Raw genomic sequence first — 144,179 nt, 5'->3', positions numbered from 1 at the left:
GCATAAGAAACAGAGCCCTAGATGTCATCCTTTCTTTATCCTAGGAAACTAGGATAATTCCCACTGTTACTTGTGTATTCTAAAATAATTATTCTATATTGGAGGCATAGTAATTGTTTTTGGAATGAAATAACTCTTATAGTACTCTGTGCAGTAGCTACTGGTCATCTTTCCTGAGTAGACAGTACTAACTATGAGTTTAAAACTTAGTGAAACCCTAATTGTTGCGTACTTAATGCCAACAGTACTACTCATATTATTAGGTGTATTGTTTGCAGAGAGGTGCCTAGATAATGCTACAAAAGGGCAGAAAGTAGACCCAAAGCATCCAGATTTCTTCATATTCTATGCATGATTTCTACTGGTGCAAGTCCTTGATCATACAATCTCAGTCATTTAATGCATCCACTTGTATTCCTGTGGTTTGTTCTCCCCACAATTTACTTGCCTGAAAAAGAGGGCAGAGGGAGTGTTATATTGGCTCAAACTACTTCCCTGTAAGCAGACTCCAGTTTCACTCTGAATCTTCTGTTGTTTCGAGTTATTCATGCTTAGGTTTTTTTGTACATCTAGTTTTGATGTTAATAGTTCTCTTTTGATCTTTAAAGGATCAAAACAAATTGTCTAGAATAAATGAAATTTTGCCAGTTGAGTCTTATAAATCTTGATAAAGAAAAGGAGAAAATGGAGGAAATCATATGTAAAAATATGTTAGTTCCAGAAATACTTAGAGTGAAAGAGAAAATTGGTTCCAGTTGCCTTCATGGGATACACCATGTGCCAAGTGCAGTGTTGCTCAACATGATGTTGAATTTTTTCCCAAGTAATTCAACAGATCACCATATTTGTGTTCTGAGATAACTGATGTACTCTCTGATTTAGCCATGTAATTCAAGTGCTTGATCCAGAAACTTTCGTTTCTGTGCACTTGAAGGAAAGTGGTAAGGTTCTAATACAGGTGCTCTGAGTTGCTTTTTGGGTGCACTTCTGACTGTTCATATAGGTGGCTTAATACTGTGAAGTTCATATTGTAACTTGGGCACCACAATTAGATGATTGGAGTCAAACAGTATGAATTTCTTCCCTCCTCTGGTGTATGGATATAGCAGAAGGCATTCTTCTTTATGGTGGATGTTCCCCCTGTGCTTCTTCTAAGAATATGTGAAACTTCTTTCTAGATGTCAACTTCTGAAGTCAGTTGAAAGAGTGATTCTGTTGATAAAAGATCTCCCTTACAAGATTGCAACATTTCTTTTCCTAAAAAGCTGTGGCTGTGGATAAGCTATAAGATATAGGCTTCTTAGAAAAAAACAAGGTTATGGATCTGTCTGTGATAACAGACAAAAAGTTGTAGTAAACTAACTGTGCTAATGCAACACTTGCGCACTAGTTCTGCAGACTTCTTGAACTGATAAACAAGTGCATCAGTAAGTAGTCTAACAGAATGAAACTACTTGCAGATTTAAAGCTGAGCAGGGATGAGTCTACAGGATTAGAACATCAGTGATACGTGTTAAGAGCTTTAGAGGGAAAATTAAGTCTTGTCATTTGTCATGGGATATAACTTTAGATACATTAGCTGAATTATATAGAACTACTATTCATGCAGTTAGAGTAGGCACTATACTTGTAATAATCTTGCATACTCATGTACCTATACAGGCCCCAAGATAAGTTTTCACCCTCTTTCTTGCAGTGATAATATAATTCAGATCAATAGGCTGCTCTATTGCCTTGCAAAATACAAAATGAACTTTACTCACTGGCTCTGCACATCTGTAGGCAGATCACAGAAGAAACAGCTCTGCCATATCTAGTCTTCACCTTGCAGTGAGACTACATCTTGCTCTGGAAGTCCACTTACATGATTCAGTTGGATCACAACTTTGAGGGAATACAGGTAGGTTGCTAGCAAAGAGCTGTTGCAAATGGCACTGATTCCCTAACCCAAGCAGATTTTTTTCCCTTCAGAATACTTACATAAATGAAACTATCACTGTTAGAGATAGAACTCTTTGAAGTTCTCCCTATATTTATTACCTGGTACCATTCTATTATTCCTGTTAGAAATTTCTTGTAAAGCTATTGGTTTTAATGTTTTAATAAAACTTTTATAAAGTGAAGCAACTACAGTGCGTGATTCTGCCACATTTGTAGCTATAAGCTGGGGGACTTTTTTAAGATGCAGAGAACTTGGTGGGATTTGAGGATCTTCAGAAAACACTAACTGCCTTGAAAGGATAATTAACTGAGAGGATACTGCTAGCTGTCAGTGAAATCAGTGAAAGTGCTCTTTTGTATCTGTTTTCATGAACATGTTAACTTATGGCTTGTTGGATTCTGCTCTGCTTTTCACTCTGTTCTCTTCTGTTATTTCTGGATGTATCCCAGAAGAATGCATTGTTTGGTCTACAGCCTTCATATGTAACCGTAGTAGGTCATCTCTGGGTGTTAAACTTGGTCAGCATTCATGATCTGTAGATAAGCTTTGAAAGGATTTCAGCTCATCCCTTGGTTCTAAGAAGTTGTAATTAAGTCAATAGTTTGTTTTAGAAACCGTTAAAAAGATTTCTGCTTGCAGTCTCTGGTTGCTTCCTGTTTTCTTCTACAGGATCTGTTGGCTGAGCAATTAGTCTTAAGTGCTATACAATCCATGCTCAACCAAGGGCAGATACCTGAATGAGACGATTTTTTTGTGTGTTTTTTTTTTTGGTTTTATTTTGGTTCGCATTCCTATAACCTAGAAAAGCATTAAGATCTGAATTTTGCTTTACCACATCTGTCATATATACCAGAAAATAAAATATAATCTGAGTTATGTTAATATACAGCATTGTTTGTTATCAACTTGGCTATTGGAAACAAGACAATCATACTGACTTTTTCCTGTGAATGATCTCTAGATACTAACTGGATAATGTTGTTCAGCTCTTGGGAAACCAGACAAGTTGTGCTGCAACAAACTATAACATAATAAGGCTAAAAAAGAGAAGCAAGCAAGTACAAATGGAAGGTAAGCACAGGGAATGCTAGACTTTGTCCCTCAGATCATCAAGACAGCATTTGTGATCATTTTCCTGTTTGCAGAGAACATCAATGGTATACTCGTATGGTGTTGGAGGGTATAAAGAATCAGAGGATTTTACACAATCATATGAAATAGAAATGTCGTTCTCTAATAAGGGTGTAATTCATCACATTTCCTTCCAGCAGCATGGTTACTGAAATACTCAATTGGTGGTACAGTACTATAGAAGTATTTTAAGTTCTGTGTGTGTTCCGGATATTTTGGCTACCCCATGGAAATAACTTGTGGATAAGTAGTCTACAGACCAGATAAATTGCAATAGATGCAGAGGTGCCATAGCTGACTGTTAGCAGAGCCATCTTGTTCCAGCATGTTGTGTTAGCACATCTTGTTAGCTCTGGCAGAGCACTACCTGAATTCAGTTGTACTGTTTCTAACATCAGACTGAGTCTAGAAACAGTTCAACTGTATTTCGATGTCCAGGCCAATACCTGATCTGGCCAAATGCAGTCTTCCTTTCCGGTATCTGTATGCAGACAGGAAGGTTTGTGAAATATGATGCTAAAGTTTCTTGGTGACTTCACAGAAGGTCATCTAGGGATTTTCAGAATATCAGCAGGATTTATTGACGCTGCTGAGTCTGAATGGAATTGGATGTTTTGGCATTGTCATCTTGTCCTCTAGGAAGGCCAGCATCAGTTTGATACTGAAACTGAGGGAGCAATCTGTGTCAGAACGTGAGAAAGGATGTGAAGAATTACCAGAGCAATGTGCCAACTTCTCCAGAAAGCCTCAAGTCCACTACTTGATATGCAGCAATAAACATGGATCTACATACAGTTGACTGAAGTCTAGTACTGTTTTCCCTACCATGCTCTGTAGGACCCATTAACTTCTATCTTACTTATGCAAAGTATCCCCTTTTGTTAGGCAAGATTAAGGTATCCTGTCACAGAGATCAGCTGTGATTTTCAGAGAAGGTGGACTCTAGTTAGTGTCATGTGCATCCATTATAGTCAGGCTTGGCAAAGCACAGCTGCAATTATTTCTGTTCAGGACATTCATCTGTCATTCTTCGAAAGCGTAACAGAGTTCAAAAGCTAAAGTAGTCAAAGGTTGCATGCTTACTCTTTGGCCTCTTTCTGCAGCCTCCAAGCCTGCATTTCATGACTGTAGGGATTCTTTATGTCATATGGTTATGAAGTATTCCTTATAATTCCTTATTACTTGCCTGGACTGTTTCCAATCCCTGTTTTTTAGCATCTCTCATTTGTAGCTGGAATTCTATGACTTTGGCATTTCTTTGAAAAAACTCACTGCTCTCAGCTATCCCAGCTGTTTTTAATAATTTCCTTTGTCACAACTGAACCAATATCTTAATGCTGTCTGGTTTCTGGACTTGGACTAGACAGTAGTAATACATGAAATTAGGGATTATTAAAAATGTGGATGAATTCCTGCCTCATCACAAACTTTAAAATGACTGCAAAGACAGTTTTTCTTAGGTATACATGTAGCAACATCTGAAGAATGAAAGCTCTCATAATATTAAAAGATGTTTTCAGGTACGAATGAAAATCGGCAACATGACTAAAAGCTGAATAAATTTTAGGTAACATTTGGAAAGAAAATGTTCTGTACTCTTTTGTATAATCACAGTGTTCATGGTGCAATATGTTATACTGCTGTCCATTTATACCATTGTTGTGGAAAGTTTTCTGCAGCAGAACAGCAGTGTCAGCAAACTTGCTTCTTTCCAATATCATCATCTTTGTGGTACAAATGCTCAGAGTCATGTAGGTTGAAAGGGACCACTGAAGGCCACTTATCTAACCTCCTGCTCAAAGCAGGTCCAGTTAGAGCAAACTGCTCAGGACTGTATCCAGCTGAGTCTTGAGTAACTCAGGACAAAGATTCCACAGCCTTACTGGGCAGTTTGTTCCAGTGTTTGACCATCCTCATGGTAATTTTTTTTTCCTTATTTTAAGTTAGAATTCCATGTGTTCCAGCTTGTGTCCATGGCCTCGTGTCCTTCCAGGGTGCTCCTCTGAGAACAGTTTGACCCCATTTTCTCTACATCCCCTCATTAGATAGTTGTAGACAGCAATAAGACATGGATCTATTAGTCTGATTTTCTTACAAACACAGTTCACTCAGCCTCTCTTTATATGTTTTGTTCTCCAGACACTGACTGCTGAACCCACCCTAATATGCCAGTGTTTTGCTTGTACAGGAAGCCTACTGGACAGTACTCCAGATGTGGTCCTGCAAGTGCCTGTAAAGATACTATGGGAAACTCTTACAAAGGCCTTGCTAAAGTCAAGGCATGCAACATCAGCTACTCTCCCCTCATCCACCAGAGCCAGTCATCTCACTGTAGAAGTTAATCAGGTTAGTTAGGCATGACAGTTCATGGTAAATCCCTTGGTAAGTTTATGCTGCCTGGTCCCAGTCAACGTCTTGTCTTTCATGGGGATGGAAGTGGCTTCTAGGAGGATTTTCCCTGTGATACATCCAGGAACTGAGACAAACCTGATAGGCTTGTAGTTCCCCAATCCTCTTTGTTGCCCTTTTGAAAATGGATATCATACTTGCCTTTTTCCAGTTGTCAGGAACCCTCCCTAGTTGCCATGACATATCAAAGGTATGCCCAGATGGCTTAAGTCCTTCCTAACTTAATCTTTCTTTACGTAATATAATGCTACATGCCTGCAGACCAGGCCTGGCAGAAGACTCAGACAGCTGGAAGGCCAGAGGGTAGACCTTGCAGTGAAAAAAAAGGCAAAAGTGTACCTCTACCTTTTTCCATGTTCTCTGTCACACAGTGAGCCAGTTTCCTTAGCCTTCCTTTTGTTGCCTTTTGCATTCAGGCTGGTCAACTCCAGTGCAGGTTTAGCTTTCCTAACTCCATCCCTGCCTGCTTAAGACACTGCTTCTATATCCCTCCTGAGTAGCCTGTCCCTACTGCCGTCTTCTGTGTACATCCATTTTGCCTGAGAGTTTACTCACAGATTCATCCATCCTGTCCTTCTGCTGGTAGTGCTCAAACTTCTGCATGTTGAAATGGGCTATTCATGTGTTCTGAAGAGGTTGTTCTTAAGATCAGCCAGCTGTCCTGAGCACCTTCTGAAAACCTCATTAGGGATATGATGTATCTAGTGAAATAATGTGTTCTTTAGAAAGAAAATCCTAACATTAAACCTAAAAATTGACACATTCGCAACTGAACTCAAATATGAACGTTAGAATTCCTGTAACACACATCATCTACATCCATTGCAAGTAAATGTTTCTATAGTACATTTTCCTCTACCTGTTTCTCACTTTGATATCTACATTAATACATTGTTTCCATTTCAGTAGAGTTTAACCGTAATGCTTAAACATGAAATATAAATTAGTGTGTAGTACTGCAAATATTACATAAGTGCCTTGAAGCAGGTACTATGTGACTGGAATTGACTTAGGGTACCATTGATCTCAAGGAGACCCAAATCTGAACACAAATTTGTGGCCTAAGTTAAGACCAAAAAGAATGGAATGATTTTAGTGGAAATGTGGACTTTCCAGAGTGTTCTCAATCACTGAGAAATGTGAAAGTCAGTCAGGGACTTCTCTGTCATAATTGGTTTCTTTATGGAAGTTCCAGTTCCTTGAACAGCATCTGAAATGAATGGGATCCTGGGAATTATTTTGATGGAAGTTATAGATGAAATAACACAAGGTCTGTTAAGAGTCATCTGATTCTTTTCAAGCTGTTTACTCACTCCCAGTCCTTACCAACCTGTCTTTGTAGACCCTCAATTCTTACTAGGAACCAAAAGCTAGGTCTGTATTGCCAAATAAAACTGGGCTGGGGATTGAGCTTGAGAACTGGATTGCTTTTGTTCATGCACTTTAATTGCTGCAAGCTCACTGACGTGGGTTTTGTGTATAACACCGGGAGCTCTCTGGGATCTGTCTCTCTCCTGGCATGTTTTGGGTGATACCAAATGCCAGAAACAGCTTGCGGTAGACAATATAGGCAGGAGTCCGCCTTGGTTTCCTTCCACCCTGTTCAGCCATCCCAGCAGGCCTTGCAGCCTCAAACACTCCACAAGCCTTCACGTCCCACAGCAGGGCAAGGAATACGCATCCTTGTTTTCACACTATGAAAACACTGTTCTAATGGCTGTGATATAGTCCTCACAGGTACTTCGAACTGAAAAAAAAACCACAAAGAACATCTTATGGGTATAGGAGTACTATGTTGGACTAAGAGCTGAGTATAGCCAAGAAGATCCCGCAGCCAAATAAAAGGTTAGATGTTTGGGAAGAAAACAATGTGAGCTATACTTGCAAAATAAGAATGCTGCTTCACCATGACCCTGACATTTTTATTTATTTATTTAAGAGAGACTGGTTTGCAGGAGAGTCAGGTGAACATGTACAGTATGCAAGGGCAGTGCCTTAGGTACCTGTTCCCTGGTTTGGTGATTACACTTTGTTCATGTAAATATGCATGTTATTTTATCCAGATAGGCTGTTATTTGCTTCCTGTCAAACCTTAGTGCGCTGCTGAATAATTGAGTCATAGCTGAGTATACAGGCCAAATCCTGTGTTCTTATCTTTCACACACACCCACAGTTGAATTAAGGAGGACCAGTGAAGCTGAGCGTGGAAGCATTAGAAAATTTTAGAGTCAAGGTTGCCTCTGCCTTATGGCTCTAGAAACTACAGCAAAGCAATGACTGATGCTGTACGTGGTATAACACCCTTGCATCAGACGCAGAATGGATAGCAATTGTAAGCAGTTCTTCCTCTTTGTTCAGTATGTGGCTGTTGGCTTTATATTTAAACTCTGCTCTAGAAACAGTTACCAAATTCCTCGTGGTCTGTCATGCAATGCTTATCAGAGCACAAAAATTTCATGAATTAAAATTTTTGTGAAGTGCTCAGCTCATCTTCCAGCATTGAGTTGCATCTCATGCAACTTGGCCGGGAAATTTCACAGGTACTGATAGCAAAGAGCTTAGAATCAGAAATCTGGCATTTGGCTCCAGCCTCCAAGCATATGCACTTCATGGCTGGGGATTCTGTTTGGAAGTGCTCAGGTTTAATTCCCATGTCCCAGTTTCTCCAATATGTCCCAGTCGTTTTGTCTGATATTGGCCCTGCTCTCCTGAAGCACTTCCTTTGACATCTTTCCAAGGCTGTGTCTCCCCACTGCAGCCCCCTTTCATTCTGCCTCAGACTAATGCTAAAGTTTACTTCTGGCACCATTAGTTTCCTAGCTGCTTGTTCAATCCGTGGTTTCTCAATCAGCTTTCTATGTTAGCGTAGCCTGTTACATATGTTCCTTCTGTTCCTGGTCTTACCAAAGGCCATGTCGCAGGAGCGCTATCTGACCAGCCTCCTTTTCTCTCTTTCCTGTGGTCATATTGGAGTGCCTCTGTTTGCCTCCTAGCTGTATGCTAGAGAATGGGGTCATCTCTAAAGGCAGCGAAAGAGAAGCCATGTGTTCATATTTTATAAGGAGAGTCTGGCTTCGTTTATTAACTTGGCCCAGGAAGGAGTGTGCTCAGTTGCCTGTGGAAAAGTGGTGTGCTTGCCATCTGGTCAGCACTAAGTATAGTGAGAGGCTTGAGTACCCAAATTGGAGATACGAGCTTATAAAGCTTACAAGTTCAAAGGCCTGTAAATCATAATCCATCCTTATGGATTCTGATGTTCCTCTTAGAAAAATCACCTGGTGGTTAAATTTCCTGTTTGAGCCCAAACCATGAGGTAGCTAGTGTTTTTCAAAAATGAATCAGTGGGACATTTCATTTTCTTTGTGGTTGAGCTATGTTGTGACTAAAATTTTGGGAAAAGATCAACTGAGAGAGACACCTAGCACTGAAAATTTTGCCTTGCCTAGTCAAAAGCTACTGAATTTATACCAGTTAAAAATGTGTTTTTACTTTAAATGCTTTGAGCCAGTACAAAAATAGGCATCACTTAAATGTGTTTGTCATGGGTTTAAATGAAAATTCTGTCTTATGTGAGGAGCATATTTGGTCCTCAAGATGATAACTTTTGCTGTAATGTGGTATGGAACAACATAGTAATTTTTTATGTGATGAGAGGGGTATTTTAGTACCTAACTTCAGAATTGTATTTTAAAGGTGCTTGTTTTAACTGATACATTTTTATTTTATTTAAGTGCCTGAAGAAAATAAACAAACATGGATGGTCGTAAGTAGTAAGTACCTTGATCATTTTTATTATTCTAAAGAGCTAATAGTGCATGCACGTGTTTGTTTATCACTGCCCAGGTCTATCATGCATTATGTTCTGGCATCTAGTGATTTTATGAAGTCACTGGTAGACATGCTGTTTAAAAAGAATAAAAATAAAAAATGAAAAACTGCCAACTTATCATCAAAGAATGGAAAAACAAGTGAATTGCCTTAGTTGGAAAAATAGCATATGTTATCAATTTCATGCTTAATAGAAAGGATTATATGAACTCTCCCTTGCTTAAAAGGATTTATCCATGGTCTTCAACTTTAGAACAAAGCAGATTCTTCTTTTAGTTATGCTTTTTTATATTTTTGATTGTTTAACAACACACACACACACACTTGTATGACTGCTTAACAAAACACTTATTTTAAAGGGTATTGACTAGTGTCTACCAGTAAAAATTGTTCATGGAATATTTTAGCAATATAATGATAAATCATTCATCATCCTGAGCATAAGCAGGAGCCAGGGATTTTCCCAAATAAAGTTAGAAGTTGAATTTGTCTATTATGATAGAGGATTATATTCCTCTTATTTCTACAATTGGTTTATCAGTTTCTAATTTAAGAATTGCTATTAACCTTAGGATTGTTTTTGTGACTTCATAGTAATAACTCATTTTTATTCCTTTCACTATGCTCCCAGAAATTCTAGTCACGTCCAGTGAGGTAGATTTTAAGGCTGGTTGACAGCAAATGAATTAAGGTGTTTTCTTCATTTGATCACTGAACTGAGATAAGTTATTTGCACAGCTGTAGTACAAGTTAAAAAGCACACAACTAGCTAAAAAGCTAGAGTCTTGACACTACCTTGTGATCTGTTTCATTTTGAATTGTTTTTAGAGTAATGCTATTTTTATTGGAGTTAAGCACTGATAAATTCTGTTTTCTCATAAAGCAGAGGAATCTAGCAGGGATGTAAATCTTGTTATTGTTAGAAGTTATAGATTCTGTCTTTTTAAATATGCAACAGATACTGGTTCACTATCGTTTCCCCTGATTTGATATACTGTCCGTTGTCGGACAATGTGTAATGATTTGTGCAGAATTACACATTAAATGTGATGCACTGTGCACGCTAGGTATTTTGTGTTGTAGCACAAACAAAAGCACCTTTATTTTAGTATTAATGAAGTTTATAAAGTAAATTCTGTAATAATAGCTCTGAACATAAATTGAGTGCATATCTTTGCTTTTAAAGCTTGAGGAGAAGCCAAGAAGTGCTTTATATGATATATACGTTTTAAATTGTTTGTCCTTACTCGTTTCCAGTTTAATTTCTTATAATTTCTTTGGTGACTAAACTACTGTATCCTATCTTACAAATTAAAAATAACAAACACAAATAACAGATTGCTGTCAAACACGTTTTCTGTGAGGTTAAACTATCATTTGTAGCTATGTAGAGCAGAGGTGGGTGTGCCTATGGCTTGTTGTTTCAGAGTGGCCATAGCATTTCCTGACTTAATGTTATTTGCCATGTCTAAGGACTTCTCAGGGGAAGCATTTCTGAGCCCTGTTGTGTGAACTGATCCAGTCAGCAGTATCTCACTAAGGCACCCCAGTTTGTCACCTCATCGATAGCTTTTTTTGTTTTTAATAAACTCAACCTCTTTAATTTTTCCTAGAATATTTATTACAGTAAGTTTCAGCAAGCTTTTACTTTTAAAACATCTGCAAACTCACTGCAGAATTTTATGTATGCACGTAGAGAAAAGGGCATCTACTTTTACAGAAATTAGTAATGGAATAACTCTTCCTAAAAGAGATCAATATTACATTGTAAAGCTGTATTTCCTAAGCTTCATATGGTTTAGATGCTGTGAAATACGCAGATTCTGTTTAGATTACACTATTAGATTTATTAGCGGGACGCCTGTCATCCCTCAATAGAAAGTAGTTATTGAAATAAAAATCCCTTTTACGCACACACAGTCGTCATTTAGTCCTTGCACATCTACATAGTAAAAAAAAAGAAGTAGGTTATTGATCTGTCTTGCACAAAGCATCTTCAAAAGAGAACAATAGTCCCCCTCTCCCCCAATTTTAAAAAAGGAAGGATAAGAAGCTGTCTAATTCCATTCATAAAAAGAACCTTGTGAAATCCTAATATTGATGAAATTGCATAAAAAGTGCACTATCTGTTTAAGCAAGTCTACTAGTTCCTGTTAGTCTGCCCTCTTATTAGTTAGATCTATTTATTCTTACTATTTTTGATATATTTTAACTGCATAGGCTATAAATCATGCCATCATGTATTGAGAAGAATTATTTACAGTTTATTACTGTAACTAAAGACAAATGAAAAGCAGTTTATTTAATTTTCCAAAGTGAGATGGGAAATACTTGTGGGAATATACCACTAATTTTAATAGCTTTATTATTAATATGTTATGAGGAAATGTGTGTTAGAATACATGTCTGCATGCAAATACTGCATTCTTGATGGAAGTGTGTTTCTTACCTTGTTAGACTTACTTTTTTAAGCGTCCTGTTGAAGTGTTGTTTTTTTATATATATATTTTAGCAATTATTCAAGAGAATTTTATGATCAATATGCTCAAAGCCAAGAAAAATCTGTGGTCAATAAAATGCAACAGAAATATTGGAAAACCAAACAAACCCTTATAAAAGTCACAGGAAAAAAGGAAGATGAACATGTTGTGGCTTCAGATGCAGACCTGGATGCAAAACTTGAGGTTTGTAGCATCTACGTAATGCATATTCTTCAACTGCTAATCTTAAAAATGTTTTCATTTCTGCCAAGCATCTATGATGTGTGTATATATTTATATAATTTAGTAATATACATTATTACCATTCTTTTGTTGTTTTACTGTTAATCATAGAATCATATGCTTTCTCATTTGGGACAAAAATACTTATGGGGAATATACTGGCATTTTGTAACACAAAAAAATATGTACCTCAGACTTTATGTATTTTGAGCCTACAATCTCTTGTATCAATTTTCAGGTTTGGGGGTGATTTTTTTTGGGGGGGGGAGAAGACGGGAGCAGTGAGGGGGGTAGTTACCATCTATTGTGCATCTATCGGTTTAAAAAATACTATTTTCTTAAAAATAAAATTGTAATCTATGATACATACAAATAACATTGTTTTATAAAATACCACTATGCAAAGAAAGATCAGGGTACACAGTGTACTGTACTCTCTCAAGCTTGTGTGCTAGTTAGTAGTTTTCAGTGCATTGTCCAAAGGCAGATTCTGAAAATTTGTAAAAGAGTAACCGAAAAAAGAATTGTACTCTGTGAGAAATCCAGTCCTACTATATCCCCAACTGCACTGGAAAAAAATACAAGACTCTGCAAATTGAAAAGCTTGAAAATCTTTTACCCAAAGTAAAAGATGGAAGATGGGCTTCCAAAGTATAATAACCAAGATAGTTTTATCAACATCATTTTGTTACATAAAGGTAAATGTTTTACCTTACTGTTTTTCTTGCAGTTCTAGAAGGTTGTTGACTTACTCTTTTCAGTTTTATACACGTTTTAGCTGAAATCTAAGTAGCTGTTTAACAAAAAAAAAAAAAATCTTGTGGTTTAGCTATGATAGTGATAACTAGCAACATGATGATTTCAGCTGTGTTGTCTTTATGAGCAGAAGTCATGTAAGTCATGTGTGTTGATGTAAAACAAGTTGGAGGAATAGAAACAGTATTTTACAAGCATATCCTTGAGTTCCTACCATGCTGTTTGTAATGCAGATTCATCAGTAAGGATGCTTGTTAGCTCAGGTGGGATTGGAAAAAGGGAAATGTGTGTTTACCAGCTAGAAAAGGACAAACGTTTTCATTGGACAACTTCTTCACAGCAAGTCATGCTCTCAGTTTAAAAGACAAGGCCCATGTAAATGTACAGGCAATCAATGTACAGATGCAAAGGATGACAGGTTCTGTGCAAGCAGTCCATTTTGCTTATATTTGTGTAGTGCGTGATGTAGTGGAGCTCAGATTTAAGTTACAGATGGGAAATTTTAGAGGAATTGCTATGAGCTACACCACCTGTGTCTCTGTCTGTCTCTAGAAACAATCTCCAAAGTTGGTCAAGACTGTTCACTTTTTTCTCTACTTCCTTTGAAAACAACTGCTGTATAAATTTGGTCAGAGAACTTCAGGGTAGAGTTGTGCCAGTGAAGAGTCCTGTTAAAATCAGTAACTTTCCATGTTGACATGCCTGTTTGCAAATTTGTGACGCCCTACTTTGTGGCATTAAAAATCTAGTATACCTTCTGCCACTTAGCATATTTCAGTGACATTCTTGATAAATATTTTGATAGCTTTTTGTTCTGGTGGGGGTTGCTTTGAAAGAATTTTTTAAATGTCTTCATACATACCAAAAATATCAGTTAAAAAAAGAGAAAAAAGTAAATTGTTTAACTATCAGCTGTTCTGAATAAGTGTTTCTGTCTTTAGCTTTTGTAGATTTTGATTGTTCTGTCTGTAGTATCAGTGAACAATTTGATTGAGAGAAAAGCACAATTGATAAAGAAAAAACCTTTTTTTTTCAAGCTGTTCAAGAAGGAAGTAGTGGACTCTAATATTTTTTACAAAAAATTAAGACAAGCTCCTTCTTGTATTTTAATATTCAGTGTTTCTTGCATACGCTTACAGGGTTTCTTTGTGCCTATATTCTGTTTCAATTTTAGCTGTTCCATTCAATTCAGAGAACGTGTATGGAGTTGCTGAAAGCAATTGAACTATATCAAAAGAGGATTTGTTGTAAGTATAATCAATTACATTAGCTAAGAGGAGGTCTATAATATGGAATCATCCAACTAGTGAAAAAATAAAAGTGAAAATGGGGAACTGCCACTGTTCCATCCTAGTTAAAGATAATCATCATTGCAAATAGTTTTAAAGGCAAAGTTGCTTATATGCTTAAAGATTTCCTAGTTCTTCTTAAATTTTGTATTTGATATTATGCAGTGATAGGCAGAAAGAATTATGGAAAAAAGCTTGCTTTTTTAAGGGGCTTTTCTTTCATACTTACTTGGTCTGTCTAAATTCACAAATGCTTTGTCTTAGAAATTCTAAGGCCTGACTATGAAGAATACAGGACTCATTACTAGTTTGGCAATTAAGTAATCCACACTATTACAGTGAATTTCATAAATGGCTGTAACAAGTGGACAGTCATTAGTGAGAAATGGAAATCTAATATAGGAGGTTTCAACAGGTGGTTGTATTAAATGAACTCCAGAGATGATCTTCAATCAGTACTTCTGAATTCTGTGCTGCTGTGGTTTCTGGCCTGGGAAAGAGAATGAGCTTTGCTAGAGACATCTTTTAATTTTAGTTTCTTTTGTTGAATGTTATACATATTTTCTCTTCTTCTCCAGACAAGCAAGTCAGACATCATGCTTCAGAATATTGTAGTAAAATTAAAATACAATATAGTCCTGTATATTGAGCACAGGAAGTGTTTCACACTAGTAGGTGAAATCTCTGATACAAAAATGTACATTGAACATGTTCTGCCAGAAGATGGTATGGATCTGCATTGGATTTGACTGTCAAAACTTAGAAAAATGACAAGAGTACTTCAAAAGATCTTTTGTAATAGAGACTATTCTCCCATTTGAAAGAGGGAAGAAATGGATACTCTAAGAGACGGACAATTTAGAAGACTAATATATGAGGCCATAATGAAATACTTATGTGAAGATGCAAAATCTTGACAAGCCAGGGTTACAGTTTGGAAGTAGCCAACATCTCAGTGTATAAACACTTGTATTTTTCATCCTGTTCTTGTTTAAAAAATACTTGGTAATAAGTGGAAATATTTCAGATATTTTAAGTAGAAATTCAAAACCAGTGTTTGAAATGTGTAAATATTAGAATTGTATAATGAACCTGTAAAGTAATTTAAAAATAGTGTTTAACGTGAAGAATTAGATTCTTCATATAAAAAATCACTTATGTAGTAGAGCATGAAAAAAGGGAGAGGAAGAGAAATAAGCAAATGAATGAGCTTTAGGTAGCTTAACTCAGAATTAGCTTCAGTGAAAGTATGCTAACTTAGATCAGCTGAGGTTGTCCAGGTGGTACACAAATAATAATAATAAAAAAAGACTAAAAATACTCTATTCAGGCCACCATTTGGCCCTTTATGTAATCAAACCAAGCTTATTTTTTTATTCAACAAAGAAACAGCATGTTTCTCCTATTGCCTTTGAGCACTGACGTAATTTTGTGGTTCTTTTTATGGTACAGCAAACCTATTGACAGATGTCTCAAGTGAATCTGATCCTCTGTTTCATAAATGCAGGAATTCCATGAAATTATTTATTTTTGCTGTGCTGCTTGGATTTGGAATTACTTATCTTATTTGGTGTTAGGCCAGTGTTAAACTGTTTGAGACCTATTAAATCACGTATTTGACCACTCATTTATTTTTCACTAGTTCTATCTCAGGAAGAAAATGAATTGGGAAAATTTCTTCGATCACAGGGTTCTCAGGATAAAACAAGAGCAGGAAAAATGATGCAAGCCACAGGAAAGGCCCTCTGCTTTTCTTCTCAGCAAAGGTATCTACATCATCATTACTGTCTGATTTACAAAGTACAGGGGATAATGGTGGGTGATTCTCTGTTGCCATGTTTTGTGTTGCCATTCTCAGTGTATGAGGAATCAAATGATATAAAAAATTTTATTGGCCAAAACTACTGTGGTGTTAGCAATACTATCAGCTTGCTCTGTGCAGTTTTGCCTGATCCTGCTTTTAGTCACATGGCCCTGCTATGTTATGCCCTGTAGTTCCCCACCCACGCTTGTGCAGCTCAGGAATTGAGGAGCTGCACAAGTACTATCTGTGTGGCCACTCTAGCAGTGGGATTGTAAAGAAACTGGTGCCAGGTCCCTATTTTCCACTTGGTGACCTCACTATGCAGAGAAATGCTAAAGCAGGCCTGCTGTAGGAGGTGTCCAGGTCCTCGGAGGCCAGGGAAACGGGTAAGAGAAAGCCTTCTTCTGGGCTATGGAGTGTCATATCCCAAATGGACAGGGGAGAAGGAAGGAGTCTCAGTGCCATTTATTGCTTTACTGTACGCCATGAAGTCCCCCAGAAAAAGAGCCTAGATTCACACTGAGTTCAGGTGGATTTGATGGGAGCAACTCAGTAAAAGATAAGAAGTAAGGAATGGAGAGAGACACATGCACATAAACTCTGCTTTTGCCCAGAGCCATTGAGATCTCACCGAACATGTGTTCGAAGAGTTTAAGAGTAATGGTACTTGATGGTATTATGTGTATTGTGGTGCTTTTTTTTCCTAGTGTGGGTACTGTGCAAGTCTTACATTCTCTATCATTCACAACGGAAATTTCTCTCATGAGAAATTATGAATCAAAGTCTGTGCTCTTGCAGAATTTTTTGGTACTCTTGATTATTGTTTTGAAATGTTCCAGCTTTAGCTTAACAGTGAAGCTGTTTGGCTCAAAATAAAACATCACACACTGAGCAATGAGCATTTCATGTGTTTATCTTGGGCTAGAGTTTGGTCATTAGCACACCCAGTAACAGCCATGAGTGAGATCTTTGAAACACATGTAAGGCACCTTTGAGCAAAAGCCTTAACGATTTGCTTCTTAAAAACCTTAACTGTTTATGGAAATCCCACTGAAAGACATGTCAGCATAAACTGAATTTTCCTTTGAATGACTGGCTAGGTGCTTGTAGAATATAGGGGAAAAAATGTGTATTACAGCCCCAAAAAACACAATAAAAAGCTCAAATTTAAATATCTTTTACTTGATGTATTTTTTTTTCCAGGCATCTTTTGAAATACTCACATAAAAAGAAAACTAGTTATCTGGCTTTCCTCTCTCTTTTTTTTTCCTTCTATCTTTTTGAGCCATCCTCATTTTAAACTCAGGACTGCCCTTATTTTTGTTGTCTGCTGATAGGTAACTCAGTAGCTGGAGGTCAAGAAGACTTAATTTGCTGCCTATCTGGAGCAGAAATTAGAAATTCTGTTACGCCTTGGAAGTCTTGAAGTAACAAAAATTAGCTTTACACCAGTGTTGAGCTGACTGAAATCAGCCCAGTGAGGTGGCTGCTGGCTGTAAACAGGAAAGGAAAAGCAGCAGAAGGAAACAAGCAAAAACTGAAGTAATCCTTTCTCATTCTGAGAGCCCATTAGAAGCTGAAGTTATGCCATAGGGAAGACAACAGTGTCCCCTACTGCTTCTCCAAAGTGCAGTGTCTGGAACAAACACTTTAGAAAATGCCTAAAACCTTCCAAAAGTCCAAAAGATAAATGTCTTTCAAAAGAACTGTTCAGATTCTTAAAAAAAAAAAAGAGAGAGATAATTATCTATTTGAAGATGACTTCTAAATTTACATGTACATTCAAAGATTAAAAGGCTAATGGAAGTACTTTTTTTGAGGCTTAACATGACAATCCTGATGCATCTTTGGTGTGTATCCAGTAATAAATTCTTAGGTAAATTTTTAGAGTTGTTAAGTGAAATTTGCAAAAAAGGACTTTTAATAGCATACATATTAGCAACTTAGCTAACTACAACATACGCACATAAGGTTCCTTTTTCACTAACATGAGGTAAGTGAAAGGAATAGTAAAAAATCACTACAAAAATATGAAGGGTTTAATACACAGGGTGCATGCGAAATTAACATTCATATGGCCCCAAAGAAGTTGCAGGACTGTCTGAAAATATAGTAGCAATTCAGTGAATTCTTTTGGCTGTGTGTGCTACTGTTTTTGCTTGCTAGCACAGTGGCAGTAGTTATATTATTTGTCTGCCTTTGTGGATATATTTTTTTTTAATTTGTTCTTCTTTTTCATTTTATTCCTTCATGCCTTCCCCTAGATTAGCACTGCGTATTCCTTTGAGTAGATTATATCAGGAAGTGGAGACTTTCAGATACAGGGCCATCTCGGACACATGGCTGACAGTAAATCGAATGGAACAATATCGGACTGAATACAGAGGAGCACTACTTTGGATGAAAGATGTGTCTCAGGAGCTGGATCCAGATCTTTTTAAGCAGATGGAAAAGTTCAGGAAGGTATGGAGTTTGCTGTAGTTCGCTAGAAAGGATGCGTGATGAATGACAATGGAGTGTGATTTTGATTCTTCTGAGGAAGATGTAATTCAGCAGCACTAATAATACTATTTATCATAACTAATCTTTTCCATGTGACAGAAGTCCAGTTAGTCTGATATGGAATACAGGATCTCTCACAGAAGAGGGGGCTATAAGGAAAGATATGGTAGGAAAAAATAGCATTTTTCAGTAGTTGATTCAATTTAATTTACATTGTGATGATTTAAATAATACATATTTTTAAAGAAGATTATCTAATTTTAAATACTTTTCTGTGGTAGCTGAATGACTAATGGAAAAAGATATATCTGCTCTTAGCAGGGGAAGAGAAAATTGATTCATAACTAAAAAGTAAGTCCACACAGAGTAACAGAAGTCTTCTGCCAAATCTCTAGATGGAGTGAAAGGCCTACGCTTTTTAAATTGGCTGCTGTAGGGTTTTTGGGGGTAGCTGTGGAGTTGAAATTTGCTTTAACATCCTTGTGCTTTTCAGCATGACTCTTGGGCAACTAATAACACTGAAACTGTTAAGAATGCGCTCTCTATAAATCATATTCATTCAGTGTAACTCAAGTTTGCTATACTTCTCCCCTCCCAAAGGGCTTGCAAAAATCACAAGTCATAGTAGTCTGCAGGTCTGCTACCAGCTATGAGTATAGAAGTTGTTTGGACTGATCGTGTCCCAGTTGGTTCAGGAATCCAGAGGAGGCCTTTGCATTTGTTAGTACAGCACCATAGCTGTAATATATAAGACTGTAATGTTCATAGCTGCTGTTTATAAATATTGACTAATATGAGGAGTTAGGATAGTAGATATAATATGATGTGGCTTGTGCTTTGAGTAAGTGCAGTAAGAATTTTTACAGAAGCTGTGTGATAACCTAAAGCAGAAACCTAATAACCAGAGGTTGTGTTAAAGTGTGTGTATGCATATGCGTGTGTGTGTGTGGCCTTAATACAGATAATGTACAAAAGGGAACTCCATTTCATTGGTGGCCTAAGCAGTCTTCTTTCTGTGACTGAAAGTATTTGGAGATGAAAGATATTTAAACTGTGATTTTAAAAACTTGAATAAAACTTTTGAAAACGTGAATAAACCAGCCTAATCGGGAAGAACTGGCATTTATCTAGACTATACCATCATTTGTAAACTGAAACTGTGACAATAGCAATTAAGAAAGGAGTGGGACAGATAAAACTCCAGCTAGTCATGTAATCTTTATATAATGCTTCAGTATAGAATATTCATATACATCTCGTGGCACCAGACTTGTATTTTATTATGCCTTGTGGGAAATGTTTATAGTGGCAAGTTCTTGCAGGTAAAATAATTGGTATGGTCTTGGCCTCAGCCGATAGGTTACTTGTAATGTTTGATTTATTAGAAAAACACTTAAAAAATGGAATGTTTGAATGAATAAAGCAGTAGTGGTAATGATCTTAAACTGATTTATAGCTTTCTTGCAAAACAAATGCTATGGAAGATATAAATTATATAAATGGCAAAGTAATTAAAATAACATATTTTGTATGGTAAGCTGCTGTAGTTTTGAAAGTTAATTACAAAATTTCAGCTGTCTTAGGCTGCTATGCTTCAAGGTCAGCAAAAAGAAGACTTCAAAAACTCTCACAATATTTGTAGCAGTATTTAGGAGAATTTACACTTCTTTATCGTGTAAACATTTTGGAATATTTCTAATCTGAAGTGAGTTATGTTTTGAGGTAAAGAAGCAATGAATGAGTTAGATGCAAGCAGACTGTAAAATTGTGGAGCATTGCCTCAAATAGCTTTACAAAAAGCAGCAGAAGGAGAAGGTCTTTGAACCTTTTCTTTCCCTTGACTTATTGTCAACCAAACACCTTTTAGATTCATATCCCATCTGTATAACAAGTATGTCAAACTATCTGAAGATGTTAACAATTGCAGAAAATGAATTATTTCTTTATCATTTTGGAAAAACTTTTCAAAAATAAAATCCTAAAGCATAACATATTTGGATAGAAGTTGCCAAACAAGACACAGTACTAGTTATTAGTCTTTTATGAATGTGATAGACAAACATAACCAGTGGTGGATGCTGCATTTCTAAATAATTAAAAGAGATGAGTATTTTTTGTTGTCGTTTTTGTCTTTTTGTTCTATTCTTGCTTGCAGATCTTGATTGTGCCATAGTGTGGCAGTGTTATGCTAGATTTTCAAGGCTAATTTTGTATCTAACAATTTAAGGAGTCGTGCTAGTTTTGTTTTGAGCAAACTATCATAATTAGATGTTGAATTTTTGCTTCTAAAACATGCCATTACCAAAGAAGAAGTGTTTAATCTGGAGCTGCATATCTGGTTGTACACCAGCAAGTATTTAATGAAGCTAAAAGAAAATCCTGACAGAGTACTTGGGGGAAAATTGTTCTCTTCAGACTTCCAGTTGTAAAAATCTTAAGTATTTACCTTACTTTACTAGACATCTTTTTAATTTACAAGTAAATAGTTCTGTTTTACTGATCTCTAATGCAATTTGTGCATTAACGGTATTTATATCACTTGGTTATAGGAATGTTTTTCAAGTAGGTAGCCTTTTATAATCCTAAATATATCATTATGTATACAGATACAGAACTTACTTTTGGAGACCAAAGTTAAATCAATCCAGATGGGTTTTTCATACCTTCCCTCAAAGTAGCTCAGGCTAAAAGATCAATAGTTCAGTCAGTATTTTCAGAGCTGATAAAATCTGAGTTAAAACATAAGCATTTTTGTAGTTCTCTTTCAAAACAATGAGGTACTTGAGACAAGTTTCTACTGCTGCTTCAAGACATCAATGTAAAAGTGTTAGATCTAACAATATTGCCACTTTTAAAGTGGTACAGTGTTTTTCAGCAATAATCTGCAAAACAACCTTTATACATTTTTTTTTTTTTTGAAGATTTACGTAGGATTGTAGTTACTTGAGTCAAACCAAGGAAACAAAAAAAGTATTTGCTTTTCCACATACAGTTCCGTAATTGCTATTTCCCCCCTCCCCCTGTAAACAGATTATGTGGAGGCTTCAGTGTAGCTCTAGAGTAGTAGTCTTCTGTCCCAAGTTCAGAGTTTGGAGTGCTGCTTGAGAGAATCTAAACAGTGCCTTGGCAATGCTAGGATATTTTAAAGAATTTGAATGAGTAAATACCTTTTTTTTCTCCCCAAATTCTTCACTACTGATCATGTTTTTAAGGCTCTTAAATCCAGGCTGTTTTATCTGCTGGTAACTGTACACTCTAGCATGAGCTCTGCTGTAGTGTCATAAAAATACAGACTAAATAGTGCAATTGCTGATGGCCCATGCCATGTTCTTCCCACAGTTCTGAAGATCAGGTAAGTTTTCCAAGAGTTTTCTAGGAAGGGACATGCCAATGTGCTATGCCCCCAGGCAGCAGCCTCCCATGAGCACCGAAGAGGTTCTGTTCTTCAATTTTACTTAATTAAGATGTCTCTGATGCTTGTACACTGCAGTGTAGAAACTCTTAATGAACTTGGATGTAACAGTTTTTCCCAAAACTAATTTTTCCAGCTCATGTTTTGCCTGATATGCTGACCCTTAGGCTGACTGTAAGAAAAATTGTATCTGTTGCATTGCAGGATGTATATCATGCTTACAGAGCAAATTAATCCTTTCTGTATTTGTTTTTTGCTTCTGTCTTCCTTCTTCTCCTCTTCTTCCCCTTCATTCTGAGCTTTGAACTCTTGCTGAAGTAGTGTGGTGAATACCCAGAGTTATCCTACTGGGATCTCGCAGCCAAGCTGAACTCCAGTGATATACTGGGAGTTGCATATATGGAGGGTTGGGCTCAGTTTCTCCCTGTTGTCTAGTCCTTGCTGCTTTCCTAGAACCAGTTTCCAGGTGCTGTGCTTCTCTCCGAACCAAACAAAACTCAGATGGGCAGAGGAACAGACTGAAGCTGTGTAAGGGTAAAAAAAATAATGCATGGAGTAGGTTTGCAATAAAACTTTGTAACTTCCATGAGATTCATCAGCTTGGAATGCAGTGCAAGTCCTGCATCTCTGTGGCATTCAGATGCTTCAGAGTTTGCTAAACACTTTTTGTGTAGGATGGATACAGTATGGAGGAGGGCTGGTTCTTGACAGAATGCAGTTGCAGTAGGGAACGGTAGGAACATGGTTTGTTCTGGGCCTCCTTGTTTCAGAAGATTAGAAAGGCCCAACTCCACAGTGCAGAAGCCTGAACTACTTCATTGTTGAAGTATTGTTGAAGTGGAATAAATCTTACTATGGAAGAGAAGTGTCAGAATATTCCCATTTTCCCCAGAGATGCTAAACGGTTATAGGGCCCTTAATATCTAGCTGTTTCTTTGTGTGCAGTTTTGGAAGCTTAGAGGCTTGCCGTTGAGCTGTGTGGGAACAGTTTATCTCACAGTTCTTCCTAGTTGTAGTACTTTATGTATTTGAAATTAATGCACTTAAAGAACATTTTAAAGATAAGTCTGGCAAGAGAAAGGAAAAAGCGCTGAAAAAAAGATGAACAAGAAGCATTTATAATGATGAAAAAGTTAGAGCTTGTATGGACAGTTGGGGTATGATGAGGTGCTAAAGAAATCAGTTGATGGAAAGGTCAGAAGGAAAACCTTGAAGTATAGGTAGTTAACATGAAGATCTTAGCAAGCATGGGATAAGTTATATCTGCCATAGTCTTACAGAGAAGGTTTAGGAGGCCATGTTCCCCTCCTGCCTCACTTACCTGTTAGCACTGCCTGGTATGAATACACCTTGCTTCATGTGATGATGGAGAGGCATTACCATGTTAGACTATTGCCTGCTGCTCTCCTTCCACCCACCTAGCACCACAGCTACAAAAGCTCTGCAAACCTGAAGGCACTTCTGAAATATACGAGTGTTTTTTTTTAAAAAAAAAATTGTCTGCTAAATTTGAAAACTCATGGACATAGGAAGAAATGCAAAAAGGCTAGAGAGGGGAAAAAAACATATACGATACTGATCTTTGAAATAAGAACAGGTGTGGCAGTCACACCTGAAAATTTCAGTTTCTATGTAAAATAATGAAAAAATCAGTAGGCATTTAGAGGTTAACAAAACAAAGAGTAGTAAACAATATAGGGTTATAAATAACATCACAGAATAGCATTGTTGTTTTTAAATTTAATTTATTAAATTAGTAGAAAAAATGCACTAAATGTAGTAATCTGGCTTGTACAAAAGTGTTTGTTGCAGTTTCTTTTGAAAAAATAATGGAAAAATGAACTTATATTGGCTAGAATAATAAGTACTCAGGAATTTAGAAAACTGGCTACAGGACTCTAAACAAAGTTGCAAAGAATCATAGAAAATAAGGATGGAAAATACCTTCAAGATCAACTAAACTGTTTTTGTGCCAGGACAAATTTGTGCATTTGTAATATATTTTCCAAGTGTTTTGGTACGTCTAATAAATGGAATTCAATTGAGAATGACACTCTTAATTTTTGTGGAGGTTGGTGTTGTCCTAGTTTTAATAAAGAGCTCAACTAAAAAAAGGTACTAATGCTAATTACATCTGCAGATGATAAAGAACAGGAATATTTTTTGATTTTCCAAGCAGCAAAGAATACCAGCGTGTTAAAGAAAAATGTCTGGGGCCTTTGCAGTCACAGTGGTATAATCAATATACTTTCAGCTACCATAGGTGCAAATAGCACTGTAAGTGATTCATGCATACAGCCAGCTATGTTATTCACTGGTTACCAGCTTTGGTTTAAAAAAAAATGTTGTAGACATCAGTCATCTCCAGTTCTCCTTAGATAATACTTTCACATTAACTTTCAAGGTTAAGTTCATCTGGAAAATTTAAAGCATCTTTGCCTTTAGGTGACAAATGTGTAGGCCTTTGCATGTGTGAGAGCAGCCTAGGACTGGAAGGTAGTTGTTGCTCTTGGAAACGTCAGAAAGACCTATGAGTAGCATTGGTAGACCACACGTTAGGTATGAGCTTTTTGTGGCACTACAGTGTGAAAAATAAAGCTGACTTTCATAATACCTATCAGTAGTAGTGAGAGATGGCAAAATCTATCACTTTCCATCCAATCTGTCACAATCTATCTTTATCATTCTTCGTTCAAAATCTTCCCTTGAAACTAAAACAACAACAACAACAAACAAAATGAAAAGCCAATCTTTTTGCTGATTTGGATTGCTGCTTCTCGTTAGATTAATAGCTGAGATTCTAGAAGACCCAATAGTATTTGCTGCAAGTAGCTGTGTACTCTAAAATTAGTAAGATAGTGTCTCTCTATACTCAGAGACCCACATCCTCATGCAGCAATGTGACAGAAGAGATAGCAGGATATTGTTGTACTTTGATGATAAGCAACATTTACATCTATCGCTTGTTGTGCCAAGCTGGTGCTGCCAAGAATATATTGGGTTTCATTCTGATAGGGAATAGTGCTAAGAACATCATTTCTTTTTAAAACATCGTTTTTTAATCTGAAAATGTATGATTCTGGAGGTGTTAAATCTGTGAGTCTATATAATGATTTACCTGGAAGCCATGATATAGAAAAACAAAAATAAGTACTCTTTGTAAGAAATCATAGTTTTTTGCTTTGTCGTTATTGTCTCTCCTTGTAAAGGCAGATGGAGTTTCAGTGCTGAGAATATTGCCTCTATGCAGTTTCTGCTTTAATGTTTTTTTTCAGGTTCTCCTAAGTCAAATTCAATAACATTAAGTGAAGAAACCAAACTATTCAAGATAGTTTACATACAAAATGCTCAAGCATTTTAAGACAAAATTATAAAAGGTAAGCCTTTTTTGACAAGCCTCAAGCAGAAATGTTCTCCACAATATAAACATTTTATAGTCATATAACCTTAAATTACCATTTTAAGTACTATTTGTAAAAATCAGTATAGACAGTAACATAAAATCAATAGTTTTCTGAAGCCATTTCATGTATATTAAATATCACTGATGATTGTTACTGGGTTAAAAGTGAAGTAACAATGTGTGTGGAGATGCCCTTTTAAAAGCATAATAAAAGGATGCTACTTAAAAATAGAATCGAGCTTCATGGAACAGATTACATCATCTTAGATGTACTGCTTGTAGAATATACTTGCTTCCAGAGATTGTTGCTTGCCCTTGAGAGATTCTTCATCATCCCTACAATTCTTTTTAAGAAAGAAGACTCTGAAATGATATCCAGCAAAAATGGCTATAAAATAGAATAAAACTAAGTGCTAGGCTACAGATACAATATGGTTTTGAAAAACCTTGTTTCTCATAACTTAGCTGAAATGCAAAAAAGATGGACAAGGTTGAATTGTTTTGCAATTTCAGACTTAGGTTTATCTCAAGAAGAGGCAAACATAATTTTTAAAAATGTTCATCATATAATTAATAGAACTTGTCCTGTTTCAGCAGAATACAGCAGATAATCCAGAAATACATCAGTAATTGATTTCAGTGAATAGTAATGCTAATAATTATTACATTACTTTTGAACTTGGTAGTCCTAGTATTAAAAAGATACTCTCATATGTGTTGTGACAAACTTTAGGTTCCTGCGATTTTTGAGGTCCAATTATAGAAATACATAACCATTAAATATAATCTTTAGATTTTAAAAGTGATTCAACCAAACAGTTTTCACTTAATTATTCTGCTGTATTCAGATCTTAAAATGAGAAAGAAATGATGATTGCCTAATCAATTTTCAGGGCTCACATGGAGATTCTGATTCTGCAACCTGGTCTGTGAGGGCAAGGCCACTAACTCGTGTGTATCATTTTGTGAATTCAGAGCCTAAATGAAGTGTAAAAATGTAAACAAAATAAGTTGTGAAAGGACAAATGAGATTTGGAAAATTCCCCTGGCCTTAACAATTTGAAAAGGCTAGGAGGATAGCTAAAGAAATATTTTTAAAAATAAATGAAATACAGATGTGACCAAACCAAGAGAATTCTGCAGGAGAGAAGAATAAACAGGAAGGGGAATACAGCTGTTGGGGAAAACATTGTTTACACAAGAGAATCAAGTTTTTCTATGGTCACCACTGCCCAGGAATTCTTTCTTAGACTTTCCTAAAATGCCTGGGCACATTCATAATGTAGTCCATCTGCTTTTACTTCACAAGACCTTTGCTGTTCAGTTATATATTATATAGGATTTGAATAATTATGAAGGCACTATATTTGTTTTTTCTCTTTCAGCTAATAAAACCAAATTAAAGATACAATTTAAAAAAGTACCATTCTGAAAAGAAAAAATACATGAGCTACCATGCCATTTCATTTCTGTTTAGGGGTATTCCAAACAGGAACCCTGTTTGAGTTTCAAATGTCTTGTTTTTGTTTCTTCTGTGGTAGCACAATGTGAGGTCTGAAGAGCACTACAGAAAGTTTTTTTTTTTTTTTTTAATGTAATATGTAAAACCTTTCTGAATTTTTATCTGGATAAATATATATGTATATATAGTTATTGCGAGGGAAATAGAGAGATACTTACTGATTCATTAAACACTATCCAGAAAACCCCAAGTAGCTCTTTTATATTTATTTTTCTATTTAACAGCATAGTGAATTCAAGTAATATTATAGCTTAAGTGTGTTTATCACTGTCAAACTGGAGCAATAACAGTCTATAGGCTTACGTACAACAGATATGCATATACCTGAATATGAGGAGGAATTTCTTTATTGTGAGAGTGACAGAGCACTGGCACAGGTTGCCCAGAGAGGTTGTGGAGTCTCCTTCTCTGGAGATATTCAAAACCCACGTGGACATGGTCCTGTGAGATGTGCCCTAGGTGACCCTGCTTTGAGCAGAAAGGTTGGACTAGATGATCTCCGGAAGTCCCTTCCAAGCTCAACCATTCTGTGATTCTGTGACATGGTGTTACCAGTGAATCTTGGTTATTAATGGATATCATATTCTGTGCAAAAAGAGGTTAAAAAGTATAAAAAACTAAAATTCAAATGTAGAAGTTCTGTTCATACATTAGTACTCTGAAGAGTGTGGCTTTATACTTTGGAGACTTAGAGCACCCAGGGACTAAATATTTAAGGCAACTTGGTCATCCTGGTCATCTTCCTTCAGGTAGCTTCTTTGGAGTGACTGTGCCACACTAATTCTGCTAGAGTTTGCAGCATCTCTGGCAATGATGTTTCCTCAGCACTTCCTACATCCATCTCACTCAAGCATACAATCATTCTTCCTACTTGCAAAGAGGATCTTGCAGGCTAGTTTACTGTTCCTTAGTGCTATCAGTGCGGAAAATCTTACTGCACCTGAGCTGTTCTCATTCCTTTACCTAATTCCAGCTTATTCACTGTCTCCATCTCCCTGTCCAAAAGGGCCCCAGAGTCGCATAACAAGCTCACCTATGCCCTGAAAATTTCAATTTGGATGCAAAGAGAAGAAAAAATAAAATGACATTTTCTGATATGAGGACTTGAATCTAGATCTCAGACTACCATAGTAGTAGGGAGGAAAAGATGTCAAATTCAAGTTGAACTATTAAACAGACAAGGAGAAGAACTCATTCTCTTGAGATGCCTTCAATTAGAATGCCATGTTGATTGAGTAACAGGAGGACTTTTGGTATCTGAATTTAGAGTACCTATGATTGATGGACAAGGTCTGACTAAAGTGTCTAACCCAGTAGTAGAGTTATTTTAGCAATATTTATTTCTAGCAGGCTACTATTTCCCCTCCTTCTTTGTTTTTGAGAAAGTAATTTAGCTATACACGTTCTTCCATAGGATTCATGTAGACAATAACATGGTTCAGGGTACCACTCCTCTCTTAAATATCATGAGTAAAAATTTCACGTGGCAGATAACTCTCTAGGACTTGAACAGGAAGAGAGGAGGGCAGCCTGTATGTGTGGGCAATGGAAGCTAAGCTGGATGGGTCCGGTTGGTTTCTGTAGGTTTTGGCAATCTGTTTTCAAACCTCAACTCTGCCTGTGAAGGTTCAAAATGTTGTGAAAGTGAAATACCAAGTCTGAGCTTCTCTCTATACTGCAGTTATGATTTGTTGAAACATCGTAGCATCTGAAAATTGTGCACACACACCCCTTCCTATGAATGGATTTGTATGAATGCAAAACTTGCATGCTCTCGTATATTGTATGAAGGCATTTCTACATGGTTTGTATTACTTAGGCATGTTTGGGCATAGGCAATGCTTGAATACACCCTGGCAATTGAAAGTAAGTCCTCTTAAAAGTTACAAAATTCTGTAATTCAACTTGGTTTTGAATTTTGATAATGGAAAATCTGCTATATTACACAGATATTGCAGCAGGAAAAAAGAAATTGCTGGCTTTTTGGAAAGGCTTATTTAATAAGTCTGTGCTGCCATATGTCACAGAACAGCTTTCAGCAGCACCATGAGAAGACATAGAACCAGTTTGTGTCCAGCACTGCGCCTTGCTCACAAACCCTCCTTGACCTGGGAACATACCATAGGGTTACCCTGTCCTTAAGGGTAATACAGTAGATCAAATAGAAGTCCATCTAATCCATCACCTGTCTTTGTTGGTGACCAGTGATAGATACCCAGGGAATTGCATAGGGCAAATATATAATAAGATTTTCTTGCAATATTTTGAGCAGTGGAGGCATCATAACACTTCGGGAGTTGTTTTTTTGTAAAATTGTCCAGTTGCTTTTTGAACCAGTGTAAATTCTGGCCCTCACAACCTATCACTGTGTGATCAGAGAGTGCCCCTGCTAATGCAGGTGTTACATGAGGATTCACTGCATTTTGCATTGAGTTCAAACTGCTAGTTCTATATGATGCCCTCTAGTTCTTGTATTGGACAAAGTATGGTCTTCACCAACATGCGTGGTTTGATGGACTTCTATCATGTTCCTTCTGTAAGAGTAATCATACTCTTAGGATCACAATCCTCATCTATCATTCTTTTACAAAAGCTATTTTACATCTGTGATCATATAATTTGTGCTGATCTGCTTTTTTCTTCTTCCAGAGTAATACAGCTTTTTCCCCCAAAGCTAAGCCTGAGCTGATATGCTCTTGCAGATCCAAGCTGGCTATGGCTGGGGGAACACTATGCATATATGAAAAAAAAAATTTATGCTATTGTATAATATTCATGGTATCACCTGCATAATGTGTGAGGAGGTTCTAGTTTTTCCCGATCTCTAAGCAGACACAAGACAGTTGGAAAAGGTACAGAGTGAAGCAGCAGGAGTCAACACAGGGCCAGGAAAGAAGTTAGGAGGTGGAAGAGGGAACAGAGAAAAAGGAGCAAGATACATGTGCATAAAGGAGAGAGGGAATGCTACTTGGCAGGATTCAGTTTCTGTGATAGCCGTCATTGATTTTATCAAGAAGATGGTACAAGCTCCTTTGCTTTTGAAGAAAAGGAAGAATATTCAAGCCAGCCATAGTCTTAAATCCTCACAGAGGTCAGAAAATTGCTCACATCTGCTGACTGTCAAGAGTTATGAAGTAAGCAGTAACGACCACAGTTTAGTCATTACTGCCAGGCTGAAGTTACATGGCATGAGAGCCAACAGACTCAAGGCAATAAAATTTTTACAAGCTGAATACTGAAAAACTTAAGAGGGAAGTTTGACATAAATGTGACACAAAGAGCAAATTTCATATCCCAATGAATATAATCCACGAAGAAGTGATGGTACATTTCCATGACCTGGCTGTTTTGTAAATATGATATTTTTAAAAAATCCACTCTTGAGATAAAAATAGCAATGACTATCTGAGAATGTACTTAGTAACATCTTTTGTAATCTTGAACTTCTATGTTATTGTTAAAGGAAAAAAAAAAATAAAGCAATGCTCACTGAACACTTTGCTTTTTAATGTAGCTTTGTCTTTGTCCCAGGTAGCTTACCATAAGAGAAATCACTGGCAGCTTACCAGGTGACATGGATATGAAAACGAGAAGGAAAAGATTTGCATCTGAGCAAGAATACTGAGAGGTTAAAGGCAGGGATATAAATTAGCACAAAGTTATATAGGCAGGAAAAAAGAAAAGCTCTTCAGTCAAAAAAGCAAATGGAGAAAGGAAATTGTGGCTTGTCTGGGATGTGTTTGTATCCCCAGCACAGTGGCAGTATGTCCAGTGATAAGTGATTTTAACAACATGACAGCATATGTTGAGTTCTGGATTTAGGAGAAATCCATCTCTCCTGTATATTCTTTTCTCCTCTCAGGTGGCAGATTGCTAATCACAGCTCCGCTGCTGTATATGCAAGGTTTCTGAAATAGTTTTTGTCAAGGCTTTCTGTAAAGAAATATCTTAGCTGTCAGCCAGTGGCAGGAGTCTCTAGGAAACTAATACAGTCTGTGTCAGTATAGGTGGCAGTCCACATCTCTAGTTTGAAAACTGGAAGAAGAGGAGGGCAAGAGGTAATTTGAGGACGATGGGAAATCAAATAAGATGAAATGTTTCAAGGTCAATCTATCTTATTTATCAAAGAGAAGATACAGAGTTGAGTTGACCATGGTATGTGGATTGCTGCAAAGAGAAAAAACACCAAATAATGAAAGGCACTTTGGTCTGCTCATTGGAAGTTATGTAGTCCTTGCTTGGAAGTTCATGCTAAATGAATACAAATAGGAAAAAGGTGCACATTTAAATAGGTTGAGGTTATTATTAACAGGAAGTTGGTTATTTTATGGACATCACTCTGCTTAGGATTCATCACCCCTAACTTCAGACATCAGTGGTTGTAGATGTCTGCACTTAATCTAGTCAGCAAAGATTCTCTTTATAGTCAATGGAGAGAAAGAGGCACTTCTATAGTGAGATAAATCAAACTGTAAAGTTGATTGTTTATGTTTGGCAGATCTTCATCAACAAAAAATAATCACAAGGTAACAATGCAGATGTCAGCATCCGAGCTAGGCAGATGGAGTCTACCTGTGAGGTCTTTCTGGAAGTCATTATAGGAGTAATATTTTACGATGTAAATTTAATGATCTGTTCTGGCCTTAAACTCTATATCCAAGTACATGGCCTCCACCTAGGAAGACTTTCAGATCCACAAAGCTGGATCAGGTATGAATGACCAAAGGAACAGTAATTCCGTTATGTGTAAGGAAAAAAATCTGGCAAAAATTGAACCAAAATAGTGACTGCAATTTTAAAGACAACTTTGAGCCATGCCATTTAACCATATTCAAACTGAAAATTGCAGAGTCACAGAAAATAATGGCTCCTTTTTGGTGCTTCCTGAATTTTCAAAGTTTATTACCTACAAATACCTGCATGTTTTAATGAAGTGCTTTTAATATACCAACAAAAGGTAAATGAAGTATAGATGTTTTACTTGAAATAATATAAAGAATTGTAATATTCCTTAAAAGTATTGGGTTTATTAAAAGTAATGACAAATCTCAGGTATTTTAAAAACTGTGAAAACTTATTCCAACACAAATATGTTAAGTTTTCCTTATTACATGATTACTTTGTTTTCCAGGTATAGAGGGTATTTAAAGTTGTAATTACAAATGGATTTAAAGTACCAAATGTTATCATCCAACCTTAAGAGCTTTTCAAGTTGTTCTGTTCCATTCTGGGAGATGACACTGTAATGATTTAAAAAAAAAAAATCCTGTGTGTATATCATTTAGGCTCTGAATGATATAACTTTGCAAAGAGAAGTTCCTTATATATAGCTTTCTGAAAAGCTCCTGAAAATTCTTTTCAAATTATAATTTTTTCAGTACCGAGGGGCAGTGTGGTATGTTACAAGCAGAAGTAAGAGCTGCCAGAATATGATCAGTTTCTTGATTTAAAAAAGAAAAAACAATTATTCTATAGCATATTGTGCAATGCAGAGACAAGACACAGATGGACACAAAAAGCTGCCTCTTATTTCTGTTAATTTCATGGACCTTAGATACTACATTGCATTATCAGCTGCAATGCAATTTCAGAGATGTTTGTTGTATCAAAGTTATCATGTATCAGTGTAAAGTGTCCATATGAAACCTAGTTCTGTCATATAATCCTTGTATGGCACACAAATATAGCATCTTTATTATCCTTTACTGAGGAGATAGGAGGAGAATGGAGGGGGGAGTTTGAAGTCTCATAGCCTTACCCATAAGACCTGATATACAGTGTGGAAGAGCACCCCTCAAAATCTGGAATTTTAAGAAGAGTTTAGTCTTATCTTCACTCCAACCTGCACACTAGGTATGTTTATGTTTTTATTATAAATCAATGAAACAAAAAAAAATCCATTCAAACTGTCATAATTCTCATGTCAGGAGCACATCTGTAGGCTGAAGTTCGTGTGTGTGTATTGTACAGACACCCAGTGGCATCTCTAATGCTGTTTAGCTGGTAGTGGGCTCAATGGAAAAGTTTGTAGCAGACCTGAGTGTGTGCGCCCATGTGTATAATGCAGTGGAGCTTTCAGAGACCGATGCTCTAGAAATCAGGAATGGTATAGGCTATTCATTACCATAATCGTGTTTACAAGATAGGGATATTTAGTTGTGCTATGTTGGAAAGCAGAAGAAATAGGTGCTACCTTGTAAAGGACCTTGAGCTTTACCTGCTTTCTGCATTTTGTGCTCAGCTTGAGCTGCCAGGTGCCTGTCTCTGTGATTTTGGAGACAGGCAGGAAAATTGCTTCTTGAGGTTCCTGTGCAGATGCGTGGTACTCCCTGCCGGTGGGTTGTGGTGCTGGAACAGTGCTCGCATGGGTGCCATCCATGCTTAGTGCTAGAGAAAAAAACCCTTAGACCTGTATTTACATATTCCATAACTCTGGGACAGGTCTGTAATTTATTCAGTGCTTTTCAACGTCTAGTACAGTGGGGCCCAGTTTCATTGAAACCTTTGATAACTGCCACAAAGCAAATGTTAAATAATAGTAATGAGCAATGCCATTGAAATCAAAGGGAATATTCACATATTCAAATGAAAATGTGAATTATCATCAGAGGCTATTGTTCTTATGCATGAATTAAAATTATTACAGCTGTTATGTTTCACATTCTGATTACAGAGGTGGGTAAAAATCCTGGTTTTGAATAAATAAGCTCATTTTGTGAGATGGAAAACTTAAGTGTAAGAATTACTCTAAGCTCATACAGTTCAAATACAGTAACACTGAAAATAGCTGACAGCTGGTGTCAATGACAAAGTTTACATGAATAGCCACTGCATTTGGAGGAATAAAATTTCAGTTACAGTGTGATATTTTACTAGTTTTTTTCTAGACAGTTTTGTCATAGTATAAGCAGAGTAAAATGCATGTTAAAAGCATGCAGATTTCATTGTTCTGACTAGAAACAAAAACTGTTGTGAACTAAAGGAAAAATAAAACTTTTACCAGCATGTGTTGAAGACTATGATCATTCTGTTTATAGACAGTTAATGTTTCAGATCTAGTTGTTTGATAGAGAAACGTGATTGTTCCAGTATCTAACCTGATCCCAGTAAATACAGTGAAATGCTGCTACTGTTGCACTAATGCATATTAAGCTGCATTTCTTTGTAGTCTTAAAGAATGGCATTTCGGTAACAATTCCACCCTGCTAGCTAGTCCTGCATAGGAATAGGAGAAATAAGACTGTCCGTACAGCAAACATATCTAGAGTTTTTCTTCTCAATGCTGGAAAATACTTCTTTTAAATATGTATTCACTGTTGTTCTTTTGTGACAAAAAGGCAGATCATACTTTTGTTGCTTTCAAGGAAAAGAAAAGTAGACATGCAGTGGTAATTAAGTCTTTTGTATGAATTGCAACATGGTTGCAAATTTGCTTAATCAAATTTAATAGGATGAGGTATGTGGAGATGTGTGCACAACCACAGACGGTCATAATTCCCAAGTTCACCATTCTGGACTGAAATGTACCATTGGAACTTGTTAAGCACTCTCTTCTAGGTTATTTAAATTTATATTGTCTCTTTCAATAATAGAATTTCATTTCTTGAACAAATCTGACATACAACTGAGCTTCAAAACTGAGAGATTTTATTTGGATCTATTGTACTGTCTGCATAGCTTTCCTTTTTATCTAGGTATTTCTCACATTATAAATTTTACTTCCTAAAGTAAATTTTTATCAATGTTTCTTATCAGATCATAAATAAATATTTTAAAAACTAGGTCTAACATATACAAACAAAGGTATCTTATCTCATATTTAACTATTGTTTTTATATGTTATTCCTGCAACTTCATGGAACAGAGCTTTATAGATAAAATAAATCCTATTTCAAGTCAAGGGAGTAGTTGAGTCAAAGTATAGCTGGCAAAATGCAGAACATACCAAAACATACTGGAATCAGGTTTAGTACTGTGCAAGACTCTGGAAGTCCTTATGTTGCGCATGGAGCGGTTTAATTTTAGGCTTTATTTTGCATAGAAACCACTATCTTTTCTGTTTTCAGACTAGCACGCATCAATCTTGAATTAAAAATCAATTGTATATATCAGAGTAATCGTGTAATTGGTACTCCTTGTCATAACTTCATAGCTTTCGTCTGGTTATTACAGTTTTCAGGAACTGCGAATCTGATTCCTTCTACTTTCTGCAACATATATGATAAAACAGTTTGTCCTCCAAGTAAAATCTACTCAGTTTGCGTTTAAGTTTCGTGTAGTCTTTCCAATATTTATTTTTGCCAGAAAGGTGCTGTACTTATTTAATGCAGAGATTTGTGCTGATTTCATCTGCTGGTAGAGTTTACCCAGAACCCCCAATAGGAAAATTTGCTATATTCCAGACGTTTTTCCCCTCTTGATTTACTTAACCCCCTCCCACCTTATGCACACACTGCATACTTTTTGGATCAAGTAAGTGAGAAGCTGGGTGACAAACTAAACGGGAAGCATCTGTTTCTGCTTCTATGTTGGAAATGCTGAGACAAAAGTATACTATATTAAAAATGAGTTAGTGCCATTTATCCTATGTAGGTTCATTTTGGAGGTGACTCTTCACTAGCTGAATCATCCCTGAAATTGAGCTACTACTGAAAATGAAGTGTGTATTTTATAGTATACTAAAAGGAAATAATAACACAGAAATATTAGGGAGGACATAAAAGTTGCTTGAAAATACATGATGAATCCATATTTTAGTTACCAAATGCACTGAACAGGTTTTTTGATTGAGCCTGAACTTTTTTTTTTTTTTTTTTTTTTTTTTTTTTTTTTTTTTTGATGTTAGTAGCCTTGAAGACTGGGACTTTTGTGTTTGCATATGGGTTTAGGAACCTGCGTTTGCAAATACTGGCCCTTATAATCAAACATACAGGAGTCTGACTTTCAAGCCTCAGGGCTTAGGATCTTATCATTAATTTTTTGTCTTTTAAGACTATTTGAGTTTTATCTGGCTTCTTATATTTATTTAAGCTATTGATTTGATAAAATATTGCTCATCAAATTTGTGTTTTATTATGTCCTCTCTGTAAAGAATTCTGTCTCTTAAATATAGTATTTTGATATTTGTATTTGAGGGATTAAAATTAGTTTCTCCAGCAGGTTGATGCTAGGAAGAAGAAAAAGATTGAGAGCAGTATCCTTTTTCTTTTTTTGTCAGCTATACCATGATGAGATTTACTTGTACAGTATAAAATTCAAAATTCAAAGCTGTAGAGTGAAACTAGCAACTAAACTTTGCTCAGATGCTTAGGAGCTGCCTCTTTCAAATGTTTGTCACATTTGGATCAATGCAATTCTCTAACAGCCAGTAGAATCCTAACACTCTTCAGACCAGGATTTTGATGAAATTTTATGTGTTCAGCTTTAATGAAGTTACATATATGCATAAAAATTTGTAGGACTGAGGCCACAATGAGGTCCTTTTGTCTGTCATGTATTAAAGAGTAATTGCTGAGAAAGGAGAAGATTAGTATGTATTACATCAGCGTTCCCTTGCGCAGAAAACCAAAGGTTCAGTCTGATAATTTGTGTGGGATTAAGTAGATTATGATTCATAAGCATAAAGGTTTTAAACTTAATTTGTGAAGCTACAAGTAATCTTAAAAGATGTTTAATAGTAATTTGAATCGAAAATGCATTTATAGGCTCACATAAAAGGCAAAAGATCATGCTGATATATTATGCAGTGTTCTTTCTTGGCTGTCCTGCACTGCTGCTGTAAAATAGAGAATACTGCTTAGCAAACGTTCATTGTATCAAAATGCTGAATAACATCGTTAATTTAATAGTTCTCATAGTAGTATCTCTTCCCTGGTTGGCAAGAAAAATTGAGGCATCCGTAACACAGCACTGCATTAAGTATCTGCATTGACATATCAGACATACGGGCTTGTAGTCCACATTGGGTTGAGTGGATCATCTATTTCTTTTTATAAATGTTCGTTTTTAAAAGAGACAGTAATTGCACATTAAGATACATGTTACATTGTTGTTTCATGCTAAATCTCTCTGGAGGCTGTATGCTAGAAGGTGCTACCTAGCAGAAAATAAAGTGATATGTGCTACAAAGGGAAGAAAAGAGCATCTTATGTGGAAGTTTTCTAATCTTTCACTCAATTGGAAACTTTTACAGGTTTTTTTGTTTTATGATTTTTTTTTTCTTCTAATGAATTGGAAACATAAGGTACATTTGAGTAGACCCAAATTCAGTCTGACACAATATTTAGATTGCCCAGAACTAATATTCTTTGTTCTTTTGGACTATAAGTATGCAAAGTATGCACAGTTGTTTTTTCTGTGTTTTCACAAAAACAGTGCTATCATATACTGAATAGGAAAAGATTCTGATCTTGGTGTACCTTTATAAAATATAGTTTTATACTTGATGCAATTGCACTGACATCAGGTGAGTTTCCCTGGATTTTCATGTCTGTAACTGAGATTAGAATTTAGTCCTTCACATAGGTGTAATTGAGAATTTAGTCTTAAGTCTTTCTGGGTTTCTCAAAGCTCTACAACATATCTTCTTAAAAATGCCTGCCTTTTGTAGCAGTTTTTACTAGCTAAAGATGTCCTTACTCTCGTATTTGGACATCAGTTAAAAGTTTCTTTTTGCACAAGCTTACAATTTTCTCTACAATTCTCCTATTCTCCTTTTTAGACTCAAAATTCTAAATCCATGTTCTCAGACGCTCAGAGCTGAAACAAAAAAGGGATTTGAGGATCTGATGCAGGACATAGGTGTGTTATCCGGCACTGCAATCCAAGGCTCCCCACTCCTTCCACTAGGAACTGCTCACATCCTTCTCTGTTGCTGCCTAATCTTGGAGGCAGATGAGCTCTTTACCCACCTGCTGTTTTGACTAGAAAATTCTGCATGTGATCAGTATTCTCCTAGCACAAATAGCATGGTGCATTGGTCATATTTCAGCCAGGCTGAGACCCACAAGCTGAAAGAAGCAGTGTGAAGTCAAAGGATCCCAAAGTCAAGATCCCAAACTAAGGGGCACTCTCAGAGCCTGCCAATGCAGTTGTGACTGGATAAAGCTTTTCACAAAACATGGTTGCTCTTTAGGGGAATATCTCGGCAGTCGTTGGTCCTTCCTTTTATGTCGTAGCTTAGCATTCAGAGGACTTGCCGGAGGAGTGAAAGTCACAGTTGCAATTTCCTCTTTCCTGAGGGAGTTCAAATTTGTCTTCACCTCACCAAAATGTATCCTAACTACCAAAGAACTCTTCCAGCTATGGAGACCCCTTTCAGTGTGATGCTCTTCCAATACGCAGCAACAATAGCACAAGTAATCACTAAGATACTGAAGGCTACTGATTGGAGTATTGGTAAAGTTTGGAGAAATGTAGGATTTAGTTGTTAACACTGCCACTCAGGGTTTGTTACTTGTTTGGTGTAAAATACAGAGGTAGCCTGTGAATAGGAACTGATGTGCAAGATTTCCCCTCCTAGATGAATGCACTAACCACAATCTTATTTTATAAAGGTAAAATATCACTGACGTTTCTTATTTAAAAAAAAATAAAAAAGGCAGATTTTCCAAGACATGCCGTCTTTTTCCACATGCAAAATCCCACCTGTGAGAATGCTGCATTTGTCAGTGCTTTTGAATTATGGTAGTTCATTCCTTACGGAGAACTCGGACTTATGGCATGTGCCACTCTACTATATTACTAATGCTCAGCTGATCTAATGAGTTTGGTGAAAAAGAGTCACCATGCTCACAGCAACTTGAGACATTGCCACAATTTGTGTGAATGGGTCATCTGAAGAATTTGTGATGCAGACCTGTTGCTGATTTTCTGCCTGGTTGAAATTCGCATACACTGTAAATGAGTTTAGGAAAAATAGGTTAGAAATACAACAACCCTACTGCTTTGAATTGCGTTTTGAGGTATGTATCTGTCCTTACAGTGCAGACAGCATGAGTATTTACTGCACAGCTCTGGATTCACTTCTGAGGACCAGGGGCACACAAGTTTGTTGGATCTTGACTTACTTGATTGAGTCTGTGTATTTTGAACAAAATACATGTACTTTCTCTTGAGTTGGGCCAGTAACGTATTTAATTTGCATGCATTGATTTTTTTTTTCACTGTGAAACTTTTTGGAGGGTAGCTTTCTATTCTAACTGTGAGAGAGTATAGGAAAACCATCAGATTTTGTGTTTGATCATTTTCTGTTTTTTGGAAAAAAAACTACGAAGAGATGTATGCACATTTTTCTGTTAATAAAATATTTAGGATAGTATGTATACAAAGCTGTCATAAAAATGGGGCATCCTGGACACAAAACAGTACATAACTTTCTATGCTGGTATCTAACAATGAGAATACTAGTTGTCAAACGTGTGGCTTGTTCAATCGAGTGCCTTGTATATACCTAACAGATGGTAAAAGAATGGTTTGAAAACTATAAAAGGCTTTGAAACTGAAACTGAAGTTGTTTGTCCATAAGAAAAGGGGCCTTCATATATCTCTTAAAGCAGTAATAAATAAGAATAGCATTTTATAAGAAAAATGTCAATGAAAGAACTTTTGTGGCAGTTCAGAGTAGTTGCAGTGCTCTACCGTAAACAAGAGCTGCAGATTGATGACTTTATAGTTTATCAATGCAGTATTTTTCTTACTAGAGGGCTTATAGATGCCTGTGTATGCATGTGTATTATGTAGTAAACACATTTGTTGATCGGGCTTTAAATTGAAATTTCTGTAAGAAGACACCAAAATGAGTATGTTGTCTAATTATTATCTTCTCAGTATATATTCATCTTATGTATGGGGATAGAAGACAATTTATTCACTTAATACAGAATAAGAACGGTAATGTAGAATATGGAAAATAGTAAGAACTAATATATTCTAGCCTGCCACGTCTTGATTTCTGTGAGATCGATGCTATAATAAACTTACATATAAATTTTTAAGTGAGGCTGTTCGGTTGTCTGATTTTCTTAAAAGTTTTATTAGTTTGCTTTTTGAAGAAGTTGCGGTAGAAAAATGAAAAAAATTGTCTCACTACATAAACAATTGTCCCTTTGATTGAAGGTTCAAGCTCAAGTGCGGCATGCAAAACTCAACTTTGACAAACTGAAGACTGATGTCTGCCAAAAAGTGGATCTTTTGGGAGCAAGCAGATGCAACCTCCTTTCTCATGTATTAACAACATATCAGGTATCCAAAGAAAATGTTGACCTCTTAAAAGAAAGATTTCCTGTTAATATGCATTTTCAAAAGAGGTTACTATGACAATATGCAGATACAGCACAACTATTAATACAACTAACAAGGGGAGAGTGGGGTAAAACTTGCATTAAAAGCAAACTGGTGTTTAACATTGTATTGAAATTTTACCCTCCCTTACAGACAACGCTTCTTCATTTTTGGGAAAAAACGTCACACACCATGGCAGCTATCCATGAAAGTTTTAAAGGTTATCAGCCATATGAATTCACTATGTTAAAGGTAAAGAATATATAGATATGTATGTTTCTTCAGTGCCAAAAATAAGAGACAATACAACTTTGTAGAACTCACACATTCATATTTTGTATGCTTACCATAGATAGTCCAACAGTGGCTATTTTATCTCTGGTATTTCGTTTCATTGAAATATAGATTGTTTGTCAAATGCACTTCCGTCCTGTGAGATTAAAGACTGCATGCAGAGTACAGTGATTAATGACCTATTTCAGAAGAAGGGTTTCACTAAAGTACATGTTTAAGTGTTCACTAGGATTGTGCTTGATTGGTCCTAAAAAATAGTAAAATCCAGCAGAGTTAGGGATTTCTATTGCTCTCCAAAATCCCACAAATAAATACTATTTTGCTTTTGTGTCTGTTTTTTAAAAAATGGACCTCTTTAAGAAGACCTTATCAGAGTGAATATGAGTACATAGATGCTCAGAGGTACCACACCTATTTTGGAGTACCAAAATTGTTTTGCTTCGCTAGTATTTGGTGATTCTTTTATAATCTTTGAATGTGGAATATGTGCAATATCTGACTGAACTCTGAGTTCAGACTTTAGCCAAGTATCTGAAAATAAGCAGTCAGCACTGTACCTGCACACATAGGAATTTGCTTTGCCCATTGCAATTGGAGATTCGTTAAAGAAATAGGGAACCAGTGGGAAAAGTGCATTAACTTTCCAGTTCCCCTGCACTGTATTTGTCTTGTAGTTATTTTGTGCAACCTAGTAACTCAGTGATTGGCTGAGTCTATTTGTATGGGAGAAAAACAGCATTTTAATCTAGAGGCTTTATGGTAGGATTATCACCGGAAGAAAAGTGAGGAAAGAACAGCTTGCAGCAAAGTGCTGTTTGCTCAGAGAGACAACCGAGTCTGAAAATTACTAAGTCATAGCCTCAATCCATGAGATGTTTGTGAATATTACATGTAGAAGAGAAAGTTGGGCTACACTGTGCTATACAGCTACCCAGAGCTCCTGGAAAATAAGCACCTGAAGGTATAGAATTTAATTCACTCCAGGCTACCAAACTCATCTGTACATGACTATGCTATGTTTAAAGTTGTTTTCTAGAGTGTGGATTGAGAGGTAGCGGTAGCTGAACTTTGAAGTGTACAAAAGCTTGTAGAGGCTGTTATTCCTGCTGCTTGAAACATCAAAACAAGACAAATTAATCAAACAAACAAATGTCAAGCTTCAGTCTCTCCTGACCAGAGGAAAAGATAAAGAGATTCTCTCTGTCCTGGACAGCTTTAAAACTGCAGCTCTTCCAGGCTAACCGTCTACTGAAGAATTTTGTCTTGCTGGAGACATCCTCATTAGCATGAAGTTAACGTATTTCTAAGCTTCCTTCTCTCCTAGTCCATATCACAGAAGACAGGGATCCTAGCTGTAGTATATCTCCAAATTTCAGCAGCAGATAGTTCGGGCATGTTTAATTATCCTGACATTACCAGTAATTGCTTACAGACTCCCCAGTTAAACTCCAAAACAGAAAAGCAAGCTTATTTCTCCACTCTCACCACCCATCACAACATTGCCTAGTTCACAGTCTGGATTTAGAATAGCCGGCGTCCTGTCCAGGGGACTGGGTGCCACACGACTCAGCTGTTTTGCTCATAACTTTGTGATATTTGAAGTCTTTGAAGAATTTTTTCTCTATGCTTTGAAACAAACCAATTTCAGTCTAATACAGTCTAATTTGTGGGGACAGTCTCTATTTTTGCTGGGTATATTTTGTTTATTATCTTGAATATCTAAAAAGTTGTTTATTTGAGCAAGACAAAAGCTGTTTCCAAATGTATTGCAACATTTAGACATCTTGGAGGGAAACTTGTATAGAAAGTGCACCTGTTCTGGAACATAAGGTACCCAATTTTATTCAATAAAAATAAAATGTCTGTTGTTTATTTTATGCATTAAAAATGTGTAATCTGAATATATATAGTTGTTTAAAACACGCATGAAATCTTTAAAAAAGCCCATTTTTACATATTTAATCAGGTTTATCTCTTTTAGAATATTTTTACTTGTCATATCTTAAAAGAGATCTTGTAAAAGAAAAGAGGCACAGGTAATTTTATGTAGTTTTGAATCTGGTGTTTGCAAATCATCCTCGTCTTTGTTATGATTTCAGTTGTGATATTAAAGGCTTACCTTCAGTGATCCTTTCAACTTAAACTAAGCAACCAAGCATGTATGTACGTAACATTAGACTTCTACTTTAAAACAAGAATTTAAGGAAAGAGTGTTAATATTTCACTTAGATGTAGATTTTCTTATTGAAAATTTAGAAGGTGCAATGCACTGGAAAATTACTATTTGCATTTTGAAGTATGAATATATTAATTTACTAGGTTCACCTCAAAAATGAGACTCTTAAACGCCTCTCAAGATTGTTTCTGGAAAGAAAACATTGTCTTTGGAGATGTTTGCCAAGCTCGCTTAATGAAAAGCAGCCTATTTGTTTGTTTGTTTGTTTTTTCTTTTGCTTCAGGGTATAGACTGAAAGTGTAATTGTGCTATTTCAGCTGTATTTCCTAACTGCTAGTTTTAGGCTCGATGAAAGATGGCTATTAATGTGCTAACAACTCTATTGTGATGTAGAAGTATCCTTTACTGTAATATTAAAGATGATGGGCTGCTGTTCTGGTAAAACTTGTAAGGTTTCGTTTTCTTGAAATTACTGTATGAATTCAAATTTATTTCAAGGGCTACTTTCCAAGAATGATGCCTCTTTCTAATTTCTGTAACTGTTTATTTGCCATAGTTACTTAATGAATATTTAGTTACATTTTCTGCATTTCAATACTATAATACCAAGCTTCCTGAATAGTTTATGTGAGCCTAGAAATAATAACGGCTGTGGGTAAGGAAGTCAAAAGGCCTGGATCTTTGTGCATCCACTTATCTGTGTGTAAAATGGGACACTGCTGCTTGAATAGTTTGGAGAACTGTGTTTGAAAAGATACTACAATATTGCTATGTTCTGCTGATCTTTACTGTAGTCTGATACCATTCTCATTTCTGTTTGTTATTGACTTTACTCACGAGGCAAGATAGCCTAAAATTTTGTATCCCTGGGTTCTCTTTTTCTACGTGGAACTCCGTGAGAAAATTCCAAAGCCACCTGCTTTTCCTCTTCTTATTTGGATCCCCCCCCCCCACACACACGAAACATGCCCACTTTTTTGTCTCCTGACTAGTGCTGCACTTCCCCATATGTTGGTAGGACTTCCTGGGACATATTCCTGGCTCCCAGAGCTGCTGTCAGCGATCCTACTTCGATTCTTTCCTGGTAAAGAGGAAGTACATAACTTATCCAGGGCACTCATGGGGAAATTGAGTGCGTTGTCAGTACTCATGTGATTTAACTGCAGAGGAAAGGCTTTGTGTGCAGTCCAGACGATCTTGGCTTGGCTTGACCCAGGTTTAGGTGAAAGGCTTTTTATAAGGGAATAGCAGTCAGCATATGAATAGTGCCTGAATTGGAATTTGAGTTAACTCTGCTGTGAAGGAGCCCCTTGTTGGCTTGGATATTTAGTCTGAGTAATGGGTGCAAGCAACGTACCGCTGGGTAGCTTTCAGCTGGAGGGGCATAGACAAGATAGGCAGGGTGACTGACTTTGAACTTGCTCCACTGCTGTGGACATTCGTACCCTGATTTTTATGGTAAAAGAGAAGTCATGAAGCCAGGAGGAAGTCTTTCTCAACATGAATAGATCCTACCTTCAGTCGCATGTTTGGCTCTCTACAAAGTCAATGTGAATTCACACAAGCACTCTGGCAAATACTATGAAGTTATGGATTTGTTTCTTCCAAACCAGTGAAGTCAGTGAGGCTTCATACACCAAACTGAAGTGTGCTTGCTTCTGTCTGAATTCAATCTATATGTTTGTTGCCTTTTTTAATGTTTACATTCTCTAACTAATGCAAGTTCTTCCTTTCTTCTGATATAGCCTGAAACAATTATAGAATGTCAGTGGTTGAATTTCTATGCAGGCTGATAATAAGGATAACGTTACTGTGGATTTTCATTGAGAAAGCAGTTGATGATTATTTCATAATATTCAGTTGTATTTCATACCCATTCTCAACCTTTTTTTCTTTTAAAAAAGACCTGTCAGTTTGTAGTGCACATGGGGATGTGGGAGGGAGGGAGGCAGGAGATAGGAAAATAATTTCATTATTTGCTAGCTAGCAGAATTTGAGAGAATATTGTCTAACTGGCTAAACAGTTATTGCATTAAAATATGGCTCCAATTTTTAACAATTTTCATTATAATCTCTGAAACTGAGGCTATCTTTCAGCCTTATATTTATTTTTCTAATACAGGAAATAGTAACTCTCATTATTATCATGCCATTTCCTTCCCAAGGCACTTGTGAACACCATTTCTATATGCTGTTTCCGTGGTTTGATCACAGTCCATTAAAACGGATTTCCTGAAACACTCTGAACAATAAAGGAAGCATCATAATACAGTTTTTTGCAGGAGGAGGATGATCTCTTTCCTTTTTTTCCTTTTTTTATAAAGTTGCTGGAGACTTTACTTTTGATGTTTGTCTTAAGCAACTTTATAATTAGGCAGTAGTTAAAGTAGCTCTGTTATTCAGAACCATTACACCCCTTCTTCTTGTGATGGGTTCTGTTCTGCTGTACTGTGGGGCAGAGCACCACATGCTGTCAGACCGTAACCTCCTGGGTAGAGTATTGGGTAGCCTGCTGCAAAGGTGTCCAAGATAGCTCGAGTGCCAGAAGTAGTACAGTCCCCTTAGTACAAATCTTTGTTTTCTTTTTCTGCATTGCATTTTTGTGTGAGTAGAATATGTATTCTTATGTTTCTGAATGCTAATCCAGACCCTCTTGGATCAATGCAATAATTCCCATTGATTTTAATAATACAAAAAGTACAGTTTAATCAGTACCCTGTACAAATGCAGTTAAGGGATAATGTATTCATTCACAGGTAATCTAAGGTGACAAGTATCCATTTCCAGAATCTAAGAAGTCTGTTATAAGATATTCTGATTAGTGCTGTTACAGTGTTTTTTTAAAAAATAGCAATCATAGAATAAGAAAATTTTACTTGAGGCGTCTCTATTATTGCTGCTTATGTGATCCCTCATTCTTTGATGCACAGTGTCTTCAGATAGTTATAACAAATTAATTTGTGGAATGGAAAGAAGAAATAACTTACTGAGAGGAAAAAAATCCAACTGTAACATATGAAAAATCCATTAGTTTGGTTTCTAAAATACAGAAGTATACATTTCTTCATATAAACAAATACGAACCTAAGCAGCAATTGGAATGCTCCTTCTAGTGACTATGTTTTGGTTGAAGGAACGGTGCAAATATGCACCACTAAATGAGTGGGAATATTTTTATCGTAATAGATTGGCTGAGGGTTCTAACCTTTATTCAACAGATTAGACAGACATAGTGATGATTTTTTTTGTTGTTTTGCTATTCTGATGACATATATTAGCATTTCATTAAAACTCCAGACACAAAAAATACTTTTTTGTACTCTCTGTGTTTTGCATAAAAGGTGGCGTATTCATTTTATCTGTAGCTTTTTCTATTTTGGAGAGGAGGAGGAGACGAGGCTGTAAGAGTATCAGTTATAAATAAAATTGATTACAACTGTTTGGGATTACTCAAGTGAAACATGGTTTTATTTTTTAGAAAGCTGAGTCGGACTTTGGAAAGAGGGAAATATTTTCACCTGCACAGCAAAACCATTGGATAGATGTAGTTAAGATCCACAAATATTTAAATACTATCTTCATCTATTTAGTTTGTCATATAGAAATACTAATGAATGCATAACAGGGACAACCAGTAGTACATTTATCACGTATGTGTTCTTAGTCAACATATAATGCTTTGTGTGTTCATTTGTTAATGCGTCAAATTAGGGTATGGGTAGTATCTTCCCATTACACTACAGGTCTAAAGGTTATGTAAATAGTTGTGTCAGAAAAAAGAGAACAAAGATGTAGAGTGAGGAAATGATAGATTTTTAAAAATGAATCTTTTTCATCTTAAAGACAAGTCCAACAAAGGCAAAGAAACACACTTTTAGTGGCTGCTTTGCACATCGCATAGATAGTTTTCATTAAAAACATTGGGAACACAACATGTGTTCAGAAGTAGCCAAGATTTGTCTTAAATAAAGTGTATGAGCTTTGTGTTCCTGTGACTCAGCTGGAATGAGTATCTTCTAACATTTTTTTGTTATTTTGTTTGTTAGATTCACACATGGCTTTGACACAGCTCAGAAACATATTCTGGCTTAATTTACATAGGCTCTGTAGTGTTTGACCTTACATGACTCACTTTGCTTTCCTGATTTTGTTGCATTTTTTTCTTCTCATTTGTGTATTGATTATGATCTAGAGCTTACAAGATCCTGTGAATAAACTAACAGCAAGAGCAGAAAAGGAGGACCTGCAGATTGAGAACACTAAAGCAGTGCAAGATCAGCAGAGTCAGTAAGTCACATGTCCTGTATCTCAAAATAATACATATTTTCATTTGCACTCTGCTTTCTGGTTGCTAAGATTATTTAACATTTATATCTGGAAATACAGTCATAGCTAGTTTGAACACAGCAGCAAATAGTAAGCTTAATATGAGAATTCCTGAAATGCTATAATGTATATTTGAGAACTACCAACTTTTACGTTGAAACTGAGTTTGAAAAAGTACCATTAACTCTTTTTGTCTTTTCTAGGCTTCTCTTTATTTTTTCAGCTTTTGCTTCATTTTTTTTCTTCAGTGGTAAACAACTTCACATGGGAGAAGATTGTATTTCTCCCTTCAGCAGCATCTCCTTACACCTAGGAATCGGATATGGATTCCTGATTGCTTTGAACAGCAATTAGTTTTTGTAATGTATACAGTATTGGTTAGTAATCCAATGAAGCAGTGGGTACTTAGTAAAAGTACATCTAAGTGAGCTGATGCTATCAAGGTTTGAGTTACCTGTAGCTCTAAGGTGAGAGAGACTTATGAATGGGCTGCTGTAGGGAGAGGCGAACAGGAGAACGAGATGTGATCCTTCCCCTATGGGACCATCAGGATTCAGTTGCGAGGAGATGCAACATTGATATAATCCTGCTGCCACCTGTTGTTTTGACTGTCCATGGTTAAGTGAAGCACCCAGCTAAGGATCAGTTGTCAAAAAGCAGAGAACAGCTTGACTGATAATTAATGGATTTTGCTTGGTTATTTATAATAATGTTTTTAAGAGTTCTGTTTTCCAGTTCTTTTATTTGTTTAGATTTACATCCACTGATGAAAAGTAGTTTATAAATTGGTCATGTTTTGGTGCTAAGCAGATTAGAAAGGACTTAGCCAAGTACTGTTTGGCAGGTGATTGTTTTCACAGCAGTTGTATGAATCTGCTGCTCCTCAGGTGATGATAATAAAGAATTTCATAAATGATTGTTTTCTCCAACATTGAAAAATAAAATTCTAGAATAGATGCATGATTTATGCAAGATGTATGTGTTGGCAACTACCAACAAATGCTGTGGATGCCATGTCACAATTATATTTTTCATTCTTTCTTTTTTTTTTTTTTTTTTTTTGTAAGACTGGGGGAAAAAACTTTCCATATCGTATTTCTTTATAAAACAAGCTATAAGCATCTAAATTTTAAATTCCAGAAGAATTACACAATATAAAATAAAGCTTTTAAAACCTTCGTGTATTTTACACCCACAATAAACATTGTACTAGAATGTGGCCTGAATTTAATGGCATGGGACAAAATTCATCTGACTTGGTTGATATTTAGTTAGTTGCTATTACAGATGTAAAAAGATGAGTACAACCTATTCTTGTCTGTAACAGATATATTTCCTTCATGATATTTATGTAAATAAAATCTGTAAAAGCAGATACAGTGTGTATTTTTTATTACAGATATGAGTGAGATTAAAAATGTGAGGTAGGTAGATAGAGACTGTGGTCTTCAATCTAATTTGTCCTTAACAGACTTTGGCAATGAAAGAATAAAAATTATCAACTAACCAGCATGTATGGCAAGTTCAGGAGTCCATATGAATTACTATTTGTTTGCTATTGATACAATTCTGCTATGATGTGATTGAGAAAGAGAAAAATGTATTTTATATATATATGTATTATATATATATTATAGCCTTAAATTGTATTCTCTCTCTCTTTTTTTTTTTTTTTTTTTTTTTTTTTTTTGTACCCTATCAAATTAAGGTTGATTTCATTAGATGAGGAAAGCCATGCCAAGGAATCAAACTATTCAGGTATTGTTATGTTATCATAACTTCTTAAATCCCACAATACATGTTTTTCATTTTTTATTTAATATATATTCAGCTTCAACAAGCAAATCCCTACAAAAGTGTAAAACTTAAGGCCAGAAAGGTCTGTTAGGTCATCTACTCTGATCTCTTATGTATTATATGTCACTACATTTCATCCAGTTATATTTAGGTGGGTCACATAGCTTGTCTGTCCAAAGCATAATTTTTTAGTTGGGCACGTCTTCAAGAAAGAGATCTTGTGATTATAGACAGCAGGACATGGAAAGTTTGCTACTTAGCTTACTGGTTTATTCCAGTGATTAAACATGTATGTTAAAGCCTGATGAATTTGGTGGAACTTCTGGCTGAAAGCTAGGCAAATTCATATTCATATTCAGCTGCTTTCAACTGCTTGTATGCGTAGTTATGACACAGTGACAGAGCCAGACTCTTCTTGGAAGTATACAGTGAAAGGATACGAGGCAATGGATACAAGTTGCAGGAAGGGAATTTCTGAATAGGTATTAGGGGAAAAAGAATGGTCATGGTGAGAGTGGTGAAGCACTGGAACAAGTGCCCAAAGAGTCTGCGGAATCTCCATCCCTGGAGATTTTGGAGACTTGGCTAGGCATGTCCCTGGGCAACCTGATCTAATCTCACAGCTGACTACTTTGAGAAGGAGCTTGGACCAGGTGACCTCCAGAGGTCCTTCCAACCTAAATTGTACTCTGACTCTATAGGATGTATTTCTGTACTAAATAAATGGAGAATGCCTTTAATATATGGTGTTTTATAATGTGAGAAATATAATTAGATAAAAGATTTTTGATGTTGGTATCACCGGTAGTGTTTCTATAAGGTAAAATCATATTCCTGTTTCTACTCATCATCTTCCCATTTATATATCCAAGAATGACACCTCAGTTTATATGCAAGCAACATCAGGTTAGAAGCTCCTATCTGAATTTGTTGTTTACAAAAATTCAGTTCCTTTTGGTCACAGCTTTATAAAACTCATTCATCCATTCTGGAGTATGGCCTGTACTCTTTGTTCCTGGGGATATATAGCTCATGACTTCGCAGTATTAAAATTCTTTCAGCTGTGACTATAAAAACTGAATGACCAACCTGAATGACCACCTCTAACAGTCTGTTAGTTGTTTGCACGTTTTTTCAACGGTGATTCTGTTTACTTCCAGATGACTGCTAAAGCCATTCAATAGTAATGGATATAACACTAAACCTTGTAGATCTAAACTAGAAACACTGCCACTCTGCAATGATTTCTGCTAACGACTATTTTTGACATCTGTTAGTTGTCATGTTCCTAATCTATTCAATATGTTCATTATAGATATTATACATGCTAGCTCTTTAGCTGGAAGGCTATGCAATGCAAAGTCAGTTATTTCTAAACATCTTTGTCAATAAAGCTCGTAGTTTATCAAAGGATGAAATTAGGTTTCTTTAGCTAGGCCTACTTTCCATGAAAACACATTTATTATGCTCCTATTTTTTACTGAATCCCAATATGGGATTCAGTTAATGTTTAGCCTAGGGGTAATGGTGAGCTGCCAGCCCATCGTTACTTGCAATTACTTGTGTCATTCTGTTAATTATTGTTGTTTGGGTCTTCTTGTTTTTTTTGTGAGGAAACAACATTTAGACTTTCCCAGTGTTTTGAAGTTTCATTCATTTTGCAAAATAAACATCAGATCAGATATTTGACCAGATCTTCTGGTAGATTTGGATACAAAATTAGGCTTATAAAATATTTTCTTAGCAGATATTTTCTAGAATCTTTCACAGATACTTACAGGCTGTAAAATATTTCAGCATCGTCCATAATAAAAATACCTCATTCTGTCTTTCTCCATCAGCTCTGAAAGGAACTGAAGTATTTTGGAATACTTCTGCCTGCTCTGCTAAATGTTTCCATCTCCATATATTAGTGCGTCTGTGCCATTGCTAAGGTGCTTTTTTTTCTTAAAGTACACTGTACCTCTTAATGTGATATGGTACCACAGTACTGGTAGTGACAAAATTGTTTCATCTTAGTTTTCCTCATGAACTACTGATTCATAACTTCCAGTTGTATCATTTGCTCATTATTTTCCTCTAATATCATACAGATTTTTTAAAATTGGCTCCATCATGTTTACCACTGAATCAAAGAAGGCTTTCAGCAAAAATACTACTTTTTTCATTACAGAATTGTGGCCATCCGCATACCAACTGTCATCAATTTATCTTTCTTTTTTTTTCTTGCCAGTCAGTTTTGTTTTTTCTGCTCTGCCTTTCCTGCATTGCGCTTTTGTGGAAGCATCATTTATATGTGCCCATCTGGGTGTGTATCTCTCTCTTACCTGTATAGAATGTAATCAGAGTGTGATCACGGGTCCTTAAATGACCAGTGCTGACTGCACATTTCTGTGCCATTGCTTTAGTCAAGAGCCTAGTTAAAATAATATGATTCAAACAGCAAATGGTTTTGTTTCACTTAGTTCTGAACACACCTTAAAGTTTTACTTTAAACAATTTGACTTTCAATTTTTATTTCTGTCTAGTGATTTTTTTTTTCCTTTTCCAACCCCAAGCTTGAGGCTTCTAGCAAATCTGCATTCTGGCAGTACTGTGAAAGCCCCTTCATTGGCGTTTAGAGCTACAGATTTGGTTGTATAGAAGCTGTCTATATTCCTTCAATATTTAATTGGGCAGGAAAGGCATGTTTGACTGGCAACTCATCCCTCATGCTTTATTGCATATCTTGAATGGGACTAATCAACTGTAGGAGGTGTCTCTCTTTGCTCGTAGAGGGAATCTAGAGGATTATTTTAACTACATGTCTAACTTAAGAAACTTCCCCAGCACTTAAAGTAGTTTCAGTTGGGAGGATATATTTCACCTCTCATAAGTGTGTATCTGCAGATACATTAGCTTGGAGATGGGCTAGTGTGTCAGGTATTGATTCAGAGACGATTCCACCAATTATTTTTCAGAAATTTGACTCACTTAGAAATAGTTATATCTTGGGACTTCCATCCATATTTGACCAGGTGTATTTTAAACATGACTGCCAATAATTGTTGCATATTGCTGTTAGAGTGACATTGTTTATGAACATGTTTCTGTTACTAGTGCAATTTGACATTTGTGTGCATCTTTATTACAGCTGATGATGGCAAGGATGTCTTATCCACGTTACAAGGAAATTTTAACCACAAACAGAACTCAGGTGAAGAAACTTAAGAAAGATACCTTTAAATGTATACATACTGATTATCTAAAAAAGCAGCATACTACTAATTTTCCTTTTGTGCTTTTCTTTTTGCCATTAGGTGCCATAGATGACTTATTAGATCTACAACCTGAAGAAAATGGTATGAGACATTTCTGCATATTTGTTTGATCTGCTTTTACAGGCACCAAATATAGTTTTAATCTTAGGTGTTAATTGTTTTCCTAATCTGAAAAGTTGATATATTTCTGAATGAGGTTATTTAGTTACTGTACTTAAACAACATTCAAGGAAGCTCAGCTTCTTATAAATATACAAGCACTATACCTGGTCTGGGAATATAAAGTAAATCTTACTGGAGATAAAATGTGTTGCAACAAGTGATTCAGGACATTTGCCCCACTGAAGTATGTACCTTACCTATTCTATAGATTTCCCAGACTTTTTTTGTTCTCTTCTTGTTGTATCACAATCCTTCACTTGGCAACATGCCGGTCACCACAAAATTTTATATCAGAAACAAATTACTTAATCCTCTTGAAAACATACAAGAACTGGTGACTTCTTTCGGCCACATAGTTAATTAAGTCTACTCTGCTGTTTTCATTTACTCATGAGAAAACAGTATTTAATTCCAGGCTGTACTCCTATCCTTTTGCTTTTGTTAGAAAAATTGCAGATGAAAGGGATGTGTTGTTCTTTTCCAGAGTACTGTTTTACAGTGTAACATCTACCATCTCCTGCATCCATATCTGAAGGGTCCAGCCAAAAGTTTTTTAGTGAGTTCTCGTATGGAGTAAGAATATTGCCTATAGTTTCTTCATTTGCTCTTCATTCATTTAGCTCACAGTTTTTTCTGTGGTAACTCAAAAAGCAAGCAAAGAACCAAAGTAAAAATCCCTTAGAACGGTTTAGTTAGACTGAGAATGTTAGTTGGGATAATTAAGGCACTGCCTTCATGGTAGGTAAGGAACAGGGTGTTTTGACTTTGGATATGCCATGGGTCCTCTCTTGTGCTCTAAGGAAATTACATCTTCACTCATGAACTCAGAAAGAGGGAAAGATATGCAGAAGGCAGCTGCAATCTGTGAATAGATAAGGTAATGATGGCTATTTTTCCTGTGGTGTAATAGAAAAGATCAATTTGAGTCTGATAGAGACCCTTCTCTCCTGGTTTTCCCCTCATTTAAATGCATTCTTGGACCTTCTTAGTGCAAATAATGCATAACATTTTTTGACTTGATTTAACCATGTCAATTAAAGCCTAATTTTTGTTTCTTTAGCAAAATAGTTAAAGCAGTACAAAGGCAAGTGTGGGAGCAACTACATCAGATAAAGATTCTTATGTTAATTTTATATCAACTCTTTACCTTGATTTTACACACTAACTAGCTTTAGGCTAAAGAAGATTGTGTAATTTTAGCTATACTGGTATAGTTAGAGGTATACTTTTATGTGTGCTTCAGAGGGTAGTTCTTCTCCTGTGTTTCTGATTCTATATTATTGTAAATATTTTTAATTTCTCTTTCTACTTTATTTTTTAATACCAGCAAAATAAAGTGTGATTGCAAAGAAATATGATAAACACTGTTAGAGGCTTGTTCAAACAAATATGAAAGAGAATATGGTGGCATTAATTTTTTCCAGTGCTATTTCAGGGGTTTGGGAGTTTTTGGTAGACATTTATATGGCTAGTAGCAGTATGTGCAGGCAAAGAAAAGATTTTTACTGTGAAAATGGGCAGTGAAAAAAGAGAAACAGGAAAAGAAATGATAGAGCATTTTGGGGTGAGCTAAGAAAGTCCATATCATTCTAGTAATCTAGCATAGCTACCATATGAGATGAGTAATATCTTGATGAGCAGGACTGGTTTCAAGATAACCTTTATTACAAACCAGAACTATATACCAAAATAAGGGCAGAATTTACTGCTGTTCACTTGAGGTAGCCTGAGCACATCTAACACCCTATCCTGCTCTACCCCGTGTGCAATGTCTCAACAGGAAAACCAGAAAGACTATTCAGACAAGAAGTATGTCACTCGCTTGCTTTCAGGTGGTTATATGAAGTAGAGCAAGACCTAACTTCTCATGATATAAAGCTACTTGTTTTATTTTCTTCCCCAATACAATTGACACCACTGAAATGGGATACCCAGGTGAAGATGGGATACCCAGATGAAGCAGAGCTTTGCTCTGAGTTATGCAGCTGCAAAACTGTTGTTCCCATATAGTAAATGTAGTTTATGGTTAGGTGTAGTATTGATAGTATGTTTTAACTGATCTGTTTCTAATGATGCTCTCTTTAAATCTCCTTCTCCAAGCCTTGTGATTTCATGAAGAGGTCTACTGAAAGCAGTTTTGTGATGGTGTTACACCATAGAGATTAGTTATTAAGTGCCTTTGAAATAGTAGATAACTTCCTTACAAAGAATTTACCCTTCTGCCCCGCCTGGTGAACAGTTAGAGAGCTGGAAAAACTTGTAGATGCTTGGAGAATATTAACAGTCTTTGCTGTTTGTCTGAAGTCAGGAAAGTGGACCAAACATGAGAACAAATTGTTTTCTCTGGTATTTCAGTTATAGTCTGGTGGGAGTATCAGGAGAACAGACTTGTGCGTAATGTTTCTATTTTTTGCCCCTAACTGGGAATGCAAAGGTATATGGAAATGTAAATTAGAAAGAAGCTGAATCTCAGAGCTGACATCAGTAGTGAATAAAAATCCTTATTTTATGTGTGTTGGTTTGTTTCTTAGTATGTGGGTGTGTATTTTGACTCATCATTCTATTTTAAAACACTGTTTTGCACGTTTTTCCTTTGACTCACTTTCAGCCATTTCATTATAAATTATTACAGCTAATAAAGAGAACTTACCTGAGAAGTCAGTTGCATTTAAATAATATGGCCTGTTGCTCTGGTAGCATCCACTTTGCTACTATCAATCCTTTGCCCATTCTAAGGATCTTTGTATGCGCAAAAGGATTAAAAGACAACTTGGAGAGCTCAGCTTTGGAAAATAAAGTTGCTTTTGCATCTTACCACATCGTTCAAATGAGTGAAATTGAAATATACTGCTCTGGGTTTCAGTAAGGTGACATTATCAACGTTGTTAACCACCATTTTTGTCATTGGCATACTCCCACAGTGGAGCTAAAATGTTTCTAGGTAAAATAATACTTGAGTTTCCAAATATTTCACTCTCAGAATACCTTTTGAGCTAAAGAAGAGGGTTATGATTTTGGTCACAAGCTTCGTGTATTTTCTACAAATATTCAGTATTTCTAAAAAAGGCAAAAAAATGCTTTGAAGGAATGACTGCTCAACTGTCCAGTGCTAGATGGAAAACAGTGTCAGGAGAGTCAAAAGGAAAGTGACCCCAGCTCGATTTAACTGAGAGAAAAGTTATTCCAGCATTGAACAGTTTACAAATCTCACTTTGTGTAACATAATTTATTCTTAGGAGGAAATACCTGAGTAATTCTAGCACTGAGCAGAAAATCATAAAGGTTAGCTTAAGTACGTTGTCATGAAATTCTAGAGTGATCTCCAACTCATTTATTTTCAAATTGTACCAATCTGATTTTTCTTTTTTTAGAGGAAGTTTATGTAAGGCTTGAAAAAACAACATGAAAGCAGTCCTCTACCATATTTTAAGCAATAGACTGTGTAGTATTTCTGTGTGTTATGTAATAGATCTTTAATTGTCCTTGCAGTATTTTTTTAAAGGGAAAAATCAGTCTTAACAGAAGTGAGGTTACCTGAAGATAATTAGGGAATAACTTGTTGCATAAGTTACAAGTATCCAAGGGAACTGGATCTGAAATAGCAAACAAATGTTCAGGCAGATATATTCCAATCAGTGTTAACATACAAGAACTAGACTGGGGATTTTAAAAATACTGTTGTTGTTCTTAGTTTGTTTGTTTTGAATGTTGATTTATCTTTCCTCTCTGTTTTGTTTCTGAAACAGCTTCAAAGGATCAGTTTGTGAGGTCCTTGGAGTCTGAACCCAGTGATAAGGATGACATGGTATTACTGAATGAGATCCTCAATGCTTCCTCCTTGGATGAGGGGGAGTTTAGTAAAGAGTGGACAGCTGTCTTTGGACAGGTTGCACTTGCTGACCTCACCGTGAACTCTTCAGCTGGAGATGTGGAGAATGCTTCATCATCTGTGGCAGGGACACCATCCGGCTATTTGCCCTCACAGCTCTTAGACCAGAACATGAATGACTTGCAGTCATCTTTACATGGTGAGAGCTCATCTTATTCTATTAGCAGAAGGCTCAGCATTGGGTTAGTTAGCATCTTGTTTCTCTTTTATGCTTTAGAGTATGGCTTTCTGCTACCTAGAAGTGTGGTGATGGCTTATACTGTGCCATAGCTGCAGAATCCCTAAAACAATTATTCAAGCAAGGTGTGGCCTGAAGAAAAAGTTACAGAAAAAGAAAAAGTTGCATATTTGTTTTTCTAGCCCTGCTCATTCAGTGTTTGTCAATGAAGTGCCCTAAAACCTGAAGTCAAAATTATCTTGAATATTTTTTTTCATCTTGCCTGTTTCAGTGGAGTTTGTTGAAATGCTCTCTAGGCACATGAGGTATCTTTCTGTAACAGGAAATATATTTGACTGGGTTTTACTGTTTAAATCACAACCGCTGTGTCTGTCTATTAAGAGGGCAGAGAACACTGAACAATTTTCATCACCCTCCCTCCTCTGTGCCCTCTAGAAACCCAAATACGTTTTCTATATTTTGTCTGGGAATACTGTTTCTAAGAGGCTGAGTGACAATCAGTTGCATTCATTCACTGTCTCTTTTTTTGTGTGTGTGTCTCATACTGTTGCCTGTAGGCACATGGGATAAGGGAGAATGGGTGGTCTCATCCAGAAGCCATGCAGGTGGGTTTGTCTTTTAAGCAAGTTACGTACCAGTGCAGGTAACAACCCTTACTCTCCCCTTCCTTCTGTGCAGTTCCTTTTTTTGGTCTTTCCAAGCAAAAGGAAGCAAAAGGAAAGCGGGGAAACTAAGGCAGAGCTTTCTTGCTGCTTCTTTGGCCTGTGCTGAGGAAGGGTAGGAGGCTGGTAGTAACCAGTCAACAGCAGCCACCTTCATCCTCCCCACTGTCCAGCAGCAGCCAGTCTGAATTTTTCCATACAGCATTACAAGCTAGAGAATTTAACCCTCTGCAGCTTTGTTGTTCCACAGTCATTTTCCTGTCATTTGAGGAAGGGTAATGCAGGAGAGAGTAGCAGAATGATTTCATCCTGAAGACTGGCAGAATGATTTCATCCTGAAGACTGCTTCTTGCATCCCATGAAGCTGTTATAAACATACAACATATGAAATGACCTGTGCCAGTTTGGCAAGAATAAGAAAAATCAATTTTACCTTGTAATTAATTCAGTGACCATCCTCACAAAGGGAAGATTTGGGTTCGTTGACGTGAACACTTAGCTGGGAGTTTGGGAGTGACATTTGCAATGGTATGCAGTTTTAGATATATTTTTCTTATGATGAGGTGCATGCCTATATGAGCAAAATTGATAAAACGAAAAGGGACTAAAAATCCATAGTGGTTGACACCATAAAATATAAACTAAAAAAATCATGGAATAGATTTAATCATTGCATTGCAAATTAAAACAGTATGTAACCAGAAGCTGAGATAGTATCTGCTGAAATTAAGAAAGGTGGTTTTCATTGTTTTTTTTTCCATGACAAAGATTTTAAACAAATTACTAAATATGGCAAAATAAATAGTATGGTGTTGATTTTTGAGACCTTTTACTTGTTTTTACATGTAAGCATATTTTTGAAAGAAAAATATTTTTAAGGTGTAAATGGCAAACAGGCCTGCATACCCTTTCTGAGAATGTTGTTATCCCTTTCATTGGCAGGAGACACTAGTATTAGTATCCCAAAATTAAAACTCAGATATGTTGCATCGTGGGAACACTAGAGATAGAAAACCAATTCTAGTCAGCAGGATATCCCAAATTCTTTTTGAGTAAAAATATACAAATAAATATTGAAAGAGAAAAATATGTTGATGTTTTCAAAGAGACTTCCAAGGTTTTGGCAGAAGATCATGACAAATTGATCTACTGACATTTATAAAGTAACAGCTAATCAGCTGAGTGACTGTATCTGATAATCAGCATGTTCCCAACTGACTCCAGTTGCCAAGTAAAATGCCCTACTTAAGCTAACCTTCAAGGTTATTTTTCTTTTTTTAATTATTTGTTTCTTATTTTTGAATTGAAGGTAAAATTCTGTCCATCCCATATCTTGTGAAATCTCAATTTTTACTCTTAAACTGCATTTCATTTCACGGGACTCCTTTTATAATTAGACCTTTGTCAATATATTTGGAAGCAGAGGCTACTTTTTAAACAAAATACAAACTGCAGAATAGACATATCTAGACATAAAAGCTGAAAATGTTAGAATATGTTATTTATGGATGTTTTTACTGAGGACTTGTGATGCATGTCCTACATTAGGCTGTATTTTTTTCCTAATTGCTAGAGTTGTTTAATAATTATACAGTGTGAGGTGCTGTGCTAGAGCCTAGATTTTGCATACTTCCTGTGTGAATTCAGCCTTAAGACCATAAAGATTCTTAAAACTCACATGCTTAACTTTAAGCATATTAACTTTTCTATTAACTTCAGTGGGATTACTTACTTATTTTACATTAAGCACACTCGTAAATCTTTGGGGCTTTGTTTTCTCTCTGCCTCAGATCTTAATCTGTAAAACAGGCACAATGCTGTGCAGGTTATAAACTGTTACAGTTAGGAATTCCCAACTCACAGTTTTCTCTGGCTATATTTATAGACAGGATCTAGCACAATGAGATTTTGAATTGCTATGGGACTGCCAGATACTGTTTTAAAATGTATATAAATATATGTGTGTGCCTATGTATGTGTGTGTGTATACATATATATATATATATATATATGTATACACACACACATACATACATACATTAGAAGCAAAGCATGATCTCAACAAATCCTTTATATTCCACTACACATACAGCTTTGTAGTTTGGTTAGCTTTCTGCTTTCTCATGGAGAGCGTTAAATTTCTTTTTCATAATGTTTATGGCCCCATTTACTTACTCATACCACTAAGTACTCCTCTTTATATTATCTACATAGGGGGTTAATTTGAGTTGGTAAAAAATGTGCAGCTTACTGATTCCATGTCTAAATTTAATTGTGGTAAGTGTTGTGAAGATGCTAGCTGAAAAGTAAGCTGTTTGGTTTCCTTGCTGCCTCACTGATAATCTTTTGTCTAGTTGCGTAATGAAGCCATTCTGTGAATAGGCAAACCAGAACAGGCTAAAGGTGACAAATATTTTCAAACTGAGAAACTGCAATTTGTTTTTCAGAGACAAAAAGTTCCCTGTAACTTGCTGTGAGTAGGCACTAAAAATATGATACACAAAACTATTTTGTAAAAAATCCGTGGTAGTCTTTCCTGAAACCTTGATAGAACCGTAAGTTCAAAAGCAGCATGTATTTTGTGGAACACTTTTGGTGGGACTTTTTTTGTTAGATTCTTCTTTGTTTTTAAGTGGCACTTGAACTGCCTGTGTTTTAATGAACAGAGAGCAGAGCACAGCATCTCTCATGGACATGCTGCTTACCAAATCTTAGTCTAGGGACTCAAAAGTTCCAAAAAAGAGTTAACTGCTCTGTAGGGTTTCCAGGCAACACTCCCATTCATTTCTGCAAAATTAAGATTTGGCCTTGTTCACTTAACCCACTCAATGTATTCGTTGCCATCCACTGACATATAAAATATTTTCTTTCAACAGACCTCCAGACAAACTGCCTTCTAGTTTTCTGGGGTTCTGTGCAATATACTCTGCAATTCTTCTCTTTTATAAAACAGAGAAAATACCTAGAAGTGTTGTTCTGAAGTGCTAAGTGCCCTACTTTTTATTATTTATAGTTCAAATTCTCTTAAGCTCTTAAAAATCTAATTTTCAAGAGAAATAGATTGGTTCATAAGCCTTTGACTCAAACAAATATAAAAAGCCTTTGTCACCTTTGACTCAAATATATGTGATCCCTCTACATCCAAATTTTTATGTGGCTTATGTGGCTGTTACAGTAGGTCTCAGGATGCAAGGTGGCAATATCTGACAGTAGTGTCAAAAGAGGAAGTATTAAGGGGAGAAAGAAGAAGAGCAGAAAAAGGAGATGACAGCATGGCTTTGCAGAAAAAGAGACTGAATAAGGAAATGCTAACTGTATGTGTGGATTAATATATGTGATATTCCAGAATTAGATATACTAGATCCCTTGGATGGATGATTGTCAAGTCCATACTTACAGGAGACATAATTGAATTACTAGGAAAAAAAATGCTATGTACTTATAGCCACAGCATAACTTTGGAGTTAGAAACATGACCTCTGTCCTCTAAATGTGATATAGCACAAGGATTTAAATATCTGAAACCAGTAATTTTAAGGACACATTCTCCTTTTTGCCAAATATGTTCCATGGTATGCTACCTCTAGTTCGTCCTGCCAGCCTAGTTCATCTACCGGTTGGCCTCATTAACTGTATTTATCATTACTCTCTTGTGGCTATGGAACGTGCATATTGGAACAGGAAATTGTAAGTACCCAGTTTCGTTTTTTCCTGTGTAGTTACTTTCTCCCGGTTGAGAAGATCCTTACAAACGAAGGAAAAATTAAAAATAGCCTATAAAACCTTAGTTTTAAGTTAACTTTAAGTGATACATGCTGAATTTCATTCTTCAAAGTGCTTTGGAGAGAAAAGGATTTTTTTTTTTAGAATTAATTATTTCAAAATTAATTTAAAAATCTAGGTTCTCTGCATATTTTTTTTCTGGACTTGCAATGAAATGAAAGTCCTTGGAACTGTAAAAGGAAAGAAAGATAGAAAAAAAAGTTTAGTATGGGTACATTTCTCCCTTATGTAAGTGATATTCTTCTCCCAACCTCTGTGCTTGACTTGATTACTGCTCTGGCATTCCTGTAAGAAACTGTTACTGTGACTGGATAAAAGTGACAAGAAAATTCTTTTTTAGCCAGGTTAAAGTTTCGAGAAGGGTGCAGTTGCCTGAATCTGGAGATTATGAAATGGATCAGCAGATAATCTGTTTTCAAGGCTGTTGCTTGTCTGCAGAACCTCCCTGCTAATTTCTTGTATAAGAGGAGAGATACAAATGGCTGTAAGCATAACGTAGGAAGGTTCTGCTCCGTCAGCTGCTAGATGAAGGGGTGTCAGAGTTCATAAAGTAATAACTACTGAACACTAATGCTCTTATGTTATTGAATTTTAGGGTGGGCAGCTAACAGTGTGAGCCCTCCATCTATACCACAGCCAGCACAGAAACCAAACAGCTCGAATGTGAATGCTAACAAGACACCCATGAAAGGTGATACATTTACGTGTTTTTTTCAGTTAGTTTGTTTTTCCTATTCAGTTGTGAATCTTTATCTTTCCGGTCTTCACGGTTAATCTATCATAATAAAATATATTTTTATATTAGTTACACATCAAGAATCTTACTGGTGAATTGCTCTATTTCAGTGTTGGTTATGTATATGATAAATTTATGTCTGCATGTGGCAAGGGGCTTTGTAGGCTTTAGTGCTGGTAGTATGTCAGGAGAGCGGTTTACTAGGTGATGAGGGAGTAGAAACCACAGTTTCTTCTACTACTTCAATTTTAGGTAATAGCATCTGCATGCGTTTACTCTAAGCTAAACACTGTTTGTTTTGAAGCTCTGGGAGGACATTGTAGCTAAAAAACTTGCTATTGATACGGTAGAAGAGCCCTAACTGCAAATCTCATTGACAATATACACCATTTCAGCAGTTACCTGTTTGAAACTTACTTCATTTGTCTCAGCTGAGCCAGGAGTGCATAGTCCTGCCATCTACTGAGACAAAGCCCCACTGATTTTGACTGCAGTTTGCTGTATAACTGAGCCCAGAAAAAGTGGAATCCTTATCACCAGTGTGTAGCCTATTCTGTGCATTCTCGATCCAACCACCTACATTAAAGATCTTCGGTGCAGAAGAAATGAATGATGTGTATTCCTTCCCTCACCTCCTGAGCTTAAAAGGCTAACCTTTCTCTGCCCAGCAGAAGAGGATAGTTAAGAGGTTTGGGGAACTGTTTTGGAACTGAGTGAGATATCACAGCTACAACAAATGCACTGGAAAAAGGAGCAACATCAGTTACTTTAAATTCTGTGTTTATGAAAGTGATAGATATTCTAGTTTTCCAGATACAAAGATGATAAAACTCATGCCATGCAGAGCCTTTTTTTTTTTTTCCTTTGTCCATAAATTCCTTGGTTCACAACAAATGCTTTTGCTCAGTGCTGGAGCATTATCTTTCTCAAGTAGAAGACCACATCATATTTCACTATCAATACAGTCCCTGTTAGCAGAAGATCACAAAAAAAAAAAAAGGATGAGTAGCAATGCAGCATCTTATAGCAGCCAAAGTCACCTCCTCTGTAATTTGAACATCTGTCCTTTTGGAGTGACCGGACTGACATCTGGTTGTCAGTGCCACTGCCAGTAGTCTTGCTAGACTTCAGCACTCATGGGGGTTGAGACTTCATGCTCAGGTGACTGAGTTCCTTCTGTTTGGTCAAAAGAAACATCTATGCTTATTCATAGTCTCTGGTATTTTGAGAACACTGGTAACTGAAATACTCTTGCAGCTCCTTCAAGAAGATTCAGAGATGAGAGAACAGTTTCGTTTTGACTTAGGTTTCTCCTTTCACACCAACTTCTTTCAGACACTAAAGGCAAATACTATCTTTTAAAGGAAAGGAAAGGTTCTTTTGGATGGTTCAGCACTACAGGGCATTCAAACAGCAATTTCTGGCTTCTTGCCCCAGACTAAAGGCATGAAGTTGACCACAGAGTCACATGTTTGTGAACTTCCAGTATGTTTACTGATAGTCCTTCTGACAAGGAGTGAAGCTGCTCTCCCTGAAAGGTTCCATCTGGTACAACATGCAGCAGCTTGTTAGTAGTCAGTACATGCTCTGTGAACACATTGCTGTGATTCTTGCACTTCCTTTCTATGAATAAGAGTAAAAATAATCAAAAAGTACAACCTAATGCTAGAAGCTGTACGTGGGACTGGATTGGCTATCAAACATATCCTCTCTGTCTAGCCAAGGCCTTCCCATTAAAACTTCTTTCTAGAGAGGTGATTGACATTATGTAGCAGTACAGGAGGGTCATATACAGGGGAACAGAATGGTCACATGAACTGGATTTAGACGAAGGAATTCAGTCCTGTAAGAGACAAGATGTTGCTGAAACTGAAACTTGCTTCCGTATCTTTCACTTTATGCAGGCATACAGGTGCACACACAAGTAAAGCTGCTTTCACAAAAAAAAAGCAGTTTCTGCAAAAAGCTAGACACAGAGAGATTATTTCTATTTTTAGATAGTTAAAATGTTCCTGTACTTATCATTGCAGGAGCCATATAAAATGCATAGTTGAATAGATGTGCAGCCTTCATTCTTACAAAAATTTCAAATTCTGTTGAAGGTATTTTTTTAAATGTAATTACTCATTCTGATTGTCTTGTCAGAGGTGCCTAAAGTAATAAATTAAATAGCATGGCATTTGTTTGACCTCGGTCAAACATTCTGCTAGTTTTGTTTTAAAATAGCTGATAAGTAAATACTCCAAGTTTGTACTTTTCTCTTTTTTTCCCCTCTTCTAGATCCTACAAAGAATCCTAAAGACTTGACTGCTTGGTTCAGTCTCTTTGCTGACCTTGACCCATTATCCAATCCTGATGCTGTTGGAAAAACTGATAAAGAACATGAATTACTTAATGCATGAGTCAGCTGCCTATGGTAACTCACATTCTTCCATTCATCAACACTATTTTGGGGTTTAAAAAACTAAATGAAAATCAGTATGCTGTTGTGAAACTATAAAGTATGTATGTGCCATGATAATAAAACTAAAGGAATGAATCCCCTTTTATATAGGTACAGTTATTTGTTCTTGTTTTGTATAAAGAATTTGCATTTATTTTCTATGTGGATTTACAAAAATGAGGTTAAGAATTAGGGCAGATTTCTAGCCAAATTAGATTATCTCCTGAAACAGTGTCTTTGCCTGAGGTGATGTGGAGCTCATGCTAGAGTGAAATACAAATTGCAAACCTATTTTTTTATAATATTTCTTGAGTGAATCAAAAAAATGTATGTAACTGAGGAGGCTGCATGAGTCAAACATTTATCATGTATTTAATATATATATCACTGCTGTGTTAAGATGTCAGCTGAATTTGTTTTGTTAGTACTCAGTGAAAAATCTGTGCTGGGGCTAATTATTGAAGAAATACATTTGGATCTATGCAGCCATGGAAATTGTGCCCTTTCTGATTTAAATTATTAGACAAGCTGCATTACATAGGCAGAAGAACCATCTAGTAAAGGCTTCTTTACTGAATTTTTCCATTGTACTGACAGAATTTGCACCTGTTTGCAGAAGTTTCTTGCAACTGATACTTTACCATGCCTTTAAAACATGCATATTTCTGTTTAAAGTATTTTTCATCAGTTTTTTTTCTGAAGCATGTGTTATTTTGAGCTTGTTGTGATATTAACTCTTTAATAAAATGATTTTGACAAAAAAGACCTTTTATCCCCATGGGAATGTTGGTGTGAGGTTGAACTGGTATGTACCAAGCATCTGAAGATATGAAGTATAGGGCCAGTTTTTAAGCAATACCTAATATATATCACTGCCTCACACTGTTTCTGAATAATAATACAGTGAGACAATAAGAGAGCTTAAACTCACTTGGTGTCCCTTTGCTTCCCCATTTACAGCAATTGAAAATGAAGGATACATCAGCAGCCTGTTAACATCACAAGTTCTGCAGATTTGTTTCATGCATTGAATAAATTGCAAAGCACATAAAAATTTGGGCCTTTTTTATTTAGGTGATTTCCTTCTATGTCGGTGCAGTTTTTTCCACCACTAGTTCATTGTCTCCTGAGTTAATTCTTGCCTCATGGTCAATTAGATAATGAAGTATCTGTATTGGAAACCTCAAAATAACAATATAAAAACAGAAGGTAACTGAACTGATCTGCGTCTCAAGCACATCAGAACATCATTTGAAGACTGTACTAAGCAGAATTAATCTGCATTTGATAGCTTTCTGTGCAACAAAGAGCATATGTGCTATCTATTTAGTGGAATAATGAGTTGGACTGACTGGAGTCCATATGGCCGGACCCTAGCAAGTCTTAAACACTTCTTGCCAAAACTGCAGTGTTCAAAACCTTACTTAAGGTGCCGCTTAGTTCAGAAGTTTCAAGGTACTTCATTTTTTGCCAGAGAAGTTCTTCAGATATTTAACAGTTTCTTTTTATATATAAGGGGAAAGAACGGCCTGGTCTTCCCTGGGGGCCAGTCAGGTCACCAGCTTAACTTGTGGTAATTAAGAAATGGGAACTCATGTAGACATGAATGCCTAACTATAGCTAAAGATGAAACTTGATTCCTTCCCTAGTATTCCCTGCTGTTTGGTACTGGCAGCTCCTTGCTCCATATGCTCTTGTCTGTGAAGTCTTTTTGAGATGCCCATTGTGCTTGGGCATTAGGAGGGGACCCTGCACTCCTGAATTTGGGCTGCAATATCTGGCAGTAAATAATGCATCTACAAAGTAGATTAAACAGGGAAATAACTAACATTTACACTTAGCTGCTTTTATACTTACAAGTGTTAGTATACACTCATAACACAGGAAGTTTGCATGAAATCATCTTCATCGCAAACCGTAATTATCTATGCTGCCAGAACTGTTGGGAACAAGGAACAGACAGTCTGCTGCCAATTTCTGCCCAACCTGATCACCACTGAAATCATTAAACAGATTCTTGTAACTGTAAACAAGTCTGTAGTAACTGCACTTGCTCTAGATTATGTTTCTCTATAGTTAGTGAAACACTTGTGGACAATTCACTTTAGCATTTTTAGTAGCAAAGATGAGGCCACAACTGCAGTTTTTTCCTCTTTTCCCCATCCAAATTGCAATATCAAATAGTTCATATTATGCATTAATTTCCTCTAATATCTGATTTTAAAAATAAAGTTAGCTTTGAATTCTTAGGTTTTAGCCTATGCAACTTTTCACACTTTTAAATTAAAAATGATCCGGAGGTATTTAAAATGTAATCATTTATATTAAAGAGAAGCAGTTGCAGGCCTTATGTACAATGCATTATGATCATGAACATTTTTTTTAAGTCTAAACAAGAGCAGATAGGCGTTTTTCCAGCAAAAACCGTAATTGCAAAGTTACAAATAGTAATAGTTCACTGCAAATAGTGAAGTCATGGCATGATCTGGGCTGCAGAGTAACTCAAAGCCAGTGTGCTGTCATTATAGGATTTTCTGTGATATGCGTACAGACGCAGCAGCAACTGGGACAACAGGTTAGTTAGTTAGTCATTCTGGTAAAATTACAGCTTGATTGTTTTGCACAGCTTAACATTCATCTTGCTTTCACATGCACGATCATACGTGTGATTTCCAGATGCATATTCTTGTTTTGTAGTGGACTGTTTTAGAATAAAAACAGCTGCAGAACCCCTATGGCAGGAAAAAAAACAGTGGTAATTGATGTTTATCATAAAGGTTATTAAAGTTGATGTAATTGATTTTGGTGAGTCTGGCTTTCTACAAATCTAAGAACAGCTGCTTCAGGGGAATTGTGCACCTTGGGAATTGAACCACTCATGGAGAAAACTGACCAGAACTGGGTTTTTTGGTTTTTTTTTTTTGTTTTGTTTTGTTTTTTGTTGTTTTGTTTTGTTTTTGTTTTTGTTTTTTTTTAATCTTCTTAAGTGATCAAGATTTACTTCAAATGTAGTGGAATATGACTCACTGTGTTCCCTTTGCTATTTCCATATCCAGTTTTGCACTGGGCTTGAAAGCGATGAATTCAGAAGTAAGCCTGCTTTGCCCAAAGCAGCCACCTGCCTTCTCCCCGCCCCCCCCCCCAACACTTTTTTTTTCAAATGGGTGTCCTTTAAAGAATAGGGGCAGGTGATATAATTTTCAGACCCAAAAGCCAGTGTCCACCTTGCATATGGGTATGAAGGCCGCCTATGCACTGTGATATAGGTGCTAATGTAGCAGTGGCTGCAGGTAGTCTGTGCCTTAGCTGTCAAGCCCTTCGGTGGTGGCACAGGCCAGTCTGAAGTGAGGTAAATGCGGCTGGCTCAGTGCAGAGGGTGCTCAGAGCAGCTAACCCATTGCAAGCTTAAAACTAAGCAAATAATTGGCAGGAAGCAAGGTGTTTTAAGGAGCGGATGAAGAAGCTCTGGCACCCCCTCTTTTTCCTCCGCTGTCCATCTTGCACCTTGCAAAGCCCTGACTCAGCCCAGCTGTGCGAGCAGAGCACCAGCAGGAGCGGGAGGCCCTGTGCACCAGCCTGGAGAGTGAGCAGCTGCACATGGCAGAAAGCTGGCACCACCAAGGCCACGAGGTCACTGTAACCTGGCAGCCAGCACCAACAGCAGCTGCCTGAGTAGGTTTGCTCCGCATGGGAATAGCAGCAGGCCTACAAAATGTGATAGTGCCAGGATCTGAGCGTGGAGCAGCTCATGAGTGCAGAGGTGGATGTGAGGACACATGGGCTCTGTGTGTAGCACAATGGTTTTTCTTGGGGCTGAGCATCAGGTCCTCTGGCAGGTTCTGGGAGATGATATTGGATGAGCACCACTAAGGTCTAGTTCATGGCTGTACTGTCCGTGCTTGTTGCCAGGAGGAGCTTCATCCCAAGAACATGGGGTGAAATAGCTCCAGGGCAAAGGAAAATGAACCAGCTGTTTCTTTCCTCTCTCAGTGCACTTTCTCAAGACCATTTCAAAGTGTAACACCAAGACATTGAGAAAGTGAGGGCCCAGCTGCCCTTTTGAGGTCCCACCTCACTTTCTCAAGCTCGCTTCACCAGCTTTCCCGTATGCAGCTGCTGCTTCCCCCCAGCGCTCATCTGTTTTGTTCTGCCCTGGGGCAGACCTGCAACAACCAGTGAGGCCTCACTGTACTGCAGGCCAGCAGCAAATAGGTAAGGACTGCTTTTAGGAGCTGAGCTTCCACCACAGTGAGCCAAGGACACTGCACCATTGCAAAGTTTTAAAAGCTATGGGTGTACGAGCTAAGCCCTCACTACAGCCTAAGCACACTAGCACATCTCGAGTTTACTATAACCTCCCAAGTGTTTAGCCTGCTTTTACAGTTTATGCTCTTTATAAATGCCTTATTTTTAAATAAGCTACCATATGGGAAGGCAGGAAGCAGAGCAACCACTAAGCTTGCCAACAACCAAATAGCAGAGGGTTTGCCTCTACTGAGAAGCAGAAACGCTGAGACAGTCTAGCACTGCATTGACAAACTGGGTGCAAATGAGCTGCTTCTCACTGTTGGGCCTACCATCCTTGCTTTTTGCATTTGTTTAGAGTACAGAGCCTAATTAAGATGCCCAGCAGTGAACAAACCTAATAACACAGGCAAGGACCCAGTGCTGTGCTTTGATTCCCACGCATGCATGTATATTCCAGACACCCAGCAGCTACTGAAGGACACAGGGACAGAGTTTTATCGCCAGTTAGTCCCTCTGACAACTAAATACTATCAAGAAGTCTAAGCCTCAGCCCTTCAGTAAAGGGTTTGCTCTCTGGCTTCATCGCCTTACAGCTCTCTTGCTGGACAGTAACCATGGGTGCCATCGTGAAACAGGCCCCGCAGGTTCAGCAAGTTTTGACCTCAGTCACCGTCAGCCCTCCAAAGTGGACTGGCTTTGTAGTCAATCAGAACATTAACCAGGTGTTTATTAATTAACAGTGTTCTCCTAAGCAGAAAATTGACTTTTCCACTCATTTGCTAATTATAAACTCATGTAATGTTCTGTAATGTTCCCGTTATGTAATGCAAGGTATCTGTCTGCACAGGAAGCCCACCGTGAAGCGACGAGGATGAGGTTGCCGTCTGCCAGGGCGCTGCGTACAATTCCATCAGGTGCACCATCTCTAACTCTGGTCTATAGTATTGAAAGCATGCTGGGCCTGATGTCCTAACTAACCTGAAGTGGAAAGGTGCACAGTTTTGGCTGCTATATTAAAAAAAAAAATAAATAAATAAAAAGGGAAAAAAAAATACCCAGCATGCTGTGGCTTGGATGTGAAGGTCTGGCTGATTTTACCAGCCGGATATTTGAGCTAGTTGTTGCTTTTGGAATCCTTGTGGAGTTACGAATACACAAGAAGAAAAATAGCAGATAAGGGATTTAAGAAGTGACTGCAGACCTATGTAAGTTGTTAAGGGAGTTAGCTGAATTCTGACAGCCTTCTCTTTAAATAAAAGTCTTTCCTCTAATCTGAAAACCTAGTCTGTAGGATGTTGCTTTTATTTGGGACTCTCATAGCTGTTACAGTAGTAGGAAAGGCTCTGGGACAAGTGCTGGAAGCCATGTGCTTCACGAACAGGCTGGGAAAAAAAAAAAAAAAAAAAAAAAAAAAAAAAAAAAAAAGACCACTATGCAATGAAATCATCAGTCGTGTCTCCACCTAGGCAGGCTGAGAATGGCTGGCTGCAGGAGATGAGCCTGCTGAATGTAACAGCGCGGGGTCAGAAATGGAAAAAACAAAACCTGAGACATTATTATTCCAAGTACCATCCTTAAAATAAACCTGTGGCACATGAAAAACAGAAATTAAGCCGTAGGCCATTAAACCGATTGCTTTGCTGTTAGCCGCTTCTTTCCTTGATCATCCCCACATAGGTATCAGAGTTCACTGCATGGGAGTAGGACAGCACAAGGCGACGGCCTGAGCGCGGCGGGGGCTAGTTCCCTTCGGTTTGATTTTTCAGAAGGCGACAGAGGTTCGAAGAGTGAGACGGGCCCTGGCGGGACTTTTCTGGCCTAGAGCATCGCCAGCTTTCGGTGAGGTCGTCACTGGCCTTGGTGATGGCAGCCAGGGCTGCAGCCAAGCCCAGGCCCCTTCGCAGGGTGCGGGTACGTGAGCATCCAACCCCAGTCAAACTTGGGCCACTCCCCTCACGCTATCGGCCCCACGCTGTCATACCAGGCCCTTTCCAAGTGAAAGAGAAAGCCTGTAATGACTCGGAGCTGGCTGAAAACTTGGTAAAACAAAAAGTTTCAGGTGGTTCAGTCCCACAGGAGTGGCCGGGAAGCAGCAGCCACGCGGCACCGAGGTGCTGCAGCCCCTGCAGCTGCTAGCAGAGCCCCGGGAGCAAGCGGCCGCCCCTGCTCGCGGCCGAACCGCTGCCCCGGCGAGCTCCGAGACTTTCACTGGCTTTACCGCGCTTCATTTGGGAAAAGCACAATTATGAAAAGCCCTGATTGATCAAAACTTTCAGTCCGTCTGTCCTCAACCCTCCCTTCCTTCCCCTGCTGAGTACTTAATGGCTTTTGCTTTCATTTTTAAAGGAAGCGTTTCAGTTCTCTTTGGAGGTAAAAGAGCTCTTGGCTTCACGACCTTCACCTCTTACACTACTTATTACTGCTGTGCCTTAAAGGCTAGGGAGACCTCAAAGAGCGTATGTCCAGCTCACGGCTTGCAATATAAGCAGTGGGAGCTTTGCCAAAATAACAAAAATGGGCAATAAGCTTAAAAAGCAAATACAGACATTTAGGGAGAAAGGCTGCAGTAGCTGCTTCAAGGGCCTCCCAGCCCACCGCCAAGATTTAACAGCCCATTCTGTTAGCAAACATTAAACTGGAAATTGGAAAAGAGTAAAAAATCCATAATGGTTCGTTTTCATACTTGAGATTGTGAGGAGCATTTTGCACTCTCTGTCCTAGGGCTCTCTATAATGAACAGTGCAGCTTGTCTTTGAGTTTTTTGGGGCCATTTCCCCCCATCCAGAAACACATGAAGTATTTAATGGAGGGCTTAATTGATGTTGAAGTACATAATACTGTTTTCTGTGATGGCTGTAATCTTAAAGAAAACGAAACAAAAAAAGGAAAAGTGTTTCAAGATACAAGAAAATGCTTTTATGGCCCCAAAGTAAGCCCTAGTGTTCTGTAGCACAGCCAAAACAAAACCAGGTCCTCTCCACGGGGAGGACTGCCAAAACAAAACACATTGCTTTCTGCAGGGAAGACTTAGTCCAACATACACAACACCAGCCCCGAGGAAAAAACAAACAAACAAACAAAATCTCAACTTTAAAGTTGCTTCAGTTGCAGCGCCAGCACATATGAAAGGCCCGTGACTTGGAGCCTGGACGGTTCCTGCCCCCCGGTTGCTGCCAGCCTGGAGCAGTGACGGGGTGTTGCCTTCCTTAAGGCTGCAGGAGACCAGGTCAAATCCTCAACGTGCAACAAGCCCCAGGAAACTATCTTCCATCCATAAGGGAGGCCAAAAGACGTGCCTAGGAGGCGCACAGAAGAGGGACGGAAACTCTGCTGGTGATGGTGCACATCTGCTCAGCAAGAGCGGTGACAGGCCACCGGCAGGGCACCTGGCAGCCTCAGAGGCCTTGGCCCCAGGAGGACACCGTGCTGCAGGGCTGGGCTGCAGGGAAGCCCGGGGCCCCTCATGGAGACCGGGCTGGGGGAAGACAGGCTGTTCGGGAGGTGAGTACTGTAGGACAAGCTGCGCCAGAAAGCAAAGGAGCTGTGGAAGGAGGTCACAGACCACGTGGCAGCACAAATGACAAAAAGGGGCTTGACCAGATCTTCTCTGAGCCCCTGCAGCTACAAGAGTGCATCTCCCAACTACACTGAAGGAGGGGCAGGTGGCATCCATGTTACGGGCTTGGGAAACAGAGACTGTTATGGTGGCAGAGACTGGAAAATGGTGACTTCTAGCACTTCGTGGCTCTTCCTGACTCTGGCACTATGGTGACTTTGTGGCTCCTACCCCACCTGCAGATCTGCATCTACAAACTAGATTCAGTACCCTAGTTGTGGACAAAGGGCTGGGAGCTCTGTCCTTCAAAGCACCCAAGCTAGCTGATCCTCCTCAACGATCAAGGACTGCTAGGAAGAGATGGGACCCAGTTGACCAAGTGGGTAAAAGCATCTCTACCAACAGGCCGGCCAACTTGGTGAGGAGCACATTAGCCTAGGAATGACAGGGGAGGGAGACAAAAACCCACAATCAAGTGAGAAAGTGGTGGAGAAGGTTGGCAAGCAAAGCATGCAGGGTGATGTGGACAAGACAAACCTCAGGATTAACAAAACAGGGCTGAAGGGCCCAAGTGTATTCACACAAATAAGGAAGTGCTGAGACAACAGCATCACAGGAGAAGCTCTCAAACCTGTTCTGGGAAAGCAGCACAGCTGAGCGCCTCCCTGCAGTGCCTGTACACTCATGCATGTAGCCTGGGGAACAAACTAGAGGAACTGGAGGTCTGCACACAGTTGCACAGCTATGATCTTATTGGGATCACGGAGATGTGGTGGGACAGCTTACATGACTGTGCAGCGGGAACGCACGGAGCTCTGCCTAGGGATGAGTCAGCTTATGGGTCAGCCTTAGTGGGCAGCCCCATGTTGATGTTGCTAATAGTTGATGCTGTGGTGGGTATCTGTGGAGGCAGCCTTGGCTGCAGTGACCATGAGATGAAGGAGTTCATGATCCTGAGAGGCGACGGGGGGGGGAAGCAAAAAGCAGGATCACAACCCTGGAGTTCAGGGCCTCTTCAGGGACCTGCTTGGAAGAATCCTATAGGATACAGTCCTGGAGAGAAGAGGGTTCTAGGAGCATTAGTGAATTTTCAAGAATCATCTCATCCAAACTCAAGTTCACCCCAATGAGCAGAAAATCAAGCAAAGGCAGCAGGAGTCCAGCATGGACGAACAAGAAGCTCCTGACAAAACTCAAAATTAGCACCTTCTGGGTAGTCTGTGCTGGGCTTCTCTCCTCTATACTGTTTTGCTTGTATAAATACTGCATTACTCCTAAAACTAAGGCCTGAAACCCAAATGTCCAGAGAGGCAGGCTCAGTAACTCTCTGTCCCAGCATGTAGTTTTCTGCAACACTCACAAATGTACAGCCTAAAAAACCTGGTACTTTGCAGTGAAATTGGTCACCTTCCTGAGAAATCAGAGCGCTGGACAAAAATTCACAGTAGGAGCTGGTGCCCAGAGCTTCCGTCTCTCAGGTGACTATCCTCCCCGCCACATTATCACCGAAATGGTCTTATTTCCCTCAGCCTTTTGGGAGATGGGACTTTAAAACAGGATCTCATCTGATGGTGAGAGTATGGAGTAAAGCACTTAACTCACTCAGGAATTTATGAAAACTGCCACCTTGAAGTTTCTACGGTTTACTTGCAGCTTTAAGTAAGGTGGGGAATTTATTATGATGCACCGTAATCCTAAACGCATTGATCTGGTGTCAGTCCATTTTCTTTAGTATATTTTAGGCCATAGAGTTTATTCTAGTCGTGCGCAGTCAACAGTAAAACTTTTAACGGAAATGTGCGTAACTGGCAAAACAATCCTCCTTTTATCTACATTAAAAGAATCACTATTGTCCAACAGAACTTTCTTACGTTAATGACCAATAAAGGTGAACAGGTTTCCACCACCATATATTACATGTAATTGCACATAACATGCAACTGCCTCATCACTGTGTAATAGTGGTTAACTTCAGAATTGCTAGGTCACTCGGCTTTAGTGTATCTCAGATAATTTCAGGCACTTTTCCAGTAGCAAGTTAAACTTCAAAATTTTGAGTGACAGTAACTGACACAAAAACGTGTACTATTGATTTAGTCATAAAAGTGAAATTCTTCTTTCCATTTCTGTTGTTTCTTAACATTTATGTAAACCACACAGTAGATCAGAAGGCCCCACCTGAAGATATCCATTATCTCCAGATATTTGTATGACATTTATGACCTATGATTTATGATTCTTACAACTCTATTCAACAGTCCCTAAACCTGAAGGCACATAAATGTTTATGCACTTCAGTTTCCCACAGTGCATTTCCACAAGCAGCTGTGCCACAGGGCACCCTGTGCAGCTACCAAAGACCTCAGACTGCTGGGATGTGCCACACCAAAGCATTCACAGAATTTCCAAATAAGTTTTTTTCCTGACTGCCTAGTCTGTTGTTCAGTCTAGTAATTACATTATCTCATTTAGTAGATATGGTCATTTCCCATTTTCAAAATCAAACTGTGCTACAGTGCTATATTCAACAGCCTAGCAGTTAAAATGCCACCAAAGAGACCTGGAGACTATAAATGGTCTGATTTGGAGAAAGAACAACACTTCCCTTTTGGAGTGCTGAGGCATCCACGTCCTTCCAAGCCCAAACTGCACCCTGCACAAATACAACAGTCTATTGCAGAGACTGTTCTGTAACTTAGAGAAAGAAAAATCCCTCAGGGGCATATGTACAAGTCTGCCTTCCAGATCGGGTACAGACTGGTCGAAGCTACCTTTGCATTCCTGTGGCAGAGGAGCTGAAATACCTACTCCAGCCATCTTTTCAAGAGTTTACTTATTCCCCTCCAGAACAGAGTAAAAACAGAAAGCCCTCCCTAGAGGGGAAGCAGGTCTCCCAGGTCCTAACCTGTCAGGGTGGCAAACCTTGCTCCTTGGCATTTTCCACTAGAATAGACAACACTCACATTTACCACTGTACCCAATTTCATTTCAAGAACAAGAGCCCCTTGAATGAGGCAGCAGTTCATAACACACGTGCACACACACACAATATGCATCCATCCCAAATGAAAACATGCGGTGAAAGTCTCTATTATGATACTCTCTTTCCACATTCTCAGAGATCAAAATAAGGCTGCACCTACCTGACCCTTCCTATTTTTTCAGTGACTAATCCAGAGTGGTTGAGGTTGGAAGGGACCTCTAGAGATCACCTAGTCCAACTCTTTTGTTCAAGCAGGATTAACCTGGAGCACATCTCACAGGATCACGTCCAGGCAGGTCTTGAATATCTCCAGAGAAGGAGACTCCACAATCTTTTTGGACAACCTGTTCTAGTGCTCTGTCACTCTCAGAGTAAAGAGTGCAAGAGATATTGGAATACTAAATGTTTTTCAGGGTTTTGGCAGGAGGAACAATGAATTAGAATACAAAGGAATCACTAAAACAGAGTCAGGCATTTGTTCCTCTGTTTTAAGTTTAGTATCTTAAGGCAACACCTTAACTTTTTTTTCTTTTTCACACATTCCTCCTTTGTGATGCAACATGCCCAAAGATATCACCAATCTTATGGAAAGGAAAGCTGTTTGCCCTGAGAATCCTGTGCATCATAAAGATAGGCAGGAGTAGAAATTCTTATCTAAATAGAAGTTAGAATGGAGTAATTGTACCACTTAGACATTTAGCATGAAACTTTAATAGGGAATCCAATTTCTTCCAACTCTCTCCTTACTGGAGAAGAGTCTCCTTCCACAAGGAACTCACAGAATTGCCATAGATCTCATCTCCTAATTCAGTAACCAAAGTCAGACACTTGGAATTAGCTAGCACAACCACTATTCCGAGCAGTCTGGATTTAGATACGTATTTACTTACAGCTTATTTGAAGAGCAAGAAGTAAAAATAAGGTGATAAGAAACAGGTTATCACGGGCATTACTAAACATATGTTGCTTTGAGCAAACCCTACTTCCCAAAGAACAGCTGTACAAATCAAATCACTGCAAAGCAAAGTTTAACCGCACATTTCACTATGCAGATACACCTCAAAAAACAGAAAACTCATTATTCTACAGGCATAACTACAATTGTTCTTCATTAACAAGCTCTTCCTCTAATTCTGGAAGAAAGGTTTACTCAACTTCCCATCTCCCAGGTCTTCAGCTCCCCTGCAACTGGGCTTCCGGGCTATAGCTCAAGGTAGCCAATTCTGAAATCAGAATTTGTTAAAACACCTAAGATAAAACTTCAAAATTCTTCTTTAAAAGGGGCCATCTCTCTTTCCTGCTTGATCTGATTGTTATCCCCTCTTGTTGCCAATTGAATTAGCAATGTTATTTGCATATTCACTCACCTCCAATAAGGTCTTTACTGAGGACATGCCCTACTTCTTGATCAACATTTTTATACTAGCCCTGCTTGAGTGATACATTACTTCTGTGATTGACTGCACTCCAAAAAGGCATCATCTACTCTCGTTTCTTGCCATCTCTCCAAATTTATAGAGTTACTGAAGAAGTGACAAAAATGCAAATAACTAAAAAGCTACTCTACCACCTCTACTTTACTGGATGTTTCACTCCAGTGTGACGTAAATCAAACATTTTCAGAAACCAAAGTTATCTTCAAAGAACTATTCCAGATAGCTAAAAAAAAGTGTTAATTCCCTAGTTAAAAATATTACAGCATGCTACTTCTTACTGATGCAAATACGTTTCAAGTAGTTAAAAAAATACCTCTGTAAAGTCAGCTGAAATCTAAAAAGCCTAATACAATCCTAAGTTAGCAATGCCTATAAGATCATTCTAATTATCTTCCCTACCTACACAATGTGGAAATCTACACAATAAAGGCATTTCAACTTCCATAAATTGATTCTTCCTAAATCCTTTGTAAAATGATCTCATTTTAAAAATACCAGTGCTTTAAAATCCACCTTTGCAAATTGGCCCCAGTACCACACTAGCTTTATTACTGAAGAAAGTCCAAATTATAAGTCTAAAAATAAAATAGATCCAAAACAAAGCAGTATGAATTTAGCTGGCATCACTTTTCTAGCTATTTCAGTTTAGTATTCCATGTCTGTTACACTTAAGTAGCTCATTATAAAATACTTCCTTTGTAATTATTTACTAACTGGAATTAAATCACTCTTCAACTGTTAAGTTAAACACATTGAGCTCCTACAAAATTTTGGTATATACTTTTTCCAGTACCTCACTCATTCCTACAGTTCTTCCCTGAATCTTCTCCAACATTTTACAATCTCTGTTGAACTAGATAGTTTTCCAAGACTGGTTACACTAATGCCAAATAGACGCACGATATACGTTTTAACTGCACAACAACGTTTGATCAAATGACTTTCTTCAGCCAAGCACCACACTATGAACAGTTGTACATGTATAGCCCATTAATGAATGTACTTTCTCAGTTTTCACTCACTTCTTCCTTGGATTTAGGCCCTGGAAACACGTTGCAGGAACTATAGTATTTTCTCCCAATTGTGTGGCTTCAAATTTCAGCTTGCATGGCTCCATCTTGCAAAGGAAGCCAGGTTGTTTTACAACAGCAATTGATTTATACTTCCACTAATCTTTTGCCATCTTCAGGTTGCTTGAATTTTACTTTTGGTAACAGATTACAGTATGAATCTGTCACGATAGAGTAACGCCAAGAGCTGGTCTACAAAACCTCAGTGGTCTTCACTTGCAACTGAGGTCTTGTCAGCCAATGTCTCTAATCCATTCAATTCTTTATGTTTATTTTGTATTATTTCAGGCTTAAGTTTAAATACTATGAGATATCAAGGCTCTATCCCTGGGCCAATATCTGGCCCTTGAGCTATTCTGTCAGGAAACCATAAATCATTTCCCTGACAGCACCCTGCTTTCTAAAACTAGCAGGTCACTATCTCTTCCCCACCAGCCAAAGGCTCCCCTTACACTGGCCACTGAGGTCTCTGAGTCCACTTCCACAGCCATAAATTGCTGAAAAATGCAACAGTCAACTCAAACAAAATTCTTAGGTCACAAAGCAGAGACATATGGCACTTATTTCACTACAGCTCCACTCCCAGTACTTTTAAGATTGCTCATCTTGATGGCTTTGAGGAAGAATTGAAGCAGAAGCTGCATGTCACAGCAACCAGAAACTCCTGTAGCAAGTGCCTAGCTTCCTAGCAATGGTGCAAACTTGAGCTGTGGTGCAAGTCATATGACATCTTCTCAGGATGAGCTACAGGCTCCCAGCAAGGTAATTCTTGGGAAAAGAATACCCTTCCACACAAGCACTGCTGCAGCCAAACACATTTTGAGGACAACACAGTCACAAAACTTTTCCCAGTAAGTCATGTTAGCTTATGATGAAATGACCGAAACCAAGATGTTTCTGACTTAAGTACACCAAGCACTTTCATAGCAGGATAGGATAGTATAGGATACTTTACCTTTGCAGCCCCAGACTTACGGTATTTAAGTTTCAGTTAATGTTTTCAACACAGTCACAGGGGAAACTATAATCTTTGGGGTGCAGAAAACCTATTTTCCATTTAGTGATAAGTTTTAAACTCTTTTTACTGGTTAAGAGCACTTATTGCAATAGCGCTCTTCAGTAAACACTGACTTTGGAGGATTTACATGTATTTAAAAAACTATTCTTTCTTCCTCTCTCTTCCTCACCTCCTTATCTGGAAAAAAAAAATTTGCAAGTCAAATGACAATCATTTGACTCACAACAACACGAAACCAAGACTGTCAGTAGATCTATACCACATCCTTTAGTTTCACACAGTGAAACATCTAATGGCTTTCAATTCTGAGCAGATAATGCTGAAACTGGGCATACCACAAAGCACAGCAGTGGATATGCATTTTTAAATAATGTCTAACTGATTTTTTTTTCCTATTTTCTGAAGAGAAAAAACTCATTATGTGTAGAAACAATATTACACTATTTTTAGCATGTTTAGCAATTTTTGCATCCTAGAACATGGTGTTATGCAAGAATCAATAGATGTAAGTTTAGGAGACATAGCATACTAATCATAAAGATACATGGTTAACATTATTCTAGATGTAAATTTGGACAATATTAAACTTTAATCTCATTCTATGGTGTTTCATACACAGTTTCCAAAACAAATATATGAACCATTGCTTTTGTGTGCCCCACCACCACTTTTTTTTTTTTTTTTTTTTTTTTTTTTTTACTAATAACTTTTATTTAAATAAAACACAGGAACTTCTATACTGAAAAAATACAAAACAAAAGCCACACTCTCCTTGTGTAAAGCAATATTGTGTGATAACTTGAATACCGTTCAGCACAGTGGCTAGAAATAACAGTACAACTATGTACAAAACTTTAAACAATATTTGACAATTTTCTACAGCTGGATGTAGAATACAATTGAGATAGACAACTGCTGGGAAATTTACATGGCAAAGCATTAGCTTTAACACATTTGGTTCAAAACCTTCAAACCTGCTAAGAACAAATGTGCAATATAATTAATATTTAGTTTCTCATGGAAAAATAAAAAGAACATGTCATGGCATTGCAAATATTGTACAGAGTTCATCACTGATCTAAAAACCACTCATCATATTCCCCTGGTAAGCTAAGACCAGTAACTGAGACTACAGTTTCTTATCTGGACATAACCAGAGCATAAAAAGGTCATCATACTGCAATGTTAATCTAGAAGGTAAAATATCAAAAGGAAATGATACTTACATCACACGTACTTTCTCCCCTTTATCTTCAGTCTATAAAATATATAGTGTTTTCACCTAGGCCTGAGATTAGTAGGGTTAAAGATGGCTGTTGTGTTTCAAGAAGTTTTTCATATGAAAATGGTTAGAGACAGACCTCTCTCTCCTTACACATCTTCTGCAAGGGGAGTCAAAAAAACCCAGTAACTTTTACAGGCTGCAAATTCCACCTTGTAAGACAGTATCAATGAAATCTTCGTAATAAAAAGGAAACTATGCTTCGTCACCTCCAAAGAAAACACATATTTAGTGAACAGTTATTGGTGGCTTACTCTCACCCCCCCCCCAACCTCATCTTCAAAAGAAAAAAAATAATGGAGTGAGTTTAAATTCTCAGTAGCTGCAGGCTACTAATCTCCTCAATTCCTGGAAAAGGTGAACCTTATTCTCTTAGGAGCAGACAGCATAAATGTAGTTCCACTGAGCTGAAAGCAATGGAGCAAGAACATCAAGTTTATTTTGCCTCTGGGGTCCTCTTTGTATCACAGGAAATTATCTCTGAAAGCAATGCTCTTGTTGTTCCAGTACAATAGAAGAGCACTACTAAACAGTTCTTGCCATGTACTATTTTGAGAAAGTGTCCAGTCTGCAAAACCAGGATTATTTTACCAGTTTTTTTTTATTCACATTTAAGGAGGGGGGAAAAAAACACTTTTACACACACAACTTAAGTAACTGAAAGTTATGGGAGAAACTTTGATTAAGTAACATGAACTTAAAACTATTGTTTTCCCCACCCCTCTTTAAAACACCCACTTGCTACTTTTGGACTTAAATCCAAAACACAATTGCTCACTACATAAATAAAATGCTGCTCATCTAACACTGCTTAACAAAATCTGAAAACCTATTTCCAACCAGCAAATGAATGAACATTTCCAAAAGAGAAACTAAACATTAATTTGACTTTTAGTCGGTAACAGTAGCATTTCACATCCTTAACTGCCAACAAAAACATGAGAGGAAATCCCCATCGCCCCCTGTGAAACCTGAAAGAATTTGTGTAGTTGAACAAAAACATTCTTGTCTTTCAAAATCCTTTCACGCACAACATGGAATGTTTCTCATGTACAGCCTAGTACTGAACACTATTTGCAACAGTTTAACAGTCATTAACTGAGCAACACCTGAAACCTTTAAATGCCACATTTTACATATATTGAAATGACAGTAAATGCAACAGTTGTTTTACTTGTAAGCACATGACAAAGTGATATACATCACAGATTTGCTGGTTCTCCTCATGTTCACCCATGTCCAGGGTCACCATAGACCTGGATCTGAATGCACTTATTCCAAGAAAGTGGAATGTGAAGAGGAAATATTAATGCATAAAATAAGGAAAGGCAAAAGAGTGATGTTCCCTCTTTAGCTTTGTAGCTGTAAAATATTTTATATTCCAATATGATATACATTCCAAGTTACCTGAGTTTACACTTCGAGAGAAGTACCTGAAGCTAGGCCATAGGGTGGGCACTGTGCAACTGTTGTGGCCATTTTTTTTCTTTTTTTTTTCTTTCTTTTTTTTTCTTTTTTTTCTTTTTTGCATTGTGTGTATTACAGAAGTTAGAAACAAACACCTGGATCAATTGTAAACATAATCCTGAAGTACAGTATTTTCCATAGGACACAACACAGCAAGACATTTTCTATTCAGACAGGCAACTTTTATATATATATATAGAGAGAGAGAGCGAGCTTATTTATACTGTAGAATCAGAAACAGAACACAGGACACAGTACTAATCTGGTCAAACATACTATGAAATGCATAGTCTCCACTTAAAATGCTTAATGATATATGGATTCTGCAAGCATGACTGCTTTTTCACAAAAGAAAAATGCTGAATATGAATTCTGTCCCTGCCAAGAACAGTGTAGAGATATTTTTTAGAATGCTGATAAGTATTCTGTTTTGTTCTGAAAGGTTGCCACCTCATGCAGATGTATCTGAACTATGATCTCCTCAATCCTCCTTTCAGGGCAGAGGCCTGCTCCACCTTGGTCTAGATTAACACATAGCTCTGAGGAGAGGAATGCTCTTCAGTCTGAATTTCTTGCAAAAGCGACTGCTGCTGTTGGGATGGTTGTACCGAGACCTCTGTAGAGTCCATTGTGCTGGTGTCATCTGACAGAGATGAGAAAGAGACCCGAGTCGAAAGCTGCTCAACAGTCAGAGTGCTCAAAGCTGTGCTTTGACCAGAGTTTGGAGAGTTCTTCAGTGTCAGGTCTGAAGCAGGAAGTAGGGGGCCCAGAAGTTTTACAGGACAGAAAGCTGATCCGGTTGGGATGAAATTAACCTTGTTTTTGTCAGGACATGAAAAGAGAGGGGCTGAGACAGGCTGACGAGACCTACAAGAAGAAAAAAATATTATGTATCTGACCACTCAAAAATGTTTTATGTGCAATGAACTTTGTGGTTCTACAAGTTGCTAAAATGTGAATGACAAGGAATGGGATTAATTGGACGGAGGGGCAAACATCTTCCATATTGGTAGTCAGCTAACTGATCCACAGCATTAAAAATAGTACTGTCACAAAAATGACTTGATAATTACTGGATAAACATGCAACTTTCAGCAAAAAAAAAAAAAAAAAAAAAAAATCTGCAGTACATATGCACACAAAAAAATGCCACGGTAATTTGGAATGACACAAATTTTTCTTTAATGAAAATACTGCAGCAACAACACAGGCATATTAAATCCCTTTGAGAAATTCAGTGAAATAGACTTCTCATTTCCTATATTCTGTAATTTGTCTGGAGGCTTCCTCCACAACCCAACTTTGCTCCTTCAACATCCAGCAGGCAATGAATGCTATTAGAGCAAGAAATGTGCCCTCCTCAATCCTTTCATCCACAGGGGCTATGCATGCAACCTCGACAGCACGTGCTCAAATATTGCTGGTTCCAGGGAAAAAGACACGACGTCCAAGAGTTTAATTTCTGATCTCTTGCTCAACAGCAAAACTACTGAGCAAAGCCTATGCCATACTACCATCCACAATCACTTTATATAGGTTTAATTTCATTTTACATATTTTTGTATGTATCAAAACATAACCTGTGCTTGAAACTGATAAAGTATGACAAGGAGAATTTTTGTTTTAAGCCATGAACATTTACACAAGTTAATAAAAAGGTTTATAAATGCTTAGGAAATTAAATGTACCTTATCTTTTCTGCTTGGATTTTTGTTGCCTTTTATAAATGCACAAAAAGAGTTCAATCATAAAAGACTCCATTTCCTCTTCAAACCAACGTGAACACTTCAACTTCTCTTCTGTACAAACTAAGAATAGTTTGCTCCTGAAAAACTCATCAGCTGGAATAGTTTATTCATCTGCAGTTGAATAGGCTCAGTAAAAAGGTTTACTGCTTTGCAGATACCAGCTGATATAAAAGGCATTACTTACGACATTTCCTCAAAGACCTTCACTCGCTCACATCCCTCTGGGGGCTCTCGTTTGAACATGTAGCTGTTGTTTGGTTTGGGAGATGAGGCATACTTGGGCAACGGTGAGCTACTCCCACTGTCTGAAAATTTAAAGCAGTTATATTACTAGAGATTGAGAGTGCTTTTTAATTAAATTTGATTTCCAAACAAGATGCCTTTTTCACAATTTAGCCACTATGCTGGTTTGCTTCTACCACAACGCTTCCTTTATTGTAGGCTATTTCTAACACCCTTGTATAGCACATTTCTTCAGAATACAAGCCTCAGTGCAGTAGTAATCTATCATATAACAACACATAACAGGAGGTTATTTTTATCCAGAACACTGCAATTGGAATAAAGCAGAGCTATAATCCTGGAAACAAGCAAGTTCTTTATTATGTATTTCAAAAAAAATCATAAATCAACAGGATAATATGCATAATACATGCAGAAGAATTATGAGTGGTAATGATAACATGCCTTCTCACTGTATAAACACAGATACTGAAAATGTGCATATACAGCATATTGCTTATTTTAAAACATAATTCTTCACAGTAATATGGACCTCATTAGCCTCATAAACAGCTCAGAAGTTGAAAAAAAAATATGTTTGTAATACAGGTACTAATACCCCATCATTACAATGTCCTACCTTATTTGCTTCACAATTTAGCTGTTTTAGTATTCAAAATAAAAAACAACTTCCACTATTCGATTCTCTCATCATTACTAACTATATAGTATATAGCTATTAAAGATATTTTTGACAAGCTCTAACTGTCTGGGCGTATTTTACAGATGACTACTAGGCATACATGGAATTAAAGGCATTACAATCTATGAGAAAAAACAATAGGCAGATTTCTTTGTACTTTCTGGCAAATTAGTAAGAGATAAACTCAACTTTGGCAGTGTCAAAAGCACAAAATTTTGAAAACTTAGGACACTGAAAGCTTTCACTTTAAACAAAAAATGAAACATCTTTCTTCTCATCTTGGCCACATGCAACTCAATGCTTTGAAAAAATAAAGTATGAAATAATTACTCACAGAAATTTAGCATTTATGGCCTTTACCTTTGCAAAAAGAAGTGCCTAAGGCATATTAATATTAATTATCAATTTTTATTTATTAATAATATTAATGACCCCCATTCTCTCTGCTCAGGTTTACAATTAAGTAAAGTTAAACATCAAGTTTAAAGAGGATGTAAACTTACAAATGCATCTAATTTGGCGAGAAATAACTGTTGTTGCTTTACTGCTTCTGAATCTTTATGCCAATTTTGAGTATCTTACCATTTTTAATTCAAATATCCTTCTTCACTCTGTTGCGGTTTGTGTGTGCCTTTTCAGTAACAGTGGAAAACCAACCAGCTGGTGTTCCAAGTAAGAAGCTTCAAGTGTTATGATCTAGATTTGCACAAGCAGTCCAAAATTCCTTTAAAAGCTAGCTAACAGTAACTACATAATCACTTGTATAACCATGACTCAAATACTGAGGCTGATCGTTAGAGGTTTTGATACATTAGTATTTCCACTTAGATGACACCATCAACTCAAATGCCACACTTCCCTTTGAAGATTTACTATGACAGATATGAAAAAAATACTTCAGAAATGTATTGATTCTTCTTCTCTTTCTTGATGTATAGTGAACCCAGAACTTTTATGTACAGAATTTTAGGTGTTAACTGCACAAAGACAGAAGAAGCTTAGAGACAGCATCAGGTATTTATTGCACTAAGAGCATGACGGTCCTTCTGGAATCTTTCCACTACTGGCTCACATAGCTCATTCCAAATATAAAAATCATTAACAGAGTCCAGACAGTTTGTTTCCCCCTTTCTAATATTTAAAATTGAAGACCCAGGATTCTATTTAAAACCTCTGAGATACAAAATGTGCTACTGCTCATTCTACCACATTAATGGAAAACCGTGCAAGTACATCCAAGGAAAGAATCAAAGCAAATTCGAAGTTAAGTCAGTTTTTGGACGATTTAGAGTCTTGTCTAGCCAGGTCAGCGTTCAATCAAGTTCTTGGTTTACTTGGATCTGTCTGGCTGAAAATTTCTGTAATAGGACTGTAGTTAAACAAATTTTTAAAAATTATGCAATGTAATTTGATCAGATCTGTTTCTCCCTTTCTCTCCCCCTGCTTTTTAAAGCTTACTTAAGTTGTTAACTTTTCATTTTGACCAAACACACACTACACTGCTATTTGAAAAATACTTATGGTTATTCAGAGGCTCGCATGTATAAGCTTAGTATTACTCATCCATTTAGAGCACTGGGGCTAGAATGGAAGCATACTGGAAAAACATGTCACTATTTAAACTGGTAAGAAGCGCTTATTTACAGTGTAAGCAGGTCTCCAGTTGTGTGAGTATCCTGTAAGCTGTTAACTGCCAAACTTCAATATTAAGAATCCTTAATAACACTGCAAACATTCATTTTCAAGCATGGCTATTAACACATTCATTTACTTTCTCAGAGGCTGAAACGCGTGGTCTTTCATATTAAAGGACCCTATTTATCTTCCACTCTTCCACCAGCAGGGTATGCCCTGTTGGCATATTTCAACACACTAATCTAATTTCAAAGATGACCATGATTGAAGATTAACAGATGTAACCCTTAAAATAAATTTGTTACCCTAATCACATGGAAGAAATTCATGGAATCTTACTGTACTATACAATTTCTAAACATATTTATTTAAAATTGATATATTGTTTAGAAAGTGTTTCAGATTGCAATTAAACACTGAACAACACTATTTTAGCTAACAGATGTAATATCACAAATTTTAACTTGCATATATTATAACAACACAAAGAGAGTAAAGGATAATATGTAAAACAATTTGAGTGACATAACTTAAAGGAGAAAAGAAACTTTGTCAATGAAACTTGAGATTTGTTTTGATGTATTCAGAAAGATTTTACAGTTCAAAATGCTTTCGTCTCTGAAGACTCTGAAGACTTCATATACAATTTTCATTTGAAAAACTAGGAATCAAATACCAGAAAGTTAAAAAGTATCTTTGATCCAAGAGACCTCCATCAACAAGTTGCTTGTACACCCTGCTAGCAACAGCAGGAATGCACAATACTAAACAAAAGTACTTAAGTCAAAATCCCTGAAAAACAAGTTATGCTGTTTTCGTATGAAAAAATGAACTTAATCTGCTTATACCTGGGGATCTACTTGAACTTTGCATCTGTCACAGTTCTAAGTATGCTAGGTAGGCAACGCTCAAAATTATTGCTTAATGGATCAGAATGATGTAAAATGGATCTAGTGAAACTGGTGGCTTTAATGCAGCAAGGCAGTCACTTACCTTGCAACGGGCTGTACTTGAAAACAAAAGCGTAATACCCACTGCCATTAAAGTACCTTGTCTCCTGCCCTTCCCTCTCTGTTCCAGTCAATACTGTTTAGAATCACTACTCAGATATTACTCAGATATACTCAGAGCAGTATTACGATCCTTTTCTGAAACTTAGCTTTCACTTTCTTCTAAAAAAAATTCAATAAATTTAGCAGCTTCTTGCAGAAATGTAAAGCAAACAGCTGATATAGTCCAAAGAGCAGCTGTGAGGGCCTCAGGCCAAAACACAGCTTTGCACAAGAAATAAAAGATGCTTTAGAAATGTAAAGCAGTGCTGTGTCTGTGCAGAGTGCTGGCTCCTCTCACTGCTCCTGTGTCTCAATCAAACTACTAACCTCCATTTCCTATTCAGAAACACACTCAGGAGCATTTATAAAGCTGATAATTGTATTTTCCTCTTCACTGGAATAACTTACGTAAATTTACTGTTTAAAAGAAATACAATTCAAATGTGAGAAAAATCAGTAAGATATTTTCTTGTTTTTAAAATGTCTACATTTGGTTATCTGCAAAAATATATTTTTCAAAACTTAATAGGCCTTACAGCAAACTCCTCACAACAGTTACATTCTAGCATCACAGAACTGTCAAAAAAGAACACGTGAAAAAATGAGTTTTGTTTTATAAAGCAATGAACATCAAGAGATCTTACTAAATTGTCTCGCTCAAAGTGCTCTATACTCTTTTAATTTCTATCTATATCCCTCATTTATCTATAATTCAAGTACTCTGACAGAGGGATAAAACATTTTTATTCAGAACCACCAGCTTATGTGATCATAGTGATCTAGGAGTAAAAGGTGCCTTTCTGGATACAGATCCACATTTACAGCCTCTGAGCTGATTACTTCAGGTGTTAGAAATTTGCTACATGTTTTTCTAGTTTTTACCTTGTCCTTAAAGAACAAGGTTGTGATGATCAAGCTTTTATTTTTCATAAACACAATATTAAATATCTTAAGAAATACTTAAACTAATTTAAAAATATGATTGTTAACTTTACAAAGCTGGTTAGTTATCACTACCATCTCTACTGCTACTAGTAAGCAGATTTTTGATATAGTGATAGCATTTAAGCCAGTTTTAAGACCAAAATCCACAAACAAACATCTATTCACTCCAAGTAGTGGTTTAAAAAGCCAAGACAGAAGATATGATCCTTGAAAAGCAATAAAAAGATTAGAGGCAATATTCCAAACTGTCTTCACTCGCTACTGCCAATAAAATACTGCTGAAAATTCCAGGTATTGTGGCACTGAAATTAAGCACCAACTGCAAAAAGATCTACTAATTTTCTTTGCACTTCCTTACTTTTTAACATATATTTGTTATTAAAAGAGACATGAACAAATTTACCAGTCAATTAAGAATATCCCCATGTGCTAGCACTTAAGTGGATGTCTACAGTGATTCAGTCTTGCAACAGGACACAATTCACATGCACTCTGTTAGTTAAAAAAAAAAAAAAAAGAAAAAAAAAAGTAGGAGGGGAAAAGCTAAAATTCCTGTTATTTTGGAAGCATGGTTATTTATCATGTGAGGCTAAGTGTTATACTTTTAAAATGGTTAATTTAATTCTCCCTTTCCCCAAAGTTTTAGGATTTGGGTGATTTTTTTTTATTATTATTATCTGCTTACTTCCAAATCTAAAATGGGAAGACAATACTTTTCAGAAACAAAGAAAAGTTATTTCTTTCCCTGTTCCCCAACCTTATTCCCTTCAGATTACATGGAATTAAGATTACTTTAAGAATATAGGATTAAGGAAAAAAAAAATCACAGAAAAATGTTCGTATCTTAATCCTGTCCTCAAAAAAACTGTTTAGTTTGTGCTTAGCTTATTAGTAACTCCATGCTAAATCTAAAACTTAGAAGTTCTCTTTTCCTCTGTGAAATTTACTATTCTTAGCTTGCAATTTTCTCCCAAATCCTGCATTCCTCCAAACTAACATTCACATTTCTAGTTGATACAAAGATTTAAATCTAGTCAACCAGAAGCCCAAGAACAAATTAACTAATAAGAAGAGTTGTCCAAAAATCAGTCTTTTTATAGTTGTGGTTATATTTTTGTTCTGCATGTCTTACCCACAAATTAACTCTTTTAAATAGTGAAACTCCAATTTACCTTCTGAAAAACTAAACTACTTTTTGTGAGATTACAAAAAAAATGCAGGATATCGATATATAAACATAAATTATTCAAAAATTTTGGTTTGTTATGCAACATAGCACAAACAGTTATTTCTCCATCAGATTGTTCAAACTCATATCAGAGTTCCTCACCAAATAGCTTATAGTGCAGTGCGAAAGGTAATGAGCAGAGTACTTTCAAATCAGTTCAGTCATTTACTAATTCACCATTTTGCTCAGCAGGTAACTCACCCATGATGAATACATATTCTACCACAAACCTTCTGTAAACCTTTTTTTAAACATGAACGTGTTACTGTCTGAATTCTTCACATCAGAATCTTCACAAATAGTTAGGACTGTTTGCTGTGCTCCTCTGACGTATTTATGGAAGATGTTTGTGAAGTTTCACAAACAAGAGGGAAAAAGATATGTAAACAAACAAAACCAATTTTGAGATAAATCTTCAATCCCTCCACAACAATCAAATCAAAACAGAAACAAAAACTGATGTAATGAGTAAAATGAAGGTTGTTGTAAAAGCAGGACATCACATGCCTCCCATACATAATGGTGGACCATTCTACTCTCACCTTTATCACGGTCATAGAGCAAATCTTCTGTTGAACAAGGACTCCCATCCTGAGATTCAGGAGGGCAAAAGGGAGACACACATGGTGAATGACTGCTGCAGCTGCTACTGCGCTCTTGGACAGATGGAGTCTGAGTGTCAATGCTTCGTGTACTACTACTACGATAATGAGCAGGTAACGGGGCCCTTCGACCATCAGGGATATCCAACGGCTGCAAGAGAAACAAGTAATTCAGGTTATGGAGAAAAGATCTAATTCCTAAGCAATGTCAGTCTGTAGCACTCAAAACTGAAGCAGCAAGGCAAGGATTTAAGAACAGCAAACAAACCATTTTTGAAAAAAAAAAAAAAAAAACAGCTTTTATACAATAAAAAAAATACAATGTACCATGGAAACAATATATATTAATTCCACTGAATTCTGGGACAATGTGCAGATAGTCCAAGCCAACTGTAAATACAATTATATTATCTTACACAAAGTTAATAACAGAATGTACTTCAACATTTATGTGCACTTGCTAGCATTATGCTGATACTTCATTACTTTGATACTGATAATCTCTAATTATACTTAGTAGTACAATTTTCAGTAAAGGTCACTGTTGTTATAAAGGAAGAACAAGTACCCTGAAAGAGTTCACATTTGGATAAAAGGAAAAGCATAAAACGTCAACCACAATAGCATATTATTGCCATAATAATGAACTGAATTAAAATTAAAAATGAAAGTGTCCAAGTTTTCCTAGTAAATCATAAAGGTCTGGCACAACACTACCTCCCATCCTTCTCTTTAGGTGACCTCTGACAACACAGGAACTAAGTAGGAGATGCACAGCCTTATACAAGGTTCACAAGCTCTGACTTGAATCAAAGCCACTAGGCACTGCCTGCTTTTATATCAGTCTACTTGGCAGTGGCCAGAGTGATCTTGCATGCATTTCACAATATACTGCATAGACATGTTCACTGTAGTAGATTGGCACGCTCTACTTACTTGTCCTTTCCCAGTGGAAAACCAGTTTTATGATAAAGACAGTGCTGTTTTAAACATAAAAAACCCATATGACAATTACAGTTTTGTTTAAATGGGGTAAAAACGTCTGCAAGATGTAAATACCAATTTTATCCTCACTTCAATAAGTATAAAATTGGATAGTAGGATAAGTAGGATTGTATAAAAGCCCCATAGAACTGATCAAGTGTTCTACTACAGAACTTTTTTCTTCTTGCTTCACGTGCACACTTTTATTTCCTTGTTTTCCTCCTGCCCATGCACTCCAGAATTGTAAGAGCCTGTCAAGAGCCTAAAATTAAACCCAATACTCCTTTATGAGCAATAAGGACATGAAATATATCGGCCAAAAGTTGCATTCCCCCATTTTCAGCATTTGTCTATCTAGAATACTACCAGATGTTATACAAAGAAGTAGATACAGTAGATCTGGAAGGTCCTCTCCTTCTTATGAGCCTTCCAGTTAATATTATTTCACATCTCAACTAATAGCAAGGAAACACACTAACAAGAGAACCTTATGGTTGCTGTATCAAATGCTTGATAGTTTGGAAACAGCTGTGTGGTCTGTTCCAGCAGTTCAGTTCCCATTACATATGCGTTACAACACAACTACATGTTGCTATTCCCATCACCCCCAACAGGCCATGACTCATGCAATGCACAACATTGACCTGAAGCATTATATCATTTGCTACACAGACAGAAGAGAAGTGGAAAACGAGACTGAGACTGCAGAAAGAAAACAGATGGTCTCCTAACTAGGATAACCAAAAAAACCTGCCATGCAGAACTGCGTTTTTAGCCCTATCTCTGCCACAAAGATTCTATGAGATGCCAAGAAGTTATCTGAACCAATCTTTTTCTTCTGTGGTATCTTTTCTGGATGGCCAATCTATGTAGGACTGATTTGCAAAAGCCCTTAACATTCACAGATGCAGAAGGAAAGTACAGGAGCTGCATTTAAAACTCCTAAAATGGCATGCATATCCTGAGTTACCTGAACAATCACATTATAGAAGCCTGATGGGTTTGTGTTTCTCCATCAAGTGCAAACTGTATCATTGTTGTTCTCACACAGCTGTGGTAAAAGGAGAACAACATTTCAGAGGCACTCATATTATACAGAAGCAAAAACCCATGAAGAAATTCCGATTTCTGACTTCAAAGCAAGGTTAAATACTGAGCCGTAAGATGCACATCTAATAAGGAGAAAACAAAAATACTGTTCATTTAAGTGCATACACTATATTCTGTGTAACAGGTAAAACAAGGATTACAGAGGAAAAAGAATAGAACATGATTGCATAATTAAAGACTTCACAATAACACAGATGTACTTTCACATCTGGAGGAACAATGCAGTGTTATGGACTCAGCAAGAATATCCCAAAACACATACTTCAACTTCCACTGAATTAGAATTTCAGGTATGGAGAGTTATCCATACTTTCACATATCCCTCCAGACATACAAATTAAAAAAAACTAGTATTTATCATTCTTTCCCTCAAGTAACATCTGATATATAGAAACTGACTGCAAATATTTGATTACTGTGTTTATATAGTTACATTTCCCTTCATATTGAATCCAAGTTTTGACCACATGTCCAAAAAAACCTCATGAAAATATCAAGTAAGATTATATTCCACTACTTAGTTTTTAAAGACTTAGGTATTAAACCTGATCAAAAACAAACAAACAACTTTAGAGGTCATTTCCATGAGCCATATCTAAATTCAACTTCAAAAACAGAAGTCCTTACACTCTTAAAATATAAGAAACTGAGTAATTAATTCAGTACAGCTGCTATTAGTTTTCATAGCACTCAATTCATGAAAAATGACTGGAAACTACTCCATTCTGCATATTTTTTTTTTTTCAGAATGATCCAGTTGTGCAGAAGCTTCATGCCAAATGCATGGCTACCAGCCAACCCCTGCAAGACAGTATGTTCTTAGTTATAGTTATATACTTCCCCCCCCCCCCCATCTCCCTGTAAAGTTATGGAAATGATCAATTTGACAACATGCACTTCTCAGTACAGTGTTATATTCACCAGATTCCTTTCAGTATCAATCTTTCTGCTGGGGAATAGAGAGGAGAAAGAAAAAAAGAAAAGACAAAAAAAGAGATCCACCCTACAAATCAGAAGGAATGCTACTAAGATATAATATACCAATGGCAGCCTCAAAAAAATGATCCACTTTTCACAAGTCTTATATTTTTATCTTTTTGATAGGCAACTCCTTGAGAACAGAGCATTTGCTATTTTTTATTTTAAAACTATTCCCTAGACTGGGAACTGCTTTTGCCTTCTAACATCAAGGAAGTAATCAGTGTGTTAGACAAGGTGCCTGTGCAAAAACATATAATGTAACCTGCAGAGACTGCTCCTCGGAAAGAGCACATGAAAAAAAATGTTTTTCAGATGAAGTATATAATGATATAAAGTAAAGATCTCCTGCATCTATGCAAATTAGAACAACAGTATTTTCTAATAGGGACACAAAAACATTATCTCTTTCCAGAAGTGTTGGAAGTTAAAGAAGAAACACATCAATTGTTTTATTTTTAATGTGTAATGGCAAAAACTTCTTCATTACTAATTATTCTTCTATATTTGAAGGAAGTATCAGTTAAAATTTTTTCTAATAGGATATCTATAAATGTGTACGCATCCAATGGCATGGCACTTCTCAGTAGTTTCGTATCATTCTTCCATAACTGGGAACGCCTTCCCCCCACTCCGCACAAGAAGCTGACCATCCTATCATACCAAGATCTCCAACATTTGTGTTGTGGAGTCACTACAGGACTGAGAACAAAAGCCGAAGTCAGAACTTCACAAAAAGCTGATTCCCTTTTACAATTTATAGTGGGAATAGACTACTACAGTTTCCTTGAAAATTAGTCAGCGAATTATAAAACAGGAAGAAAAATATATCTGACCTGTTAACAAATGCATTAGAAGAAGGAATAAACTTTATTAATAAACTAGAGGAAGAAGCTATTTAAAGTCACTCAAAAATACCACTTTTAACTGTTTCACGAAAGAAAATGCAGAAGGTCTTCAGCTAATTAAGCAAGAGGGACAATCTGAAAAAAATATATACACATGCATGGCTAACATGAAAAGAAAGAAATATTTGGAATGTTTGACAACTTATAACTCAACTCTAAATTTATGATCAATTTGATTATTAGAGGAATTAGCTAATGACATTACTGTATCAACTATCTTTGTGAATCACACAAGTAACAAGACTAATATCTGTCAATATAATTTATATTTTTACTAAAAATATTGTAAAAAAAAAAAAAAAAGCAAAGTAGAAAGTTTCCAAAGAACTAACTGTACTAAGACAGAAGAGATATTCCAACTAATTTGTCTTTTAAGAAATGGGATTGCAAAGAATTCAAGTCAACAAAAGGGAAAATAGAAACTATGTAATAATACATCTTAAAAAAATGGCAGTCTAAAAACTAAATCTACTTGATTTACACATCTGAAGATTAAGCAAGAAAGTACAAAACTAGGAGGAAAGTTTTACAGGTTATCAATTGAAATTGGAAGCTAAAAAAAAAAATATTGCCACAAAACTAAATCCACTTTAACCCAAATGCTTTTAATCATCCAAAATATTAGTCTAGTTTAAATACAATGAACAAAGAGACAGGTAAGAGTTCCTTAAAAATATCCATGTTTACATTGAAAAGATATAGCGAGACTGATGGAAAAAGATCCATGAGAAAGACGACTAAAATTTTAAAAATCACTTAGAATAAAATGCATTTTGTTTTATTCAGGAGAGCTCAAACGTGACTAATCAAAGGGAATGAAGAAGTCTGAAAGCTAATAACACATGCCTAAATTTGATTAAAACATTAGGGAATGAACTGCATCTAAAACAGTGAGAAGGATTATTACTTTTAACTATTGTTACATTACTTTTCCCCAAATCTTCCTACAACTTGCTGACAAATGAATATAGATTCACAATAGGGCACAAACTGGACAGATGGACTGATATGAAAATTAAGGTTTAAACATGTGTTGCTAAACTGGGAACCAAACTTGAGAACAGGTTACGAGACACCAGCTGAAAACCTAAACATATAGCAAGCCTGTAAAATAATTTATCCTTACATATCACCCAAAGCAATCAATTACTTTTGATTGCTCTTTTAAAGCACTTCCTAAAAAAACACAGAATGTTACAACTAGAAAGAAGAATGGCAGAAAACTGAAAGACAAACAGATTATTCCACTAGCAGTGGAACTAATGAAGTTTGGTTTCCTATGGTTTATCTTTTGTCTAGTAACTCGTAACCTTTAACCCAGCAAACCCAGCTTCCCCTAGCTAAAAATAAGCTAAATTACTTTATTAGGAAAAAGTTTACTGGCAATAATATTTAGTAAATTACTCTTACTATGATGTTCCATAAGCAAGCTATGAGAAAGCTCAAAGTCAGCAGCAATAGAGGTCTCAGTTCAGATCGCACTAGAACAGACTTCACAGAAATGAGCAGTTACATAGCAGGAAACAAACCTCTGTCCACAAAGATGGACTTGACTTCAAGGACAATCTCTAATTTATGACTTTCTTTTGTGTCTGAAGACTCTCCCCAACTAGATGTTCGGAGGAAGGGTTCCCTATTGCCTTGGCTGCGTAAACTACTGAGCACCTCTGGCCCCCATCCAACAATGCACTTAAGCATGTGCTTAACTGTTTTGTTGGATCAGAGCCAACTAACTTATGAGACTGAGTTCTGCATCCTAAGTAATAAGCTGTTAAGGACAACATTTACAAAGATGATTTGTCTGATAAATGAATACAACATCCTCTAATCGTAAGAGATTACAACCCTAGCAACAGCAACATCAATGGTGGCACTTAATTACATACCTTTCATACTATCTGGGAGACTGCAACAAAGTTTATTGATTATATGCTTTTTTTTAAATACTTATTTTTCTTTATTCTTCTATCAAAATACAGACCCCTTCTACAGGGATGAGATAGCCTTAAGAAAGCATACTTAGCAAAAAAAAAAATCATTTACTATTCCAGTGTTTCATTTTTAAGACTGCTTTGTCCACACAACTAGAGTCTTTGGAGAAGGTAAGAACATTCCAAAGCCTTTTAAGATAACTGCCATAATAAAGAACTTAAAATATCAGGTTTTGAAATCTTAAACCTCTAATTAAAGTTTTATAGTTTATTTGTACATTGATTTGCTTCTACATGACCATTCACAAGATTAGGACCTACATTTTAGAGGAGATTAGAGAAAACAGGAGAGCAGCTTACCCAAAGCAAAAAAATTAATTGGTTATTTAGGAGACAGTGTCTGTAAAACAAATATTTTGAGACTGAAGCATCATCTAAGCTCTCCAATGTTTTTGGCAGGGATTCGAATGTTCTGGTTCTCCCATATAAGCTAGATTCCCTAATTCACCCATATTTCCCATACGGAGATCTCCCATGGCACATCATAGTCTTCTGCTTATGGAAGTAAAGACTGAAACCGGAACATATAGTATAGCATAGGAAACTAACTCTTGTCTAAAAAAAGAATACAAAAATGAAGTAAATGAAGTCATCGCTCAATCTGTGATTATTTAGTCCTGTAGTCTAAAGTATCTGAATTATCAAGCATTTGCATTTCTCAAGAAAAACATTCAAGTTTTCTACAGAAAAGACATTCTAAACAAAGCATGTTTGGCCAGAAGCCCTTTCTTTCTAAAAAAAGGAAAATGAAAACATCAGAACAAATTTCTGAAGCAGTCTTTTAAAGAAAATGATTTGTATTTTCAGCCCTTTGGAAGCATTTCACATGCTTATAGGCTACATACAGAAAGCAACCATAAATACGTTAATATTAACTTACTTTGGATACTTCTTCTTTTCCACTGTTCTCCTTAATGAATACTTTTTCCAATTCAGGGCTTATTCCTTCTACGTTACACGGCACACGTGAAACAGTTGATTTTGGCACTGAAATGTTTGACAGTGGCATAGGGACTGATCTGGAAATAGAAGCCTAGAAGGTAAAGAGTTATGTGGTTTAAAGCTGAAAATGGAGTGATGTGAGAGTCTAAGATCTGTACTAAAGAATCTAAAAATAGTAAATTAAGAAACTTTGTATTAATTTTGCCAGCCAGAAGGCCATCTGCATGCAGCAAGTTCCAATTAAAAAAAATGCTTGCATAAATCAAAAGTCACTTCAACAACCTCTATCTATTAAACTCAGAAGAGGAACTCTATACTAAAAGCATTCTACTACCTTTATTATCAAAAAACAATCAATCCAGACTTACTGAATATAATATATGCAGTGATGGGGAGAAGAGCACACAAAGGGTACTGATTCTGATGGTTTAGCTGTGATCCAAAAGGTGTTTCCCAATATTCCTAAACCTTAACCACTCAACTCAAATATTCCCTTAATGTACTTTTATTCTTTTTTGGTTGAATTCAGTAAAGAAAAATTCATTCTCAACCTCTAATTTCATTAGCTTGTAACGTTTGAGAGTTTTATGTCAAAAGTCCTAAAACAAACCATTTGGAGTTTAAGAATCAAGCATGCAAATAAACGCAAGTGCGATTTTCAGAAAAAAAAACTGTCATAGAGGAGCTCTGTTATTGACAGGAACCATTCGCAATGCATGCACATGCATCTTGTGCTGTCAATCTCAAAAGTTTTATCTTGACAGCATCTACATAGCATGGATGTACCTATGCTGATGCCATGAGTGGTGCTCACCTCCCAGAAATATTTTCCCCTCGTTCTGAGAATCACAGGATGCATAAGACAGCAGACGGTAAAATATACTTGTGGACATCGCTAAAGTTTCAATTACTATAGTAATCAGTATTTTTTTTTTTCCTTTGAGTACTTCCCAAATGAACACGGCAAAATGTGCATTCCACAGTATGGAATTCCAAGGTGTGTGCCACTTAGGTGGAGGCATTTCTCTGAATTTGACAAAAACAGCGCCTGCATGTTGGCTTCCTACAGCAGTACTGACCTGGAAACCTCATTGGCCTTGTTAAAAAAACACCTTCTTGAAAAAAATCACAAAGCTGCACTAGCCAAGACAGAGTGAGCCTCAGTCACTGAAGAATGCTACTCCAAAGCATTACGGGTTAAGGATCTTAGATGGATTTCTGTCTGTGTAAAAGACCGTTTTAACTATTACCATAAACAGTGGCAAAGATACATGCAACAGTTTGCTTTGAGATGGAAATCAGAACCCTTTTCTATATAGAATGCAGTGAATCTTTTGCTATAGAGGAGTAAGATTTTCAGGAAGAATATCGAAGAATAGGCATACTGGCTCAGGTAGAATTCCTCAGATAGCTTCATCACGAGTTTATGTTTTATCCACAATGAGATTTTTTCCAAATAGAAGAAAGAATATGAAGGATCTGCTACCATAGCTCAAGCTTTTATCTTCTTTCCGAAACACAACCTATCTAAAAAGGCTGTCAAAAAATACAGTGGCAGAGTTAACAGATTTCAGTAGTTCAAATCATGGCCTACTAGTAATACGGGAAGCAAGTTTAGGATCCACCATAGGATGAAACTTAATCATGACTCTGATCAGGTCTGCATTGTCAAATGAGGAAAGATTAACTGCTTTCCACAAGTGGCTTAAGGTTCACAAAGTCACTGACTGAACCTTGCCTGAGGTTTTGAATTCCATTGGTAGTTTATAATTGGTGGAATAGACACCTTGTGGGGGATCTTCCATCGTACCTTGCTTCATTTGACCAAATTATCCAAATTTGGATAATTTATCCAGTAATTTATCCAAAACTATTCCTCAAACATCAGCATTGTCCTAATGGGAAAGATGCAGGTAGTCTCAGAGGACAGGCAAACTCTTATAACTTTGTGATATGTGAAAAGGACTTGAGAAAAAAAAAATCGTCTTAGCTACGGTAGTGCTAAAAAAATCCCAGCTATATTAAAATCTGCCTAGACTTCCACATCACTTTGAAAAATAAGTAGGCAATAAGAAAAATGTAAACAGGTGTTATCACACTAGGAGCTTCAGAGAGGTTAAGAGATTTTAATGTCCCATTCTTGGTTCAGGGAAAGATGTGTCCTGAGAGTGTCTGCCCAGGTACTCTGAAGGCTTGAGAACACTCAGTAGAAGATAGGTCAAATCCATAGACTGACTGCTGGAAAGAAGTCGTGTTATGACACTGACATAGTATTAGAATGGTCATGAACATAATCCAGAGATATGTATCCTAAAATCTGTCTTTCATAATGTCTAATTGAGTTTTTACACTGAGTGTCTGGAAAAAGAACAGCCTAGTGAAGATGGCAATTCTTTACATCCATTCAATATGACGGAATCAACAAACACTGTAGCACAGCAATGGTGTTTCAGCTCAAGTAAGCCACTGCTACCACAGAGACCTATGTGAAGGCTATCAGCCTAGAGGACAGAATCTTTTATTAATGATGATTCTGGACTACTATAACAGTCAATAGGTATGTCCTAGGCAAAATCACGATGAAAAGGATTTGCATCCTGAAGTGAAAGACAAACTAACAAGCCCTGTAATTCTAGTGATTGGGTTGCTGTGACAAACATTATCTGGATTTCAGCTAAGTTTAAATTTGAGATGAATTATCACCCTCTTTTAGCAGTTTTCCTGGATGTTATGTGGAAATTGCCTCTATGGCGAGTAAGTCATAGTTGGCTAGTAAGCCAAGTATCAGAAAGATTCTGGAAATAGCAAAGGAAAATGAGGTCTTCTCTCAAATTGCTGGCAATTACTGTCTTTATCTGACCAGTTGATGGTAAGGTGAATTACAGGTCTGTCTGTAACAAGCCAATTAGTTCCAGAAAGACAGAAAACTGATTTCTTGATTTCTGTAATCTTAATGATACAAGTACCTTTTAACAGGTCCCATTCAAAGTTCTACTTACTGCTCGAAGACTGATCATTTGTTGGGCTGCCAATCCAGATTGTTTACCCCGATGGTTTTGTCTTTTTTTAACAGCTCAGGTGAAATTCGGTGGCAAAATAAACAACTACCTTCCAAAGAAGCAGAAACTTTTGAAAGTGCTACCACAAAAATCAGTCTGCGAAGCAAGTACGTATTCCAGGAAAACAGTCTTATTTCGACATGCTCAGAGTTTTTACAGCATCTTAATATATTTTAGTTCCTATCCTGCTGCAACCTTTCTTTCATTATATGTTGACCATCAGATAAAATTCAGTGTAGCTGCAACAGTATCAGGTTGTTAAGCATTTCAATATAACAAAAAAAACCACAGAAGAATGGTAGGAAGAAACAGCAGGCCATTCACTTAGCGCTGATAAGAAAAGAGGCTGTTAATATAAACAGCTATCTACTTACCTGAGTCTGACTGATTGCTATATGGTTGCCATGGAGAGGTGACTGACGTTCTTTCTCTTTACTGTGACGACTACTTTGCTTACTGCGCTGAAGTTGCTGCCTCAGTTTGGCAATCTGCTGGAAAGTAGTTCAGGTGAAGTGATAATGAGTTATGAAATCGATAACTGCTCATATCTTTCCTTATAAAATAAATCAGATGTTTTAAGTCCTCTTTAGAGGATTTTACAAGCACATTGGATTGTTTTCCCTTTGAAGCCTGGGCATTAAACCTTCTGTCTGCTTATTTGATTCTTCTTCCAAAGTATCTGCCCTATTTATCAACCTGAATATGACAGCAGGCATAGTTTAATTACTATATTGCCTCATTTACAAATCAAGACCATAATAACAGATGCAAACAGAACTAGTTCTTCCTGACAATTTGCAGGAAATTTTGGCCTGGGGATGAGGGACCATGAACCCTACAGTTTAATTTCTTTAATCTTAAATAGAACTTATGCTGCCCAGTGATAATTCATTATAAAAGCAAAAGAGCCTTCACAAACAACTGGCAACCAATATGCATTGCTTTATCTTGGAGAACTTATTTTACACATTTAATAGCATTTCCCTGCAGGCTGAATTATCACAAATTCCTTCAGGCAGACAAAAATATCTTTTCTGCTGTCTGCTGCAAAGATTAATCAAAAGATACATTTTTTTAAAGGTCAAATGCAACAGAAGCCAAAGAACTTCATTCAGAATACCCCCTCTTCATAGAATCAGTAAGGTTGGAAGGGACCTCTGGAGATCACCTAGAACATGTTAGCCAGGGTTGCATCCAGGCAGGCCTTGAATATCTCCAGAGAAGGAGACTCCACAACCTCTCTGGGCAACCTGGTCCAGGGCTCAGTCACTCTCACAGTGAAGGTATTCCCCTTCATGTTCAGGCAGAACCTCCTGTGCTTCAATTTCTGCACATTGCCTCTTGTCCTGTCACATGGGACCCTTATTTATTCCTCCTCAATAATTTCTACATGAAAGAGTATTTACCTATATAAGCCTTTTCTGAGAAGCTTAGGTTGCATGTGAATTTATGTTACAGGTACAGACACTTCCTTAAGACTATACACATTTCTCATTTGTGTTCAGGTCTCACTCTCCTTAATGATCAGCACACTGGCATGTAAGGCAGAGCATGCATGGCTCCATTTTATTTTTAATTTAGCTGTAGTTGGAATTAAAGACCTGAAGGCTGATCAGGGAGAAGTGAATCACATGGAATTCATATTTCAAAGGACTTCACGAAATTGAAAGTAATCTCTCCTTCCAAGTGATGGCCTAAAAGTACGTTCACTCAGTAGTTAACTTCCAAGTAGATAAATATATCACTAATACCCTTGCAAAGCAACTATGCGGTAAAAAACCATTCCGTATCACTCTTCACAGTTCAGAGATGACAGTGCTTCATGAAAAAGTTTGGATGGAGCTTAGGTCCAGGTTGTGGACTTTTCTCAGTGATGTTTCTGCTACTACTCACAGAGAAAGGATCCACCTTAGTGACTTCATATAAAGTCTTGCCACATCTTATTATCCATTTTCAAAGAGTTGCTACTCAGAAATGGTTAAATCCTTTGCATCTGTCAACAATGGACAAATAGTTTAGATTTCCAGAAGTGCCTGAGCGTACAATCCATGAAGACAGAGCCCTCTTGTGACTGTCTAAATCAGAAAAGCCATATTTAGAGAAATGTGAGACGATCTCTTGACTAAAGGTGCAACTCGGACACTACGTTGGAAAAAAATCTGAAGGAATCTGAATAGATACCTTATCACTGCAGAGAAAAATTTATCCAGAAACTTCCCCACTCATCCTGCAGAAGCAATGGCAATTAGGAAACTTAGTTCTGCAGAAGCAAGTAAAACTAGTTTTAAAAAGAAAATGTAAAAATTCATACACATCTACCAGAATTTAAATATAAAATATTGGAGAAGGGGGGAGAATAGGGAAAATACCTTTATTTTCCTCTAAAAACAGAGCAAGAAAAAAATAAGGCCCAAACCAGGAAACAGCGGTGAACTGAAATGGATGCTACATGAATCTTTGCTGCTAATTAGAAAGCAAGAAAACCAGGCAAGGAAAGTGCTGTACAAAAATCTTTCATTTCTGCTGCATTTCCTTGACACTGTGCACTTCTTTCTATATAAAAACTAACCTATTTTTATTCAAATGAAACCTAGCTTTCTGAGTACACCTGAGGAGTATACTATAGAAAAGATCCATATAAATCCACTCCAAAGCTCTGACTCAGAGTCCTGTTGCAAACAGCTTGCAAACCTTTAAAAGAACATAGCCTCTCACTGTAAAATTTGAACAGTGAAAGCATTAAATGGCAAAAAAGGAACTGGTAAAAAATGGTTTTGCCCATTTGCTTCCATGTTTAGACACACTCTAAAAAAGTGAGCATTTCTAACAGGCAGAAGGTAACTGTGCTAGTTTCCTAGAAAATTTATTTTCACCTTCTTCCTAAGAAGCAGACATGCAACCAGAGCATCAAGCACTAACTAAAATAAGCTGCTGACACATAAGTAGTACACTGATCCTGCCAAAGCAGATATAATTTGTGTAATAAGCAGGGAGACTGAAATGAGTGCCTTTATGGCCCCCGTTTTACCTATTTTTTTTTTTTTTGAAAGAAAAAGTAGATCCTCTCTCTTGGGCACTCAGCTGGTGCAACTAATACAAGTTAGGGAACTTGCAATCAGTGCCAAGTGATTGGTACTATGAAGAACATGTACTTGAAGATTTAAGTACTACTGTGGTGTAGATGCACTTTGACAGTGAACTCCATTCAGTGCAGAAGACAAGTGCTAGAGGGCACTAGAAGTACAAAAAACATTCAAGTCCACCCATTCTGAGAGCTGAGATGACTAATATGGTGTCATCACAGTCAAGCTGTAAGATAGCTTCAAGGACCAATGAGATTTGTAAAGGCTGGTTCTAAAGTCAAAGAGGAGGAAATGCTGCCACAGTTTTCACTGTGGTTTTCATCAAGTTGCCTAGTGCCAATATACCCACTTTCTCCAGCACCAATTTCTGATGAAGAAGTCTTATCTATGTCAAGTGGAAGTAGAAGGTATGTAGATCAGATGTTTCTTTGTTGCACTGCTTACAAGAGTGACCCCTTTATAGTTTTAGACAAGTTTTCACCTGTCTAAACAAGAGTGCCAAACAATACACCCAAGATGAGGCCTATTCGTGATGGCAAGACCTTTGTGATATTCTGGAGCAGACAGCTCTGCAACTTAAGCAATCAGTTACTTTTTGTTCTAGGATTTAGTTGCATTTTTAATAACGAATAAATCCCTCTCCAAGAGGGTAAGGGTGCCTGGGTGTCTCACATACAGAATATGGAATCTAGTCCCCACGTTGCCAGCAGGTCAAGGGAGGTGATCCTGCCCCTCTACTCAGCCCTGGAGAGGCCTCATCTCAAAAACTGTGTCCAGTTCTGGGCTCCCCAGTGCAAGAGAAACATGCAGCTACTGGAGAGAGTCCAGCGTAGGGCTACGAAGATGATCAGAGGACTGGAGCATCTGCCCTATGAGGAACGGCTGCGAGAGCTGGGCCTGTTTAGCCTGGGGAAGAGAAGGCTGAGGGGGGATCTTATCAATGTGTACAAGTACCTGAAGGGAGGGTGTCAAGGGGACGGGGACAAACTCTTTTCAGTTGTCCTGTGTGACAGGACAAGAAGCAACGGGCAGAAATTGAAGCACAGGCAGTTCTGCCTGAGCGTGAGGGGGAATTTCTTCCGTATGAGAGTGACGGAGCCCTGGACCAGGTTGCCTAGAGAGGTTGTGGAGTCTCCTTCTCTGGAGATATTCAAGGCCCACCCGGATGCAACCCTAATGTGCTCTAGGTGACCCTGCTGAGCAGGGAGGTTGGAGTAGATGATCTCCAGAGGTCCCTTCCAACCTTAATGATTCTATGATTCCACAGCAGTACAAAGATTTTAGCGAGGTAGATTAGGCAAAAAGGAAACAATGTGTTGTGCATCTAAAAAAACAAATCAAAACAAAACAACACGCAGCAATGAAGCACTCCAACTCAATGGAGCAACTCAGAAGGGAAGGGAAGGGTTCGGGGCACCATCTCTCTTACAGGCTCAAGCACTGAGCCTGAAGGTAACTGAAGCATATACAATCATAACAAAAAACATATGGAAATCATCACTTGAAGAAAGATCTAGTGTTTATTCTTCACAATATCCAATTTCTAAAGACATTAAACCTTTAGCCGTGCACAAATGTGCACCTAAGAGTCATAAAATGAGACAATGGTTTAAATATACTATATTCAAATGTTCTGTCTACCTAGCTTGAGGAAGAGTAGAAAATTCTCATTATATCATACAGGTTCTCATGTAATGCGTTTTAACACAAGATTTACAGAATATATCTGAAAAAAAGTTATTTTTTAAAGAAAAATCAAATTATGGCTTTTACTGATGTTAAATTGAAAAATATTTGTGTAGAGCACCAACAAAAAGGGACTAAAAGTAGGAAATAAAGAATTCTTGCAAACAACTTTCCTGATGGTTATAAAAATCTGTCCTAGAAAAAAATAAAAATAAAAAAAATCCGAAGTGCCTTTAAGAGTCATAGTTCCTATCTCACATGTCAGACTACTGATAGATGAGAAACCCTTTTTCTGAGCTCTTATTTTTAAATAACCAAATTTCCTACCGATACAGGAATTAAAGAATTTTGAATGTTACGTCCACTATTCAGATACGCTTAAAATATTTTGCTACTTTAAGAGTTGTAAATATATAAGCTAGTAAATTTCAAATTACATTTTAATTCAAATTGTGTAAGCTCTCATGTGACTGTATCTTGGCAAAAGCAAAAAAAAAATAAAAATAAAAAAAAAAATTTGTGCACATCTCATATCAGGGGTAATTCAAGAATTGAAGTTTTCAACCTCTCCTCTTCCTGTGACTATTCCCTGCCATATTCTTAACCTATCTGAAAGATGCTTTCCTGACACATTTGAAAGTTGTTTATATAGAAAGCAAGAAAAACACAAAGAGCGATGTATCACAACAGTAACAAACAGATCTACATCAGCTCTTTTCAGGACACAAACTTACAGTTGGGCCTTGATCACATTTGATTTTAAGATGGCAATGCCTGCTGAACTAAATCAAAGATTATTAAACAAATAAGAAAAAAACTATAAATATATTTTCTGCTAGCTGAACATTTTTATAGCTGGAACTGCACTTGAAACAAATATTAACTGCATAAATACCAGTTGTATTATGCATGTAATCTAACTAGTGGCACACCTGAGAAATGAACAAATTAGTTTTATAGCACTGGAATAAACTGAGTATCCTGATAATTCTACATTTGCAGACATCCAGATATTGGCTGCCAGTATGAAGCAACATGTCATATGTTCCTGACCAAATGGTTATTAATTCTTACCAGCTAACAGACTACATTTCAACAAACCCAGCACATATAAGAGTAACTTCCTATTGATGAATAAGTCGGAAACTCATCATAAACAGAGAGGTCTCCCTCATTAAACTTATTCATGAACAATCTGTGATAAAACAAGTAAACCAGTTGGCAAAAGAGTCGAACAAGCCTTAGATTACTAACTCTGTAAGTACTGTTACCTATGTTACTTGTAATAAATGCAGTTGCCTAATAGGGCAGATAACTTTATTTCCATTGCTTAAGCTCTGGCTTTCAGTTACCTAGAGCTTTGTCAAATTTTCACTAGCCTTCCATGCTACATTCAGCTCTCCTATCTTCTCCTCATTAGAGATTTCAGTAGAATCTCTAGTGTAGAAACTCTAGTGTTAGAGTTGTTTTAAAAATGAGATTCAAGTGAGGAGGGAAAAAATAATTTTATCCATGCTAAAAAACATCATCATAGCTGTCTCATTGAGAAACTCTACTGCCCCATGCTTTGGAAAAAAAGCCCTTGCATTTCTCTGCAGTTAGGTGCTTTATGCCAGAAATGTGCGTGTCTGTTCCCTTGGGAAAAACAAACAAACAAAAAAAAACCCCTCACATTTGGCAAAGCTTTGGAGAAAAAAATTCATTAGTTTACATGTGTTCAGAAGAGATGCTTGGGACAGGTGGCTACACTTGCTAGTAATCCTGTCTTTACTGCACCTACAGTTTGAATAGAACTGCCCTAGAGAATTTCTCTTTCCCCAAACTGCACAGTACTGTGACACAACAAAACTGAGTACACAGATAACACTGGTATTGAATGGACTCTTAATGCCCCCAGCGCAGGCATTAAGTAGTTTGGTGGAGGAAGTAGAAAGACAAATGTAGGAAAACAGAAAGATAGGGATAGGGATAGGGAACGGCTGGACAGAGAAACTGAATCCAGGACTTAAAAGGTGAGGGAACAGTAAAAAAAAAAGGCCTACAAATGGAAGCCATATGATGGGGAGACAGAACAGACAAGTAGCTGGAAAGTAAGAGAGCAGGAACTCGGGTAAAGGAAGATAGATTAGAATTTGCTGGATAATGCACACAGAATGACACTAGGACTACGAGGCTGTGGAACTAAACAAAATTAATACAGGCTGGGCAAGAAAACTGGGATGAGAAGCTGCAGATAAGGAAAGGAAAACAAGAAGGAAAAGAACTACAAGCTGGAGGGGACAAGGAAAAATTTTAGAGAACAACCCTTGCAACATCTGAATAGAAACAAATCCCTTCCACATTCAATTTTTACCATTACTCTATTGTGTAAGAAAGGAACCAGGAAACCCACTGGCCACAAGGGTTTTTATCTTTCTCTTGTGAACAGTTCATGAAGAGGACAACAACCTAGTACAATGGATCACTGTAAACTCAAATGGCAGAGACTTGCTTATACACAGAAGGTTTCACTATCACTGACAGTCACCATCATGTGGTGAAGAAAAGCTGTTTGCTGCAGAATTTGATAGGGAACTGCCAGATGAAGGATGGTCTGTTAGTAAAAGCAAGTCAGCGTTATCCTGGAAATATAGAATCTATCCTGTACTATCCTTCTGCTAGAAGTACTTTTTTGCTGGTACATAATGTTTAAGCAAAACTTTTCAGATACAAAGCTCCTTTTGTATTAATTCCTGGGCACTTAACTTGTAATTCTGACTTTTTGTTTCCAGCTGCAAATGAAGTCAGGTAGTTCTGAAGGCCCCTGCACCAACACATCACTTAAGATGGGTTTCATAATGGGCACTCAGCGAGACACGAGGATGCAACACTGACCTTCTCTGCGCCAGGTCCCTATTGCCACCCCTGGAATGCAAGATTATTCCATATTTTGTCAAATCAGATATTAAAATATTCAAGTAATTAAGCTTACGTCACTGCTTTTGGCAGCACAAAAGCCTCAAACTATCAAGGAAAAGCCCTACTTTATGACAACATGTTGCAAGATTCATTTCTTACTGAGAAAAGTATAGTTTTAAAAGAGAGGCTGACACCTTCCTGACACAACATAAGACTGACTGCAGGCCAATTATTTGGCATTGTACAGAGGAGGAATTACACAAACTGTGGACATAAAGTGGTTTACTGTGGCCTAAAGTTGAAATAGTGTGAATTCATCTGAGCTGGAGATCATTTTACTATAATTAATTTCTCATAATACAAATTCACTTGACTTTTGATGGGTTCTTTCTAGTTGCTATTGCTGTTATAACAAAATACATACTACTACACAGCATTTCAAGTAATCATATCATTACTGTATCAGAGATATTTACCCTTCTATTTCATGTATGAAACTGATCTGCTCTCTATCTTCAGACCTAAACTTGACTGAAATTTCTAACCAAAAATTTGCTAACATACCAGCACGTACTTTGCCTCTTTCAGGACAGCAGTGTTAAAGAACAGAAAGCTAGCCAAGGTAATAGTGAATAGAAAGATCAGTAAGCAGCAACAAGCTGGTTCTTACGCACTTGCGCTGGTCACTCCTTTACAGCCAATAACATGTAGTAGGAAGGGGGAAATCCAGCCGGCAAAAAATAACAACCAGTGGTGAAACAACTCTTACGTTGGAAGTAAAACAAGTTTCAAAAGCAACAGAGGGAAGGGAAAAGGTGCAGTTTCCTGGACTCCAGATAGGAATTAAAAATGTCTTGGGCATATCAAGACTTGAAAGGCTCCACTGTATAAAAGTTCTCACCTCTTTTAGTTGATCAGCACTTCCCCATGATGCCGAACGCTGATGTGATCTCTTTTCTGCTCCCTCTTCAGCCCAACAGCTAGGTGTCTGGAGAAAAAAGGAAAGTGTATTGCATTGAATTCTGTATGTAAGAAAATTTTTGGCACAAATTATTGATTTTTATCTTTTTGTAGTGTTACAGTCCGGACATTACAAAAAATAAATTTCAGAATCTGATATACTACAGTTTATATATATACTTATATATATATATACACACACACACACATACACACACACATATATATATACACATACACACACACACACACAGAACTTTATAGGCAATTCTAGAGCTTAAGGTTTTGTAAACTTGCCTTTACAAAGGATAAGGACTGTACGTATTACTGAAGAAGAAAGTAGATGCCTGACAGGCACTAAAATGCAGTCCTTACATGGGTGCTCCCATTTCCATTTAAGCACACACTTCTAGTTTTTATCCAGTACAGCTTAAAAAGCCATAAGATTAAAAAATATAAATAAACCAACAGCTCGAATTCACCTCTCCTACCCGTGTTCCTTAATCATTGGGCCGTACAATCAGTTCCTTCTTGCTTACTTTGACTCACTACACCTTTCGTTGTTTTTGGCACTGACCTAAACAGTGAAAAACAGCCCTTTTTCAGCTTTCTCTGTAAGCCCAGAAGTTATGGAATTGTCCTTGGGTGTAGGAGCTATAGAAGTAAACTACAAAGAGTGAGAAAGGTCTAGAAACCACATCTCCCACTTCCTGAGTTAATTACCCACAAGGCTGTTATAAAAGTCATGCATATCCACCAGTGTTTTTAAAGAAAAGAGTCTTTGACTATCAAGAGAACAATGGAGACATCTAACATCCAAAATTTAGGGTAGGAACCACACAAAATTCAGGGCTACAGGCACACTTTTAAAAGTGTGCCATGAAAAACTCTCGATTTTTTCAATAGTTCTTAGTGTTATTATCTGAGCCTTTCACAGTAATACTGGTTGCAAGAAATAATGCAACAGAAAACAGTTAGAATTCTGCAAAAAAGTTTTTCAGGGTATAGAATCAGTGAGGCATCAGGAGTCTATTCCTGTATCTCTCCAAGGCAGACGGGACTCCACCCCAGCAGGTCAGATAGGATCCAGGGATCCACTTCTCTGCAGGCCTTCTTCTCCTTTAGCATACACCTTCTGTAGGCATGGAAACCCTATTTCGTCCCACTTTTTCCACCCTGCTTCTTTTCTAGGAGCTGGAAAGTTGTAGTACTCACACATGTGGCTGACACTATTCTGCTCAGAAAGGTATCTTCCATGGCATCAACTTGGAGAACAAAACAGAAAACAACTCCTCAACCCCACTGCTCTGGGAATGCAGATAGAGGCAGAAGCTCACTGCGGCTAGGACATTCAAAGCAAGGATGCAACAAACCAGGCCCAACACCATTAAGCACTGAATTTTAGCTTCAGATCAGAGGCTATACCTTCAGAATCAAAGCACTAACGCAGTATTATTATATGGCCTAAAGTCTGGCACAAATTTAGAAGTGCTAATACTTAGTGGCTAAGCCCCTTTGTGTATACAGGCCTACGTATCCTGATCACGTTTTCTGCCAACCCTGCGCTTTCCACACTGTTTCTTTTCTTTCCCTTATTTTTACACTACTCAGAATACTTCCACCAAAGGCTCAGTAAATTATGTGGGCAATTAAAAAGCAGAATGAAAACCACTATCAAAATGGAAAAATAAGTAATAAAGTTTTTGCTGCATTTTCCCGGGGGGGGGGGGGGAGGCTTTGTAAAAGCTAGGGGTCTGTGCATTTATTATATGACTCTTTTGGTGTGGGTCAGAGAGAGAGGTCAGAAGATGCTTTGGCTTTTAAAAAAAAGTGAAAAGTTAATGCAGCTATTTTAAAAATACCATGAAAATAGGTGAGTCACTCAGCCAGACAATCCACAACTCTCTTCACTCAAAGCAGAGCCTCAATGCCATGCACATTCTACATGTGTGCGCCTTTACTTGCTCTTCATTTTAATGGAGTCACATTTTAAATAATTACTTGTTCTTGCAGACTGATTACTTACTATCTCCCTGAAATTTCTAAGTGAAAGATATTTTCTTGCTTTTTAATGTTTTTGAAGTATCATCATTACTTAAGTGGCTTGCAGGTTTTTAGAGAACTAGATAACAATGGAAAAAAGAACATCGCTCCCTTTTTAGAATTATGAGCTTTCATGACTCACTGTAATTTACTTGATAATTTAAATTATTTTCTTAAGATACTTTATTATATCCCAAGCATAGCTTTAACCATATCCTCACAAAAACAGGAAAATATCAATGCAAAGGAAATTCTTTGAAAATTTATTTTCCTGAGAGTATTTTCTGAATGCTATTGCTTCATGGTTTGACAAATAACTCCAGGACAAAGTAGAAACAGGCATTTCACACGCTTAAGTATTTTCCCTGGAGGAAGTACCAGGATTACTACTGGCTACTAGCCTTTTCAGTTGCAGCTTAATAAACAGAGAAGAAATGACATTTAGTATCTTTTTTAAACAGCTTACATACTAGCTTTAGCCTAAGTGAGTCTCTCAGTGAAAAGAAGCAAACTTAGAAAACAAAACAAAACTCTCTATGTCTAAAGAGAGAGGTTGCTTGCATTTTTTTTTTTAACATGTTTATCCAAATAACAAGGACTAAAACAACAAACTAATAGCAACATTCAAGAACTACATCAACAACACTTGGGACTTCTAGTAACAAAGAAGTGGGAAAACGTATAATGCAGCTGACTGAATCAGAAATCAAAGCAGCAAACACAAAACACACCAATTCACTTAATATTAGATTTTGTATTTTCTCAAGTATGCTTTGACCTTCTTCCACTCAAATGCTATCCCTTGAGACAACAGTCGCCTATAGGTGCCCTCAGTGTCTGGAAAATTGAGCCATGTCACAATCTTTCCAAAATATACATAGGAGTATTTTTAAACAGAGGACAGACTATTTCTGCCCCTAAAATATATTTACAGTATTAATGTATAATACTACATGATTCTCCTAACACAATCCTGAAGTCAGGCAATGTTGTATTAATATACTATTTCTACTGTGGCAGAAAAAAAAAGAATTTTAAATAATACAACATAAGCAGCTGCTCCCAAAATACTACAATGAGCCAATCTCTCCTTCAAGCCCCATAAATTGCCACTTCTAATACACTGTAAACGACATTATATGAAGATGTCTTGGCTATACTCCCAAACCCTTCTTTTAAAACAAAAGCTTTAAAAAATTGTTACATTCAAACAGAAATTCTGCTTGCTGATGTATTAGCACATCACACATCAATGTTACATTTTACATCAAAAATAAAGGGGAGATACAGCACCTTCAATATGTCACATTTCATGAAAGTTGTTTTCCCATATGTATTAGAGCTTCTACAGAACACGCTTATTCATGGAAGCCTTCTCTTGAAGCTGCTGCGAACATTTTTCTAATGTGTTAAGCATATCAAAAAACAGAGTAAAAGTAACTCAAAACTGCATATACTGAAGATAAATTTCCGAATCACAATAAACCAAACCAAGGTTACTGCACTTCAGGTCAGAAACACAGTAACAGAGGTCATAGATACTGTCTGTTAAACTGGTAATGATATCTCAGAGCTGAAACAAATTTATTGTTCCACTTAATATGAACTGAAATTTATTCTTTATACATCTTATAGTCTGTATACAGAAAAAGATTTAAAACATTTTAGGACGAGAACCTTGAAAACATTAAGTATTTATAATGCTAGTGTAGTGCACGCTTCAGCTTCAAGAGGTGGAGGATTGCTGACATTTTGAAGGTGAGGGTCCAAGGTTGCAGTCTCAGTTGACACAGTGCTTATACAAGCATGTGCATGGGATAGGGCGCACCGAGAACACCACCACATCTGGTTGCTCTCTGCAGTCTTAATGAGAATTACAGTTATCATTGTTCTAACTCACCCAACCTTGCAGAGATTAGCATTTCTTCCAAAGTGTTTGGTAATTCTGCCTTGCTTTTCCACCCGTATCAGGGATATACACCTACATTCTTTCCACTTCATTTAAATTAGAATGACTGTATAAAGTACCAACCTACCTAAACTTATAATAAGACTGAATTACTCTAAATATCTCATATTTTATTACCTGCCTTTACTCTCCTTACTACATCTAGCTTGCATTCCAGATGAACTACATACAGAGTATGGGTGCAAAGTTAAGAACAGAGGTCTAATTTCAATAGGGGAGGTGGTAATGGTTTTGAAGAACTTCCATATTCAGAAGAAAACAACAACATTACAGGAGAAAGACAATCTGATGAATATTTCTTCAAGTGTTTCTAAAGCATTCAAAAGCCTTCTAGAAGTTTGGTAGAAAGAAATGGACTAAACAGTTAGAAATCAATTTGATCACAGGTGGTAACTTCTCCTAAAAACAGCTTAAGACAACAGAATCATAAATTCAAACTTATGTATAACATCTTCCTTGTCCCTCCTAAAGAACTTCATTAAAACGAACATAGGAAAATGACAATTATAATTAACATATCAGTAAAAAGAGCTGCATGAATTGAGCCTCCTGGTTTATGAGGTGAATATTTAAGCAACAAAATTTTTACCCAAAAGAAAATAAAACATTGCTCAGGTGACTAATGATAAGTAACTACATTAAAGCCTGGACCTACATGAAAGAAAAGCAAAGACACTTCTACATGTATTTTAGCCAGGCATTCCCGTTTTCATAACTGTATTACCCTTTAGATAACGGTGTTGTTCAATAAAAATTCTGAAATATATTTTGCAAACTTTCCTCATTTCCATTTGTATAATGCATCATTGCCATATACAATAAAAGAGGCATGTCCAAGTATACTGGAATCAGGTTAAAAAACACTGACAGTTTTAAGGGGGAAAAATTCACTGAATCATATTCCACACAGTCATTTGTTATTTTCTTTGCATTATTTATATTGAGAAAAATTACATGGATTAATTTTTAAAGTGGCAATATCTTAGCTGTGATATTACTAATATATGTTATGCCTAATATTTTCCTCTTAAAAATTTTCTAAAAATATGTTTTTAAATGATTTAGCTACTGCTAAATAATTACATTAATAAACTATGACAATTATCCAAATGTTTTCTGAAGAGGTTAGGCATAATCGTTTCAATATAGTTCAAATTAGGAAGGAAGAAATTCTTACATGTATAATATGAAGTGTACAGAATTGCTCCACCACTCCTGTCAACCCATAGAAAAGCAACAGGAAAGGAAGTTTTGTTGAGTTTTACACAGCCTTAATGAAGAGTTGAAATTTTACTGAAAAGGAGAGGGAAGTAGGCCAGTGGAAGAGTTTGGGAAAGGCATGACATATCATATATCAACATATAGAACAGTTTAAGATAATATTGTTTCTTTGCATTTCTAAAATACTTAAAACAGTACCAGACAAAACAATGCATCTTTGATTATCCAAAACATGCTGCTGCTTGAAGACCAGCCAGTTGTATGCATGTATACATACCAATGCACATACACATATATGTATGAAGAATTCTGTGCAATTTGAAATTATGCCACAATCCATAGTATTGTGCTGTATTTTTCCCCAAAGCAAACAGTTAACAGACTTTCCTCTATAATGTTCTCATCTGAAACACTTGAGCTGGGTAAGGGACACCACAGCAACATCAACTACATTATCTGTTCTCCCAGATGCAACAGATATTAAAAAAAAAAATCCCCTATTAAAATAATATTACTGAAAGCTTTTTAAATACTGGTTATTTTAAACTCACTTTATCTTTAGAAATAGCACTTTTTAAAAGAAGAAACATTTTATATTGATTCAGAAAACTTAAGTGGGAAACAAATGAACATGGAGTAGAACTCAGTAAGGGTTTATCTGATGACAGTGAAGACCAAAACCTGACCATTTTTTTTTATACAAGAAGAATTCTAAGGAACTTGGACTGGCCATAATCACTGCCTTCATGAAACTGCACAAACTCTAGATTTTTAATTAATGTTTCATTAGGAAAAAATAAGTAAAGAATCCTTGAAAGGGAAATAATTGTTCCACCTACAACATAAGTTATACTGAGAAGTATTCATCGTGAGTTTAATTGTAGTAAAAAAGTATATTTAGTTATTCTCCAATTAAACATTCCTAAATAAAAATCTGTTTTTATTGGGTTTTATCTTGTTTTTATTGATCTTATTTGTTATCATCTTCCACTCCGCTAAACTACTGTTATTATTCTTAGCTATTGAATATATATCAACTTCCATGAGTTTAACTGTTGCTTAGCCAAGAAACATGAATAGTGGAAGCACTACTACTCAGGTAAACAGTAAGGTTTCAGTTTAATTTGATTTGCTATACAGAGGTCTTATCAAGGATATAGAACTCATCCTTAGTTCTTGTAACTAGAAATACTTAGAACTACACAGAGCTTTAAAAAAAAAATCGTAACTTTTTCTCATTTAATTTACATTGTAATATATTCAATATTCAGAGAGAAATACACAGCAACTAAAACATTTTACTCAATATTTTATGATTAACCCCTCAAGTGAACATTTTATTCATAAAAACCAGAAAGTTGCTGTGTCAGTCACTGTGCTTGCTACATTTTACAAATACATTCATATGTTCCTGATTAGTTAAGATGCATGATTTTCAGCACAACTTAGAAACTGCCTGTTTGAGAGATTTATAAATAATTTTAACAAAGAGAGCTAATTTAATTCATTGTTAGAAGATATCCACAAAAATCAAAACCAGGAACTTCCTCACCCTTATTAATCTGAAATAATTATCCACTTTGTCAGGACACTTCTTACCTCTCTGTTAAGACTTTTCAGCTGATCATGCTGAAAAGGTAAAACTTCACTCCCCTGCCACCCTCCCCTCCAGGGAGCTTTGTTTCCAAAAGAGGCAAAGGGTGGCAGCCAACAGGTCAAATAACCTAAACACTTATTTGAGCTCACTAGGAAAGCAATTTTACTGCCAAATGCTTGCAGCTCAAATATTTGTGGAGCAAGTTTGTTTCTCTTTTCTGTAACTAGTGAGAAGGTTTGTTTGTGAATGTTTAAATATTCTAAACATTCTATTCATACGGCTATTTGCAGAGTTTGATATGGGTACACATTTTATGACACAGGTTAAGAAATATAGTAACTACAAAGGATGCTACAGAAAATCTCCTGAATGGAAATTATGGTTTCAGAACAAAGACTTTCATCCTACTTACAGGCATAGTACTGTCAAGTACAAGGCATCTTAGAAGTAAATCTAGCATTAAAAGTTGTTAATGTGCATGTTTCGTAATAGAAAAGATAACTGCTTATTCTTCTTTACTAAAACTGTCTGGATGGTTTCAAAATGAATGAGCAGGACATCAAGACAGCATTTCCTTAAAGTGCTCCACTAAAATTTCCTGTAAAACTTAAAAGTCTGTTTGAACAATTTTAACCAATTCCCTAATTCATTAAGCAGGATTTCTGGATCATACTAAAACTAAGAAACACATACCAGTAATAGCTCTTTATAATGTACAAATGTAAAAGCCTTTATATAATTCAGACAGATCTTTTTCATTTCTAAGCTTTCTTCCCTTATCTCTAGACCCGACTACAGGACTTTTTTTGCATCACCTTTACAGCATACTTTGAAGGGACTGGCAAAGTTATTTATCTGAGAAATTCAGTATTGTACAAAGTCAAAAACCTAATACCAATTTTAAGACCTGTTCCATTTGCTGAAAGCAGTGGTTGCAGAATGAGTGACACGTAAGTTGCAAATGAATGGAAACAGAAACTCAGTCAAGAACCGTTTATCTGTAAGTCAAGTTATGTTGGAAAAAGTCCTTGCTATTTTAAAGATATGATGTCACAATGAATACCATAAGCATCCTTAAAAAAATAAAATTCTTAATGGCACAATAAAGTATAAGCAAGATGCATGACGACCAAAGTATCAGTTTTCTTTGCAGGACACCCATGATAACAACAGACCAGAATTGTGGCATGAGGGGTAGGAAACTGAAGTAACAACTGTCCCTACATGGTCCCAAGTTTAAAAATATAACCTAAAGTAGATGGTCTCTTCTATTTTTCAGTTAAGATTCAAAATACTGCAACTCAAATTTCTTATTTCACTGTCAAATTACACTATCAAAAATGAAGAATTTGACTTCTTTGCTAATAATTGGGGGGGGGTGGAAATATGTATTTTTGACTTGTTCGATAGTGATCTTCCTATACAAGGAACTTTAGTATGGGTAATCAGGCTAGAAATAATATTCCTCTTTCTAGCCAAAGAGAGTTGGAACACTACAAATGCCACCGTGGTTTATTTAGAATCATAGAATTAGTAAGGTTGGAAGGGACCTCTGGAGATCATCTAGTCCAACCCTCAAACAAGTGGCCCATATGGGGATCGAACCCGTGACCCTGGCATTATTAGCACCATGCTCTAACCAACTGAGCTAAACCTAACCCCAAAATGTACCAGAGGTTGCTACTAAGGACAGAATCCTAGGGAGAATCCAGGGGAATCATGCCATAAATAATTTCAATCATCTTCCCTTCACAGTTGGTGGAAGGCTCTTCTTCTGCTATTCGGCTCCAAGAAGCAACTCCTCCACGGAGCATTTTCATTTGGCCTTCCTGCTACTAAACAGTAGATGCAACATCACCATACATTTAGTCTTAGGTTTCTCTTTTTGAGTTATCTCTAATGACAACCCTGTCAATTCTTCTCAACAATAACCCTTCTCCTTCTCTTCTGCACACACACACACACACACACTCTTGAAACTCATTGATTTATAAATATGATTTAGTAAAGTCTTTAGTTTGTCAGCCACTACTATCATGGAGTTATTAGCATTTTTAATATCATTTAGCTCGATGTTGCATAGAACAATTTCAAAATAAACTAGATACGAGGTTTTAACCTGCTTATTTAGCCACAAAATACGAGCTATGCACACACAGAATGTAATTTTTAACAAACATTAATTATCAATTTCATAGCATGTTACTGAATTGATACTATAAGATTAAAAAAACATTGTACTCTACTTTTTAGATATTTATAATAAAACTAAGAGAAATCACATTTCTTTAGAATTAAATTGAGCTAAGATTCTGGACCAGAAGATAAAATATTATCAGAAAGACATCAATTTATATCAAACACCTCTGTTGTGTTGCTTCACAGCTTTTACCTGAGTAGATTTATCTTTCATACATGAAGGGTAGTGTACATGGGGATCACGTGGCCACTGTCCTGTGAGGTAAGGTCCTGTTATTGTGTCCAAAGAAGAAGTTCGCCTTATGGTGCCAGAAGTTCTGATTTGCTGGGATTTTGGCCTGTCCACTGTAGAAAAACAGAACAAAATCAACAAAAAGAAAAAATTAGGCTTGCTTTGACATGAAACATTCAAAGTCAGTTATGACACAATTGCAAGAATGTATCAGACATCTTTGTCTAAATGCTAAGCTAAAAAAGTAAGAATACTCTTATATCAAAGTCAGACAAAGGAGAAAAATACCAGAAGTAAAACTTAAGTCACAAAAACCAGGAACGCTTAATGTGCTCAAATCGCTAAATAATCTATTTATGCAATATATTAAGTCATTAACAAAAACCATCAAGTAAATTTAAATGCAGTGATGTGCAACTCAGAAAAGCCACATATAATGAAACAGAGAATATAACATAGTATTAATAGAAGATTAGTTTTTTTTTTTTAAGTCTGCTTGTTTAGCTTTATAAATATTAAGAAATAAAACATGACAAAAATTATGGTTCTTAAGCAAATCCATTTCAAATGTCTTGCTCTTGTGGATTTCATTCCATATTGTTTACAATATCACAACACAGGCTTTAACAAGCTGAAAGCACGGGATTGTGTACTTCTCTCTGGCACAGCTCAGGTCAAGACAGCTTTTATATTTGTCTTCACTCATCACAGTGTCTGCAGTCTTTGACTTCACTCTTCCTATACCTCCCTCTACTTCTCTCTTCCTATATCTAGATCATTAAATATATTTTCTTTATTTCATTTGGAAAACAAAGTAGGGTGATTCATGAGATTGTCCTTTCCCATCGAAGAGATTTACCACATGTTCTCTGAATCATTTTACAGACTTTCTTTGCCCTTTAGGCTAAATTACTTCATATATTCATTTTCTACACTATACATCAGCCAACCTCAGCCCTATATTACAGCTGTCTATCTTGCTCACCTTTACTAAAAGAAGTTTGCAAGTGAGATTATTTTCAAAATAGTCACATCTTATGCCTTGGTCTATCCCACCAAATCCCTGTGCACTCTTCAAAACTTGAGAACAGACCTGCTAGTACACTTTTGAAGAGAAAAAAGGCCAAGGACTTACAAACGCATTTTTTCTTCAGATATATGTAATACATAGCAAAAATCTACCAGGCAGTTCAGTATGTTCTAAAAAGACTTAAAAAAGAAAAAAAAAATTTGAAACAGCTTAGAGACTACACAAACTGGCCAATGTTCCAAAGATGTGGAAATAAAGACTAAGCAAAATATACCTTTGCAAACTTTACATTTATAATGTCTTACTGAGAAAACCAAAAAAAACCCCACAAGCCCAGGAGATGCAAATAAAATACATGTGTTCAGAGAATTAAATAAGGTCTTTGTCTTGCTCTGTACCCAGAAGACAGACAAGAGCAATTCTAACATTAAGAACTCACATATTTCCATTACAAAGAGAACTGAACAAATACCATTAAAAGCTATTACATACATATTTTGTATAATAACCTTGGAAATTGACTGCAGGACAATTTTTCAAACACCAAAGCTAGAAGAAGGAAAGTTCAAGATGAAGTCTTGTATGTCCTTACTACTTTTCAGCATTTCTTTGAATCACAGGAAATACAAACTGAGGACACTTTCTTGACCACATAAATCATCTGAGTTAGTACTAATGTAACGCCATCCCTATTCCACTGGTATCTGTGTTCCTTCTGCCTACTTCAAGCTGGTACTGGCAGGTGTCTGATCCCATGATGAGTCGATTCACTGAGTTAAAGAAAAGTAAAACCTAACAAAAAAGTCATAAATTCACAGTTTCCATTATTAGAGGCAGGGCAGGCACAACACAAGGTGCAGAAACAAACACAGGGGACTAGGAGGAACGACAGCGCTGCAGCAGCAGTGACTTAACTCAGTAACAGTTTAGGCCCTCTCACACTTTTATATTTCCTTAGACCATGAAAAATAAGGAGCAGGAATCTGTGAACATGAAATCTGAAGAAATTTCTGTGAGTTAGCACTTGACAAACTGTCTCATACAGCAATGATCCTAACAGTGAGCAGAGGCAGTGGACAGCAGGCTAGAACAGGACACCACTGGCTCAGATCAGCTTCAACTGTTGTGGAACCATGAAGCAACTTCTGACCTTTTCCAAATATTAAGATTGTTCTCAGAATTTATTTCTTAATGTTGCTTTTCTCACTTGCCTTATAATAAGTCTAGGGTTTTGTTACTCTCAAATCTACTACAGAACTTTCACTTCCCTCCACACTTCTATTACCAACAGGATTTTGATGCTATTACTATGAATTTTTTCCCATTCCCTATCATTTTCTCATGGCGGACACTTCATGCTCCAGTCTTCTTGCAGAAGCAAAAGTGCAACTACTACCTTCCAACATCTGAAGTACTTCAACAGTTCTTGAAGTTATGCAACAGACTTCAGCATTCAGAAAGACTTCAGCAATATTCAGAAATTACGAGAAACACATATTCATTTTACCCAAGTTTCAGATTATACCACATCTGACAGCATTCAGAGCGCATGAATGGATTTTACTGCAGTGGAAAGAAGTCAGAACAATTCTGTTTTCTTTTTCAGTGATATGTGATGTATCTCACAAGGAGTTCAACTATATCTCCAGAACAAGTAATCTTAGAAACAGAGTATTTAAGAAGCATAATGTTACAGCAAAAAATTAGTTATAAATTACAAAAACAAGACTTATGCCAGTAGGAAGGCAAAATACCTCAGGCAATATTTAATATGCCAAAAGTTTTCTTAATGATACGAATTTGGGGGCTGTTGATAGATATTTCTAGTTACAAAATAATTTTACATGAAATGACACAAGGACCCGCCTGAACACTACAGTTGGCGAAATTCAGAGTGATCCTACCTCCCAGCAGGAATCAACTAAAATAACTATATGAAATTATGGCTCCACACATCCTACTGAGAGCCCAAAGAATTCTAGTTACACCATGTTGACTCACTGAAAAAGGTTTCCATATCTCTTCCAGTAAAACGTAATTTGGTAACAGACTAGCACAACAGTTCTGAAAAAGGGCATGAGGCACCAATAAAAGCATCTGCTACAGCTTTAAAATGAAGAGATTGTCTCCTCACCCAACAGAGGCAGCTAAACTGGACATAGTGTCAAAGCCATGTTCATAGTCCATTTTAGCTTAAATAATGCTTTCTCTCATCCAGGCAAAGAAGAAAGTTACCTGCAGCAGATGAGTAAAATTTATGAAGGTAGCTGTCGAACTGGCCAAATCCACCTCAAAAGATAGCCAAGTCAGAACACCAAGAAATACCAGCACAATATTCCAAAACACAGCTATAACAGCTCCCCAAGATGTGTTTTTCTGTTCAATTACTGCTACTCTATAGAACCTTCTCGTTCACCTTCTCAGAACTACTGCTGAAATGAGTCCTAAGCTTAAGTCTTCTTTAGTCCTAAAGAATTTCAGATTTTACCCAGGAAGTCAAGACAAATTTTGAAAGAATATTGTCCAAATCTACTCACAATAGGAGGACTACAAGACTCTTGAGATGACTGACTTTGATGGATCTCCGAGTTCGCTTGGACTCCTTTCAAAAGCCCAGAATTCACAGTTCAACTATTCAGACTATAAGGAGTTTAGAAATCACAAGTAATATGATGGAATATCAAGTATTTCTGGGACATTCCTACTAGAGACCACCATAAATTTACAACAGTCCACATACTAACGACTCAGAAGTGGCTGTATGTTAATTCTTTTAAAATAACAAAGGAAGTGGAAATGCAGTATGGGAACAGAAACAGTAACCTAGCAATAATAAGCTGAATATTATGGAATGGTGACCCACAGCAATTACTGAGAATGATTGTCCAATGTTTAGACCATGGTTACCACAGCAGCAGCTGTTGATGACTGCCAGATACATTTCTAGTCAAAATTCCCCTCTTCTTTTATATCTTCTGCAAGCACAAATATAGATACCTCTACTATTGCTTGCTTAAGACAACAATTCATTGAGTACTACAAAGGGAGACTTTTAGACATAAGAGAAAGTTTTTAACGGAGACTGTTCTTTCTGCACTTTTTTTTTTTTTTTTTTTTTTTTAGGACAAGTATTTACTGACATTGTAGTGATTCCAGAAGGTATGTAAGCTTGATCTTTTTGATTGGTCTTTCCTCGTCTAATCATATAGGTAGATAGGAAAATCAGTGTATGTCTCTCCAAAATTTGTCTCTATGACATCGCAATGGAAAACATTGAAAAATAGAGGTTTAGAGGCCACTTGAAAAATATTTCAGTCTTCATTCTTAAAAAGACTATGGCAATTCTCTCTTGTAACTGGAGCCAAAATCTCTCAAGAAAAGGATTAATAGGGGATTTAGGGTCCCTTGAAGTTTTACTCCACAGGATAGATCTATTGGCTCAGAAGACACTTCCCAGTTGCCAGCAACCAACAGGCTTGATTCTGACCCAAGCTGCAAACTAGCTAAACTACTGTATTAGCAGTTCTGAGTGTTGTAGAACAACAAAGAACATACTGTTTGCCACATACTGTTCATAAAAAATAATCAAAAATAGGAATTTAAATAGCAACTTAAAAAAAACAAATGAAATATCACTGAAAATATAAAAATGATTTTTAGGCTATTGCAGTCTTTCATTATTTAAAATTATTTTAATTTCTGTAATTGCTCAAAACAATGCAAAATATTAGCTTTTTCAAACATGTAAAATGTCATACTTGGTTTTGCTACTAAAAGGACATTTCTAAAATGATATAATGGAAAGTCATTTCAGGTTAGCTTTAGATACATCACCAAAAACATATTTAGCTCTGTAAAATGTCTGCCTTCATTACATGCAGCTCATTGCTTTTGATTCAGTTTTATCAATTTCAGAAACTATTCTAAAGTTTCTATTTTAGAAACTGAGACAGAACATGACCAAAAATAAAAGAGGCTGCCACTCTGAAGTATACTACTACCTTAAATAGACTGATACAAATCACTCCAATTTCTTCTCATCATTCAAAACATTGAACTGATAAAAAAAAAAAAAAAAAAAACACAAAGCACAGAATAGCATCATAATCTTCTAAACCAGATGAAAGAATTAACCCCTAACAATCCAACCGGACAACCAGCAAGCAGTTCACAGGCCTCCAGTCCTATACCTGCTGTCTAATGCAACCCACAGTCAGAGCAACTAGTTGGTTGATAAAGGAGTGGGCACACATAAGAAAGGTGAGTTGGGGCAGATGTGCAAGCGTAAATGGCCTCAGATATCCACATCTGTGAACAATATGCTTTCTACAGCAAGGATTCTTTGGTGGGGGAGCAGGTAGCCTGCTCTTTCAAAGGAAAGCCATAGACAAAGACTCTCTGTAAGGGACTGGGGAATCAATTATATTATCTTTTTCAGTCATGATTTAGGCATACAGAACGAGATGAGGTGTTCTGTTAAGCCTTTGAATCCAACAGGTAGGTCAAGGCAGTAGGTCACACCTACTGACATTCAGTCAGTAGGTTTTGTACATCTTCAAAGATGCACAACTCCTTCCATGTAACTGAAGAGACAGTGCTCAGAGCACTTCCATACCTGGAAGAAAAGGCAGGTAGGAATAAATCTGCAGGCACATAAATTTCATAGGATCTGCAGTCCCTAACTAAAAATCATGGTTGTCTAGGCACGTATGCTGCAACATGGTCTCTGGCTCATGTCCCTATTCTACTCAACTACAGTGCAAGTAAGTGTTACGACTATGCACTTCTTTCAGAAGTCCAACTCTGACCTCAGCAAAATTCCCCTGCTTAAAATCAACATTATCTTTGCATATCAAGCATAAAGCTCTAATCTCAGTAGGAAAAGTAAACAAGTTATATGCAAAAGTTTCAGCCTTTTAAAGGTAAGTTATTCTCTTAAAGATTATACCTGGCATGTACAGGGCTTGTATACAAAAGGCTAAGCATTTCAGATGACAAAAGCCTGCTCTGTTCTACAGACGTACCCTACACATTTTCTTGCTCTAGAAACATGCTCCAAGGTAGAGTAAAACCTAATTTCAAGCCCTTCAGACTTGTACGTATTTCAGACACTTTTAAATAGTTTTCTTTTATGACGTTATCACTTACAATTTCCTCTGTGAAGATCCAAACTTAGAGTTATTTAATAAAATCCAGTATCTCAAGCACATCCCTGCTTTAAAAGGTTCTGAGAAAATGGACTGGAGCTCAGCAGATAAGTACTCTGGAAACAGAGCACACTGAAACGCGAAACCAACTGTTAACTGCTGTAGACTCCTGGAGGCACACAGTTTTAGTGCATTAATCCAGTTCAGTTCAAGGATAAATTTATCCAATATTAAGAAATAAACCGGGGGACCAGAAAGAGCACTACAACCTTTTTTTCTTCTACCAGTATATTCATAATTAAAATCTTGAAGCAAATTACAAACACATGCAATTAATTCAGTAACTACAGATAATACCACCTTTGTTTAACAAACTGGATGACTCAAAGGATTCTTTTGTTATAATGATAATACTTACAATTTAGTTTACTTCAAAAAAAAGAAGTTTTAGAAATTGGGGTGGGGGGTTTCCCCCCATCTTTAACCAAATTCCTGTCTCCATCTAAATGCAGCTGGACATAACTCTGAATAAAAGTGTTAAAAAATTAGAAGGTATGATTCACCATTTTCACTACCAAAATTCACAGAGAACTGTAATCAGTGCAGGGTAGGCTTTGCCATGTGATCATAAACAACAGAGATCGAGAGCATCCTCCCAGCTACAGATAACTATACCAACCAATTTTCTTCTGAAAAAATACTGAAAAACAGAAATGTAAAAGAAGATTAAAACTGACTGCTTAAATCAGGCTGCCCAACTTTGTTGATTAAATAAATTACCTTTTCATCATCAACTAAGTCATAAAAGCACAGGACTAGAAACAACTTTCTGAATCAGGAGCGCAGTTCACAACTATCACTGACAAAACACATTTAATCACTTAAAATCACATTACAAATTTAGTCTTAAAGCACCTGGCTCCTTTGTCCCCGCAGTTTCTACTAGAAGAATGTTCCAGAAAGCTTTTTCCAATAGTTTCAGGCCTTCTTCTAATTTTCCCCTTAGAGATTTTCACTGCCAAGCCAACCCACTCATTCACATTAAATCACATTTTGTCCTTCTTCTCCGCTGTCCCCCACCCTGCTCACCTGTATTCGGAGAAGGCAATCTTATTTTCGCTCAGCCCAGATCTTTCATTGTCATGGTTAAACTTCTACTGCAGCAGTCCTTCTCCGAGCCTACTCGGGTTTGAGGTCACCTTTCTTAAAGCTCAGCGCACCAAAGCTGCGTGCAGCACCACAGGCGGCAACATCTCAGCAGGCCCCCGCGCAGCAGGTTTCGCGTTTCTGCGGCCGGCACGTTTCCAGCCGCAGCGCGCCGGCGAGCTCCTGCGACTGCCCGCTGCGCCCTCCGTCGCTTTCCAGCGGCAGCCTCCCACCCGCAGGGAGGCATCTTCCACTCAAGCACAACCTCCAGGAGAGAAACCTCCGTTTTATACTTTTAAATCTCGCTCAGTTCAAATAGGTCCTGCAACTCCTGCTACACAACCTTCCTGTGTACTCATTAAACCTCTCAGAACTCATCACCAGTTTCATCAGCCTAATCTTAAAATTTGCCTAGGTAGATAAAAATCAACTTCCTGTCTAGAAAATCAGTTCTCTTAGCAAAACTACCGAGGTAGCCGGTCACAATCTGCAAAGCCCATTCTGCACTACAGCATCTCTCATTGCCTTCCACAATCCCGCAGAACATCTTCCTGGGGTTTCCCATACAGCTGGGGTTACACCCATAGAGCTCTACATTATAGAACTGGACTCAACATCTTTTTTATTACATTTTAAAAACACATGCACCATAATCTGCTTCTCACAGACACCTATAACCAAACGCTATGACCTCCTATTCAAAAGATTTTCTAAAGAAAGTTGCTAGTAGACAGGAATTGGCGTAGATTCTTCTAAAATTCGTCAGTAGAGATTACTAATCTGACTTCACCAAAAATTCCAAACTGCGCCGTCACAGCTGTGGTAATTGATGATTTCAAATCACCAGCTCCCCTAGGCATTCATTTTCTTTATACTTTTCCAGGTTAAAAAAAAAATCACTGTTCACTTTGCAAACTGATCACCTATATACCCTGTACTGGTACGGACACAGCATAGAATGAATATTTGTGCCATTTCCTTTGAGATTTTTACTACTACTCCTTGGAGTCAATTTTGAAACCTCAAATTCCACGAAGTCAGTCCTGAATCATTCTTAATCACTTCTCACTACAGACTGAGTGGCTACAACTACTTTTTCCTTATTCTTCTACTTGCATGTTTCTGCTGTCGGTCTTAAAGCTTGCAAAGTCCAAGTCTTGTTGGGTTTTAACAATTCTCGGATTAAGATACAGTTTTTGACTGACAACATGGCCTTCTTCTCTCAGTTCTTCCTGCTGTCTCTTCCAGGCTCTCTGATTATTCCTAGTAGACTTTGAGATGAACGTTCATACAATCAGATCAGATCCTTGAAGTTTCTCATGTTTGAATGATTCCAACAACCTTAACATTTTTGAGTAAATCAGATTCCATATTCAAATCAAAGCAATTCTATTTAGCCAGATGGATCAAACTATTTTATTCTTAAATCTAAAACTTTATTCCAGGCTTATGTATCATTTAAGACTTACTCACTATACAGGATTTTTTGTTTTGCCATAAATGCATGTAAAATTGCATGTGTTTAAAGAAGGCCTTGCTGTAGAAAACATCTCCTAAGATTTATTGTAAATACAGTGCCAGCACATCCATTTCTTTATTTTTCCCACATTTTGAGTTTTCAAAATCAGTAAAACCTGTCTTCAATATGGTCAAAATAGGTTTCTACTGTAATTCTTCTTGCCATCACAAGATCTTCCTACATCCTCCAGCTTCATACAAAAAGTAGCACACTGCTAAATAAAGTCATAAGACTCCAAACGCTCACCTTAATAAAACAATTCCTTCTTCAGAAGTAATAAGGGTAGATATATATGATTATCTTACAAAATTAATATTTTACTATCACTGCATACTTCAATATACAACTTGATTCAAAGTAGGAGTCTTTCTGTTTATACAATAACACCCGAAGATTATTTGGATCTTCTAGTTTGACAGCCTCCTGTGTTAGATATTTATCTCCTGTCATTTCACACAGGAAAATTACTGACACTTCTTTGTATGGCTGTATGGATGTTTCTCAAATACACATTACTTTTGAGTATGTGTGAGTTGATTACATTTTTGCCCATGAGAAATTTTTGTCTTCCAGATTAGAAGCTTTTCCTTTTCCCCTTGAGCATATCATCAAGGATTTCAGATATATTTTGTGGTTTCCTTGTTGGGGAAGAAAACGACACTGCAAAGACAATTATGCAAGACAGGCTATCAGGTACGATGAAGAAACCATTAAAGGTGAAATACTACAGCAAATAGAGTATTAGAGAAAAAATATGCAGAAGTATTCAACTATCCACTGCCACGATTAAGCAGGGACAACTACCACTGAACTACGAAAACTTTAAGGTCTTGAACTGAAATTTACTTCTGTAAAGACAGCTTCTACTTTAGACTGGCAACTTCCCAACTTCTGTGTAAACCCAAGTCTTATTCTGCATTCTTCAGCAGTTAGCTGATATTTTTAGAGTCACACTGTTCAAAGTCTGTTCTGGGATACTCAGCATAAATCTGGGTCTAATTTTTAGTGAATAAATCCACTCTCTATTACTTAGAGAAAGTTAAGCTATCCTATATAACACACAGATTTTGAATAATATATGACATACTGGATATAGAAGTGTAACACCTAACTGCATAAAGTCAACATTGCATAGCCATTTTGGTTTTTGCTATGTACTTCCCAGTACTGCAAACTCCAGAAAGACTGATTAGCTGACATGCAGCACTGGATTTAAGCTGACTCCATGTGAGAACTGCATTCACCAGAGTCTTGCAGAGCACAGACTGCACCACACAGATACCTGCAATAGTCATCAGCACCTACTGGTCTTGATGGCCTAATGAGCTCTGCTACAATACATAAAAAGAAGTACTGAGACCAAGTAAAATACCTGCAGGGATCCACAGATGTTGTAGAGCCACTCGCTGGCACTACTACACTATATGTGTTAGTGCCCTGAGTTCTGGGAACACATTGTAGTATATTTAAGGTTTATATAGCAACAATAGGAATTATTAGCTCAAACTCTGTATTGCATGAAAACAACTGTATTGTTATCCCTGGAAGTGGTATGTTCAGGAACTTGAGCATTTATACCTGCACTTACACACAACCCACTCTCAGAGACCCAACAGTTGACTGTATGTCATACTTTAGAGAAGCGGGGTTTGTATTTATGGGCTAATTTCTGCAGACTAGATTAACAGCATTAGCTAGCGACCAGGTATAGAAAAAAATAGAATTTGTTTTTTTTGTGGTACTGTAGCCTAAGCACGTACATTAGAAAACTTTTTTTAAAAGACTTCATGATTAGAAAATAAATGTACACATACTGGTAATTCAACTAGCTGAAGTATTTATATGAGAACTCCAGTAGAGGTAGTGCACACCAGAACACCAGAGAGTAAAAAGTAGATGATGCAACAACACCCATTTTGCCATATAAGCACTCTGCTGCCCTATGCAACAGTCTACATTGCAGATGTCTAGAATCATCTCTATCCTCAGCTGAATAAGCAAAAGCAGACTGTACTCCAGGCATCCCAAACCTCTATACAACAAAGAAAGTCCATATTGGACTTTCTTGCCACTTGGAATATCACCAACTTCCATAACCACAATAAATACCAGTATTTTTGTTCACCTGTAAAAGAACTGAATGGCCAAATACAACTTGATAAAGCCAAAAAATTCTGCATCTTATTATTTTGAAAAAGCCTGGGTACACTGTTCACAGACTAAGGCAGGAATATTTTCAGCAGTTCACAACCTAATGTTTAATGTTAATAGAAAACATTTCCAGAAGACAGACTCATACATAGTAACTAAATCATGATTTACACGTCTACAGAAACACATTCCGAGTTTGTAGTATGAATTCCAGTGATCTTGCAATGATCAGTTAGATGCAAGTGTTAATTCCTGAAATTCAGAAATGTGTCTATGATTATAATCTCCTTGATTAATGCCTGGTGGTCAGAGTGTGGGAAAAACAGGATGAATATTCTTCAGTGGATTTGGGGTAATTGGAACACCATGACAAAACTGCTATCATACTGTTCTTATTCAGCATTCTTATGAGCAAAATATATGATACAGTCTTCCTAACAAGGAAACAAAACATGTAGTATGGTTAAAACTAGTTTCAGGTTGTGTGAAACAAATGGCAGATAAGAACAAGTCTTGCTAGTCACTCTCATGTTTGATTCAGAGAATAAACATCCATTTCAAACAGCTACTTCTCAATAGAGGTGAAAGTTAAGTCCTTATGAGCCACAACTCTGCCACTGTTTATTGTTAGGGCACATGCAACAGTAAATAAGAAGGACAAACTAATACAGAATTTAGGTGAAATCTTACATTAGAAGTTTTGAAACTCAAATTCATAACATTTTCTGACTTACTAGAAAGCCTATATTGTCTCCAAAGCAGACATATCTAATATGGAAGGTCAGTTAAAAGAATAACTGCTCTGAAAAATGAAAACTTTCTGTTCACAATTATCTTCCACTGACCCAAGAGCAACTCGTTAGGCCAATTCCTATTAACAAATCACTCGTGCAGGGAATAGTTATTGCTGGACTGAAGCCACCCACACCTTTTGTTTTCTTCCAGCCAAAGAAAACCAATCTGTTTGCAAGAGGGTGAGAGTCAATATTTTGGTGGGATACCAGAGCAGAGAAAAGAAGAGAGAGGAAGGAACAGAATCAGGCTGAAGATATTAGAAGGCTGAGCACAAAATGCTAAGGAAATGGTACAGTCCCACTCAGCCTCCTTAAGTTTCCTTCCCAGAGACAGACTCATAGTAGATACGTGCTCTCTTCTGCCTTAGTAGGGACTGAAGACACAAGCCAAGCAGAGCTGTCACGTGTCTAAACAGTTCAAGGGGACTGCACATGGGAACAGTTCTGGTCATGAGTCCATATTCATAGAGCTGGGAAAGAAGGAAAGGGTTCCAGAGAGGGCATGTATTTTAGTTCCTATCACAGACAAGTATTTCCATGGACAAGATCCTAGCTTTAAAAGAGTGGCAGAAACTCAGAAACTGGCTCCCTGTTTAAAAGGTGTAATATTACACTTCGTATCATGATACTTTTTGTGATATCCATACTGCGTAAGAGTCAAATTGTGATTCGTTTCAGCTCTTGTAATTTATTTCCAAGCTTCAGAATTTAATTTCTGAATTAAAAATAGTCATCACATGAATCAGTGACAGAGAACTTGGGAGTCAAATCAAGAGAAATGAATAAAGCATAACAGACAAACAATCTAATTTTTTGGAAGTGAATTCACATTTAGAATTTGAAAGTGATTAAGCACAGACATTCAGTTTCCTTCACTGAAGTCTCCAACTGTCTTCGTTTTGCAGTTGCCTACACCTTCAAAATGGTTGCACAAAGGAAAAAGAGGTAATCTTAGTCTGACAAAATTGCTGTTGATACAGCCCTTGTAGAAGTGAGACATACAGGCTACTTTACTTGCCTGAAGATGCCTTAAGCCATTGTTTACATGGTTAACATAGGAGGCTGGAGTGGAAAAAAAAGCAGGAGAGGGGACTCGATGTATTTAAATATTAATATTAAAGCAAGATGATGATCATTAACATACTTAACTATCTCAATTCTGCAGCAGAATCATCCAGTTCATGTATCTTTACCACAGGGGTCTTTTTTCATCAGTAAGATACATTTCAAAAAATGCTAAACAATGTGTTAAAGCTTACTATATTAACAACTTTTGTTGAACATACGTTAAATTCATGGAGAACTAAACTATTGTGTCAAGTGTTGGCAACACATTTCTCTACTGAAAATATTGCCAACTGATTTAAATGGAAGCTTTCATTTTCCACAATGAAGTAAAACTATTACATTCTTCAGGTATTACCTACAATTACTCAGCTGATAAAGTACCATAAAAAGAGCCTCTCAAATATTCACTTAAACTGAAACATTGATGAGCATATACTTTATTCATGCTAGGTTTCTCATTGTTACAGCTGTTCCTTTCAAGTCTAGGTTGAACTGAAATTTGGGAGTTCCTGTCACCAGTCACTGGTATCTATCATTTTTTCCCATTATGTTATCTAGAATAGTAGTATAAGCCATATTTTAAAAATGGCTAGCTTTTCATTGTTAAGTTTAGCAAAGTCAAACAACTCCTCACGTATCAGTCTCTTTGGCAAACACTAACTTTTTTTATAAGGTTCCACACGATACATCCTCTTGACCTCTTTTCTGTATGTTAAGATACAGCTTCCATTCCCCCCTCAAAACTTGGGAAAGAAAACAACAAAAAAAAAATCACAAATTTCAGAAACCTAATTTCAGTTTTAACCACTATTTTTCTATGCATCAGTGTTGGCAAGTTTTGCCATATGTAGAACGGTAATATTTGCTTATTTCTGAATGATAAGAATCAAAGGTCAGATAGTCATTTAAAATAGACATATATAAATATACTTTATTTGGTGCTATTTCATAAGAGTGTTTCTTCCATGAGGCAGGGAAGGAAGTACCATCTTAATAGCTTTATGCTTTGCTACAATAACTTGCAAGTTCAATGAGAAAAGTAGCTTTCCATTATTTCTTTCCTGCCATTGCTTTAACAACCAAAAGAAGTGAATTATTTCATCTTATGAAGCATATTTAGTAATGATACCTAATAAGCTATTTGTCTTAAAAGAGATAACATCACAACTTAAAACTAACAAGTCTTCATCTTCTACACAACTGGTTCTAATTTAGCTAGTGTCTTCTATTTAAATCATATTATATTATTTAGCCATATTCTATTCCAACAAAAGCTATTTTGGGGAGAAAGAGGGATAAAGCTGGAGCAAAACTGTTTTGGCCATACCATTATGGAAATATTGCTATTATTCAGTCATCAGGAAATAGGAAGCGTCATAAAAATTACTTCCTTACCTTACATTTGTTAGAAATAAAGGAAAGATCAAGAAGATCTCTGGTATAAATGCTTATGATGCCAAAATACTGGATGGGTTTAATTCAGGATATTAAAATAGTTCCAGCTTTTGAAGTATGAATTTTGATTTTTAAATACTGATATTCCTTACAAGTCTAGAGATCAGCTATGCTGTCCATCCTACTCTACTCCTCACTCTAGCAGTCCTTTATCCACTGGCCTTACAACAAATATACATCTTATTTCTCAGAACCGGGTTATGCAATTGTTCTGCACCTTTTATAATTGCTTTCTCTTATTAATTTTGGCAACATTCCAGTAGTTATTTTAGGAAAGAAAAGATATTGGGAGCCCCTAATTGTAATAAATTGATTACAATATTTTTCAATTGTTCTTAAAACTAACCTTTGCCTCTAAAATTTTCTACAGAAAGAAGTTTATTATAAATTATACACATGGAAATTAAAAAAATATGAAGCATAGTATTAAGTAGTACCACTGCAGTTAACATAAAACAAATGAAAGCATTTGATGAAAGCAATTTTGAGCTTGAATCATATATGAACACTGATAGAAATCATTTACAGTTTTCTTGTACACAAACATACCATGGGAAAAAAAAACAAACAGGAAACTCATTTTCTTACATTTATACAAGATGCTTTACTACTGATTTTTTCCCCATAAAAAGCAATTCTCCTTTGTTTTTTGAGGTTTTTTTAATAAAACGTAAGCGTTCACAAGAGCAATATGTTTTGTTTGATCAGTTCAAGGGAGTTTTTTGCCCTTTTTATTGAATTGTCCTTTGTCACAAACCATGCTGCTTCATATTCTGTTACATTTATGCTACCAGAGGTGTACTCTTACTCCCTCCAAGAAAACCATACATTATTGTATTCAACGTGACACTTATTTCATACCAACTCTCTAAAACAAATATAGGCTATAAAAATCTATTAATGAGGAACAAATCACACTAATAAAGAGGAATGGAATACACCTGCACACTCCAAGTTTATCCTACAGTATCAGAAATCTCGCCCTTTTTTTCCTACTTTTTAGCATCTTGAAATGATCCATGATTTCTCATCCATTCAGTATCAAAATTGACCAAAAATAAATACTGACATCAGTGGTTTGTACAAATCCTCAAATTTGCTTAAAGCAAAATCTCAACAAATACTGGAAGTCTCAGTTAAACATAGCATTTTGCTCTAGAACAAAAATGTTTACGGCATTACAGAAAGAAGGGAGAAAAAAAATATGATAGGAGGAAAAAAAACAGAGCATGCTGCTTTCATTCATGTAGTAGTGATGTCAACGTCTGCAATGGTAGCTCCTTTGACCTGTAGAGGCTCAAAGCTAAAGTGGTTTCACAGAATCTGGTTTAGAAAAAGAACTGCTGGCAAAACACTGAAATATTCCCAGCAAAATAGTTTAGTAGGATACTTGATTCAATGAATCTATACTAGAAAAAGCTGAAACAAGGTGAGGAAGGGGCAGGTGTCTTAAGAAGAGAAAAACATCTATTCATCAGAATCATAAGCAGTTTCCAGCACAGGCATATTCATGAAACAATCTAAGTCAGACTGCAGAGTCAAACAGATCCCTTGCACTGGCAGGAAAAACAACAGGATTATACCTAGAGTGTAAGCCTTCCTTTTAGAGCAGGGAAATGATTTTAAAAAACTGACAAAAAAAAATTAATCAAGTAGATTCCCCAAGACTTGCATACTGAAAATAGCTATAAATAGCTAGAGTACCACATTGTTTAACAAGCTGCAGCAAGATGGTCCATGTTTGAAAACAGAATTTTTTTCAAGTCCTCCATTATTACTGCAGCAGTCCTCCAGTTCACCAATCAATTTTCTATATGCTATTATTGCCATAGACGCTACAAACAATTCTAGTAGCCACACATCACGTATTAAAATGCTGAGAACAATCAAGGAAACAAAGACAAAATCTTGCCCCATAGCACCCAACTATATTCTAAATTATGTAAAATAGGTCTAGGTTTTGGCATGGGTTGTTTTTTCTTTTTTCTTTTTTAAAAAAATAAACCTTTTAATTTACAAGACTATGGAAACAGGGTATCTTATTGCCCTAGCCTGCTAGAAAATGGTGCCTGTATTTCTGCAAAATAAAGCTGTTGACGTGTGCAATTGTGGTCATTATTAGGGCGATCACGTTGTTTTCATTCATTCATTGAGGATTTGCTAGAGGATGTCAGTTTCTGCAGCAGCAGCTGGCTTGACCTGGAGGAGGGGGAACAAATTCCTCACAGCGCATACAGATTACAGGGTGGATTTCTTGATGGACCATTTATGTATTTATTATACATTGCGCTCATTAAACTAAATCAGGCTGTGTGTGTTGCTAACGTGGTTCATTATGAGGCAAGCTCAAGCAAGTTTAACGATGGAAAAGTCATTCAGTACTAATTTATAGTCCGATTTATTAAAGCTAAATTAGCCCACAGATGAAGAACACTAAAACCGCTTTCTAAAATTAAAGTTTCCTCTCAAACAATAAATTCATATGTAGTAATGAAATACTTCACAGCTTTGCAGTATTTTTCCTTGCTTGCAGGTAACTGCCCACATTCCTTCCTCTTCAATACACTGTAAGCGTAGATCTTTATATACTGCACCACTACAATGTTTTGCACCAGATTCCCAGATTTAAATAATTTACAGTATTCGTCATCAGCTTTAATGTTAGCACTATTCATATGCACTGAATTTTTGTTTTGCATAGTTCCCCCTTAGCATTTTCCAAAGGTTAGAGGAAAAAAAGGAAAATCTACATTAGATATTTAATGCAATGTGAAAATATGATCTTTAAATTTGTAAATATACTTTGAATGAAGCACAACTACTGCAGGTTAGTTCTATTTTAAAGGATGCAAGAACTTGTACATAAATACGAGATCCCTTTTGGAAGTAAGTTAAAAAAATCTCTGTTCAGATTATAATAGATCAGATTAGATAAACTGCATAAGGATAAGTACTATACAAGGTAAATTAACTCCATGCGTAACTGGCAGTGACATCTTGCTCATTTGCAGCATGCTGTCCATGTCCTAGGACCATTCTGATTACGCAGAATTGCTGAAGTTACAAATACTACAGATTGCAAGGATTTACTACACATTTAACAAAACTGAAGGGTGGGAGGATAGGGAGAAGGTTAACAGATTCCGTTGCTACAAAACATACTGGCAACCAACACAGACCACAGTTTGCCACGAAATGAAACCCACTAAGACTTGAGGGGAGGACAGAACAAGTGAGGAGTACTGAACCGCATAAAGTGTTCCCAGAAAGAGATGATGTGTGATACCTGATAGCTACAGCAGGATAACATAAAAAGTGCATTTAGTCTGATTCATTCAACTGCTAAAGGGATGGGGGAGGAAAAGGGGGGAGTAAAATGGCCACTGCCACTTTAACACGTTCAATAATTTAACAGACAACCTGACACAGGTTAAATTAGACTTGCGAACAGTCAGTTTTACATTTTAAGCTTTGCAGGCTTGTTTTGGCTATGTTCTTTTTTTAAAAAAAGTCTTCAGGATTCAGGACTAAATATCTGAAGCGGGCAGAGTGTGTCATTTGTTCTCAAGCATCTCAATAGGGGAATTTCCTTTTTGTTTTGGTGTCTGTGTTGGAAAACATTACATAATTTTAACCCAAGATGTAAAAAAAAAAAAAAAACACGCCAAGCCCTTAGGAAAGTCAGCCGGCACAGCCGAGGAGCCTTAGCGGTCTGCTTTCCTCGCCCGCCCGAGAGCGCAGCTCTGACACCTCCGACGCCGGCCTAGCCCGTTAGCACCGCGCGCAGGGACGGCCGCTCGCGGGGGCGGGACGCCGGGCGCGTTACCTCTGGGCACCGGGGAGCTGGGGCTCCGTCTCTCAGGTGAGCTGCTCCTCCTGCTGCCGCCGCCGCTCTCGGGCGAGCGCCGCTGCCGGCCCTTCGCCCTGCCCGGCTCGGCCGCGCCGCCTCCCGCCGCCAGCGGCGGCGTGGCGCTGGGCGGCGGCGGGCTGCCGCCGCGACCCCCGCCCGGCCCGGTGTTGCTGCCCACCGAGGCGGAGGGCGAGCGGGTCGGGCTGTGCTGGTTGCCGCGCAGGAGCTGGTAGGGCACGGTGGCGCGGATGGGCTGGAGCAGCCGGCTGGTCCCCGCCGCGCCGCCCCCGGCGCCGTTGCCGGCGCCCCCGGCCGCGGCGCCGCCGGCGGTGGGGGACCCGGCGGCGCCGCGCCTCATCCTCTGCGGCGGGGGCTGGTGGTGAGAAGGGGGCGTCTGCGAGGAGCTGGACGAGGAGGACATGGCGGGGAGGCGCAGCGGCCGGCGGGTCACTCGCTCCGGCGGCGGGCGGCCCGGGCGCTGCCCCCGGCGACCCGCATGCACCAGCCGCGGGGGGTGGGGGGGGGCGGGGAAGGACGGGACGAGGCTTCACGGCCCGAGGGAGTCTCCGCGCCGCCCGCCCAGCTGCCCCCGGCGCTTCCTATCGGCGACGGCGGCTGCTCCCACGCCAGGCTCTGGCCATCGCTGCCCGCCCCAGCGCAGCGTCGCGGGCACCGGGGGCGCTGCCGAGCCCCGCAGCCGCTCACATCGTACAGCGCTGCCGGCTCAGTGCGATCGGCGGCGGGGAGAGACGAGGCCGGACGAAGCCGGAGGGGGTGGGATGGGGGAGGGAGGCGTCCGCGGCCAGCTCCTGCCCCCGCCGGCGCCCGGGAGCCGCAGCCAGCACCATCCGCTCGCCGCGCCGCCCTGCCTCCGAATGGCAACGCGCAGCCCCGGCGCCCGGCCGCGACGGGCAGGGGGCGGCCGGGAGCGCGCCCATTGGCCGTCGTGGCCGCGGCAGGTCAGGCCCCATTGCCCGGCGCCGCTGTCTCTCCCGTCTCCCAGCCAATGAGCAGGCGGCCCCGCCCTCCGGGGGCGGGGCCGCGGCGGGGGAGGCGGGCTGCGGGAAGTGGGATGTGGCAGCTGCGGGAGGGAGAAGGGGCGGGGGGTGGCCGCGCCCGCGGGCCTTGCGCGGTGAGGACGGGCACGGCTGCGCTCGCCGTGCCCGGGCGCTGGAGGCCTCCGGCCGCCCGGTGGTGGCGGGCGGGTGGGAGAGGAGAGGAGGAGGCCAGCGGGCGTGGAGAAAGGCCTGGCCAGCCGCAGGGCTCGGAGCCCCTCAGTCAGGGTGGCGGGCGGTTTCCCCCGACAAAGCTCGCTGCGTCGCTGGCGTGCGGCGCGGGGGTGTGTGAGCCGAGGGCAAAGATGGCCTCCTCTGGCGGCAGCAGTGCCTCGAGGCTGGCTCTGCCGCTCCCTGGGGGGCCGGATGCAGGGCTCCGGGGAGGAAGGGGCAGCGGGGGGAAAGGCGGCTCCGAGGTAGGCTGGGGGGTCCGGGGGGGAAGGGGCTGCGGAGGTAGGCAGGGGGCTTGGGGTGGGGGGAAGGGGCTGTGGAGGTAGGCAGGGGGTTCGGGGTGGGAGGAAAGGGGCTGTGGAGGTAGGCAGGGGGCTCGGGGTGGGGGGAAGGGGCTGTGGAGGTAGGCAGGGGGCTCGGGGTGGGAGGAAAGGGGCTGTGGAGGTAGGCAGGGGGTTCGGGGTGGGAGGAAAGGGGCTGTGGAGGTAGGCAGGGGGCTCGGGGTGGGGGGAAGGGGCTGTGGAGGTAGGCAGGGGGCTCGGGGTGGGAGGAAAGGGGCTGTGGAGGTAGGCAGGGGGCTCGGGGTGGGGGGAAGGGGCTGTGGAGGTAGGCCGGGGGCTCGGGGTGGGAGGAAAGGGGCTGTGGAGGTAGGCAGGGGGCTCGGGGTGGGGGGAAGGGGCTGTGGAGGTAGGCTGGGGGCTCGGGGTGGGGGGAAGGGGCTGTGGAGGTAGGCAGGGGGCTCGGGGTGGGGGGAAGGGGCTGTGGAGGTAGGCAGGGGGCTCGGGGTGGGGGGAAGGGGCTGTGGAGGTAGGCAGGGGGCTCGGGGTGGGAGGAAAGGGGCTGTGGAGGTAGGCAGGGGGCTCGGGGTGGGGGGAAGGGGCTGTGGAGGTAGGCAGGGGGCTCGGGGTGGGGGGAAGGGGCTGTGGAGGTAGGCAGGGGGCTCGGGGTGGGAGGAAAGGGGCTGTGGAGGTAGGCAGGGGGCTCGGGGGTGGGGAAGGGGGCTGTGGAGGTAGGCCAGGGGGCTTGGAGGAGGAAAGGGGCCGTGGAGGTAGGCAGGGGGCTCAGGGCAGGGGGGAAAAGGGCTGTGGAGGTAGGCCAGGGGCTTCACGGTGCTCTGCAGCAGCAGGCGCATGAGGTGACTTGAAACACAGAAACTGTATGGGAAGTCTGGAGAGATATAAATATTTGGGGTGAAAAGCAGCCCCAGAGGTTGCCCATTCAGTAGCGTATAGATATTGACTCCAGGTTAAAGTTGCCCTGTGTGTAGTTAAGATGGTGTCTTTAATTTTAGCAGATACTATGAGTGGAGTCCTGCGCTACCCGTAATCCCAGAAGAGTTTCTCTACCACTCCCCACTTCCTCTGCTCCTATGCAGGGAAGTCTCACAAGCAAATCCTAAATAATCTGTAAAGTTTATTCATGTCAACCAGATGTGACTGTCAAGCCTTTATGGTATATTTTTGTTGTTTTTACTAGAAGATCAAGATATCTTCAAATCCTATTTAAATGTATCATAATTTCTTGCAAATTTATATGAAGCTTTTTTGTAATGTACATCAAAAATACTTTTCAGAAAGGAGAGGAAAATAAAAAGTTTTACAGTGATATTAAAGAGAGTGCTTTTAGTCTAGGAGAAAGAGCTCCCGCTAGATGAATGGATAATACAAGACAATGGGACAGAAAGAAAATAAAGATTAAGATGAGCACTTTAATGGAAAATAAATAACTGAAAGATCAGTGATGAGTCCATCATACTCATACAACATAAAGAGCAGTCTTTATGTTGGATTTGGTGCGAATAGGATGCCAATGGAGGTGAAAGAAAAATGGAGCAAGACCTGCTTCTTGGAACAAGCCAGCTCGGTCTGATGGCCTCTCAGATTTAAAGTACAGGCCTTCAAAAAAAAATGGCTGGTGTTTTCTACTATATGGTGTTTTCTTCTGTATTCTACTATATCTTTATGTGGTACAGTCTTAGAATCCATCAGTAATCAAGTAATAGTGTCAAAATTATATCTCTTGTACTCTTTTCAATTATATAATGGACACTCATAGTTGTCTTTTTACACTTAGGTTACTACACTTACTGTACACTTGCGAAGCTGTCCATACCTATCTTTATCCTCCGGTAGCCCAGGGACCAGCTGATAGACCCAGTAAGAAGCTGTGTTCTAGGAAAATGCGTCTATTCATGGACTGTTAATGAGACTTTGTTTGCACTAGCATCATGTGATGCAGTCACCACGGTTATGTTACAGAAAGGGTAGGAATAATACACCTCACGTCCACATGAAAGTATACTGAGGCAACAAAGCCACTTGTATAAATTAATAAATTTAAGAAAAGTTAGCAACTATATATTTTTCTACTAGTTCAGTCTTCTGCTAACATGAGACAAATTTGTTATTATAGCTGTGGCATAGAGATTTCCCCTTCTAGGATTTTGCACTATGCTTAATCAGTGCTTGTGAAGTTTATCTACTTTATTTTTTCTACTTCACTGCACTGGCATCAAAATGGCTGGAAAGAATTCATGTGTGGAAGTAGTCCGCATACACTGAAATCAGTACTATTTTAAAGAGTAAGCACGTTTTTCTAGATCTGTAACTTCATCAGATCACACTGCTGATACAATGTCTTATTTCAGAGCAATAATGATGTAGAGTCAGCTGAGCTGAGATGCATCTTTGACGAGGACAATAGTTAATACATTGCAACTATTGCAGACTACAGAATTAAGCAAAATTAAAGTTACAGCGAAGTAGTGCAAGTCTTCTGAATTTAGCTGTTCAGACACTATTCTACCATACCCATAGATAAGTCCATATGCTCATCAAAACAAGGAAGATTTGAATGGTAAAAATAAATGCATAAAGACAAGGTAATCCCATGATACAAAAAAACCCAAACAACTCCCAAAACAAAAACTGCTCTACAACAGGTCGTAGCATATTAAAATGACAGTAGCAACTTCTCCTTTATAAAGAAATTGAGGACTATGCCGTAACCTTACAGTCCAAAGTGATGAGCACATAGCCTGCATAGCCTTAAAGCACGCTATAAAAATGTCACCCACTGCAGGGGGAGGGCTTTTCTAGTCAAATGGTGAGCAGACATATCAACAGTTTTACAGTAGATTTCACTCCCCCACAAGGTTGAGGGCTTCACCCCCTCCCCCCCCCCCAAAAAAAAACAAAACAAAACAAAACAAAACAAAACAAAATAGACTTTTGGCACTCTCCTAGCTAGGATTAGAGTCTATAGTACAACAACACTGCGCCATGCTCAGGAGATGTAGTCACATCCAGCTTGGAAGAGATGAAGAAAGTATTCTTCCCTAAAGTGACATGTCCACTGCTGATTTGTTTCATTTAAGTTTTTGGTCTAAGTTTCACAGTACTTCTCTTAGGGAATACCATTGCTCTAACTAGAAGAAGATATAACAGGGAAAGTGAAGCAAAAACTGAGGTCATACCACGCACAATCTTCACAACTCTCGAATGTACATGTTTGTCAAATACCTTGAGATGACTTTTCAAAAGCTACTTAAGTGTTTCTTGCTCTCATTTCTATTTTAAGAAACTACCTTGAAAATCATGTCAGATCACGTCCTTACATGAAAACTTACACTGGAAGTAATGGGAATTTAATTTCTAAAACTTCGAGCCTTTTGGGAGACATATGGGCATTCTTAGCATAACTTCTGGAATAGATAGGCACCCTGAAAGCAGTGAAATTATGTGTTATAGCGAGAGTGTGGAAGCAAGGCAACTACAGACAAATATGGAGCAGAGTTACATACATCTATCCCACTATTACTGATTACTCGTGGGTTCATTTCTCTGGGGCGGAAACAGGTTTACTTGATTACGATGAGCTGTGGAAACCAAGTAGATTTAGGCAGTCACTGGACAGAGTGCAATCCTAATCCCTACTAGTTAACTCCTGCTAGAAGGTTTTAGAGAGCAAAAACTCTTCAAGTATGGAAGATCTTTTGTTTTGAGGCACTTATACTGGGGACAGAGTTTTGATGCCTACATACCTACTTGCTGATTTCATTGTTTTAAAGTCTCTTTATCTCCTGCCTCCACTTTCTTTGCTACTCTTTCCCACCTCACTTAGTACCAAGTTTGTTCTGACTTTCTCATAGTGTCTAAGACAATATAGTAATAAAAAGGGGTACATTTTTATCTTTACTTATCTTCTGATCCGTTCCTTGTATTTTGCTTATTTGTAATGAGTTTAGAATTCAGAAAATTACATATGAGCTGAGAGAAATAACAAGATGAAGTATTTTAGGTCCAAATAAAATTCTGGAAGAAACAATCAGATAACATTAGCTGCAGCAGAAAGCTAGAACAACCCAAGGTGCAGCTCTCAGAAGAAGAAATTTGGTCAAGATACGATTGTCAGCCTGCAGTTACAGAGCATATAGCCAGGAGTGAGAGCGCCATCTATAGTTAGGGCTCCAGTGTAAAATCTGACAAAGGTATGGATCTAGAAATATGTGTTTTCTGTTTAAAATAGTAGTGATATTAGTGTGTGTAGACTACTTCTACGGGTGATTGCTTTTCAGCCATTTTGATTCCGATGCAGTGAAGTAGAAAAAATAATATTGTTCTTTGCAGTCAAGCATACTCCATCTCCTTGCAACTCCAAAATGTTAAATCGCACAGATATCATAGAATCAGTAAGGTTGGAAGGGACCTCTGGAGATCATCTACTCCAACCTCCCCACTCAGCAGGGTCACCTAGAGCATGTTAGACAGGGTTGCATCCAGGCAGGCCTTGAAGATCTCCAGAGAAGGAGACTCCACAACCTCTCTGGGCAACCTGGTCCAGTGCTCTGTCACTCTCACAGGGAAGAAATTCCCCCTCACGCTCAGGCAGAACTGCCTGTGCTTCAATTTCTGCCCATTGCCTCTTGTCCTATCACATGGGGCAACTGAAAAGAGTTTGTCCCCATCCCCTTGACACCCTTCCTTCAGGTACTTGTACACATTGATAAGATCCCCCCTCAATCTTCTCTTCCCCAGACTAAACAGGCCCAGCTCTCGCAGCTGTTCCTCGTAGGGCAGATGCTCCAGCCCTCTGATCATCTTTGTAGCCCTACGCTGGACTCTCTCCAGTAGCTCCACGTCTCTCTTACATGAGATATGATCCCCTCAGATCAGCTGATGACTCCCTGTGACTCTCTTCTTGTGACTTAGTTTGCAATTATGCCTCTGAGTTCTCCAGGGCTGTTAATATGAAGTCATTATCGTACTACTATTTTTTGTTGATGCTCACCAGAGAAAAAGTTACAGTTCAGGAGTCTGGCTAAAATGCAGAAGAGAAATAGGACTGGACAGAGGTAAAGAATGAAGGTAGAAAAAATGAAGCAGAGCAGGAGACATGTAGATGCTGACAAAAACAAACTTCTGCCTCCACCTTCAATCCACTTAGAAAACTTCTGCCTCTTAATGAATTTCAAGTCTCTTGCGCATATTATCTTCCAACAGCAAAAGAAACCCACTGCTGAAGGCATGTCTTCTTTCTCTGACACTTCACGAGTAGAGCCATGCATTCTGGCAGACCAGCCACAGAAACTGCTGTCAGTGCTGTTGATGACCCAGTTTAGGGACCAAACATGGTCAAGTGATAAACTTCTTTTCCTTATGTCTTTGTTTTCCTGCAAATGTGAAAAAAGCATTACGCAAAAACACTGAAAGGATGTTAGATCTATGAAGTCAAACAGCATTTATAATGAGTCAAATTAGTATTCATGATAACCCACAAATTAGGATATTTCAGAATTAAGTTTACCATGGAATTTCACCAGGCAGGCAATACAGTACTGTCTTTTTAGTCAAATGATACTTATCCTATTTCTGTCAAGGCACAAGGTGGATTGTAGCTCTGAATAAGGATTGTATAACAAACAAGCCAGGAAACTACAGAAGAGGAACCCTAAGATTTTCCCTTAAGAAATGTGAATACTGTTTTGAATAACTGTCTTTTTTCCTGTCTGCCACAGCTTTTTTTTTTTTTTTTTTTTGATATTAGATAACTCAGTTAAACCAGAACTTACCCATTAACCATTACTTCTATTATAATAAAATCTTATATCATCTGGGAATCCAACCTGCTGCTACATCTTCTTCTCTTCTTTGGGGAAAATAGGCCAGTCACTTGGGACTTTTGAATTATGTATTCCCTAGGCATTTTGGTTCAACATGAAGGCAACCATTTAACTCACAACTAGAATCACCCATCCCTTTTTCCAAGCTCCTCAAAAATTTTTTTTAAAATGTTTTCCTCTAAAAATTTTTGTTTCTATTCATAGGTACAGGTAATTCCATTCAAAATTTTCCCTTAGCTAATAAGTCAAACATGTCAAACCTTACCCCATGAAAAGCTGGGTTTTCTCTGCAGTCCTGCTGAAGGTTACTTATTATTTTTTCTGGTCACTTGCTCAAGGAGGCAAATTACGTTTTCAGTGTAGCATAGGTACTCTATGTTAAGTGTGTACTAGAAGAGTACTTTGAATGGAAAAGATAAAAAGAAACAATAAATAAGTAAACGCTACTAGCAATTTCAGTGTATTTATATTGCTACATATACTCACTAATCATACCAAATATAATAAGTGATAGAAAAGTTACCATTTCACATGAATTATAACTTGTCTAAGAATGTTAAGAAAACACAAATGTGCTGTATAGTAGCTTATGTGGGGTTTTATTTTGTTAAGGGGAAATGACTTCCCCTTAACAAGGAGATTTGAAGACGTTATGATCTGTCAAATCAGTTATAATTGTCTGATAGCATGGCCCTAACACCTGTCCATTAAGATTTCTTGATTTGGTTTGTATCTGATTTTTTGTTGTCCTTTTTGAACTGCATTGCACTGCTTGCATCATGCAGGCCCCTGACACAACCATGCCCTAGCTGTTGGTTTGTATGCTGTTAATAAGCATACGTTTTGATAGTACTGATTTAAAAGGCACATCTGAGGTATTGGGAACTCTTCTCTCCATTTCAGAGAGTTCTTCTTTGGACTCTTTCTACCTCTCTATTTATCCTACTTTACATTTTCTCACAAATGAGGCCTTGTTCACTACCATCTTTTCTCCTAGGTACGATAAGCAGCATAGAACTTTCTTTACAGCTTGTCATCACCACTCCTTTCCCAGCCAAATGGGATGCTATTGAGTGACGTGAGGTACTCCGTAACCACTACTAGGAGACAAACATGCTGTTTCTGCATGTTCAAAGCAGGAGAGTATTCTCATGACAAAGGGGTATTGTAGCATGGTAGGAAGAGTGAGAATAAATTGTATTAAAGAGATACATTTTTAAAAGAATCTTAGTTTTTGCTACCCCATAAGCTATGTACTCTCAATAAGTATATTCCATTTTGAGAAGTTCTGTGCATACAACAGGTTATAGGGCTACAGCGTCACAGCATTGAGAAGAAGTGCTGGAAATAATCGCTATTTCCAGTCAGATAATATATTTGCCTGTGGAACAAATATTTACTTGTAAATGTGGTCTGTTGGTGTGACAGCTATGAAACAGGCTGCAACAATTAGTCTAATGCTAATTTGCATACAATAAAAATGCATTTATGTAACACTAAGGACCAAACCTGTAAAAACAAGGAAGTGTGCAGTTAGCTTAAAAGTGTAACATCAAGGTGGCATAGTATTTAAGTGAAATATGTGATGCATTTGTGTTTTAACTGCATGTTTCTGTGGTCTTATGGGTTCACATCACAGCCTTAAATGCATTTAAAAGCAGGTTTGGGGATGTGAGTTTCCTTTGTACCCTTTTATCTCAAACTAAAATAGAAAGAAAACTTAGGCATTATTAAAAGAGAGACAAAGGAAAGGGAACTGCTAGCAAGTTTCAGCAGCTGGAATAATCTCCCAAGGGGAGAGGTGGAAACCTTATTCCATGAGTCATTTAATACCAAATAAACAAATCACTAGAGAATAAATTGTAAGGCTTGATTTTTTTTTGTTTTGTTCATTGACTGAGGGAGGGAT

General features: G+C 37.6%; 2 protein-coding genes across 9 annotated transcripts in view; one reads left to right on the top strand and one right to left on the bottom strand.

Moving 5' to 3' along the window:
* Window positions 1–69,214, top strand: part of ICA1 (islet cell autoantigen 1) — a 73,744-nt gene extending 4,530 nt beyond the window's left edge. Inside the window, exons 1-16 of one of the 5 annotated variants that reach the window (XM_062569174.1) lie at window positions 1,886–1,900; window positions 2,904–3,013; window positions 9,214–9,252; window positions 11,823–11,994; window positions 13,964–14,036; window positions 15,721–15,844; window positions 18,147–18,345; window positions 39,838–39,963; window positions 40,156–40,254; window positions 46,665–46,759; window positions 48,507–48,556; window positions 51,729–51,791; window positions 51,895–51,936; window positions 55,764–56,045; window positions 61,125–61,220; window positions 63,546–64,661. In XM_062569174.1, coding sequence (XP_062425158.1) covers window positions 9,236–9,252; window positions 11,823–11,994; window positions 13,964–14,036; window positions 15,721–15,844; window positions 18,147–18,345; window positions 39,838–39,963; window positions 40,156–40,254; window positions 46,665–46,759; window positions 48,507–48,556; window positions 51,729–51,791; window positions 51,895–51,936; window positions 55,764–56,045; window positions 61,125–61,220; window positions 63,546–63,667 — 1,560 coding nt within the window. In that variant the 5' untranslated portion in view covers window positions 1,886–1,900; window positions 2,904–3,013; window positions 9,214–9,235 and the 3' untranslated portion in view covers window positions 63,668–64,661. The other 4 variants (XM_062569177.1, XM_062569176.1, XM_062569175.1 and 1 more) reach the window with 4 other exon arrangements.
* A 9,534-nt stretch (window positions 69,215–78,748) lies between these two features.
* Window positions 78,749–135,783, bottom strand: GLCCI1 (glucocorticoid induced 1). Of its 4 annotated transcripts, none has more exons than XM_062569169.1 (8): window positions 134,900–135,783; window positions 116,725–116,876; window positions 107,444–107,530; window positions 99,250–99,366; window positions 95,755–95,907; window positions 88,844–89,054; window positions 82,701–82,821; window positions 78,749–81,635 (listed from the first exon to the last, which is right to left on the bottom strand). In XM_062569169.1, the coding sequence occupies exons 1-8, from the start codon at window positions 135,342–135,344 to the stop codon at window positions 81,290–81,292; spliced, it is 1,632 nt and encodes a 543-aa protein (XP_062425153.1). In that variant the 5' UTR covers window positions 135,345–135,783; the 3' UTR covers window positions 78,749–81,289. The 4 variants fall into 4 exon arrangements, with proteins under 4 accessions (XP_062425153.1, XP_062425154.1, XP_062425155.1 ...); XM_062569170.1 differs by having other exon boundaries at window positions 99,250–99,363; XM_062569171.1 differs by lacking the exon at window positions 82,701–82,821 and having other exon boundaries at window positions 81,453–81,635.
* Window positions 135,784–144,179: the final 8,396 nt, after the last annotated feature.

This window comes from Rhea pennata, chromosome 2 (assembly GCF_028389875.1).
Source record: "Rhea pennata isolate bPtePen1 chromosome 2, bPtePen1.pri, whole genome shotgun sequence".
In the NCBI taxonomy this organism is placed as follows: domain Eukaryota; kingdom Metazoa; phylum Chordata; class Aves; order Rheiformes; family Rheidae; genus Rhea; species Rhea pennata.
Note: the sequence above shows the minus strand (reverse complement) of the source record. Positions and strands in the feature narration are given on the sequence as shown.

Bases quoted from the DNA above. Each gene is read 5' to 3' on its own strand.
- GLCCI1 (XM_062569169.1), bottom strand. From the start codon at position 135,344: ATGTCCTCCTCGTCCAGCTCCTCGCAGACGCCCCCTTCTCACCACCAG. The intron at 107,531-116,724 runs GTAAAAGCTGTG...TTTTTTCTCCAG, and splicing joins TGAAAGATAAATCTACTCAG to ACACCTAGCTGTTGGGCTGA. The intron at 95,908-99,249 runs GTAAGTAGATAG...TTTACCTTCTAG, and splicing joins TAGCAATCAGTCAGACTCAG to GCTTCTATTTCCAGATCAGT.